Source organism: Tiliqua scincoides, chromosome 3, assembly GCF_035046505.1.
Source record: "Tiliqua scincoides isolate rTilSci1 chromosome 3, rTilSci1.hap2, whole genome shotgun sequence".
In the NCBI taxonomy this organism is placed as follows: Eukaryota; Metazoa; Chordata; class Lepidosauria; order Squamata; family Scincidae; genus Tiliqua; species Tiliqua scincoides.
This window is the reverse complement of record NC_089823.1, coordinates 206,789,890-206,923,870: the sequence shown is the minus strand read 5'-3', so window position 1 is coordinate 206,923,870 and position 133,981 is coordinate 206,789,890. Positions and strand designations below refer to the sequence as shown.

The 133,981-nt window shown below is 42.1% G+C and overlaps 2 protein-coding genes across 2 annotated transcripts; both read left to right on the top strand.

The window, feature by feature from the left end:
* The first annotated feature begins 34,573 nt into the window (after window positions 1-34,573).
* CUL3 (cullin 3) lies at window positions 34,574-104,975 on the top strand. Its single transcript, XM_066620417.1, has 16 exons — window positions 34,574-34,892; window positions 74,550-74,747; window positions 79,030-79,143; window positions 81,857-82,017; window positions 83,292-83,406; window positions 84,166-84,394; window positions 85,550-85,695; window positions 86,067-86,243; window positions 88,594-88,764; window positions 89,844-89,951; window positions 95,939-96,063; window positions 96,650-96,746; window positions 97,671-97,805; window positions 101,422-101,608; window positions 102,757-102,902; window positions 103,760-104,975. Exons 1-16 carry the CDS (start codon window positions 34,827-34,829, stop codon window positions 103,889-103,891), a joined length of 2,307 nt encoding a protein of 768 aa, XP_066476514.1. The 5' UTR covers window positions 34,574-34,826; the 3' UTR covers window positions 103,892-104,975.
* Window positions 104,976-128,593: 23,618 nt separating this feature from the next.
* FAM124B (family with sequence similarity 124 member B) lies at window positions 128,594-132,743 on the top strand. The gene is made up of 3 exons (XM_066621513.1): window positions 128,594-128,618; window positions 128,773-129,555; window positions 132,093-132,743. Exons 2-3 carry the CDS (start codon window positions 128,824-128,826, stop codon window positions 132,741-132,743), a joined length of 1,383 nt encoding a protein of 460 aa, XP_066477610.1. The 5' UTR covers window positions 128,594-128,618; window positions 128,773-128,823.
* The last annotated feature ends 1,238 nt before the right edge of the window (window positions 132,744-133,981 follow it).

The following is a 133,981-nucleotide window of genomic DNA, read 5'->3' as shown; positions in this document are numbered from 1 at the left end:
AGAGAAGATGTTTCAGACCTCATTGATAAATTAAAGATCAATAAGTCACCGGGCCCTGATGGCATCCACCCAAGGGTTATTAAGGAATTGAAGAATGAAGTTGCAGATCTCTTGCCTAAGGTATGCAACTTGTCCCTCAAAACGGCCATGGTGCCAGAAGATTGGAGGATAGCAAATGTCACGCCTATTTTTAAAAAGGGAAAGAGGGGGGACCCGGGAAACTATAGGCCGGTCAGCCTAACATCCATACCGGGTAAGATGGTGGAATGCCTCATCAAAGATAGGATCTCAAAACACATAGATGAACAGGCCTTGCTGAGGGAGAGTCAGCATGGCTTCTGTAAGGGTAAGTCTTGCCTCACAAACCTTATAGAATTCTTTGAAAAGGTCAACAGGCATGTGGATGCGGGAGAACCCGTGGACATTATATATCTGGACTTTCAGAAGGCGTTTGACACGGTCACTCACCAAAGGCTACTGAAAAAACTCCACAGTCAGGGAATTAGAGGACAGGTCCTCTCGTGGATTGAGAACTGGTTGGAGGCCAGGAAGCAGAGAGTGGGTGTCAATGGGCAATTTTCACAATGGAGAGAGGTGAAAAGCGGTGTGCCCCAAGGATCTGTCCTGGGACCGGTGCTTTTCAACCTCTTCATAAATGACCTGGAGACAGGGTTGAGCAGTGAGGTGGCTAAGTTTGCAGATGACACCAAACATTTCCGAGTGGTAAAGACCAGAAGTGATTGTGAGGAGCTCCAGAAGGATCTCTCCAGACTGGCAGAAAGGGCAGCAAAATGGCAGATGCGCTTCAATGTCAGTAAGTGTAAAGCCATGGACATTGGGGCAAAAAATCAAAACTTTAGATATAGGCTGATGGGTTCTGAGCTGTCTGTGACAGATCAGGAGAGAGATCTTGGGGTGGTGGTGGACAGGTCGATGAAAGTGTCGACCCAATGTGCGGCGGCAGTGAAGAAGGCCAATTCTATGCTTGGGATCATTAGGAAGGGTATTGAGAACAAAACGGCTAGTATTATAATGCCGTTGTACAAATCGATGGTAAGGCCACACCTGGAGTATTGTGTCCAGTTCTGGTCGCCGCATCTCAAAAAGACATAGTGGAAATGGAAAAGGTGCAAAAGAGAGCGACTAAGATGATTACGGGGCTGGGGCACCTTCCTTATGAGGAAAGGCTATGGCGTTTGGGCCTCTTCAGCCTAGAAAAGAGACGCTTGAGGGGGGACATGATTGAGACATACAAAATTATGCAGGGGATGGACAGAGTGGATAGGGAGATGCTCTTTACACTCTCACATAATACCAGAACCAGGGGACATCCACTAAAATTGAGTGTTGGGCGGGTTAGGACAGACAAAAGAAAATATTTCTTTACTCAGTGCGTGGTCGGTCTGTGGAACTCCTTGCCACAGGATGTGGTGCTGGCGTCTAGCCTAGACACCTTTAAAAGGGGATTGGATGAGTTTCTGGAGGAAAAATCCATTATGGGGTACAAGCCATGATGAGTATGCGCAACCTCCTGATTTTAGGAATGGGTTAAGTCAGAATGCCAGATGTAGGGGAGGGCACCAGGATGAGGTCTCTTGTTATCTGGTGTGCTCCCTGGGGCATTTGGTGGGCCGCTGTGAGATACAGGAAGCTGGACTAGATGGGCCTATGGCCTGATCCAGTGGGGCTGTTCTTATGTTCTTATGTAACCTTTGGATGTTATCTTCAGGCAAACGTAGGCTCAACCCTCTAGACCAGACCTCCTGCAGGAATCAAGATATTAATATCTGTAATATTTTAATGTCCCTATACAGATCTATAATGAGGTTACATTTGGAATCCTGTGTACAGTTCTGGTCATCGCACCTCTAGAAAATTATAGAGATGGAAAAGGTGAAAAAGAGGGCAACCAAAAAATGATCTGTAGTGTAGGTGCAGTAGCATAGCTAGAGTGGGGGTCATAGCACTAAGTTTTTGCAGAAACCTGAATAGGCAGTGCAAGCAGCCCCTTCCCCTTTGGAACCATTCCAGGCAGTGAGAGCAAAATGGAGGTGTTCCCATCACTTTTTGAATGAATGTTTTAAATAGGTGATCCATTGGTGTCTGGTTTGTTTTATTGTTTCTGTTGTTTTAGGTTTTAATGTTTTAATCATTATTTTAATCTTTTACTTGTATTGTATGTTCTTTTATGTTGTGGAATGAGGATGACAACTAGTCATATAGGAACCAGATTTAACTGAGAAAGAGAAAACTTCCAAATACAGTACACTGAAACTAGACTGGTTCAATTCGGATCCAATCTCTACCTCATCTCTACCTCTTCCTCTGAATCGTCTTAAAAAAAAATTTTTTTTTAACAGTCTCAATCTGGGGCAGAGCTTGATGTGATCAAAAGACATAGCCTTGGTGTCCAAACCTGCCTCAATCTGTGAGAAGTTACACATTCATTTTTATAAAGATTTCTAAACCATCCTAATTGTCTGTTGGAAAACAGACTTACAAAAATGGATTTCCATAACTGAAAATGCATGGCATTACATTTATGCAAATATAAACCACATACAAATTCCCTCCCCCAAGAGCATTATGGCACCTTATAGCTTCCATAGACTAAAGCCCTCTTTACAGATGCATGAAATGTCCTCAGCACTGATTAGATAGATGATTAGATATTGAGACATACATGCATATACCTGAAGAACCATGTCTTCTCATATGTGTGCCCATCCTATGAGGTCATTACAGATAGCAGTGTTGTAGGCATTGGCGTAGCTAGAGGGGGGTGGGGTACTAAGTTTTGCAGGGAGCGTCCCTGCAGCATGCAAGCAGCCCCTCCCCTTGGGAGCCATTGGGGGGTGGCAAAACGGAGGTGAATGGCTCCCAAGGGGAGAGGGAGGGGCCACTTGCACGCTGCGGGGAGGCTCCCTGCAAAACTTAGTGTCCCACCCCCGCCCCTCTAGCTACACCAGTGGTTGTAGGCACCATTGCCAGGAGATATACAGCTATACCTATGACAGGACCTTTTCTGTTGTGGCACCTGGCTGTGGAATTCATTCTCAGTCAAAATATGAACTCTTTCTGTACTGAATTTTCTAATGGGAGTCAAACGCTTTGTATTCTGTCAAGCTTTTGGTTGATTTTAAAAAAAAAATTGTTATTGTTTTGCTTTGCTGACCTTGTAAGGAAATAAAGTGCTGTGCCACCATTGTATTTATGGCTGCACATAAGGGTTGGAAAGGCAGGATAGAAATATTGTGCGCTCTCTCTCTCTCTCTCTCTCTCACACACACACACACACACACACACACACACACACACACACACACAAAAGAGGCACATGAAAAACAAAAACACAGAGGTTCTTGACTCTACAATTAATGTGTAAACTATTTTTTAGCTTGGACTGTTATAATCAGGTCCCTCTTAAAACATAGTTTGCTAATTTGTTTCCTTGTCCTTAATGTGTGCAGAAGTTATAAAATGTATTATTCTAAAAAAAGCAAACAGCCAACCAGCTGCAACGTACCCCATTGGAAACATGCATTCTCTTTGATGAACCAAAGGACTTTAATGAAAAATCTGGTAAAGAAGATTATTCTGAGAAAAATATACATAAAAGTAATTCAGAGTCAACACGATTTTAAAAAATACCCAAACAGCCATTTGTCTTGAGATATTTTCTTTGGGTCCAAAATATGTAATTTCCCTTCATCTCAGCAATTTCAGCTGCGGGTTAAAATTAAGAGATGGATCTTTCTCAATATGTTTAATTCTACAGTCATACTATGAAAGAGTATGGAGGTTGACCTGACTTTGTGTACCTTGGCTCAATGATCTCCGACACTCTTTCTCTCGATACCGAGCTAAACAAATGCATCAGTAAAGCAGCTACCATGTTTTCCAGACTCACAAAGAGAGTCTGGTCCAACAAGAAGCTGACGGAACATACCAAGATCCAGGTCTACAGAGCTTGCGTCCTGAGTACACTTCTGTACTGTAGCGAGTCATGGACTCTTTGCTCACAACAGGAGAGGAAACTGAAGGCTTTCCACATGCGCTGCCTCTGACGCATTCTCGGTATCACCTGGCAGGACAAAGTTCCAAACAACACAGTCCTGGAACGTGCTGGAATCCCTAGCATGTATTCACTGCTGAAACAGAGACGCCTGCGTTGGCTTGGTCATGTTGTGAGAATCGATGATGGCTGGATCCCAAAGGATCTCCTCTATGGAGAACTCGTGCAAGGAAAGCACCCTACAGGTAGACCACAGCTGCGATACAAGGACATATGCAAGAGGGATCTGAAGGCCTTAGGAGTGGACCTCAACAAGTGGGAAACCCTGGCCTCTGAGCCCGCTTGGAGGCAGGCTGTGCAGCATGGCCTTTCCCAGTTTGAAGAGACGCTTGGCCAACAGTCTGAGGCAAAGAGGCAAAGAAGGAAGGCCCATAGCCAGGGAGAACAGACCAGGGACAGACTGCACTTGCTCCCAGTGTGGAAGGGATTGTCACTCCCGAATCGGCCTTTTCAGCCACACTAGACGGTGTTCCAGAACCACCTTTCAGAGCACGATACCATAGTCTTTCGAGACTGAAGGTTGCCAACAACAACTATGAAAGATAAATTTTGGTATCCAGGATTTTTTTCAGTACAGTATGCTGTTTACGCTATGTTTATGCCACTTGAAACTAATTATCAAACTATCTACATATCAGGATGTAGTGAGTGTTGGTTAACTGTGGTTAGAGCCAGTCTATCTGTCTTTGGTATCAATGCCATTAGCAATTTTAGAAAATTACATATTCCAGCAGAGTGCTGAGATTTAAGATATTTTCATTCTATGCACCTGAGAGAACCCCAGGCGTATAGCTCTGGTTTTTCACCAGTTGGTACAATCCACATGCTTCTGGCACACATCCATTAATTTTAATAACACTCAACATTTCTGTAGCACTTCCTGAAGGTGGAAAGCATTCCATATGAGAAAATCCTCAAAACAACCCTGCACATATTATTATCCTCATATTTCAGCTGGGGAGCTGAGACTTTGAGGGAGTTGGCTTGCCACAGAACTGTAAGTTCATAGAAAGGTAAGGCTTGAACTGAGAAAGTCCTGACCAGCATGGCAACTCAAGACTTTCAGGCTGAATCCTGTACACACACTTAGGATGAAGTCTCACTGAACTCAGCAGGGCTTCCTGTTCACTAGACATGGACGGGATTGCACTGCTAGTGACTGCACAACATCAGGTCTCTATTTCACTGGGTCATAATCACAGTATTCCACAATGTAGTTTCTCTCTAACATTTGCAGGAGTTCTGACCTCTGAGATTGCTGGTTTCTTTAATGTGTTTGTTTCCTGCCTTGCAAACCCACTCAAGGAACCACCAAGGCTCACATCATCAACAAAACAATTTTTTTACTGACTGCTTAAAAATGGGAGTGACACTGTGCACTGGTTCTCCTCTTCCACAGTCTGCGTTGCTGGTGAAAAGATCCTGTCCTATAGCAACCGGCCACACCTCAGAAGGTGGCAGGACATGAAGCAGAACCTCTGATGAAGAATGCTGTGTGCAAGTAGGTCCATGTAGGAGGAGATAGCGCTTTGGGTATCCCCCAAGCCATGGGGGGGGGGGGGCTTTAACAGTAATAACCAGCATCTTGAATTGTGTGAAGGCTATATCTGCATTAAGCAGTAATCTGCAGGTCGCTTTGTACAAACTTGCCAGAGTTAGGTCCTATGCAGTTTCCTCATTCAGGGAATCACCAGGATTGTAAGCTTGAGCATCTGCCAAACCATAAAGAGTTCCCAAGCACTGAGGTGACTCTGTCCATTCATACTGACCAATAGCTTTCCTCTATGGCAAAGACTATAATGGCTCCTGTTCCTTTCTTTCCCTGGTTTTTGGTGTGACTCAGAACTTGAACCCCCCCAATTCCCATGCAATAACTGCCATGCCAAGGCTGGCCCATCCATGACACTAAATTCAAGCAGGAGGTTGACAGGGACTGCCCACCTCCATTAGGCCACTCACTACCACTGTTCTTTCTCCTCTTCCTCCCACACTCTGGACTGAAAAAGGAAGAGGAAAATCGAGGATAAGGTGGAATGTGGAGGAGACAAGAGTAGTGGGCTAGAGTGTCAGATGACCACTCTTCTCTTCTCCACCTTTCCTTTCCTCTTCAACTTCATTACCCTTTCCCATTTCCAATCTAGGGAATGGGAGAAGGAGAAGCTAGCACATCACCAGGTAAGTGAATGGGCATACCACTTCAGGTGCTAGGGGGTCTTGGGCCAGCCTCAGTCAATCGTTCAAGTCTGCCAGTTGTACATTATACACTGAACAAGTGCTGATATACAACCTGCCCAGGGAGCACCAGTATACGCATACAGGTGTAGTTGTGGGCATGGTTGCAGGGTTGGTGTCTGCAGTGTGCCAACAACAGTAGCAGGCCCAAGACTTCCCATGAGATGCTATTCCTGAATGAGGAAGACAAAGGTTTAGGTCCAGCAGAAACCCAGGCTGGCAAGGACTCTGAAAAGTACCCTTGGAAGGTTTTTAATCTGGTAACATAAGCATTTATTTGCAGGTGGAACTATACAGTCATACATTTTGTAATGTTTGAGCCCTTATTGACTAGTTTTGCGGTTACTTGCTTTATCAAGAAGTCAAAACCTACAAAACCACCAAAAGTAAAAATTAAATTATGGTTTAGAACAGGGGTGTCAATCATAAGGCCTGTGGGTTGAATGCGGCCCATTGAAGCAAGTTATCCACTTCTCGTTATAATTGGGCTCACCCAGTGTGATAATTGGTCTCTCTCATATATTGAAAGCATGATTTACACATTTTCTCTTCTGTCATTTGTAGCTAATGAGTTTCTATGTGAAAACAAAGTGCTTATTTCTTACCAACATCTGCTTCACAATCTCACTTTCTGTTTAATGATATCACTTCTGGCACTCAGCAGGTACCATGATTGCTAACTTCAGCCCTCTGTTTGAAACAAGTCTGACACTGCTAGTTTAAAAGAACAAAATTTCAGTGTATTACAAATGTGTTTTTAAATGTTTGATCTTTCCACAAAATAGTGAAACCATTCCAGAAAAGTAAATATTTAACTATGTCTGCACTTGCACCACTAGAGGGCGTTCCTTCCAAATGTTACATTTACAATGCAACACTTTACTAACTCCTTGATTCAATCAGCCCTATCCCAGGCAAATGTGCATAAGGCTGAAGCCTCAGATATGTGCCTCATAGAGTGGAATTTACATACTTTCTAAATAACTGCATTAATAAAGCAAAAAAAGAAAAAAATTCAATTGGATATGCTGCCTACACATTTTAGATACAAACATTACTGGGTGATTTATTCAGTCTAGCCTACCTCATAGGGTTGTAGATTAAGGACAAAAGGGATGATACCTAAGTATGCTATCCTGAAGATTTGAGTGTTGGGAGGGTTAGGACAAACAAAAGAAAATATTTCTTTACTCAGCATGTGGTCGGTCTGTGGAACTCCTTGCCGCAGGATGTGGTGACGGCATCTGGCCTGGATGCCTTTAAAAGGGGATTGGACAAGTTTCTGGAGGAAAAATCCATTATGGGTTACAAGCCATGATGTGTATGCACTACCTCCTGATTTTAGAAATGGGCTATGTCAGATGCAAGGGAGAGCACCAGGAGGCAGGTCTCTTGTTATCTGGTGTGCTCCCTGGGGCATTTGGTGGGCCGCTGTGAGATACAGGAAGCTGGACTAGATGGGCCTATGGCCTGATTCAGTGGGGCTGTTCTTATGTTCTTAAGATAGACAAGGTTTTTTTTATGGCATTGTAGAATTTGTTCTTGCCTTTCATTTGGAACTGCTACAACTAACACTTGTCTTTCCCCCCCTCCACTGATGTATAAATTCTGTATTAGAAATAGGAAAGCTTAGCTACTATAATTACCTGATAAACAACTCAAAATAATCTCATTCTGAAACAGTTAACAATGTGATTGTGTTTCACATCTCTGCATATAGTTCCCGCAGCATTTCATGAACTATTTGTCTGATTTTAGTTTCAAATTTGCTCCCTGCAAACCTGCTGCTCTTCCCTGTGTATGAATGTAAACAATGACATAGTGCAAGATCTGTTGTGAAATTCACATTACAGATGACTTCTCTTGTTCCATGTCAAAAACACTTCCCTCTTGAAGAGCTCTGCTCCTTGAGGACCTATCTTGGGACAATTGAAATGCTAAAATGCAGACATGCAGTACTGAAGGTTCTACAAGTGGTCAGCACAGTGGACCGAGCTATGTACAATTAAGACATAACATCTGTCTAGCAATCTTATGGAGATGTGAAATAAGTTGAATTACAATGTTTGGCAGGCATCAACACAGAAGATGCTTAGCGTTACTGCCACCCCCAGACACCATATCTTTCTAAAAGTGTGATGGGGACTCCTGCATCATTACAAAAGCCTCTGGGAAAACTCCATTTGAGAGGGAAGTTCCAATACAGAGAGCTGCTCAGTCACCACACAACCACCATGCAGTCCTCCCATTGAGAAACAGGCGCTTGCTGAGACGGCCAAACAGCACTAAAAAGAGCACCTAGGAGTTGCTTTCCATGGTTGCTTTCTCCATGACATAAAGGCCTCTGAGCCATTTTTAGACAGGAGGGGCACCTGGGGGCAGTGGTAAAAGAGTGACTCTCCCTTACTAAGAAAGTCACTTCATTGCCTCATCTCTAGAACAAGAGGTCATGTTCAGTGGCAGTCATCATTGAGAGAAAAGAGGAGCCTAACAGTGGCCTCACACCAAAGACAAGTTGCTCAGTTGAGGAGCAAACACAGAGGATAGGAGCTTCACAGGATCTGTGGACAGGGATTGGCCCATGGGGATCAGCTGACCCAATGTTCAAGCAGACTGGTTCTTCAGCTTAATGGCATTCCTGATGCATAGACCTTGGTTTGTTGGGTTAGTGGCACTGGTGGTGCAGAAAGCAAGGTGTCAGAGGCTAATTGCTAGGAAACCCCATTCATGGCCCCAACCCCTTACAAAACTGCACTTGCATCTCAAGCTACATTTCCTAATTTCACTGCAACAGTTCAGAAAACTGTACAAGGGATTGTCTCTTTGGTTGAGGGAGCTGCTCCCAGGACCACAAATCAAGCTATGTGGGGGTTCTTTCCCTTACTCTTATATCCTTCCTCTGGATCCTGGTAATCTCTCCTCCCTTCCCCCCTATTATTTTCTTCTTACGTTTGTTACAATCACGTTGCAGTAATTTACACTAGATCAGTGGTTCTCAAACTTTCAGCACTGGGACCCACTTTTTAGAATGAGAATCTGTCAGGATCCACTGGAAGTAATGGCATGATCAGAAGTGATGTCAACAAATAGGGAAATTTGTAACAATCCTAGGCAGCAATCCTACCCACACTAACCCGGGATTAAGTGCCATTGGCTATTATTGTTCCAAGCATATACATAGTAGCCTGTTATAAGTACAGATCTGTCACATTTCCCCAAATGCTGTCACATTCCATGGTAGCATCAAGTCTAATATATTAAAAATAAAATATTGACATGAATGGGCCTGAAATTAGTTCGTGACCCACCTAGTGGATCCCGATCCACAGTTTGAGAAACACTGCACTAGAGGCTACCTTCTTTAAGGCTGTAATAGTTGCGCCAAATTGTTCAACTGTCCAAGCAGTTCACATTTTAAATATTTCCTGTCTGCAGCCCCAAATGCTGGAGTTGCATGAAAGTATTTTCTCTGCATTCTTTCTAGCAAGCACATCAAATAGAATACCAGCAGCCAACCTGCCTTGATTTGACACATTTCATTTCCAGGACAATTTAAAGCTGGCTGTGACAGATCTTATATTTGCCTTTATATGGAACCACTATTCATGGTTGACACATAGAGAGACAAAGTATTCATCTTACTACAGTTTAATAACACAGCAGTCAAAAAACATCACTGCATAGGGATCTTTCCGGCTGTTACTCAAGCTGCTCAAGCACTCATATAAGGAGCATTTCATTTGGAGGTACAAAGGCACACATAAATGAATACGTTTAGAAGATACGCTGCTCTTTAAATGATGCAGAACTACAGAAATTAGACAGCGTTTAAGTAACGAAAATTAATCCTCATGTACTTTTCTAAAAGAGAAAAGCAAAACTAACAGAGGCACCATTTCAGATTTTTTCTAGGAGTGGGAGAAGTAAAGACATTCTGGGAAGAAGCAGTATTCTCAACTAGTTTATTAAAAGCCTGTATTTGACATACATTCAGGATACAGTGTGTTTCAAAAGCAATTGCTTTTACTGTTACACATCTCATGATAACTAAAGTTATCCACACTCATCAAGTACTACCAGAGGGAGAGCCATGTAGATTGTAGTAGAAAAAGCAACAAAGACTGTTGCGGAACCTCAGAAGATTAACAATGATATTGTAGCACAAGCTTTTGTGGATCAAAGCCCACCCCGTTGTCACATTTATTTATTTTTTTCAAGCAAAGTGGCTTATACTTTTGACCTTTCTTCAAGAATCTTGATTCATATAATTGCTTTATATGATAACAGTTAGAGGTGGTTATTGTCACACAGGTGATCAGAAGGGCAAAGAAGGGAGATTAACCTCGAGCTCCTACCAAATAATAGCTCATTAAACACTGTTAAATTGCACGACACATTTCGATAAGCTCAGGAGTGACAACTGCAGGCTTTCTTATATCAAAAAGGTGCATCCCAAGCATTTCAGTTGACTTAGCACCCTGTACCTTCGTGTTTCACCTTCAGATAGGCTTCCTGGAAGAAAAAGCAATGTTATATGCTTCAGTTCTTCAAACATGTAGAAACAGGCTGGAAGTAAGTCATGCCTTACTCCATTAGCCCTATGGGAGAACTACCTAGTGCTGCCAGCTTATTATCCTGTGAACACTGCACCAATACAGATTCCATTCGACAAGCTGCGTGCTCGCCTCCTCCATTTTTGAAGCTGTATGCGTTTGATTTCTCTAGTACTCCCTGGGATGTATTCTCTGCTCTGGGTTAAAGACCTCAGAAGAATTTCGGCCACTTTTAAGCTGACTCAGCCCTCCCCCCACCCCACCCCCGCATGAACGTTCTTGAATAAGATTCCACAACACAAGTGATATACATTTCCTTTATGGTTTCTATTTCTCATGCTACTTTACTGAAAGACTGCCCACAGTCTGCCAAGAGCTGTTCAATTCAACCACAATCCTTTCAGCTCAAGTCTTACTCATTGTTGCTTCAGTTTCAGCTTCACCTAATTGTTTTAAGGACATTTTATAGCTGTGGCAATAAAAGTCACTTGGCAGGCTCCAGTTACCTTCTTGAAACCTCCAAACTCTGAAGTTGTGGTAATTAAATAAATAGGATTACTCCAGATAAAATGGCTTGAGCCTTAAGGATTAGACATGATAGCCAAACATTGTAACATCAGGCCTCAAATAAGTTTTCTCTTTAAGGACAATATGAGTTATATATTTATTTAAAACCTTTACACCTCGCCTTTCCTTAAGTTTATGGCAGCTTACATAACTTGATAAAATACAAAATATAACAGCCCTATCCTACGGCTGCTGAGTATCAGCACTGCAGCTGCAGCATCGGGTGTTGTAAAAGCATCGGGTGTTGTAAATAAAGTGCTTTTTGGCATGCTGGGAGTAAGCAGCACTGGCAGGAAGGCCTGCACCATCCTGCTGGTACTGCATCCTGTCCTATGGTCATAGGGGCAGGTAAGTGCTGTGCTGGATGGTGGGGAGAGGGTGATCTGGAGGCAGGGGGAGGGTGTTTTGGGGCAGGGGGACGGTAGGGAGGGGTTGGTTCAGGACTGGGAGGGAGCAGGGATGGCGGATCAGGCCTCTGCCCCATCCTAATAACAGGCTCAGGCCTGAAAGCCCTATACAGAGCTACTTGGTTCTGTGCTAGAAATTTAATTGGTGCTGATCCGAGTAGCCCATTGTACAGTCTATTAAGGGAACAAACGTCTACAAATCCAGCACTGGATATAGCGTGGGTCTGGCAGCCTCGCTGCATCAGCATCAGATAGGGTTGGACTATTGGATATTATTATTATTATTATTATTAACAGTATTTATATACTGCTTTTCAACTAAAAGTTCACAAAGCGGTTTACAGAGAAAAATCAAATAACTAAATGGATAGGATTGAGCAGTTAGTATACAAATTACTAACCCAGAGGTCTGTTTGGTGTCTACATGTTAATCGCTTAGGTGCCATGTCAAGACCTTTTCATTTATTCCCATTTATATTCACCTTTAAGCTTTTTAATTTTTTTCCCATGGCTTCTTCAGGAAGCTAGTGGTTTGTTGGAATCTTAAGTTACTGCTGATTATCTGGATCCTTTTCAATCTGGTTTCAGGCTGGGCTTTGGGACGGAAACTGCCTTGGTGGATGACCAACGCAGGGGACTGGACAGGGGGAGTGCATCCCTGTTGGTCCTGCTGGACCTCTCAGCGGCTTTCGATACCATCGACCATGGTATCCTTCTCGGCCGATTGGCCGAGCTGGGAGTTGGAGGCACTGTTTTGCGGTGGTTCCACTCCTACTTGGAGGACCGGTCCCAGATGGCGGTGTTGGGGGATGCCTGTTCGACGCCCTGGCCCTTGAGGTGTGGGGTGCAACAGGGTTCAATTCTGTCCCCCATGCTATTTAACATCTACATGAAACCGCTGGGAGAGGTCATCCGGGGGTTTGGAGTGGGGTGTCATCAATATGCTGATGACACCCAGCTTTATCTCTCCTTTCCTCCAGACTCCAGGATGGCGGTTGAGGGCCTGGAGCGCTGTCTGGAGGCAGTTAGGATCTGGATAGGGGCTAACAAGCTGAAATTAAATCCGGATAAGACAGAGGCTCTCCTGGTTCCAAAATCCTCGATGCAGGTGCTGGACTATCTGCTTGCGCTGAATGGGGTTGCACTCCCCCTGAAGGAGCAGGTCCGCAGCTTGGGGGTCCACCTGGACTCGCAGCTGCTCCTGGATTCCCAGGTGGTGGCTGTGACTAGGGGGGCCTTTGCTCAGCTTCGGCTGGTGCGCCAGCTGCGGCCGTACTTGGATCGTGCAGACCTGGCCATGGTGATCCATGCCACGGTGACATCGAGGTTAGATTATTGTAATGCAATTTATGTTTGGGCTGCCCTTGAAGACAGTTTGGAAACTGCAACTAGTGCAGAATGCGGCGGCCCATGTGGTTACTGGAGATAGGCGGTTTGACTCTGTCAGTCCGCTTCTCCTGCGGCTACATTGGCTACCCATTTGTTTCCGGGCCCAATTCAAGGTGCTGGTTTTGACCTTTAAAACCCTATACTGTTCTGAGCCAGGGTATCTTAGAGATCGCCTACTTCTGTACAATCCGGCTCGTCCTCTTAGGTCATCAGAGAAGGCCTTTTTACAAGTGCCGCCACCTAGGAAGGTACGTGGGGCGGCAGCTAGAAATAGGGCCTTCTCAGTAGTGGCACCAACGCTATGGAATTCCCTTCTCCTTGACTTAAGAATGGCTCCCTCTCTTGAGGCTTTTCGGCGAGGCCTGAAGACCCTTCTGTTTAAACAAGCCTTCTGAGTTCTCGGCCTTTTTAACATCTTTTCAACATCTTTTAATTTTTTACAGGCCTGATTCTTTTATGACTTGCTACTCTATGCTCTTTTTACCTTTTTACTACTTATCTGACTACCATTTTTATGATATGTGTATGTGCTTTTATCTGTTTTTAAATTATGTTGTTAATGTTTTTTAATTATGTTGTTTAATCTGTTTTTAACCTGTTGTAAGCCGCCTTGAGTCCCTTCGGGGAGAAAGGCGGGGTAAAAATAAAGTTATTATTTATTATTATTATTATTACTGGTCATGAATTTTGCGCTCGCTCTCTCTCTCTCTCCTTGTATTAATTTATTGTACTTATGTTTTCTTTTTTAAAAAACAATTTTTATGATTTTCAGATTATTGCAATTTTTAGTCTTGTCTTGAACTGTCTTGAGTTGCCTACAACAAGAAAGCTGTCCCAGACATTTAAAAAAACCCACAAACCTCTAATGCAGTGGTTCCCAAACTGTGAGCCAGGAAATGCAGGAGAGCTGCATATTCCTCATGAAGAACCTGCTGCCCTATACAAAGTATAGAATTGTCCTGATGGGGAGCTGTGACCAATGGCCCAGTAGGTTAAGGGGGCCATCAGTCAAAAAAGTCTGGGAACCACTGATCTAATGTAATGAAATCATTGTCCTGACTTGAATTCTAGTTCAATCTCTTATATTAAATGCTTTGGTACAAACTTACTTTGTCATGTATAACAGACAGACAGACAGACCCACCCATAAATTTATGGCAGTCATAGCACTCTGAAATTTGAATGTCTGAAACCTTCCTGAGGAACAGGCCAAACCAAGCTCTCAAAGGCCATCTCACCTGATACTCCAAGGGACAAAAACTTAAGTAAACAGATCAGAACCAGGATGGAAACTGAAGGAGCCAAAAGATGAGCAACTGTGTGTGTATATGTTTTTTTTAAGCATCATGCAAATGAGCTTACTTTCTGTTTTGAAGTCTACCTGTAAGATTTCATAAAGAGATTGACAAGAAGCCTCCCTTAATTCCGAGGCATCATTGAAAATATTAAAGCTGTCAGCTCAATGAGGGAAATGAAAAGGTAGGCAGGAAGTGCTAATATCCCTAATTACCATGGAGTGCTAGATTAAATTAGCACACTTCTGAGAGAAAAGGGTACATATGAAACCAAGGCATCATCCATCCTGTTTAAACATCAACAGGTAAAGAAATCATGCAGGTAACAGCGCCACCTGGCTGGTTTGAAACCAGCCCAACAGGGTTCTTTTTTTTCCTTCCTCTCTCACCCTGGCAAATTTTGAAGTTCAGTGTCAACATTATGCAACAGGCAATTTATAAACATATATACTACCAGCTGAATTTGCATTACACAAATGAGCACTGCTTGGGTGGAAACGTTTACCTTTATTCTTGGAATAGCAGCTTCCTGTGGCATAGGACAAACTGCTTTTGAAAAGATCCTTTTATTTCAAAAATGGCCAGCCCAAGGCCTCCTGGCATCAGAGGTGGCATGCCAAACACTGCATCCCTTACCTCATGAGTGGCAATGCATGCCAGCCTCTCCTTCTTCCACCACCAATACTGGAAAATGAAGAAAAAGACAGCTTCCACTCTGCCCCCTTTTCTCCATCCAGGGAGACAGTGGTGTAGGTGGGCACTCCTTGCCAAGAGCTGCCTTTTCAGACACTGAAGTGCAGACTGCCCTTGAGAACACATAACTTGATTCTCTGCTTCCCAGCCACAGTAATCAGGACTCCAATTCATTTCAAAGAGTACTATTTTGGATTTATTTGGCTCTTATTTGAAGATGAATACATGAGAGTTTGTGGGGAAATGAGCAGATACTAGAGACTTGAAATGAACAGCATAATCCTATGCATGTCCACTCAGAAGTAAGCCCTACTATATTCAGTGAGGCTTACTCCCATGAGAACGTGTATAAGATTGCAGCCTAACTTACCCCACTTTTGAGGAGTTCTGGATAACATACAAGTATTGACTTACCTTCACATGAACCTAGTCAGATAGGTTAGGCTGGGAGACAATGACTGGGACAGGGTCACCAAGTGACTTCTCTACCCTTCAACAGCCCAAAATGGATTACAATAAAAGAAAAAAGAAAATCAAACAAAACTAAAAGAACAAAATTAAAAGCAGCATTAACAAAGCCAAAATCCACAACTCAAAAAATCAGATGATAACCGAACCTCTGTGAAGAGGATATTCTACAATGCTCACTTGGTTCCTCTGAAAGCAAGGGCACCTGCAGCAGAGCCTGAGTTGATAAACAAAGCATTCAGCGAGACATGTCTGAAAGGAAGTGGTACTCAAGGTATCCAGGTTTCAGACTGTTTGGGGCTTCAAAGGTCACAGCCAAAATCTTGAACTGAGCCTGAAAACAAATTGGTATAGCCAATGCAATTCAGGAAGAATTCACACATAAGTATTCAGCAAGGATGTCTCATGACATCTGAAGACACCAAAGCCAATGAAGACTCCAGTTGCTGAGGTGCTAAAATCTGACTAGGCAGAGGTGGTGTTGTTACGTGAAAATCCCCTTTTTCCCTTCCAAGTTGTGATTTTGTATATATCACACAGGCCAAGCAAACAAGCCCAATTCCAAAAACCTGGTAAAGGTCACAAGTTGTGATTGCATCCCCTCCTCCAGTCTAGGAATGTCTCCTGATTATGCAAAACAAGCCTGCACGTCCAGAGGAAAAGGTCTATTGTTCTTTTGTTGTACTCTTAAGCACCTTATGCAGATTGCCTGCCTCCCCCAGAGTCAGGCTTTGCTGATAGTTGATTTCTGGACCCTTCCACCTTTCTTTCACCTGGGTATATACTGAGCATGTGCACAGCTCTGGGATACTTCCGGTCAGTTTAGGTCAACTTCCAGGTCAAAGACAACTCATATAAGAGAGAACTCAGAGCACATGTCTCTCTCTCTCTCTGATTGCCCTCCTGTGAAAGTGGTCCTACACAGGACTCTTCCTCCAACTGCCCCCCCACAGGTAAATATATCTTGCATCTAAACTCCCTACCTTCTTCCCTATCTATTCCTCCCTTCTCCCCCATCTTTAGTTAGCAAACTGGGTTTAGCAGATTAAGGAACCCCTAAAATACTTCCCTACACCCTATCCGTTTCTGATTCCTTTTCGGATGCACCCAAATACATAGCACATGCAGCCACCACAAGCTAGGTACACTAGAATCTATACTTATCATTTCTCCATGTGTATTATGTTTACCTTTGTGTGTTTTTGTAATAAAAATATAATCCTTTGATTGAAAGTTACCTTTCTCCCAGTCTCCTCCTTAAGCTAAACAAGGGATTTCTTTGCTCTGCGCTGTCTTGTTATCCAGTCTGCGATCCTAAGAGTTTCCAAAAGGCTAATATACTAATTCCCCTAAATAAAACAGCCTTTTTGGTAACAGTGTCAGTCACAAATGCTGCTTGCCTGCCCTAACAAAATCCAGTTTACTGGAACCAAGGATAAGAAGAGAACAAGAACAAATCCCAAGCCACTCTGAACAAAGACCTGAAAACACTACTCAACTTTGATTCCTGCTTCTGCATCCAGAGACATACAATGAAAACCAAATTTTCTCTGGTCTCAAGAATTATCCTCAGCAAGCCTGGGGGTAAGAGCTTGAGAAACATGGAGCATGCATGTTTTTGATGTGCAGTCTTATTATGGAGTATATCAGAGCCTCTGAGAGGAATTTTATGAGGGAGTACGAAGTTTCTTTCGGGCTCCTTTGCAAAGGCTGAGGGGTGAAACAGAGTGGGAGAGAGTGGTGACGGGGGAGCAGAATGGGGGCAGGGATGGGCAAAACAGGGTGGAGGAGGGTGGAGACAGCTGGAAAAGTCTTTGGAGCCCAGGTCTCCTGTCCGCGTGGCATCGGTAGCTGGAGACAATAATACAGAAAGCCAAACAAATTTCCATGCCTCCCTAAAACCTTTGAAATATGGAAAATCATGGCACAAAATGTGTACCATCATCCTGTGGCTCCCACTAGAATGGAAAGTGTCCAGTGTGTCCCAGAATGTGCCTCTGCACTCGCTGCAGCCCGGCTGCTGTGTCCCTGGGCTCCTCAACACTCCTTCATGGTCCGCAGATCCACAAGCCAAAGAGCGACTGTAGCAGGCTCGCTTCCTCCCAGATGTGACACTGTGTCCAGGATTATGCCTGCATTCCTGGGCCCAGCAGATATGACTTGCTAGCAGCTGCATTTTCGTGGTCGCGTCCACAGCATCCCACGTGGGCAACAAGTCTGAGTAGATAGGAAAATGTCAGATTCCAGATATATAACACAGAACAATGTCATGTTTTCTCTCTAGGACCACTTCTCATTGTAGCTCTGGCATTTGTTAGCATGTTGTGAACTTCCTAGTGTTACTTTTGTCTGCTAGTGCACTGATCAGTATTTCATTTTAAGGAGGACTTACCCATTACTTGATTCACAAAGTTTTGCTTAAAGGAAGTGTTTTTATGACACACCTATACATTACATCTTCCTTTATCTGAATATCCAGAATGGCCCCAGTTATCTGAATATTCAGTGGTTAATTAAAAGTCTGGATTAACAGTAAGGACTCAATCCTATGCAACTTTCCAGTGCCAATGCAGCCATGCTAGTGGGTCATGCACTGCATCCTGTGGGGAGGGCAGTTACAGAACCTTCCTCAAGATACAGGAACATTTGTTCCTTTACCCCTGGGCTGCATTGCAGCTGCACTGTTGCTGAAAAGTTAGATAGGATTGGTCCCTAAGGCTGCAATGAAATACCTTATGGCAGTGATTTTCAACCTTTTTCATCTCTTGGCACACTAGCAAGGCACTAAAATGGTCAAGGCACACCATCAGTTTTTTGACAATTGACAAGACACACTGTGCTACCAATGGGGGGCTCACATTCCCCAATGGCCCTACTAATAAATGACCTTCTCCCAAATTTCCATGGCACACCTGGGGATCATTCGTGGCACACCAATATGCCACAGCACACTGGTTGAAAATGGCTGCCTTATGGAGTACATGTGACTTAGGACAACTAACTTGCACCCAGTCATATGCAGGAGGCTCAGAGATAAAGTTTCACTGGGTTCAGCAGGACCTATGATCATGCATAGATGTGTAACCCAAAGTGGTTATTTGTACAACCCAGGTTTGGGAAAATTGCAATATAAATACAGAGTGCATTCAAAGCAGATGTTGAATTCCTTAATAAATATAATTTTATCATATTTTATTTCAGGTGAGCTGCCTTGGGCATCTCAGCTTTTTAAAGGAAAGGCAGCATATAAATCTTTTAAATAAATAAGTGATAAATTATGGTATAAAGCAGAAGTTTGTTTTAAAGTTACATACTTACTGTAATTTATATTTGAATGTTAAAATTTAATTAAAATGAAATTTGGATAAATTTCTAAAGGAATAACTGTGTTAGATCATTGCAACAAAAATGACAAAAGAGGCAAAAACATAGTCTTGTCGCACCCTAAAGACTTACAGTGCAATTGTATGCATGTTTATTCAGAGGTAAGTCTTATTGTTTTCAATAGGGTTTATTCCTGAGGAAGTAAGTATAGGACTGCAGTTTAGTAAATGCAAGCAACATAAACTGGACCAGAGTGCACTTTAACAGAGGCATGAAGTGTTAGTTTGCATATAGTTTGTTCAGTCACCAGCATAGATTATCATCTTCATTCCAGACAGAGGCACAAGGCAATCCTTAGCGCAGAGAACCCATTAATTCAGCATTTCTCAACCAGCGGTACTTATACCACCAGTGCTACTTGAAGTGGTGTCTGGTGGTACGCATGGGACCCCAAGACCTCTGCCACCTGGCACCGAGACCAGCAACGTAATATGACAAGCTGCAGTAGGAGGTTCAGGACCCAATCCTATTCAGCTTTCCAGTGCTGTTGCAGCCGCAATGCATGGAAGAGGCCTCCATGATTGCCCCCCCCAAAAGATGCAGCGCATGCCCCATTGGCACAGCTGTACTGGTGCTGGAAAATTGGATAGGATTTGGCCCTTAGCAGGCAGAGCTCCAGTGTGCATTTCACACAGTTGAGAAAGTCCTCCTTTCCATCCTGAGCATCTTACCACTGTTGGTCATGTTGCATCTGACCTCTCAATCTGGAAGTAATTGGTGATGATATTATCGCCAGTTATTTCCGGTAGTACTCTAATAGGTGGACCATGTGAAGTGGTATATTAGGAGACAAACATTGAGAAATACTGCATTAATTCTAGTTAGCTCCTTTGGTTAAAACAACTAGTATGAAGAGAAATTTCTGAGTTGTGGGGATTATGAGCAGGGTAGGCCCACTGAAGATGGGATGACAAAAGCAACTTTGGGAGAGACCAAACCAAGGGAACCCAAGCTGCTTCTTCCTTACTTGCACACCACTGCAAAAAGGGATCCATCACTCCATAGTTTCTATTAGGAAGCATACTTTCTATTCCTAATTCTATTAGGAACTCTAATACAATTAAAGGCTATTCCTGGAAGAAGAAGATGATCATTCTGGTCTTTTCTTGAAAAGAGGAGAAACAAATTATAGCAGAGTCTGATGGATATTGAAGGACTAAAACAGAAAAAATACAGACCTTAGTCACAATGTTTTCCACTGGTCTTTCTAGAACTAATGCAAATGAATGGGCTGGTTTTCTTTATTTGATTCTATACAGTGTTACTGAAAGGAAAAAAAGCTGAAGAAAATTTTAACAAAGTACAGTGATTATCATTACTGCATTGTTAGACTCCACCCAAGTTTATTTTAATCTATGTGTTCTGCAGCAATTGCTGTCTGATGGGGGACTCTAATAGGTCACTGGATGATTTGCAGTGGATTTCTGGTTAACAATAGCAACAGCAAAAAGACTTCTTCCTCCTCAATGAGGCTATTAAAATCCCTGATCTGAAGTAAATTAGATGTAAATTTTGTGTGTGCGTGCAGATTATCCTAGGAGATGGTTCTCAGGATAGAGTAGGTAACTGACCCCTCCCCCTCCAAACTGAGTCAGTCCTGCAAGCCCCTTCCTGCTGTATGATATACTCCAGGGCCTAGGAGAGGGGGGTAAAGGGGGTAATTTGTACCCAGGCCCAGGGTCCAAAAGGGGGCCCAGGAGCCAAAGGAGGGGCCCTAATAATTGCCTAAGAATTATCAATCATGTTGGTGGAATCACTGGTTATGTTCATATTCATACCATATTTGTATTTAGATAAAAATAAATCCTTGACTATTCTGTCCTGTTGAAGCCATCAGCATCCTTCCTGGTGATGGTAAGCTGTTTTTCCAGTCTTTTGAGTTTCACCCATCTTCCCTATAGAGAGTTCTGTTCCATTTCTCCAGTCCATAAGCTCTTTCAAATCATATCCCGCCAAGGCACAATGGATAGATGGCTAGTTTTTGCCATATATACATTACATGAGGTTCCTGAAGCTAAGCTGAGTGTGTTTGTGTATTGAGGCAAACAGGAATGAGGGCACGCTGATAGCCATAAACCAAAAGGCAAACTCCACCCTTGTATTTCAGTATTACATATTTTATCCTGCTAGACTTGTTTTAAAAATGTGTCACTGTGTGCTGCATTAATTATAGCATCCTTGGACTATAAGAATTTCCTTTCAGAGTATACCAAATGACAACAGATCACTAGGAATTATTTACATTAGAATATAGTGGACAACTTGTAGAACAAGAGGAAAGTTCTTTCTCCTTCAGCTTGGCTTACCTTGCCAAATTAAAGGCCTCTGAGATATGCCAGTGTGTCTCCATGTACAGCAGCACAACAACAACCCAATTGGTGTCAAAGCCCACCAGCTGCTGGTCACAACATGGATGCAAAGTCAGAAAAATGCTATACTGGCCTCCTCTTGCACGGGTGCTCCTCTTGGATGGGTGCATAAGGCCCAATTTGTAAATTCAGCACAATATACAAATATGTACAAAAAGCCTTGACTACTTACACGCATGGAAGATAAAAGGAGAACCTTAATTTCCAATTTCTCAAGCTTTTTTGAGGACAAGGAAAAGTAGTAAGCACCTTAATAGAAACCAGTATCAAACTGGAAGTTTTTAAACATTTAAATCCTTTCTCTTCTGAGTTGTTTCATATGGATGTTTGTAAAACCCTCAATTACACTATTGCTTCAGTCAAACAGGGTCTGTAATATATCAGGACATACAGAGACTGAGAGCACAAACCTATGCTTGTCAACTCAAAATTAAGTTGCACTGTCTTCAGTGGTGCTTACTCTCAAGAAACTGTGCATAAGATTGTAGCCTGAGTTGCAATCTATTTTATAGACAGGTTCCTGTTAATCACTAGTTGAAAGTACACCTGATTAATGTCTGATGTACCTCTACAATGCAAAGTGCTTCTCCCAAATGACAACAGTAGTAATACTATTTTAGAAATAACTGAGATGTTTGAAAATGGAGTTATTTTTTTTACTCAGAAGTAAGCCCATTGTGTTTGATAAGACTTAGGCTGTGATCTATCTTACTCACTAGAAACAAGCACTTCTAATAATAGTAAGTGTCCAGGCTGTTTATCCTCAACAGGTAGGTGGGGACTCACAAGTTGGTCATGCCCAACCTAAATCTGGTCACACCCCTCTTATGCTGGACTAAAGTAGCAGCCCTCACCACTCTTCCTTTTGACAAAGGAGGACAACTCTCCTGCTCCTTCCATCATAGTGCATAAGAGAATATCTCAGTGGTTACTACTTCCTCACCCTTGCATGATAACTGTGCTACCAAAAATCCTCTTCTAAGCAAGTGATAAAGTTTAGGAGTCTTGCTCTCCTTTTCATCTGGCCTTCTGGCTTTTGTATCTAAGAAGAGTACACATGTGATTAAAATATTAAATACCTGTAATATATTGCAGGTAGCAGTATATAGTTGGCAACCTTCAGTCTCGAAAGTCTATGGTATCGCGCTCTGAAAGAACGCTGTGTTTCAGTGTTTCAGAATGCTGGTTCTGGAACAGCGTCTAGTGTGGCTGAAAAGGCCGATTCGGGAGTGACAATCCCTTCCACACTGGGAGCAAGTGCAGTCTGTCCCTGGTCTGTCTCCCTGGCTATGGGCCTTCCTTCTTTGCCTCTTTGCCTCAGACTGTTGGCCAAGTGTCTCTTCAAACTGGGAAAGGCCATGCTGCACAGCCTGCCTCCAAGCGGGCTGCTCAGAGGCCAGGGTTTCCCACCTGTTGAGGTCCACTCCTAAGGCCTTCAGATCCCTCTTGCAGATGTCCTTGTATCGCAGCTGTGGTCTACCTGTAGGGCACTTTCCTTGCACAAGTTCTCCATAGAGGAGATCCTTTGGGATCCGGCCATCATCCATTCTCACAACATGACTGAGCCAACATTTTCTGTTTCAGCAGTGCATACATGCTAGGGATTCCAGCTCGTTCCAGGACTGTGTTGTTTGGAACTCTGTCCTGCCAGGTGATGCCGAGGATGCGTCAGAGGCAGCACATGTGGAAAGCATTCAGTTTCCTCTCCTGTTGTGAGCAAAGAGTCCATGACTTGCTGCAGTACAGAAGTGTACTCAGGATACAAGCTCTGTAGACCTGGATCTTGGTATGTTCCATCAGCTTCTTGTTGGACCAGACTCTCTATGTGAGTCTGGAAAACGTGGTAGCTGCTTTACCGATGCGTTTGTTTAGCTCAGTATCGAGAGAAAGAGCATCGGAGATAGTTGAGCCAAGATGCACAAAGTCATGGACAACCTCCAGTTCATGCGCAGAGATTGTAATGCAGGGAGGTGAGTCCACATCCTGAACCATGACCTGTGTTTTCTTCAGGCTGATAGTCAGTCCAAAATCTTGGCAGGCCTTGCTAAAATGATCCATGAGCTGCTGGAGATCTTTGGCAGAGTGGGTAGTGACAGCTGCATCATCTGCAAAGAGGAAGTCACATAAAAGGTGGGAAAACTGTTCTGAAAAGCTGAAGATTGTTGCATTAGGAAATTGCCTAGATTTCTCTCTTGTAAACCTAACAATTTAACACAACAAGGAATCTTGTGCACTTGAGAGACTCAGGGCACAATCCTAACCAGGTCTACTTAGAAGTAAGTCCTATTTTGTTCAATGGGGCTTACTCTCAGAAAAGTGTGGTTAGGATTGCAGCCTTAAAGATTGATTATAGCATAGGCTTTCACAAACTATGGTTCACTATAGATCCTCAGTAGGCAGGGATTTGCATTTGACTGTTTTCAACTTCATTTCTCTCTATACTCATGTATTTGTATGTATATGTCTTTCTTAGTTCTATATAATTTCAATGACAAAAGCAACCAAACAGTACTGAACTCAGACTAGTATTATACAATGAGAAGTAGAAAAGAGGGGCTTGGAGATAAGAATACTGAACTAATCATTTTATTAAGGAGTGAAATACAATCAAGGGAGAAGGGGAAACAGCAGTTAAATTACCCAGATGCCAATCACTGAATTTGCTCCAAGCTTATGTGAGGTGGTTAATGACATTAACTGAAGAAGAATGAGAAGATTTTGAGAAGTGTCCTGAACACTGGGTGAAGACCAAAGTGGTGGCCAGAAAACACAGGAGCTGTGCTCTTCAGTGGAAGTACTTCGATTGGGTTAAGGCAGTGGTCTTCAACCCCCAGTACCCTTTCTTTGATAAAATTAGGTACAGGTTGAGACTAATTGTTTGCATGGGTTCTATTCTAAGCACTCACTGGATGGCAAAAAATACACTATAGTAAATCAATCAGTCCTCCTCCAAGAGCTTCACTCAGTCCCTCCCTTCACCAGTTCAAAGCTATCACCTTTCTATCATGTGCTCAGGGAGAAGGGAGGGGTCCGCTGGAGAGAGGAGGATTTATGGATTGTCAGCCAGCTGCCCTCTCTCTCTCTCTCTCTCTCTCTCTCTCTCTCATTAAGCAGGCGATTTCTCAAAGAACTGTTCAGTTTTTTAAACTGATTTTAAAGGGGTGCATTTTCCCCTTCTCCAGGGATCAGCACATTCCTTCTCATTTGCAGGGGCCATTCGCATTGAGTGAAATCCATGTATAAATAGGTTGGACCTGTAGTGAGAATGTGCTACACATAAACTACCATGAGCTCTCGGCTTCACAAGGGACATGGATGTTTCATTCAACATTGGAGACAGAGCCAATAAACAGCTTATTCTGTATTTTAAATAAATAAAATGTGGGGGAATGGAAGGAACAGACAGCAGCCACTTTTGTTTCTTTGTCCCAGCAGCCTGTGGTGCAACTTAAAATGTACTGTATTTTGCATGTTGCAGATGCTAATCTAAACAAGTTTGCCAAACACTTCCTGCACCCTATCTTGAGACTGCTACACACTGCAGACTTTGGGGCTTCAACATCACACCCACCACTCACACCCTCTGTAATGTGCTTAACACTCAAACTGAAAAACAGTTCCAGAAAACTTGGCATTTTGTCCACTATTTTGTTATATTTTAGACAGTCCTAATAAACGTATTATTACCTTTATTACATTATCTCCAGCCCAGAACGCTCACATTTATTTCAATGTTTAATATTATAAGTTTTGTGAGTCTTTAGAGGTTTGGTGATATTTTTGTGACCAGAAATATGCTGCAGGAACATAACTCTTGTTTATTTATATTATATTGATTAGCCAATGGTTTTGTCATAAGTTGTTCTGCATAAAGTTGTAGTTTCCAAGAACCTATGGACAACTTTAAGTGAAGGTTTGCTATAGGTGGTTTTTCAGTAATTAGTAAGTTGCATCTTGTTATATGGTCTGAATTACTGAATAAGCCTGCCCTCAGTGTAGATGCCTAACATTTTATCAGTCTGATAACTCAGTTGAATGTAAACTATAACGAGGTACCTTAAAAATAATTTTGGGAACTCACACAGGCTGATTGTAATAAATGGAAGGCCTAACTAGTTTATGGGGAGAAAACATGGCTGCTGCTAATCAACATCTCCCTGTATGGCTTTCTGGCAATGTCTACTAAAAGAACTTGGGAAGTGCAATCCTGAAGTGCACTGCCCGCCCCCCCCCCACTTCAAGCTGTTGCAAGGTAACATAAGAACAGCCCCACTGGATCAGGCCATAGGCCCATCTAGTCCAGCTTCCTGTATCTCACAGCGGCCCACCAAATGCCCCAGGGAACACACCAGCTAACAAGAGACCTCATCCTGGTGCCCTCCCCTACATCTGGCATTCTGACTTAACCCATTTCTAAAATCAGGAGGTTGCGCATACACATCATGGCTTGTACCCCATAATGGATTTTTCCTCCAGAAACTCGTCCAATCCCCTTTTAAAGGCGTCTAGGCTAGACGCCAGCACCACATCCTGTGGCAAGGAGTTCCACAGACCGACCACACGCTGAGTAAAGAAATATTTTCTTTTGTCTGTCCTAACCCGCCCAACACTCAATTTTAGTGGATGTCCCCTGGTTCTGGTATTATGTGAGAGTGTAAAGAGCATCTCCCTATCCACTCTGTCCATTCCCTGCATAATTTTGTATGTCTCAATCATGTCCCCCCTCAAGCGTCTCTTTTCTAGGCTGAAGAGGCCCAAACACTGTAGCCTTTCCTCATAAGGAAGGTGCCCCAGCCCCGTAATCATCTTAGTCGCTCTCTTTTGCACCTTTTCCATTTCCACTATGTCTTTTTTGAGATGCGGCGACCAGAACTGGACACAGTACTCCAGGTGTGGCCTTACCATCGATTTGTACAACGGCATTATAATACTAGCCGTTTTGTTCTCAATACCCTTCCTAATGATCCCAAGCATAGAATTGGCCTTCTTCACTGCCGCCGCACATTGGGTCGACACTTTCATCGACCTGTCCACCACCACCCCAAGATCTCTCTCCTGATCTGTCACAGACAGCTCAGAACCCATCAGCCTATATCTAAAGTTTTGATTTTTTGCCCCAATGTGCATGACTTTACACTTACTGACATTGAAGCGCATCTGCCATTTTGCTGCCCATTCTGCCAGTCTGGAGAGATCCTTCTGGAGCTCCTCACAATCACTTCTGGTCTTTACCACACGGAAAAGTTTGGTGTCGTCTGCAAACTTAGCCACTTCACTGCTCAACCCTGTCTCCAGGTCATTTATGAAGAGGTTGAAAAGCACCGGTCCCAGGACAGATCCTTGGGGCACACCGCTTTTCACCTCTCTCCATTGTGAAAATTGCCCATTGACACCCACTCTCTGCTTCCTGGCCTCCAACCAGTTCTCAATCCACGAGAGGACCTGTCCTCTAATTCCCTGACTGTGGAGTTTTTTCAGTAGCCTTTGGTGAGGGACCGTGTCAAACGCCTTCTGAAAGTCCAGATATATAATGTCCACGGGTTCTCCCGCATCCACATGCCTGTTGACCTTTTCAAAGAATTCTATAAGGTTCGTGAGGCAAGACTTACCCTTACAGAAGCCATGCTGACTCTCCCTCAGCAAGGCCTGTTCGTCTATGTGTTTTGAGATCCTATCTTTGATGAGGCATTCCACCATCTTACCCGGTATGGATGTTAGGCTGACCGGCCTATAGTTTCCCGAGTCCCCCTTCTTTCCCTTTTTAAAAATAGGCGTGACATTTGCTATCCTCCAATCTTCTGGCACCGTGGCTGTTTTGAGGGACAAGTTGCATACCTTAGTCAAGAGATCTGCAACTTCATTCTTCAATTCCTTAATAACCCTTGGGTGGATGCCATCAGGGCCCGGTGACTTATTGATCTTTAATTTATCAATGAGGTCTGAAACATCTTCTCTTTTAACCTCTATCTGACTTAACTCCTCGGTTAGGAGGGGCCATTCAGGCAGCGGTATCTGCCCGAGGTCTTCTGCCTTGAAGACAGATGCAAAGAACTCATTTAATTTCTCTGCCATCTCTAAGTCTCCTTTTATCTCCCCTTTCCCTCCCTCACCATCCAGAGGGCCAACCGCTTCTCTGGCGGGTTTCCTGCTTCTAACATATTTGAAGAAGCTTTTATTATTCCCCTTAATGTTGCCGGCCATGCGTTCCTCATAGTCTCTCTTGGCCTCCCATATCACCTTCTTACATTTCTTTTGCCACAGTTTATGTTCCTTTTTATTCTCCTCATTAGGGCAAGACTTCCATTTACGGAAGGAAGCTTCCTTGCCCTTCACAGCCTCTCTAACTTGGCTGGTTAGCCATGCGGGCACCCTCCTGGATTTAGTGGAACCCTTCTTTCTTTGCGGTATACACCTCTGCTGGGCCTCTATTACTGTTGTTTTAAGCAGCCTCCATGCACTCTGGAGAGATTGGACTCTTTTTACCCTCCCTTTCAACCTCCTTCTAACCAGCCTCCTCATTTGAGGGAAGTCCGCCCGTCGGAAGTCAAGGGTTTTTGTTAGAGATTTGCCTGGTATTCTTCCCCCAACGTGCACGTCAAAACGGATCGCAGCATGATCACTGTTCCCCAATGGCTCAGTAACGTTTACATCTCTAACCAGGTCCTGCGTACCGCACAATATTAAATCCAGAGTCACCTGTCCTCTGGTGGGCTCCGTGACTAGCTGATCTAAGCCACAGTCATTTAGCACGTCATAAATCCGGTTTCCTTATCGTGACCAGAACACAAATTGACCCAGTCAATATGAGGATAATTGAAGTCCCCCATGATTACAACCCTGTCCCTCCTTGTCACCTCCCTGATCTGTTTCCTCATTTCAAGGTCCCCATCAGATTTCTGGTCTGGAGGACGATAGCACGCCCCCAGTATTACATCGCTGCACAAGCCTGGTAATTTAACCCACAGAGATTCTACGGTGGAGTCGGACCCACCTTCAATCTCTACTTTGCTGGATTCTATCCCTTCCTTAACATAAACAGCTACCCCACCATTGCTGTTTACAGAGGGCAGGGAAATGCTGAAGGTAATGATGTCACATTACACATTTATTTTACTAGATGTTATCAAAGAGGGAGGTGGGAGGAGATGCATGTCAATGACAGTCATGTTTCCTCTCCCTATTAATGCCCTGGCTTAGAGTTTTGCTGGAATAAACTCAGCTTTCCCTTTCTATTTCCTTCCACCCTTTTCTTATTTTACCACTTTACTTCCATCTCCTACATAGCTTTTGGGGCTGTTTATATGTAAATTTTACCCTGGAACTATACCCAAGGGTGGTAGAGGTAGGCCTGGGGCTAATGTGCTCTTTTTTCAGCCTTTCTCACCATGGGTGAGAAGTATACATTTCAATGGGGAATTTCCCCCAGCCCATCTTGCAAGGGTCATCGTAGTTCCCCTCTGTAAATAAACACAGGATTTCCTGGTCCAGTTGTTCATTTTTTCCTGCAGGAAAGAGGGTGGGGGAGAGACTGCAGAAGCCCAAAGTCTATTTTTATTTGGGGGGGGGGGTAGCTTGTCAAGTAAAAGGTAACGCCTGAAAGACCTCTCAGTATTATGCAAATATTACAAGTACTAAAGTGGGATTCAGACCTAGGCCCAAACACACACTTATTTTTGTATATGCAAAAACCAACCTCACAAGGCATTGGTAATGTACATAAGGATAACCAGAATTATACAAGTACTTGCCATCACTGATGGAGAAGAAAGGGGAACACTTACTTACAGCAGTGATAGGATCGAACATAATGTATAAATTGAACAGCCATCAGGAAGAGGTTTCTATCCTGGAAGCCCAAAGAAGCTACAAGTTCTACAAGGATTCAAGGAAGATGGAATTTATGCATCAAAAACTTGACACTCAGTTGCATGTTGCTGGTGTTTCTCAAAATACTGCAGTACAGGCTACAAAGTAAAGTGGAAAACTTGTGCATGGAGGGCTGGGGCTTTTAAAGTTTTCCTCTTGTGACATTTTCTTAAATTTGGCCCCTGCCACAGTTGCTTTTTGTCCTGCAAGCTATTGAATATCATATATAGTTTTGTCCCCATACATCTTTTAATTGTAGCTTCTCTGGTTTTGGTTTATACTACTGTAAAGGGCTATGAACATTAATGGGGCTATATAATTAATCAATTTCTAGCATTTAAGACTGCACAAAAATGCAGTTGATTTGCATTTTTACAGCATTCTATAAACCTTGATGTCCGATCCAGATTACAATCACACCTGTCAAAATCACCCTGATTTCACAGCATCAATTTTGTGAAGTGAGAGGTGTGACTGCCTTTGAGAAAGACATTACTACTAGAGTTAGACAACGTGCAGTAGGAGCTCAAAATAGTTGCTCTACTTTGATACCAACTGCAAACTTCCTGTCATTTAAAGTTTTGATGGGAGTCCAGAGTTTATGACCAGGCACACCTACTATCAGCTTGCAAAATTTGTTAGTCACAAAATGTCCTTCCTTATTATAGTTAATCTCATTAATGTGACCTGCACTTAGCCTCTTACAGTGAAGGAATTGCCCTAAGCAGTATCCTCATTTCTCAAGCATGCATTCTGGCAGACTGAAAACAAATAAAAGAGAAACAACATCAAAGCTTGCAACATGATTCTCAAGAAGAAGAACACCCATTGGTGTATTATGTTCCATGGTGCCTGAAATGGTCTCTGGAAAGATTTAGGCTGCTTAACTTAGAAATATGGCACCCTCTTTAGGGTTCTCCCCTGCCTTCTCATCACTCAAGGTCTTACATTGGAGACCCCTATTGTGAGTGTAACCAGATGTGCTTACATGACCATAATATTTACTTGGTGTAGTGAATGGGCCAGCATTCACTATTGGTGATATTTGCCCATCTGGAATTAAGACATTCTGTAGCAGGAGGAATAGTCAGAAAACAACTCTTCTGTACTGAAATCTCCAGTAAGGAAAAATCATAATTCCAGTGTTATACTTTGGACATGTAAATAGGTGGGGGGGGGGGAAGGGCCAGAATACAAAAAACTGTGAAACTAGCTTGCTTTTTTAAAAACAGCAGCCCCACAGACACATAGTACGAGTAGCTTCTGAAACTGAAGGGAGTTTCAAAAGTAGTTGGTGATCACAGCACTGGGGGAGTTCGTTGTTCAATGAAAAAGTCATTTAAAACAAAGTCCCCTGGCCTATCTCAGCCCTTGCCATAAGCCTAAGTAGTTCTTTGGATCCTGTTCAAGATGCTTCACCTAGAATAAGGTTTACTACATAGTTGCCACTCAGCATGAAATTTAGGGTCTCCCTTTCAACATATATATTTTGAATCTTGCCATATGTCTAAGTAGTTCTTTGGATCCTGTTCAAGGTGCTCAGTTCATCTAGAAATAAGGCTTACTGCATAGCTGCCCACTCAGTGTGAAATTTAGGGCCTCTCCTTTTCCAGATGGAACACTGGAAATGCTAGCCCCAAACGTATGTGTAATTTAAACATACAATTACTGATGGGCCAGTATGCTTTTAATCAAAAAGGTTACCTTGCAGGGTTATTGTAGGAATACAAGGGAGCAGGGCAGGGCAGGAACCTTCTATACCACCCTGAGCTCCTTAAAGGGTGGGATAAACATGTTAACAGTAGCCATACCCATCTAAGGCAGACCCCAGGAAAACTTTGCACCTCAACATTTCCTATAACACTATAGGGCACAATCCTAACCTGGTCTACTCAGAAGTAAGTCCTATTTTGTTCAGTGGGGCTTACTCTCAGGAAAGTGGGGTTAGCATTGCAGCCATAGTCTTTTATTAGATCAAAACTTGGCATGACATGGTGACACACTGGGAAGGCTTTAGCAAATACAGGGGCATATGTATGTTGAAACTTCTAAATAACCTGAATTTGGCCAACAAAGATATCACCTTGCCTTTTCCTTGTGTAGAACTAATTCGCACACCCATGGGTCATGCACTCCTAGTGAGCCTGCCAGGATAAAGTTTGTTATTAATGTGGACAGCTTGGACCTGCAAGAAGTAATTTCAGGTTCCTGCTTCATTCTTAAAGCAGGGTTGCCCAATGGGATTTCCGTTGTCCTACCTTAATTTATCTCACAAGGATGTTCAAAGGACAACCTTTGAGGAAGACGGACATGCAAATATGGTAAATAATTAGTAAATGAAATTTTCAGTCCCTTACTGAAATTTTGGCTAGAATCCCAGGCACATTTAGGTTGCAATCCTATCCATACCTTCCGGGGAGTAAGTCTCATTAAACATAATAGGATTTCTGAGTAGACATGCATAGAATTGGGCTGTCACAGTTATTAGACATGCACATACATGGTAAACTGACAGAGGCCTGCTGTTTGCTGTAATGCATTAAGCAGCTGCCATTTTAGCTCACATGACTAGTTCACCCTTGGTACATTTTCCAGATCAAAAAGCAGTCACTTGCATAAAGAACAAAAGGAGTGAGAAAAGGCCCTTGTTATCTGAAGATAACATACCTGTGAGTGTAGTATGTGAGGGAAGAATTTCCAGTGCATATGAGGACACAGCTACTCTACTCAGATGCAACTTCCCAACAGAACTAGGAACTTATTTGCTTCTGCTTATTTGCTTATTTGAACACTACTGTCCCAGCATTTGATGAGTCTGGGGTTAAGAACACAAGAAGAACCCTGCTGGATGAGGGCAAAGGTCCACTTGATCCAGCTTCCTGTGTTTCACAGTGGCCCACCAGATGCCTCAGGGAGCGCACAAGACAACAAGAGACCTGCATCCTGGTGCCCTCCCTTTCTGAAGTATTGGCATTCTGATACTTGTCTGAAAGCATTTACAACATTTACAAATTTCTGAAAATGTCTGAAGTTTGGCATTCTGAAGTAGCCTACTTCTAGAACCAGAAGGTTGCACATACCCATCACAGTTTGTAAACTATGATGGACTTTTCCTCCAGAAATCTGTCCTAAAGGGCCAACCTTAGGGCCCAAATTTGACCAATTTGGTGGGACCTCGCACTGGGGTCCTGAGCAGAGCAGCTGCAGCCAGCACCTTGTTCTGTAGCTGAGGGTCCAGCATGGAACCTTCCATGCTGAAGTGTAAGGAGGAGAATGCAGCAAGCGGAGCATTACTGCTGCATGGCAGCAGCTGAATCTAGCTGGAAGAGTACATTTGGTGTCTTATGACTCTTGCTCAATTAAAGCAAGGTAAGATCCTTCTCTGATTTAAGCCAATGAGACTACTTGCTCCCAATTAGGCCACACACCTAAGGAGCCCCCACACTACAGTAACCTACTCTGATCTTGTTAAAAACATCCGAACAACACATTGCAATAGACACTTAACACCACATTGCAGGTTTTATAATTAGCAACAGTTTTCTGAATTATTAAAATGTCAATAAAGACATATAGTCTATATTTTATTTATTTCTCTAAGATTCTACAGACCTTGGTTGTGAACCTGGGGCTGCATAAAAAACATTTGTAATTGGGCAACAGCTCCTAAGGCCAGTCCTGCTGTCCAATCTCTTTAAAAGCATCTAGGCCAGATGCCATCACCCAGGGCCTCAGAGAGGAATTTTATCAGGAGGTACAAAGTTTCTTTTGGGCTCCCTCCCAAGGGTGGTGGAAATTGAGTGAGGATAGTAACAGGGATTGTCAGAACAGGGCCAAGGAGAGGGCAAAACAGGGCAAGTGATGGCAGTGAAGGTCAGAGAAGTCTCTGGAGCCCAGGTCCACAAGGCTTCCAGTGCCGCATCAGAAGATACAGAAAATCAAACACAAAATCTTCCTAAAATCCCTAAATCTCCCTAAAATCTTTTAAATATAGAAAATCATTGTGGAAAATTAGCATCATCGTATTTAAGCTCACACTAGAATGGAAAGTGCCCCTAGAATGGAAAGTGGACCAAAACGTACTTCCACAGTAGCTACATATGTCCCTGAGCTCCTATTTGTTCCTTCATGGGAAGCAGATCTACACACCAAAGAGCTACAGTAGCAGGCCAGTTCCCTCCCAGATTTGACACTGTGTTACTGAGTGTCATGGATGCATTCCTCAGCCCAGTGCTTATGGTTTGCTGAGGCAGCCCCAGCATCCCATGTGGGAAGTGAGCCTGGGTGAGATAGGAAAATGTTAAGATCTCAGGAAATTTCTGGGATCCTGGGCCCCCTTTTCTGACCTTAGGCCCCAGGAACAAATTACCCCCCTTTAATCCCCCTGTCATGGGTGCTCCATAATCATATCCTGTGGCAAGGAGTTCCATAGGCTAAACATATGCTGGGTGAACATCATCACATGCTGTGGTAAGGAGGTTAATGGGTTAAATGCACACTGGGTGAACATCAATGTATCATGTGGCAAGGAGTTCCACAGCCTAAGTACACGATAGGTGAACATGACTGCATCCTGCAGCAAGGAGTTCCACAGGCTAAACACATGATGGGGGACAGCACTCCATCGTGTGGCAGGGAGCTCCACAGGCAAAACACATGACGGGGGACAGCACTCCATCGTGTGGCAGGGAGCTCCACAGGCAAAGCACACTCTGGGTGAGCAGCACTCCATCATGTGGCAAGGAGTTCCACAGGCTAAGCACATGATGGGGGACAGCGCTCCATCGTGTGGTAAAGAGTTTCACAGGCAAAACACATGATGGGGGACAGCACTCCATCGTGTGGCAGGGAGTTCCACATGCAAAACACAAGCTGGGGTGAAGAACGACCTTCTCGTGCCTATTCCAACCGCAGACGCTTCCCTCCCACCAGAAGGGGCGCCCCAGTCAGAGAACGAGCCTCGCCGAACCCACCCGAATCGGTGGCGCTAGCTGAGGGCGGCCGCTCAGTTCTGACACGTGACAAGGGAACGTGCGTGCCACTGCCCACCAATCAGCGGCGCCACCCGCCCCCTCCGCGGAGGCTCCTCGGGAAGAAAGAAAACAGCCGCCCTACCCGCCCCGCCCCTCATCGCGGGAGCCGCCCGAGCTCTCGCGAGACTGGGCGGCCCGGCGCGTTCGCACTGCCCTGCCCCCCCGCGGGCCGCGCTCCGCCCCGCCCCTCCTCCCGCCCCGCCCGCCCCGCCGGAGCCGCCTGGGTGTCTGAGGGCAGCGCTGCGCTGCGCTGTGCTGCGCGAGCGAGGGAGGCGGGGCTGCCGGCCCTGCGCACTGAGCGATGTTTGGCCGCCATCGCGGCGGCGGCAGGGGAGGAGGCGGCGGCGCAGGCGGCTGACTGGCTGCGGACGAGGCCGCGAGGAGGGAGCGCCGCCGAGGCCGCCTGTGCCCGGAGCGAAGGTCGCAGGCCGCCCGAGGGCGCCCCCGCGCCCCCTGCCCGCCCCCGCCGGGGCTCCGCTCCCGCCGGGCCCGAAGATGTCGAACCTGAGCAAGGGGACGGGCAGCCGGAAGGACACCAAGATGCGGATCCGCGCCTTCCCGGTGAGCGGGCGGAGCGGGGGGCGCCGGCCTGGCCTGGCCTAGTGGAGCGGCGGCGAGGCCCGGACGCCTCGCCTGGAGGCTCCCGTCTCCCCCGGCCTGCCTGTCAGGCACAAGCCCTCTGAGGGAGGCCCGGCCCCAGCGAGGCTGTCAGCGCCGGAGGCCCCACCGCCTCTCCTCCCGCCCCAGCGAGGAAGGCCTCTGGGGAGCTCCGGCCGCTGCCTGACAATGGCTGCCCGCTGCTGCCCGAAGGTTGCGTGTTCGCCACGGGGGTCCGAGCTGTGCACCTGTGGGCTGCGCAGGACCGGCCACGCTTACCTGGGAGCAAGCCCCGCGGACTCTCATGGACTTTCCTCCGAGTAGGCGCAGAGGAGTGGCCTCTCGGGCTGCAAACCTGTCCACACCTGGGAGTAAGCCCCACTGGCTATACTGGGACTTACTTCTGAGTAGACATGCAGAGGCTTGGGCTCTGAGACTGCAGTCTTATCCACACTTTCCTGAGAGTAAGCCCTACTGGCTGAAATAGGACTCACTTCTGAGTGGGCTCTCTAAGAGCCCAGTCCTATACATGTTTAATCGGAAGTAAGTCCCGTGGGATTGTACGGGATTGGATTGTAGCCCCAGGGTGCAGTCCTACTCAGAAGTAAGCCCCATTGTGTTCCATGGAGCTTACTCCCAGGGAAGCATGCATAGGATTCCAGTCTTATAAGGACAAGTACCTAAACAGTCTTAATAGCCCAATCCTATGCATGTCTACTCAGAAGTAAATCCCATTATGGTCAATGGGTCTTTCCCCCAGGTAAGTGTGGTTAGGATTGCAACCTCAGTGTCACATCTGCTCCACTTCAGCCACCTAGTCCATGCAGCTGGGAATATTTTAGTGTCCACCTTTCTGAACTTGTTGTTGCTTTTTTTGTATTAATAAATGAAAGGACACACTGTAGGGGTCTTGAGCTCAGGTAGCAAAACATATAACAGTCGAAGACATGCCACATCCCTTCTCTCCCCCCCCCCCCATTCCCAGACTTTGCTTTTAACATGTCTCTGTGGGCTTTGGTGTCATTTGGGAGGAATATTGATGGTGATTTATACCTTAAAATTACCTTCTGTCTTTCTCGGCTCTGACAGCTGCTTCAGCCAGTGGTTGAAAACAGAGGAACACAAAAGCTGTCCTCACCTGGGTGTGTTGTAACATGTAAAGGATGTTTTTTTCTCCCCTGTAGATATTTGCTATCTGTACTGTTGATTTCCTAAACACTTGTGTTGCTTACCTGTTTATATTTATAAGAGGTTTCTAGGCCTCAGTTGAAATTCTTTTAACTTTATTTAGGAAACTTGCAGCAGGTAATTGTTGCCTTTGCAAAAAAACTGGCTCTACCTGTTTACATGAGTTAACCATCCCTGTCAGCATTTGATCTGCCTGCAGTCCATCCTACCAATGAAAAATTTCTTTAAGCCATTTCTGTCCTATGTTGCATATATACAACAGAGACTGAATGTGTACACCTGTGGGCCAGGCAAAAATGGGTTAAAGCATGAAGTTGTAGGATGCTTGTAGTCCAATCTTGATTCTGTTTCCTTAGAAGTCCCATTGAACCTATTAGCATTTACTTTGTAGTTAAAGCACCATACATGTTGCTGGCACTATATAAATAAACCTGGATGGTTAAGATTAAGTAAATCAACTAGAGATTGCCTGTAAATTCAGTTGAATTATTTTTAGAAAAAACAATCTAGTGACATATTTTTAAATAATGGAAATAATAAGATGAATGCTTAGGAATCTCTGAAGGTATTTGCATCCCATACAGCTTTACTCATAAATAAGGCCTATTGTGTTCAGTGGGATTTACTCTCGGGACAGTGTATGTATGGGATTTCAGCCATAATCTTTTAAAACATATTCATTCAGTTATTTTTGAAATTGTGTCAACTTAGCATTGACTGCCTAAGAAACAATAGGGAACTGTCATGAAAATTATCTGTGACAAAAACTTGCCTACAGTATACTAACATTCTTTAAAGTAAAACTTGTGCTATGCATGTTTATAGTGGTGTTTTACATTTGCTTAATAAGACTTGTGCATTACATGCTTTAGTGTACGCAAGGGTTAAATTGAATGTCCAAAACAAGTTTGGTAGTTGGATAAACATTTTTCATTCTGCTTTCTTTCTTGCAGATGAGCCTATAAAATGTTAGTGGGTGAAGAATGTTCACACAAGCTTCTCACACAAAACATTATTGTTTTTCCCATGAAAATGCTTCTTGTTAGCAATTGTCATATTCACGTTTTCTTTTTGTTTAAAAAATAACTGGATAAGAATTTTTCACAGGCATACTTAGTGAGGATGTTAAATGACAGTATAAAATGGAAATCACCAAAATAGCCATTTAGTCTGCGGAGTTATGAGTTGCTTATTGGAATTCTCAGTTCTTATCCTCTGACATTAAGAACATAAGAACAGGCTCGCTGGATCAGGCCATAGGCCCATCTAGTCCAGCTTCCTGTATCTCACAGCGGCCCACCAAATGCCCCAGGGAGGACACCAGATAACAAGAGACCTGCATCTTGGTGCCCTCCCTTGTATCTGACATAGTCTGTTTCTAAAATCAGGAGGTTGCACATACACATCATGTCTTGTAACCCATGATGGATTTTTCCTCCAGAAACTTGTCCAATCCCCTTTTAAAGGCATCCAGGCCAGATGCCATCACCTCATCATGGGGCAAGGAGTTCCACAGACAGACCACACGCTGAGTAAAGATATATTTTCTTTTGTCTGTCCTAACTCCCAACACTCTAGGCCTTGTTTTACATGCATTTATACATAATTAGGCAAATCGTTTCATATTCTGTGTCATGGATAGCCATCTTGCCAGGATTTGTTCAGGCCAGTGCCATGGGAGCAGTGTCTGGAAGGATCAGTGTCTGATGGGCCAAAATCACCATGGAAGGTTCCCCTCCTTTTACCTACTTATGTATGTAATTCAACGCTTAATATGTTAAGCAAAAGGATCAGTTGACCCATGCTCTATATGTTGAGCTGAGTAAATTCAGTTTAAAAATATTTTTGAAATACTATTTGGTTACCAAATGTTATGCATTTTGAAGTTATAATGTTGCTCTATGCAATTTGAGTATAGCATTAGGTTCTATTGTTGATGTGTTTTAAGCTAACAGTCCAGTCCTGTGGAACAAATTGGTTCCACTGAATCCACTGACAGGCTTAATGGCTGTGATAGGATCAGACTGCAAGCTACTGTATTCATTACAGGTCTGTAGATAGTATTAACCCAGTATCTGCTTTTTGGTTCAGTGCCATCATATAATGTTAATTCTCGTCAGGATTAGAGAAAGCCCTTGACATGAAGTCCTGGTGTGGCAAGTTGTTCCTTCAGAAGGCTCTGCAGAGACATTTGCCTCTATGTGCTTCCTGTTGGTTCAGATGCTGCAAGACTCTTGAAGTGCTTGAGAGAAGTTAAGTGAAGCTGTTGCAACATGGGGGAGATTAATCATGGTTGAGATAGCTTTCTAAATCTAATTTTGCTCTTAACCAGAGTGAGCTTGAGTTTTCACCTCTGCTGGGCCAGGTAGGATCAGAAAGAGAGCCCATGCCCAGCCATGTTTCGCAGTGTCCTGGTCAGTCATGGACCTTTCTCTTCCCTTACCCTTATCAAGCAGCCCCCACTGAGGAATGGCTAACTTATACAACAATAAGAAGATAAATATGACTTTTCCAGTTGCACTGATTGATCTGGTTTGTGCGCCAGTGCACATGAGTAGTGGAAATTTTAAAGTGACCAAGTGATGGAAGTGCCACACTCCCTTTAAGTATGCATGTTTAGGAAACGTGTTGCCTTTGACTCTCCATATGTTGTGATGACAAGTTTGCAGCTTTGTTTGAATCTTAAGCCAGCATGGGGAGTTCTGTAGCCTGACTTTCCACTTGACTTGGAACCTCTTCACAGTTTTAACCACTTCAAATTTAATACAGTGAAAGCTGCTTTATTGAACTCTTGCTTAAGTGGTAAACTTGGTTAACTGGAATCTTTACCCACTACCTAAGAGATGCTGGTTAAGAGAAAAATGCTCGTTAAGAGCATGCTGCTTATGAAAACATTGGTTAAGTAAGCCCTTCCCCAGCCCTCTTATTTGACAGAACTCTCTTTCTGTGATGCTGTTCCATCCTTCCCCCTTCATGAAGATCCTTTGGGTATAGAGACAACCCACTTCCTTCCATATGAGACCATCTTGAACATCTCTGTTTCCTTGTGAAACGCCTCTATTCCTAGTGGGCCCTTGTGAAGAAGGAAGAAGGGCAGAATGGCACTGCAGAGGGAGCCCTGTCAGGTGAGGAAGCTGAGGGAGCCTTTGTAAGATGGAGGGCAAGTTTTAATGAAAGGTTTGTTAACCAGCATATTTGGATAACTAGCACCCTGTTTCCTGTATGTGCTAGATATAAAAACTCTTACTTTATAGATACCTCTTGATGTATGTGGTCTTCATTTACATGTTTTTGAAACAGTTTGATTTGAAAATTAGTACCAGAAGTCTAATTTACATGTACAGTTGTGTTGCTTAATGACAGGGATGCGTTCCCGCACCCCTATTGTCAAGCAATACCTGATGCTAAACAAAGCCTCCTAAGCTTAGGGAGGCCTCGGAGGCAAGGGGAGCACAGCTGCCCTATGGCTTTGGAGGCTTGGGTGGGAACAGGAACCAACGACAATTATGCAGCCCGTCACTGATTGGAACATCATTAAGCAACTTTCACTTATATAGTTTTTGAAATAGCGCAATCACTCCAGAAGATTAAAAAAAACCCTTCAGAGTTGAGATGTTTGCCTGCTTTACTCAGCTCTACCAAAGTTGCACTGAAATGTAATAATTAGCTACTAAAGAAGAGAGAGCTGCCCTATTAGATGCTGGCAGCATCCTGTTGGGGGAGGTCTCCTCTAAAGCCAGACGATAAGAGACAAAGAAAATATGTTCACAGAGCTACCACTTATCACTTTCATTATTGCTTTCTAGCCATCAAAGTCTGTAGCCTCCCACTCCCAGTAGCCTCTCACCACAACCTTCCCTCCTAGGCCATCTAGGGCAAGCGGAAGTCACGCAGTTGTCAGTGTAAGTATTTGATGACATTCCCTAACCCAAGGTTCCCCAAAGTGTGGGTTGTGCCCTGCTGGTGGATCACAAGCTGGCCCGCTCCCACCAGCCCTTGCCTCTGGTTGGCTACAAATTGGAGCCATTCCAGACACATTGGGAGGACCTGGAGGTCTCTTCTGGGTTACGCCTGGCCTGCGACCCACTCTGCTGGCCTCCATGGGCCTCAAGATGATCGGCCAAAGTGACTTCTGCTCAAATGAGAAGTTGCATTTGAAAACCAGAAGTAATTTCCAGATGCTTTTGCAGACTATTCTGAGTACTGTAGAGTAGGTCACCAGCCTGGCGTGACACAGAAGAGGCCTCTGTGCCTTCCCATACAGCTGAACCAAAAGGAGCATCATGTTGTGACCCACTGGGGTGGATGAGGTGCGTTGCAGCACTGAAAAGTTTGGGAACTGCTGCCCTAATCTGTATCATTTACATAGGTTCCTATGGCAAACATGTTTTTAATATGTGCACTGATTTTTGAGAACATAACTCCTGTGCAAATCAAGAGTTGCCTGTACTAAGTTGGAATATAGAATAGGACTGCATTTCAATATGTAGCTTATTTATTTATGCAACTAATGTTTTCCATTCTCTCGCCTATAAAGTCTCCAGGAGTCAAATATGACTGGATAAAACACACACACGCTTTCCATTTCAAAATTAGGTGAATGAGGTAGCTTACATCAAAATCATAAAACAATAGCACAGCAGGGAAGAAAATCAAGAATACCAAAGATACTAAAAACAATTGCATGGAAAAGCTGAATGCTTAAACAAATATGTCGTAATTAAATGAAAGAGGGAGAAAAACTAGTCTTATGTTGTAAAGAATTTCACAGTCTGGGTGCTGCATTTGTTACCACTAACTGCACCTAGCCAGTGATGGTGTGTGTGGCTAAACCTCTATGGTTCCTCTTGATCAGGAGGCAAAAATACTTAGGCTGTTTTGTGCATTTGAACCCACCGTACCCCAAAAAAGACACCGTGAATCAGGAAGGATAGATAAGATTGCCTTTTTATATTATTGTGTAGTATCCTGAGTGTTACTTTGTTTTGCAAAAGAACGTCCATTCATGTATTGAGCGTACATGTGGGCAGTGTGTTGGAATGGCTGGCCTTTCCAAACAGTTATTGTCATCCTAAAGATTCTTTATGTTCTGTTTATGAACATGCATCACCCAGTGCAACATTCCATTATTTTGTAAGTTGGAAATGGCCTTTGTCTTAAGTATTCCATAAACAAGGATATCACAAGGAATCTTGTAGGTTGTCCTTGTATAGTAATTTCAAAATATAGTTTGCAGTGAGGAGTTATTGTCACAACAAAGGTGATAGTTGTTCTTGCCTGTGACTCATCAGCTTCTTGCCAGATTCAAAATTACTTTCAGTCTTCTATTCTGTTCAGCCTCCAGTGCCCCACTGCAGGTGTTCTCAAGTATAATTAATAGTTTGTTTGGCATGTTCAGTTTGAATATACATTTCTTGTTTGGAAGGGGTAGAGACTAATGCAAATCTAGTTAATACCTAAATAAAATTCCTCAACTTGTTGAGTTTCACAGTGGGTCATTCAGCTTAATCCTGTGCAGGTTTACTAAGAGATAACCCTTATATGGTGCTTGCTTGTAGATAAGTGTATATAGAACTGCAGACTTAGTTAAACTAATTGCAAGCCTTGTCTCTGTGGTATGGTATGTGAGGGCAGTAGCTTTGTGTGTAGCAAGACAGTAGGATGCAATCCAAGCACATTGTGACTGTAGCATAAAGTGTTGTACTACAGTCTGGTGAGTTGACCCTGTGTTTTTGTTGCATGCATTGGCTTGGTAATTTCTAGTGTCTGTACTTAAAAAAAAAAATGGTTTCAAGGAAATGTGCAGAAACTCACTGAAATATAGCAGCCAGTCAAGATGTATCTTCTGAGCCATCGCATCTGTAATAGGAACACTTGTATATGTTTTTCTTGTTCTTTGCTCTCTTATTGATATAAAAGTTCAGGACAATATATGTAAATGTAGTTGCTCACTTTCATACCTTGCCTGTACTTCTCCCCTCATCTTAGTCTAAAATTAAATTGTGAACTCTTTGGGGTAGAGCCCTGAAAAACCATTTTAGGAGGTGGCAGGTAAAATCCATAATAAGGTTTTGTAGAAATTATTTTACAATACTATTCCTAATTACAAATATATTCAAGAATGTGTAACTATTAAATTTACATTGCATGTACTTGAAATCACAGTTACAACTTTCAGTGTTTTTTAAGTTTATAGATTACTGCAAGCTTACAAATGTGTTTCCTTGAGCCAAACTGTTCATGATGGGGACAACCACAATTGTGTTTTCACATATCTGTGCTGTTCATGTCTAAAGCAGGCGATGCATTGTCTGCTTTTTCTATCATTAGGATATATGGGTAAGGGGAGTCTTCCGCCCTCCTGTGCCTTGGATCCTTGTTCTCTGCCATGTTGAGCACTTTGCTCCCCAGTTTAGCTCACCAGTGGTATTTGAACTAGGTGGAGAGGAAAAGAGCCTGGATTATGCAGGATAGGGTGCAGGATCAGTGGGGTTTAGCTCCCCCCCCCCCCGTGCTTGCCCCTTTTTGGTATAAAAAGTAAACCCATCCATTTTTTCCTTTAAGTGAATGGGAAAGGCATGAAATTTTTTTAAAAAGTCTGCCCTGAGTTTGTCTAGTTTGGCCATAGCAAACCCCACATACAACTAGTTGCTTACTGTGACTGTTATTACTTTGCAGTGTGGTAATCCTATTTGACATGTTATAGCGAAAATGTGATTTGTGAGTATTTGATGAAAAGGGATGCTCTGTTACTAAATTTATGGATTATAATTTTGATGGCTTGCAAGCCCAAGGATCAATACAAGCGTTTCCTGAACTTTTTTGATTGGTGTGTCCTTTGATCTACTGGGCCGTTGGCCGCAGCTCCCCATTAGGACTACAATCTTATACCTCAGTGGTTCTGACACATTTAGCACTGGAACCCACTTTTTAGAATAAGAATCTGTCAGGATCCACCAGAAGTTATGTCATGACCGGTAGTGCCATCATCAAGCAAGAAAATTCTTAATTATCCCAGGCTGCAATCCTTCCCACACTTACCCATGCGTAAGTTCCATTGACTATCATTGTTAAAATATGCATAGTAGCTTGTTAAAAGTACAGGTCTGTAACATTTTCCCAAATGCAGTCATATCCCATGATAGCATCAAGTCTAATATATTAAAAATAAAATGAAATAAATGGGGACCCACCTAAAATTGGCTCATGACCTACAGTTTATATGGGTAAAATACGGGTAAACACTACGATACAGGTAATGGGTTTTTTGCAAGTATTCCGTGGCTCCCCTGGCTGACTTCTGCAGCTCGCTGGGAATCCACGGCTCACAGTTTGGAAACCACTGATCTATACCAAAACAATTTCCTCTTCACACTTTCTATGGAGATATAGTTTCCTTTTTCTTCTATTTCACGTATTTGGTTTATATCTGTTTTAAATTTTGGAAGCTGCTTTTGGAAAGCAAGAAAAAGGCTTTACAGGTATCCCCTTGTATCTGCAAGGGATACGTTCCAGCCCCCCCCCCCCCGCCCCCAACCTGGCAGATATGGAAACTGCAGATAAGAGTTCTCTCTCCCACCCACCTCCCCATGTCCATTACCTTTGTTTTTCTTTTGTGGCACCAAGGAAGTCTGTTTCTTCCTTTAACAGAATGCTATAAGCAGGCATGCTTATAGAAAGACAGGCAGACAGACAGCTTGAACATAATCTTTCTGCTCTCTGTTATCATTCTTCCTGTGTCCGTATAGCATTCATTTAGACTAGAGGAAGAGGCATGCTTTCTTGATACCACCGGTAAGAAGAAATATGGAAGTTAATTAGTTCAAAGGCGGGCTGCAGAGAACCATGGATAACTGAAACTGCAGATATGAGGGAAAACCTATACATATCTTTTTGATATTCTGTTTCTTTTATATCAGAAAAAGCTAGTCCCATTTTACTAGTTAAGCTGAAACAGAAGCTTTGCTTCTTCATTCTATGAGTTGTTGGTGACTGGCAGCTATGGTCTTGTGGATACAAAATTAGAGTGTAAGCTCTACAACTGTGTTTCTCAAACTGGGTTGGGACCCACTAGATGGGTTGCGAGCCAATTTCAGGTGGGTCCCCATTCAATATTTTATTTTTAGTATATTAGACTTGATGCTACCATGGGATATGACTGCATTTGGAGAAATGTTACAGACCTCAGCTGTTACCCTGCACATGCCTGATCTTGTCTGATCTTGGAAGCTAAGCAGGGTCAGGCCTGGTTAGTACTTGGATGGGAGACCGCCTAGGAATACTGGTTGCCGTAGGCTTATACCATAGTCTTTCGAGACTGAAGGTTGCCAACCATTTGTACTTTTAACAAGTTACTATGTACTCTTTTAAGAATGATAGTAAAAGGGACTTACTCCTGGGTAAGTGTGGATAGGATTGCAGCCTAGAATTGTTAAAAACTTTCCTGCTTGATGATGTCACTTCCAGTCATGACTACTTCTGGTGGGTCCTGACAGATTCTTATTCTAAAAAGTGGGTCCCAGTGCTAAATGTGTGAGAACCACTGCTCCACAATGTTCAAATCTTCAATAACTTGTGTTAAGTATTGTAGAAAAGACCTGAATAACCTTTTTGTCTTATTTGCTCTCTTGGGGTTTAACTGTCTTAGGATTTTGTTTTCCTAAAATGAATTGTGTTTGACTAAGAACTGTGTGGGTATACAAATGGGAAACAGGCTTTAGAGCAGCGTTTTTTTCAACCACTGTGCCGTGGCACACTAATGTGCCATGAGGCAGCCTCAGGTGTGCTGCAGGGCCAGAGGAGGCATACAGCAGCCATAGGCAGGAGAAGCATGGCAGCTTTGACCTTCACAGGGCAGCAGGGAAAAAGGAGTAGCCATGGCTACTTTGCATCTCCTGCTGCTGAACAAGAGGAAGTCAGCAACCCGATCCTCATTTACCTGGAAGTAAACCCCTTGACTATTATGGGGCTTACTTCTGAGTAGACACGCCTAGGATTGGGTATCAAGTCTTGTCTGTCCTGCATGCTGATTCGCCAGCGAGAGAAGCCTGGAGGAGGTGTGGGCGGAGTGAGTGAGAGCGAGCAAGCTGGGGGGGGCAGGCAGGCAAGCAGGTAGAAAGCCAGGGAGTCTGCTGGGCCACTAGCCCAAGAGTGGGCTGGCTGAGGGTCCATGAAAGTCCCTTCTCCTTGCCACAGTTACCTGCAGCTCCTAAAGCGACCCTCCCTGCCTTGCCTTTGCCTTTCAGAGGATAGGCATTAGGCCACAGTCCTATCCACACTTTTCTAGGAGTAAGCCCCATTTATTATAATGGGACTTACTACTGAGTAGGCATGCGTGGGCTGGGCTCTTAGGTTCCTTGCCTAGCCCCACTTTCCTGGGAGTAAGCCCCACTGACTATAAAGGGACTTACTTCTGAGTAGACATGCCTAGGATTGGGCTTTTGGTCACACTTTTTTCTGAAATACAGGAGCAGGCAATGGGGGGAGAATGTGAGGCAAGTGATTCTGGACCTTTGGAAGGTGCAGACAAGTGAGGGGAGGGACAGCAGGAGAGGTGCTAACTGCATTTGTGAGATGGGGAGAATGTGCCTGTGGGAAGGGGTGGGGTGGGGGAGAGGAGGAGAGAGAAGTGCCAATTACCTGCTTGTGTATTTGAGAAAAAAGAGTGCAATCAAAAGCCCAATCCTAGGCATGTCTACTCAGAAGTAAGTCCCACAGGCACATTCCCCCTCAGTGTCCCCCCTCCAGTCTTTGGCTGCAATCCTAACCACACTTTCCTGAGAGTAAGTCCCATTGAACAAAATAGGACTTACTTCTGAGTAGACCTGGCTAGGATTGTGCCCTTTGTCATGTAATGATTTAATTGTTATTAAATTAAATTATATTAATTAAAAAGTAATTGTAATGTAGTAATTTAATGTAAGTAAAAAACTGGGAGTGTGCTTTGACAATTTTAGTGCCTTGACAGTGTGCTGTGAGCTGAAAAAGTTTGAAAATGGCTGCTTTAGAGAATAGCTACAGCAGATTAGTGCATATTAGCGAGATTGATGTAGATTGCAAAAGGCAGGGCACCTTGAGAATCTCATGAATCTATGGATTTAGGATCTTAGTGGTAAAGTCAGATGTAACATTTAATATGTTGTGAAAATGGTGAAATACTCACTGCTTGTAAAACAAATCACAAACACATTTGAAGCAAATGTGACTTCAAATTATGTTCACCAAATTTAAAATGTTGCATCTGTCTTCACCCTAAATATGTTACAGTTTAGAAAAACATACTTTGAGAAACTTGGGAGGAGTGGTGTGTAGAAAAGCAAAATTGGAAGGGGGAGTGGTCTTTTAAAAATTAAGCCATACTGAAAGCACAATAGAAACTATACCTATGTATTTAAGACAGGGGTGTCAAACATAACCCCCCCCCCCCCAGGATGTGGCTCGAGGAAGCTTTTTTTATCAGGCCCTCAGGCTCTCAGCTGCTGAGCCATGCTGAGGTGTTACTGCTGAAAGGGCAGCCCACTTGAAAACCGAGCTCTCCCATATCTTGACATATGTTCAAGATATGTATATTTTCTTGTCATTTGCAGCTAATGAGCTCCCAAGTGAGAAAAAGCATGACCTGTTAATGACATCACTTCCTGCCTAACGACATCATTTTCGGCCTTCAGCAGGCATCATAAATGCTATTCGGCCCTCTATATGAATTGACATCCCTGGTTTAAGAGGTCAGTGAAATAGAAGCAGTTTCTAGAGATAGTGATTTAGCATTTGTATGGCAAGGCAGGCAGGCAGAGAGAGAGAGAAAAAATCACCGTTGTGGTCTGCATCAGGGCTTGATAAATTTGCTTAGGATCCAGGATCCAGGCCAAAAATTTCAGGAGCCAGAAATCACACAGCAAGCCTATAGGAAAGTTGTCTTTCAAAGTTACTGTTAAGAATGAGCACATTCATTACACACCCTAGTAGACTCAAGGGTGACAAGCAAGTCATCATAAATTATAGATGATGAGCATTAAGCCTGTCCTTTGAAAAATACTAAATACAGGGAGGTCACACCAATGCAAGTTAAGGAGCTTAATGTATGTCTTAAAACTCTCTGCCAGTTTTAAAAAAGAAAATTTTTATAGATGATAGCTTAACCCAAGTCTAGAATACCCAAGGAACAACTTTTTTCTTTCTCTCTGTCACACCATCTAACAGCCAAAATATTTAACTATTAGGAGGCATGAATCAAGACAAAATCTTTGTACAGGATTCATGTGGTCACACCCATCCTTCTCCAGTACTTTGTGCAACACACACTCTGGAAAATAGCTTACAGGCATCGCTATTTATATATTCCCCCTGAAAGTAGAGTGGAGTGAACAAGTTAACACACATAAAGTAGGGGAGCCTCCTCCCTCATTGGTTCCCCTTGTTTTCACTTTACAAGGTACAACACCATTAGTTCCCATGGTCATGTCAGAAGTACTGAGTTGGTTGTTGGCTTGTGCTTCACTAAGTTCATAGTGTACAGAGATGAACCAAGAGAACCAGCATCAGGTTGGAGCAGTTTGTACTCCAGGTGCCCATTTTTGCAGAACTTGAAAAAAGCATGGAATTTAATCCCCACAGGCCTGTGTAGTCAGGAGGGTGGGATGGTCTACTACCAGTCTTAGGTTCACACACCTCTCTGTCATAGTAGGCCATGGGGACAAGCTGTGGCTAATCCTGCATATCAAGGAGAAGGAGACAATTGTGATGAAAAGGACTTCTTTCCAGAGAACGAGAATGGGTCATAGAGCACACAGGTGACAGTCAACTGCCTGCGCAGTGCTTCAAAGTGCAAGCTGGCTTTGTGACAACTCTTGCTATGAGATTGAAGATGACTGTTAGGTAGCGCATTACACTAATATTTGTGTGCTCAGTGCACAATTCACCATTGCAGCTTGGATCATTAAACGTAGTGGGTGGCAAAGTCTCGTGCTCTCCAATTCTGAGTGGAGCAATCAACTACTTGTAGCAGGAGTGAATGGGAGAGGGAAAACTCTGAAGGCTAATTTCTTGTAGATTTGTGGTGTTTTTCTCTGCCTATCTTTTTGGGAGATGGGTGCCCCAGATGATTAATGCCCCAGATGACTCTGCTCCAGAGTGTCACCATTGTAACTCGGGCTAGGCACCCCGATGCAATTTGAAGTTGCCATGGCAACCTGATACCTGGGATGTGTTGAACCCTAGTCTTATCGTATGTGTTTTATCATATGTGATAGCTTTTCTGTTGCACTGCTATAACATTACTCAAGCAACAAAGTTGGTGACCCCAATGACATCATTATGGAAGCGAAATGGGACTACCAACAAAATAAATGGAAGTTATTATATACCCAGGGAAACCTCAAAGTATGCAGAAATAGATTTCTTTTAAAACTCCACTTCAAAATGAGACAAATTTCCAAAACTAGAGTAGTAGAGAATTTCATGCACTAATGTCATGCAGCTACTCTGTCTACTCACTGTTTGTTCTATTTTTATCTCAAGGTGACTATTAAAAGGGTTTGTGGGTCATTCTACCTGAAAGGAGAAAGCGCAGAGTTTTGTACTGTGATCTTATCCTGAATCTTCCCTATGGCTATATCCAAGGAAATTCGCCCTCTGCTCTCTGACCACATCAGTAGATCAAGGGGCAGAAAAGAAGCCACGTGTTTATGTCCATGCAGCTTTATAGCTGTTCTTGTGCACGTGTTCTTGCTCTCTTCATTCATGCATGTGCAGACTCTACAGTTCAGTCTTGCACCAGAGTGTGGAAGTTGCTCTGTTTGCCTCTTTTTGTCCTATTTCAACAGTTCAATCTAAACTAGGGAGTCTAGCCCATTCTCTCTTCACATCTGTGGAATCTTCATCTCCCCTGGCAGCTAAACACCTCAAATCGTTTGGGCTGGAGTGGATTATTTCCATCTCCAGGGTGATAGCAGCTGCCTCTGAGAAACGTGTTCTACACTGAATCCCCAGTGCACATAAACCTTTCTCTTGCAACCTTGGGGAGCTGCTGTTTGTGCTACTCAAATGCTGTAGCAATCAGGTGCAGAATTATAAAGTAATATGAGTTGTGTGGTGACCATGGCCTGGACAGTTATTGAAAGGGAGGCTGATTTCCATGATCCTTTGAGCCTGGCTGTGTTGTCTTAATAAAAAAGCTAGGAAATATCCCCCACTGTATCCAGGCTTTGGGATACTGTGCCGCAATTCATCGTGTTTATCACTTACTAAATAGGTGGTATGTAATAACATCATGTGGTTCATCCACTTTTAATTAAGAGTCTCTGTTCTACTGCCACCTTTTTCTGCAGTCCAGTTCACACTTACCTGGAGTAAGCCCTATTGACTATCATTGTTCAAAGCGTATACATAGTAGCCTGTTAGACGTACAGATACGTAACATTTCCCCAAATGCATTCACATACCATGTGACATCAAGTCTAATATTCTAAACATAAAATAACATTGAAATGAATGGGATTCCACCTGAAATTGGTTGCAACCCACCTACAGGGTCCCAAACCACAGTTTTAGAAGCATTGATCTAAAGCAGTGTTTTCTCAAGCTGTGGTATGGGTACCACCATTGGTTCTTGAGGTGGTATCTGGTGGTACTTGCAGGAACCATGAACCCCTGCTGCCCAGCAGTGAGACCAGGAACATGACACAACAAATAGCAGTAGGAGGCTCTGCTTGGCAGGTAAAGCTCCAAAGCATGCTTTTCCACACTTGAAAAAACCCTCTTGTCCACCCTGAGCTTCTTATTGGTGTTCGTTGCATCGCATCTGGCCTCCCAACCCAGAAGTAACTGGCAATGATGTCATCGCCAGTTACTTCTGCTGGTACTTCGAATAGGTGGACCAGGTGAAGTGGTACGGCAGAGGACAAACCTTGAGAAACACTGATCTGAGGCATTCGTCATTGCAATCTGTTTTCATTAAGAACTAATTACTTGTAACTTACTTGAGAGTTCATGGTATGCTAGTGCATTCTGAAGCACAAAGTGCCTTTTCTGGGAAGCACCCAAGAAATGTAACTTGATGTGCGTGTCTGAAAAGAGAGAGAGCAAATGCTAAAACAATTAAGTACCCTCGGGAAAATGGGGTTATTATAGCATTCGCTGTCCCTATAGACCAGGGGTCACCAAATTTTTCAGCACGAGGGTTATATTGTATATTTTACACATTTTGCAGCCTGAAAAATGTCAGTTTTTGTAAATGTATGAACGAAACTTGAAAGAATAAGTTTTACTTGGATTTTTTTATTCAGCATGATATGATTCAGAACAGAAGAGAAATGTGACAGTTAGAAAGAAACAGTTCCATGCTTAAGCTGAGAAATAAGAGTTAAAATGTCAAACATTAGCAAATGCTCTGACCCCAAAAACTTGCTGGGACCAAATAAAAACTTGAGGGATCAGGATGTGTCCTTTGGCCATAGTTTGAAGACCTCTTCTATAGACTAAACCTGCGGTTTTCAAACTCTCTGGGAGTTTGAAAAGCACAGTAAGTTCTTGCAAGGGAGGGGAGGGAGGCAGCAGGGGCGGGGGCAAGGTAGCGACACGATCTCCAGGATCATGCCGCTCAGGGGGGCTGCAGGGTCTGGGCTGCACTTACCAGTCCCTGCAGCATCATCCTGGGGGTGGGGGGAGCCCTGCGCAAGCACCTGCAGGGCTCCCCGGCTGGTTAGAAGTGAAAGTAGAGCAATCGTGCTCCACTTCGGCAAAACTGGAACCGGTATTCTGCAGATATCACTGGACTAAACTGACCCATTGCTTTGGACCAGTAGCATTCAATTGTTAATAAGCTAGGTTGATCTACTCTTTCAATTTTTCCACATTACTCTTAAATTGAGGGGCTTAACCTGAAACAATAGTATAGATGAAATCTTGCCAGATCAACAGTGGCAACATTACCTCATATTATTGGACCTTTGTGTGGCTTCATAGCAATGACTCCTTATGCTGAGATTCTGTAAGCTATTATACCTTGAATGTCTTTCATACTGGTACCTATCCAATTAAACTATTTTATACTATGTTATTGGTCCTCCATTCCTGCCAATATGATTTCACATTTACCCTAGATTTGCTCATAATTTAATTCTGCTGCTTTTAGTTGAGTCTGAATGTCTCAGAGAATTAGTCCGTCTTCCAGAGCATCTTATGAAATCTTACAGTTTTGTATTATGCATTAAAACTTTTCCTGTTTACTTCTACCCATAGGATGATAATGAAGATGCTGAGGTGCAGGGAACTAAAACAAAAAGCAACCTCTGCCCTTTCCAGTTTGATGTTAATTAGCACTGCTTAAAGATGTGTTTTTCAAAAAATTGTATACTGTTCTATGATAAATACTGACTAGGAAAGCTATGTGAAACCAAAGCTTGCTGAAATCTTAATACATCATCCAATTTCTTTGATCTATTAAATCAGTTGCGTGTTAATATTAATTTTTTCTAAGAACATAAGAACAGCCCCACTGGATCAGGCCATAGGCCCATCTAGTCCAGCTTCCTGTATCTCACAGTGGCCCACCAAATGCCCCAGGGAGCACACCAGATAACAAGAGACCTCATCCTGGTGCCCTCCCTTGCATCTGGCATTCTGACATAACCTGTTTCTAAAATCAGGAGGTTGCGCATACACATCATGGCTTGTACCCCATAATGGATTTTTCCTCCAGAAACTTGTCCAATTCCCTTTTAAAGGTGTCCAGGCCAGTCGCCATCACCACATCCTGTGGCAAGGAGTTCCACAGACCAACCACATGCTGAGTAAAGAAATATTTTCTTTTGTTTGATCTAACCCACCCAACACTCAATTTTAGTGGATGTCCCCTGGTTCTGGTATTATGTGAGAGTGTAAAGAGCATCTCCCTATCCACTCTGTCCATCCCCTGCATAATTTTGTATGTCTCAATCATGTCCCCCCTCAGGCACCTCTCTTCTAGGCTGACGAGGCCCAAACGCCGTAGCCTTTCCTCATAAGGAAGGTGCCCCAGCCCCGTAATCATCTTAGTTGCTCTCTTTTGCACCTTTTCCATTTCCACTGTGTCTTTTTTGAGATGCGGTGACCAGAACTGGACACAATACTCCAGGTGTGGCCTTACCATAGATTTGTACATGGCATTATAATATTAGCCGTTTTGTTCTCAATACCTTTCCTAAAGATCCCAAACATAGAATTGGCCTTCTTCACTGCCGCCGCACACTGGGTCGACACTTTCATAGACCTGTCCACCACCACCCCAAGGTCTCTCTCCTGATCTGTCACAGACAGCTCAGAACCCATCAGCCTATATCTAAAGTTTTGATTTTTTGCCCCAATGTGCATGACTTTACACTTACTGACATTGAAGCGCATCTGCCATTTTGTTGCCCATTCTGCCAGTCTGGAGAGATCCTTCTGGAGCTCCTCACAATCACTTCTGGTCTTCACCACTCGGAAAAGTTTGGTGTCATCTGCAAACTTTGCAACCTCACTGCTCACACCTGTCTCCAGGTCATTTATGAAGAGGTTGAAAAGCACTGGTTCCAGGACAGATCCTTGGGGCATACCGCTTTTCACTTCTCTCCATTGTGAAAATTGCCCATTGACACCCACTCCCTGTTTCCTGGCCTCCAACCAGTTCTCAATCCATGAGAGGACCTTTCCTCTAATTCCCTGACTGTGGAGTTTTTTCAGTAGCCTTTGGTGAGGGACCGTGTTGAACGCCTTCTGAAAGTCCAGATATATAATGTCCACGGGTTCTCCCGCATCCACATGCCTGTTGACCTTTTCAAAGAATTCTATAAGGTTTGTGAGGCAAGACTTACCCTTACAGAAGCCATGCTGATTCTCCCTCAGCAAGGCCTGTTCATCTATGTGTTTTGAGATCCTATCTTTGATGAGGCATTCCACCATCTTACCTGGTATAGATGTTTAGGCTGACCGGCCTATAGTTTCCCGGGTCCCCCCTCTTTCCCTTTTTAAAGATAGGCGTGACATTTGCTATCCTCCAATCTTCTGGCACCATGGCCGTTTTGAGGGACAAGTTGCATCTTATTCAAGAGATCTGCAACTTCATTCTTCAATTCCTTAATAACTCTTGGGTGGATGCCATCAGGGCCCGGTGACTTATTGATCTTTAATTTATCAATGAGGTCTGAAACATCTTCTCTTTTAACCTCTATCTGACTTAACTCCTCGGTCAGGAGGGGCCGTTCGGGCAGCGGTATCTGCCCGAGGTCTTCTGCCGTGAAGACAGACGCAAAGAACTCATTTAATTTCTCTGCCATCTCTAAGTCTCCTTTTATCTCCCCTTTCCCTCCCTCGCCATCCAGAGGGTCTCATCCAGAGACCATCTATTTTACTTGTTCAATTTATATCCCAATTTTCTCCCAAACAAGCACTCAGAGCAGCTATAAAATATGAAAGCACCATAAAATAGATACTTTCTTGCTATCTGTACATTTGTGATCTGAATTTTCACTTATTCGTACCATGCCTCTTTATCCATACCAAGGTTTTTGGTATATGGCTCAGTTCTGTACTAACTTTCAAGGCATGTGCATTGCACACTCCTTTTAATCTGTTTTTGTGCTGTGTCAGTAGTGCACAGCAGTCTTGCTAAGCACTACTGTGATCTCCAGCTTTTCATTTTTTCTCTTCCACCTAACACCATCACTTTATTAATGCATTATAACAGTGGCTCTCACCCTTTTTAGCCCGGGATCCACTTCTGAGAATGACAATCTGTCTGGGGCCCGCTGGAAGTGATGCCAGCAACCTGGAAGTGATGTCATAGCCAGAAATGACATCATCAAACAGGAAGTGACATCATTGAGATGTCAGAACCAGAAGTGATGCCATCAAGCAGGAAGTTCCTGCCTAGAAACAAACTGTAAATGACAAGAGACAGTATTCCGGCTCAGAAGCTTCTTCCAATTCTCCCTACCCTCGCTACCATTGCTATCAAGCAAAAAATAAAACATCTGGAACAAAATATGTGTATTTATTTACTACTGTTTTTATTTCTGTCTTTATTTACAAAATCTCAAGCTACTTCTTGTATTGCGCTTGAAACTAACAAACATTGTTTTGGCTATTGATAGTGTGCACAGCATTAGCCAGAAAAAAGTGCACCCAAGTAGCTTGAGTTTTTGTAAATGAAGGAAATAAAAAAGTAGTATCCCTCTTAGAAGGAAGATAAGCAGGGATGCTTCCCCTCATCTCCCCCAAGTACATCTACTCAGAATTTACTCCCATTATTGGCAATGGGGCTTACTCCCAGGTAAGAGTAGACAGAATGGAAGCCTAAGAGAAGCAAGAAGAGAGGAAGGGTACACATCAGAGAAGTGGCTGGGGGAGCAGCACTCTCCCTGGGTGCTCCCCACCACATGCCAGGCTTACCCTCCCCCCCGGCTTCTCTCTTGGCAACCAGGGATCCTCCCTCACCCCAGCAAAGATATAAAGAGAGGACGTGCTCGTCAGGGCAGGAAAGGATTGTGGTTTCCAGGCGATTTCAGAGAGGGAGAGAGGTCGTGATGCAGAGGATGAGAACGAGAACGGCAGTGGGGTGGCAGTGGCGGTGATGCTGCTTTCAAGGCAGGCTCACAAGAGGGGAGATCACGCAGGTCTGCCTCTACTCACCCAAGCCCTGTGTTCAGGTCTCTGACTACACTCTCCAGCCCAGGCCAGCTGCAGGGGTGGGGGGAGCTGCTCTGTCTTGCAACCCCAAGGCAGCCCATCCTGTCAAGGCAGCCAAGCTGACAAAGGTTGGTGGATAGAAGCCTGGCTGGCTTGTCCATGTTTCTCCTGGTCCTTCTTTGCCTGCAATCCAAGCCTACACTCCACGATTAGCTCCCCTAAGGGAAGCCTGCAAGTGCAGAGGGAGGTCCAGCTGGAAGGCAGCAACACGCTTTCTGGGGAAAAGCAGCACGATGCTTTCTTTGCACATGTGCAAGCCACTCTTAGTTACATCTCAATGCTGGGAAGCTTGAAATGGCGACGCCCAGGCTTTGCCCACTTCCAAAATGGTGCCACCTAGGTCTTTTGCCATCTTCTAAGATGGCTGCTGTCATCTTCTCGTGACCCACCAGAAATCAGATCGTGACCCACCAAGTGGGTCCCAACCCACAGTTTGAGAACCTCTGCATTATAATATAATTGTATGTTAGCAAGTAATTGTATTTTATAGTTTCACACAACATTTTTCTTATATTAGGCATTTATATTGATTTTTGTGTGAATGTGGAATGACTTTGGAATGAATTAGAATTTTTTCCATTTAAGGCAGTGGTACTTGAGGTGGGGTCCACTCATACCACTTGAGGTGGTATGCATGGGACCCCCAGACCCCTGCCATTTGGCAGCAAGACCAGCAAACACAATATAACAAGAGCAGTAGGAGACTTGGCTTGGTGGGCAGCGCTCCAGAGTGGGCTTTCCTGTGCTTAGAAAAGACCTGAGCCTCTTACCAGTGTTTGGCTGCAATCTTAACCTCACTTTCCTGGGAGTATGTCCCATTGAACACAATAGGACTTACTTCTGAGTAGACTGGGTTAGGCTTGTGCCCTTAGTCGCATTGCATCTGGCCTCACAATCCGAAAATAAGTGGTGATGACATTATTGCCAGTTACTTCAGTGGTACTTTCAAAAGATGGGCAATACAAAGTGGTAGGGTGGGGACAAATAATTGAGAAACACTGATCAGTTGAGAAGATTTGTTGAGAAACACTGATTTAAGTTAATGTAATAATTGTACTTGTTATCTGGATCTCTATGCCAGGGGTTCCCAGACCCCAGCCCTGGGGCCGCTTGCGGCCCTCGAGGACTCCCAATGCAGCCCTCAGGGAGCCCCCAGTCCCTAATGAGTCTCTGGCCCACTGAAGATTTGTTGGAGCCTACACTGGCCCGACGCAACTGCTTTCAGCATCAGGGTGTCTGTTTGACCTCTTGCGTGAGCTGTGGCATGAGGGCTACCTCCACTGCTTGCTGTTTCACGTCTGTGATGCAACAGTGGCAGCGAAGGAAAGGCTGGCCTTGCTTTGTGCCAGGCCTTTTATAGGCCTTGAACTATTGCAAGATCTTCATTCATTCGTATAAGTTCATCTTTAATATATTCAGTTATGTAAACTTATGTAAATTTATTCATGGCCCCTGACACAGTGTCAGAAATATAATGTGGCCCTCCTGCCCAAAACTTTGGACACCCCGATCTATGCTATAAGGGCCGTTTTCAAGAACGAATTAAGTACCAATAATGAGTGAAGAGTGTACATGTTATAATACATAAATTTAGATGCTTAAAAACATCCAAACAATATAAAAACAACCAATATATTGGTTGTTCCTTTGCTGAATCTTGCCAGAGGCCCATCTGATCCACTGTTCTAATAGCAGCCTGATATCCCCAAGAACCCCATTCAGAGGGCATGATGAAAATAAATTTCTCTTCTCCCAAAGGTTTCGTACTCATAGAGAATCATCTTGCCTCTAAATAGGAATCTAACAGGATTAATATATATTACATATCAGTGAATTTGCCTAATACTTTAAAAATATGTAGCAAGTGGTCATTGCCACATCTTCTGGTACTGATATCCGGTACTGGGTGAATGTTTTAGCAATTACTATATGTACTATTATCAGAAATGATAATTTTGGATAAGCAGTAGGAAGAAAAAGTATTCAGACTTTCTTGTGATCAGTAAAATCTCCTACCATTAGTTGAATCTGTAGGAGGCAAAGCATAGCTTTCTGGTCAAATTCTATTTGTACGTGTGTTTTCATCCAGTTTATCTGGTGACAGTCTTTTTGTATTTTGTGTCGCCTTGCCATTAAGTACAAAAAAAGTAACGGTTTCTGTTATACTGTGGCTTGAACATACAGTTGTACAAATTATTCACCCAGAAGAAAATGTTACTTGTCCTTGGCAAGTGGCTGTGGTGTGCTGTCTGCTGCACAAAGGAGAGGCACAAGTTCTCAAGTAAAGCAGGAAAATTGCGTATTGCATTACACTAAGCTGGTGACAGATTACTTTGTACTTGGTTTTCTATTGGCCTCAGAACAGTAAAATTCATGATGAAGGGACACAGGATAATTTTTAGGGGTAAGTGCTTGAAATATTTTAGGGATTATTTATGTGTAGTAATTATATGCAAAATTAATGGACATTTGTTATGGATCTTCTCAATTATGTAATTCAGAAGGATCACTCAACAGACTAACTACAAGGACAATCTTGGTTTCATGAAAGATTTGATATTATTTTACTGGTTAGCCAATAATAGGTGATTGCACCTGTCAGTATTAACTGTATTCCATCTATAGACCAAGTGCTGCATTTTGGTTTGAGTCACCTGGATCAGACCTCAAAACTTTTGTAGTGCAATCTCCCTTCTCTAATCAAATAAACAGGTAGATACTGGTCTCCTTTACATCTTTACAGGTCATTGAGAAATTGTTAAAACCATTTACATTGCTGAGCCCCATCTGCTCTTGTCAGCAGCCAAGCTTGTATTTGTGCTGAAGAGAGATGGTTTTTTTCCGAGCTTCAAAATTTCCGGAAATTTTTAAGTTTGGGGTTTTTTCAGAAAAAACCAGAAATTTTTGGAAAAATCAAAAAAATGCTATAATAGCACTGTTTTCTTTTCCAGATTGAAAGTCATTCTACTTTAGGAACATAAAATATGACTATGGACAATTTGACTTGGCATAAAATTATCACAACTCTCATATTAATAATACAGTGAATCCAAACAATTATTACAAACAGAATTTACTTTTTTAATGATATTTATTTGTAATTGTAACATATGGAGCAACAATCTCCTGAACTGTTTACTAGTTTATGTGGACAGACAAAAAACCTCCACAAAACAATTTTTAAAAATTTGTCAATTGTGCTTGGGCTCATTTATTATCTTAATTATAGAAAAGCCCCTGACCTGCTATTTGCCACCAATTTCAGATGGAATTGATATGCAGATCAGGGCCTCCCCAAATAATCTTAAATCCGTTTGATATGGGAATAGTCAGTCCTTAAGATGCTGTTGATTAAACTCTTTATGGCTTCCAGGGTGATGGCCAGTATGTGAAATTGGTCCCAGAAACCAGAAGAGACCCAATGTAAATTTTAAGAAATGTGAGTAGTGCAGTTTCTGAATACCTTTCAGGAGCATCCCATGTAGGCTGTGTTGCAATATTCTAGTTAAAATGAAGCCATGGCATCATGACTGGCTAGATGTGCTTTCTCTAGGAAGAGATACTGATGATGAATTAGCCAATATTATATAATGGTGTTCTTAGCAACAGCTGCCACCTGACTCTCTACATGTGCAGTGCTTGGTTCCACAGGCACCCTTTGACATCTGACCCTTCTGAGGGAATGCTGTTCCATCCAGAATAGGCTGACTGACTCTTCCCAGATCATTTTTCCTACTAAAGTGCTCTTGTTGAATCTTGATTAAAATCTTGATAGCCCACATTAAGTTTTTTGCTGAATCCAGTTGACCACTGCAATTAGATAAGTAGAATAGAGAGAACTGGGTGTCATCCATATCCTGGCAACTTTCCAGACCAAATCTCTAAAAATCTCTCACAATTGTTCAGGTAGATGTCAGACAACATGAGAGATGTTCCTTGTGGAATCAGCAGCCAAGAAGCTGAATGGTAATTTTGTGGTGCCACTTTCTCAATCCTTTTCTTAGATAGGACCAGCAAGTGCACAAAACAGTACCTCTCTGCCCCAGTCTAGAGTAGTCGCCCTGAACGATACTGTGGCTAACAGCTTCAGAAACAGTTGAGGTCCAGCAGAACCAGCAGGGATGCACCCCACTTGTCTAGTTTTCAGTGTAAATTGCTCCCAGGGCAACCAGCGTACTTTCCAGTCACAAATCCAGGACAGAAGCTAGACTGAAATTGATTGCGATAACATGTAATCTTTAATGTTGCCATTGTATCCCAGACTACATAATTCAATTATTGGAGTGTATTTCTTTTTTGTGTTGTATGATTATATCACCTAACTGCTGCCGGCCTGTTAAAGTTAGTTGATTTCCTGTTTTTCTCATAACCAATTAGCATCAGGGTATAATAGTAAAAAAAAAATCCCAGAAGTGCGTTTTTGGATAAAAACCACCAAATCTGCCAATATTTTTTCTTGAATTATAATTTCCCCAATATCTATCAAAGTTCTACTGTAAACTTATTTTCAAACAGCACTGTGAACTAAGCAAATACTTTTCCATATCAATAATAGCAACACATGCCTTAACAATGTTATTTTCTTTGAGTGGTTTCTTATATCAGGATAGGCAGCTTTTTTAATAACGATTGCAATATTGGGGTAGCTAATTCAAATCATGTACAGTTTTTATTAATGTGTTAGACATGCAACTGAAACTGGTTGACTTGTGGTATATGTTATGTGCTGGTGTTTGTGCAGCTTCATGTTTGAATTTGTAGACTATAGTTTTTGGGAATTTTTTTTATTTCCTTACATGCCATATTCTTATAAGGGCCCCAGGTATGAGATTGGCTAAGAAATCTGAACACTTGAGCTATAGTAAAGCTCTGGTGGTGTGGTCTTCATAACAGGATTGTGGCCTCACCACAGGGTTCATCAGATTAATACAAGAAGTGAAATGATAGGAAATCTAAAATAGCTGTCAGGCAGCTGGATCCTGAGCCCAGTCAGCGCTGCTCAATCCCGTGCTGCCTGGGCAACTGCTCTCACGAAAGTGCTGTCAAGGCATTTCACTGCTGCCAGAGAGGCCATCACCAGTTGGTGCTGGGCCTCTGTGCTGCCTGGACACCCAGGAGGAGCGCAAAGTGATAAGGTTCCCCACAGGAAGGTGGGGTGGTGGTGGAATGGGGCAGAGGGAGGGTGGAATGAGGGAAGGATCAACCCAGGAGGGGGCAGGAACATCAACAGAGTCTGCCACCACATTCTATACCCCTTCCAGAGCTGCGGAGACTGACACAGATCGTCTTAGTTCTGCGCCCACTAAATAGTGGAAGCCAATTTGAATAGATCCATTAGGGCTGCCAGGGCTCAACATAGGGTAAAGGAGCCGCTGTTTCCTTACCCCAAAGAAACCTCCTACAGCACTGCATGGGGTGAATAATGGAATCTAATGGAATGAAATTATTCCACTAGTTTCCATTATTCACCCCTTCTGGTGGCTGAATGTGGTGTTGATACCAGTGGTTCCCAAACTGTTTGCTCGTAACCCACAAGCCAGGGAAGCCCTTATCCCTGTTACAGAGGCTTGAGGAGCCCTGCAGAGGCATCTGTAGGACTCCTCATACTGCCCCCCACAGGCCAGCACTCCCTTGGGTAAGTGTAAAAATCCCTCTCCCCCAGCAGCAGCACAATCCTGGGCAACGCATTGCTGCCATAGCCCCTCTCCCGCACACACTTAACAGTGCTCCCAACTCCCTTGTAGGAGTTTGGGAAGCACTGTTCTATGCTGTTACATCCTGGGGCAATAATGGAGGAGCAAGAAACCTGGAAGTGAGTCTTCAAAACTGTCTTTAATCCTGTGAACCTTGCAACCAGTGCGGTTTAACAGCTCAGAGGTAGGATATTGGATTTTGATGCTTTTTTCCTTGTTACAAGTTATTTAAAGGTAGACCCCGGTATCAAATCGGGGATGCTAAATTAGTGAATCAAATCAGTGGGTGCCAAATCAGTGGGTGCCGAGGACACACCTGTATATTGTACCCTCTGTATGAAGTGGAATAAATTTTACTAATTAACTGTATGCTGTAATGCACTGTTCCAGTGTACTTAAAAAACCAGTGATTCACAATAACAGGTAGTATGACATAAATACACAAAGGGTTGAAATTAAATGCTTAGTTAAGTCATTTCTGCCCAATGTGGCATATTCGCAACAGGGATCAAATGTGTACATCTGTGAGATGGGCAGAAATGGGTTAAATATGATAAAAGGAATATTTAAAACAATTTCTAAGTATGTGTTATCTGTACATAGATCTGAGCCCGTATTATCTCCATTTCCATTTTTTTCTGTGAGGAAATTATAAATGCCTCCTGAATAAAATATGCACGTTATATACTTTCACTCATGATATCAATTTAAACTTTTATTTATGTATTTTTCGTTAGTATAGATTTTAGTTGAACAAACTAGAGGTGCTACTTGAAGTTTAAGCAATTAGTTTTTGTGCCATCTTGCTAAGGCAGCTCCTAAACGTGATTTCCAGTTGTTCTGTGACCCCACCCAGCTCTCTGTGTGTAACTATTGCACCTCAAGTCCTTGTGGCTGTACTACATAAGGAAACTTTGCTACCCGTTCTGCAGCAAGTTTGTATAACTGGAGCAGGTTGTGCACTCAACTTGTAAAACAATGTGTTGGAGTTTAACCAGTTTTAAAATCCAGTCTGGTTTGGCATGCTAATATTCACAGTTTGACTAGATGGAACTGAAACTAGTAAAATGAAAATGCTGAGGCACTATGGTGATGAGCACTTTGCATGTAAGAGCTAAATTAGATGTGACTTTAAAGACATTATTTGCCCTTCTGTGTTTTGTGGGCCTTTTTGGAAATGCCTGTTGGTGTCTCCAGTCTGGATTGCGTTCATGACGTGCAGAGATTGAGATTTAATGCTTTGCACTTTCCCTCAAAATGTTCATCTATATGACCTTGTTCTTCAGTATGTTCCTAGATTTTAAGTATATGAGTACACAAACTGTAATGCTGTATATGGTAACTGGCAAAGATGTTTTTCAGCAGTTCCTTATAAAAAAAGCAACCTCTTGTAAGCACATGAGAGTCATAAAGATCATTTAAGAGAGTACATTAATTTCAGATTTCTGACAAATGAAACCTAAATGTATATTTTTAATAATCATATTTACTGTAATCATATTCATGGAGTTGTATTCACACTACCTGCTGGTGGTAGAATAAGAACATCATAGCAAGAGTCCTGTTGGATCAGGCCAAAGGCCTAACTAGTTCAGTATCCTGTTTTTTGCAGTGACCAATTAGATGCATATGGGAAGTCCACAAACAGGAGACGAAGGCAAAAAAAAAAAAAAAAAAAAGATTTCCCTGGCTAATAAGAATGGGGATTTGGTTGTTCATGTAGGATTTTTCAGCAACAAAATGCTTTACAAGTTTTCCCCACACAATCCCAGCAATCCTTTGATGTAGCTTAGGCTGAGAAGAAGTGATTTCTCCTAGGCCATTATGATGTTCTTTGTAGCTGAGTGTGTGTACCTTGATCTGCCATATCCACAACCAAAATGCCCTACGCTCAAACTATGGAGTTCTCATGCAGCCTTGCTACGGAATCTGGTTTCAACAAAGAGCCATGCGGAAATATTGTATTTCTTTGACAAATGACTCAACGTTCTAATGACATCACAGATTGTTCTTGTACTCCTTGGTTACCATATTAGAACTTTGAACTTGTATATTGGTAGTGAACACAGGTTTAATGAAGGCAGTTTTGGTAAAACGATCTAAAATACTTGATAGAATTCCTCTCAAAGGATTAATAGACAAGCTTTGTAAAGAAAACAGTTCAGAGGTAGCAGTTCCTTACAAACGTTTATCTTGATTGGGGGGGAAAAACACTGTAGTCAATGTATGAGGTATGACGTATTGCTTACAAAGCTAAGCAAAGTTACAGAAGTCTCCCACTGACAGCTTTGCTGGTATGTTACATAACTGCTCTGTCTTGAGCTGTAGTGCTGCTCGTGGCAATCCTGAAACTTGTTAAGATGGAGTTCCAACTGTTCCAGCAGCCTCTGAACTTCATGTTTGTAGTAATTTTCTTCCCAAGTCCCTTCACGGGCAGCAGTGGTGATAAGATATTTCTGTATGTAGCTCATGGGCTCTTGAAGGCCTCTGTCACTAGTAGTGCATCATTTCAGGCATAATTTGATTTAGGAGCTTATTTCCTGTTTGACTTAGGAGCTGATTGAAATGTAGTAGTTGAGAGACTGAACTGTGAATCAGGACTTTCCTGGTTCACATCTCACCTCTATGAGAACTTGATGGCTATGAACTTGATGGCCTTAGGCAATGCACTCCCCCTCAGTCTCCTCCAGCTCTCTTATGGGGATTATAATACTATCTTACTTTATAAGATAATATCCTATAGGATGTTGTAAGTGCTTTGGGCACTTGAAAGTGTTATAAAAATTGCTAGGATTAGCTAAGAATTGGTATTCCTACTATTTGGCTGGCTGGTGAGATTAAACCCAATATTTTGAAGCATAGTGCATCTGTAGAAAAGGCAGTATCCAGTGCCCTATGTTGTAAAGTTCCCTAATACAAGTACCTACTTATGGGGACCTTTGAAAATGTTGGTTGAACCAGGGACAGCTGGATGTTTCAAGCTATACTTAGGACAGCTATCTCTGTCCTAAATCACTGAGAGAACTTCAGTGACATGTTTTCAATTATAATTTAATGTCAAATATAGTTTTAGGCAGTCATGTTTCTATTCAAAAATAAGATGCTTAGCTGATGCAGATAATAAAACCAGCACCTCCTAGAAAGGGAAACTGCTATTGTGAAAAATTTCAGAATTATTCGCTGTAAAGCTCTTGTTTCTGTTAATGTTGCTCACTGTTCATGAATTCAGGTGAGAGGAGCAAATCTTGAACAGGCTCTCATGTGCACTGTCTGGTTTGTGCACATCCCTCTAGTTCAGCGTTGAAAAACATTGGGACCCGCTAGGTGGGTCGTGGGCCAATTTCAGGTGGGTCCCCATTCATTTTAATGTGTATTCTATTTTTAATGGACGTGTTACCACCATGGTACATGACTGCATTTGGGGAAATGTTACAGATTTGACATTTTAAAAGGCTACCAGGTATGTGCTTTGAAAAATGATAGTAAATGGGGCTTTCTCCTGGGTAAGTGTGGATGGGATTGTAGCCCATGGGATGGTTGGGGAGTTTTTTTAAATAAATCAGTAATTGCCTGGGAGATTAAGAGGGTGGTTATATATTTTAAATAAATTTTTAAATGTATACTTATCGTCAACTCTTAATTTACTTATTTAATTAATTGATTGATTTGATTTTGTTGTATGGAGGATCTTAAGAATTTTCCTAATTGATGCTTCCGTCCATGACATGTCTGTTAATGACATCATTTCCGGTGATCTCCAACTGATTGTCATTCTAGAAAGTGGGTGCTAGTGCTAAAAGGTTTTGAAAACCACTGCTTTTGATGGTAGATTTGATGGTCTGCTTACTTATTTTATTTTTTTATTACTTATTTGTAAATGCTAACAAAAACACGATAGTTCAACCTTTTACAGATTTTCTGGTGATAACAGTAAAATCTGAGTTTGCTCATTAAAATAAATGCTAATTGAGCTGTTGTAATACGCTTGACCTTTAAAATGTGCAGGGCATTTTCATAGCGCAGTGGTTCTCAAACATTTTAGCATCAGGACCCACCTAAAAAAAGTTTCACTTTACTAGCCGCTCAAGCCTCTGTGGCTATAACTATGATTGGGCAGCAGCAGCTTGTTTGGGCAAGTAGCAGCTTGTTTAACCTTTGATGCACATAGCCTAATCTACCTTGTCAGTGTCACAAACCACCAAAAATTGGGTCGTGATCTACTGGTGGGCCACGGACCCACAGTTTGAGAACCCCTGCCCTAGTGTTTAAACTTGGAGTATTTCATTGTTTGATTTTAATAAATGACAAACTTGTTTAACACTAACATTGCAGTTATATGGCTTATACATGAAAGGAACTATCTGTGTGTGAGAAAGATCTAGAAAGTATAGTTTAGTTGATGGTATAAAAAAGGTTGCTGTCAGAAGAGAACTGGTGTAGTGCACTGACTGAGTTCTTAGGACGTACTCAGTTTGAATCTCACTTCTGCCACAAATTCTTAGGTGGCTTTAAGCAAGCCACTCCCTCTTAGTCTCAGCTGCCATATGGGAGTAATGTTACTTACCTTACAGGGTTAAGGGCAATATCAGGAAATGCTTTGCACATGGTGAAAATACTGTGTAAATGTTAATTATTATTCAGTTGTTAGTAAAGGTAAGCCTCTGCATTTCCTTCTTTTCCTCATCCCTATCCTAATAGCCAGGGACTTCCTATCTGGGAATCTCAGGATATCTGTTGAAACCCTAGCTCTGAATAGATTTGTTATAGAAAGTGCAGGATGCTACTGAAATCATCATGTGGGATATAGGCCCAATTCAACTGCAAGCTGTCTATGCATTTGACCAACAGTGTAATGTAAATAGGGAAGTCATACTGAAAGGGAGAAGCTTACAAAATAGGTCTCCAGTTTATCTACAGGCATGCCCCACTATCCGTGGGGGTTTTGTTCTGGAACCCACTGTGGTTAAGTGAAACTGCAAATACCAGCAAACGCCCATCCACCCTTTTTTCATAAAATCAGAAGTTGTGTGTTTTTCATTCTAGGAGTCAGTCTGAGCCTGGCAGAGGCTGTGGGCAGATGTGTGTGGCCTCTGCTGGGCTCAGAAGACCCTCCAGAGGCGAAGGGAGCAGAGCGAGGGGGGGGGCTGCAGACCCAATCAATGGATAAATAAATGTGCAGATATGGGAACCCCTCTGTATTTTATTTTGCAGTTGATAATTGAATTGTATCTGTTTGTGTAAGAGGGCTTTTGTATGTGATAGTGCAGGGGTGTCAAACTCATTTCATACAGAGAACCAAATAGCATTCATGATGCCTGCTGAGGGCCAGAAGTGATGTCATCAGGCAGGAAGTGATGTCATTAAACAGATCATAACCAAAAACAAGAACATTTTCTTATTTGGAAATGGAAAAGGTGCAAAAGAGAGCGACTAAAATGATTACAGGGCTGGGGCACCTTCTTTACAAGGAAAGGCTACAGCATCTGAGGCTCTTCAGCCTAGAAAAAAGGCGCCTGAGGGGAGACATGATTGAGACATACAGAATTATGCACGGGAAGGATAGAGTGGATAGAGGAATGCTCTTTACATTCTCACATAACAGCAGAACCAGGGGACATCCACTAAAATTGAGTGTTGGGAGAGCTAGGACAAACAAAAGAAAATACAGGTCTAGCCTTGTTATACATGGATTTTTTTATACATGGATTTGACTCAACACACATGGCCACTGCAAATGAGAACGAATGTGCTGATCCCTGGAGAAGGGGGAAAATGCATCCCTTTAAAATCAGTTTAAAAAACTGAACAATCCTTTAACAATATCCTCATTAATGAGAGAGAGAGAGAGAGAGAGAGGGCACTGGCTGACAATCCAGCAGTCCTCTCTCCAGGCGACCCCTCCCTTCCCCCTGAGCAAGTAAAAGAGAGGTGATCACTTTGCATTGGTGAAGGGAGGTACTGAGTGAAGCGCCTTTGTAAGCGCTTGGAGGAGGACTGATTGATGGATTGTCTTCTTAATGACTCTTATCTTACACCACAAAGGTCAGCAAAGCTGTTTTTAAATCAAAGCAAAGAAACTTTGTTTTTTAAATTTATTTGCTATAGTGCGTTTTTTGCCGTCCATGTGAGTGCTTGGAACGGAACCCACGCGAATAATGAGGCTCAACCTTTATTTCTTAACTCAGCGTATGGTTGGTCTGTGCAACTCCTTGCCACAGGATGTGGTGATGGCATCTGACCTAGAGGCCTTTAAAAGGGGATTGGACAAATTGCTGGAGGAAAAATCCATTACGGGTTACAAGCCATGATGTGTATGTGCAACCTCCTGATTTTAAAAATGGGCTATGTCAGAATGCCAGATGCAAGGGAGGGCACCGGGATGCAGGTCTCTTGTTATCTGGTGTGCTCCCTGTGGATTTGGTGGGCGGCTGTGAGATACAGGAAGCTGGACTAGATGGGCCTATGGCCTGATCGAGCGGGCTGTTCTTATGTTCACTTAGGAAATCATTAGTTTCAAATGACAGAAGAGGAATTACACAAATCTTGATAATATTTTAAGAGATAGGAGAGCACAATTTTCTTGTGGCCTGCCCTTCCAGCAGTAACATCTCAGCACTGATCAGCAGCTGAGAGCCTGAGGGCCGGATAAAAAGTGTCCGCAGGCCGCATCTGTCCCCCGGGCCTTATATTTGACACCCCTGTGATAGTGCAAAGTTCTTGTACCCAGAAATCCCACTAGAATCCTGACTTGCCTCTGTGCAATATTGTCAGCAACTCATTGTTGTGCTTCTTCTGCATGTGTTTGCACTACTGTATGTGGAACAGCTCAAAATGCCACATTTATTATTATTAATAGTATTTATATACCGATTTTCAACGAAAAGTTCACGAAGTAGTTTATTTCTGCTTGTGTTCCTTTGGGTATTGTCTAAGAAAAAAAATCACATTGATATCAATTATGATTATTGTAATCAGTATTTTCATAGCCTCTACCCTTATATTGTGTTGATAGTGTTCAGAAGGAGCAGCATGGTTGAAGGAGAAACCAGTCCAAGAGAGTAGGGTTATTTTGAAAAATAAGATATTGAAGGCACAATCACAAGCAATTCACATGAGAAGAAAAATTGGAACACATCTAAGGAAACAAGTGTGGCTGCACAAAGAGCATTCTGAAAGATGGAGGAGCACAGAATGAGCTGAGGCTGATAAAGGAAGTTAAAAACAGCAAAATAGAGTTTGTTTTTTGTTACGTCCAAAACAAGATGAAGATTAAGGAAGTGTAGGTCTGTTACTTTGAGAAGATAGTGAAGAGGTAATGAATGACAGAGTGAAGGTAGAGCAGCTAAATTCTTATTTTGCATGCGTTTTCTTCAAGGGGAAGGTTACCCAACCTGGCAACAGTTGAACTAGTGAGTAAGAGTTAGAGCATCTCGACTCAAGATAGGTAAAGAGATGGTAATGAAACACCTGGTTACTTTAAATGAATTTTACATCCTCTGTATCAGAGGAACTATAGCCCAGGGTACTGAAAGAGCTTGCAGATGTGATATTGGAGTCACTAATATATTTGAAAACTCAAATGGATGAAATGACAGAGGCCTGGAGATGAGCAAACTATTGTCCCTATCATTAAAAAGAGAGAGTAAACTATAAACTGGTCAGTGTGATGTCAATGCCTGGAAAGGTCCTGGAACATATTAAATGAAATGTCTGTGTGCACTTGGAAATTAATGGGGTGAGTTCCAGGAGCCAGCATGGAATTGTCAGTGACATGTCATATCAGACTAATCTCATCTTCTCTGATAGAGAGGCTACTTATCAAATTTGGAGATCCCAAAGCTAGAGCCGGGGTTTGCTAAAACCCTGGACTCAGAACTATCTTGACAGGCTCAAGAGTTGGACCCATACATAAAGATGAACTTCAACAGAGACAAATGTAAAGTCCTGCACACAGGTACAAAAGCTCAGAGACATCAGTGTGGAGGAGACCTTCCTTGACAGCAGCATGTGTGGAAAAAATCGTAGTGGACCACAAGCTGAACGTAAATCAATAGTGTGGTGCAGTTGTAAAAAAGAAAGAAAGGAAAAAAAACAGACCTAACTTGGAATCTTGCATCTAGTTCTGGGCATCACATTTTACGAAGAATATTGATAAGCAGGAATGAGGAGGACAACGAACGATTAATGGTTTAAAGAGCTTTGTATGAAGAAAATACTAAACGAAATCAAAAACCTTCATTGGCAAAAACAATAAAACCAGGGTGTTAAACAGAAAAATATCCATATCGTACATTAATTAGACTCAACTTCTTGAGACAATTCTTGTATAAATACAGTAAAGGTACTTTGCCATGTTGATTGATAAAATCTCATTCCTGCCAGTTAGTAACTGTATAACCATGTCAATTTCAGATCTGCTAAATGACTTTTTAAAAGGCCATAAATAGTAGTTCCATAAATCAGAGTAACAATCACAATTTAGTAAAATACGAGGAACTGTCTCAAGAGAACCTGAAAAGAAAATACTAAAAGGAGATATGATAGCCATCTTAAAATATTTTAAGGGCTGTCACCTAGAAGAAAGTGAGGACTTGTTCTTTGTGACTTCTCAGGACAGGACTAGATCCAATGGGTTGTAACTACAAGGAAGTAGATTCAAGCTAAACATGAGGATGCTTTCCTAATTGTAAGAATTGTATGGCAGAGTCAGTGGGAATCCTTATGCTGAGAGACAGTGCTCTTGTGAGATGGGTTGCGTGGAAACACTAGCGCGTATGCTATTACATTGCCCTCTTCATAGAGATCTTTATAGGAAATACCTTGATTTGTTTCTAGAAAGTATGCAGGACTGGCCAGATTTGGATAAAGTGCAGTCTATCTTATCTGTTGAGACACCTGAGGTCCTAGAGAGAGTAGCAGTCTATTTAAACCAGATTGTGAAGTTCTGAGAAATGAGTTCCACTGTTTCTGTACCCCAAGGAAGCTGGTTGGCTTCTGCCCCTAAGTTTTATGTTGAATTTCTAATATATGTATATTCTGCCAATAAAGGATCCTACTACTATTACTACTAACTGTAAGAGCTGCCCAGCACTGGAACTATCTGCTTTATGCAATAGGTGGGCCCTTCGTTGTTGGAGGTTTTCAAGCAGGGGTTAGATAGCCTCTTGTCAGGGAAACTGTAATAGTTGCTTGTGTTGAGCAGGGGTTGGACTAAATTACCTTCAACATCTTTTCCGACTATCATCCTGGGAAAATACGAGAATGAGAGAAGTATGGAAAAATGAACGATGGTAGAGCAACTTGCTTTAAAATATTTTTAAATCTTAATAGAACATACTTGAAACAAGTTCAGACTTAGTATTAACAGAGGAATACTGACTGTTGTGACTTGCTACCACATCTTTTAGCTCTGAACAATTTCATCATTGCATATTTTGACAGGAGGTGTTAACCTTCTGACATTCACCAGTAGTGGATGTCATACCTGTGAGGAAGGGAAATAGGAGCAGGCAGGTTGGTCATGCCCCCACGCTAATATGTTCCCTGGCAGTATCCCTACATTTAGCACTTATCTTCAGAGGCAAATGTTGAAAGCAAGCATCACCATAAGTGGGAACCTTGGTTGCTCAGATTTCCCAGTCATGGGAGGAACTCTCCCTAACATTTAGCATTTCCTTCTGCAATCAATCATTGTACATGGGGTTATTTGGGGAGTATGACCGTAGAGCATGCTGGCACAAGTGGCAAGTCTAGCTGGCATATTTTGGTTTGCCCCTCTTCATGTATTTTGCCATCAGCCAAGGACAGCTACCTAAAGAGGGCTATTCTCTCAGTTGTCCTACAAGTCTCGACTTGGTATACCATGGATAATGCTGTCTCATTATAATCTTCCTGTAAAGATCATTTTAAGAGACCCTGCTTGGATCCCTTATTCTTTTGAAACCAAATATCTGGATGAACAGGACCTCATCACTGAATGGTTTTAGGTAGTTAGAAAAATGTGATCTGATAGCAGCTGGAATCTAGGATGGCGTGTACTGTTTTATTGACTTTTAGTGTACAAATACTGTAGGATTTTGTTACGATGATAAAGTGAGTTGGACAGGAGAGTATTTAGGAATCTAGGCTAAGTGAATTTGCTTTTAAATAAATGTGTAGCTAAACATACTAAAGTTCATCATTATAGTTATACTGTGTGTATTTTTTTAAATGCTAATCTTTTTGCAATCCTGATACTTAATATGAAACTGTCTGTTGATGACATTAGTATCCCAAAATAGTCAGAGATATTGAATGAGCTACAATGGGGCCCTCTGTATCTCTGGGGAAGTCATTCCAGGACTTCGATACAGAATTCTTCGATACAGAATTCCTCTTCGATACAAAATTCCGTGCATAATGGGATCCATAGGAGCAGCCACATGGCACCACAATTACTTAACTCAGGGCTACCTTGACCATCCAGAGGTCACACACTGCTTTCCGGCCTCCTCAGAACACCTGCAGGACACAACTGGAAGCTATTTCTGGTTTGTGCTGGTAAACTGTGAGTGACATCCAGGAGGCCTCCTGAGGCGCAGTGGCACAAACCAAAAGTGGCTTCTTGTCACATCCAGGAGGTGTTTGAGGTCGCCCAGCCATTAGCTTGGCATCTGCTAATATTCAAATCTGTGGATGCTGAGCCCACAGATAAGGAGGGCACAGTGTACTTTGACAATTAAGCAAAATAGGCAGCAACTTAATTAGTCAGGGCCCACCTAGGTTTACCATACTTTTATAAAGATGTCTAGAAAGAAAAGTGCACTGTACATACTTGACTATAAGTCAGTCTCACAGATAAGTCAAGGGCAGGTCTTGAGTCAAAAATCATGGAATTTTCTATGATCCTCGGATAAGTGGGGGAGGGGTTAAACTTAGGGGGTTTCTGACTATAATTTTTTCTGATTTTTATCTGATGTCAGAAAAATCCTGGAAAATGATATGATATGAAAATCATATCCTGAAAAATATGAAAAATGAAAAACATTTGCAAAATGGTGCGGAAGGGTTGGATATGGTCCTGTCAAAGACAGTGAGGCTCGCTTGATTATATGTGAGCCTTGAGTCATGGCTTATGTTTTTCTCAGGAGGAAGGAGTGAAAGGGTTAACTTTAGCTGCAGCTTGCAGAGACTAATGCTGTGGTTGCCATGGAGACTAATAGCCCTATTATCTCTGTATTGTCCTCTTGCTCTCCTCTGGCCTTCTGCTTGCTTGAATAGCCCTGATGCATGAGTGACCTGCAGATAAGTTGAGGAGATATTTACACTTGATTTATTGGCAGGAATTTTTTGACTTATAGGTGAGTATCTATGGTAGTGGTTTTCAACTAGTGTGCTGTGAGGCTGCCTCAAGTGTGCCGTGGGGCCAAGGTGTCAGGCAGCAGCAGCTCTCGCGGGAGAAGCGACTGCTTGGAGCCTCACAGCAGCAGGAGAAAAAGAGGCAGCCGAGAAGGGGCTTGGACGCTCCTGCTGTTGCTGGTGCCTGCCCTGTTCGCTGATTGAGCAGCCAGCCAGGCAGCTAGAGAAACCTGGAAGAGCTCCCAGTGGGCGAGAGCAAGGAGGGAGTGAGAGCGAACTTGATGGTGGAAGCAGGTAGGAGCCAGAAGCAGCTGGCTGGCTAGGATCCTGGAAAGACCCTTTTCCTTGCCTGCAGCGCCCCAAAGTGACCCTCCCTGTGTTGCCTCCCCTGGCAAGGCTTCCGCAGGAAGGGCGCTTGGCCACATTGCTATCCACACTTACTTTTTTGACTTGACTTTTTTTGTTTTAACCTTGTTTGTAAGCTGCCTTGAGTCCCTTTGGGGAGAAAGGCGGGTAAAAATAAAGTTAATGATAATGATAATGATAATGATAATAATACTTAGGAGTAAGACCCATTGACTATAATGGGGGTTACTTCTGAGTAGACATACAGCGGCTTGGTTGGTCGCACTCTTTTTTAAATAAATGAGCAGGCAAGTGATGCTTTTCTTCCCCCCACCCACCTCCTCCCCTCCTGCACACACATCCCCCCTCATAATTGCAGTTAACTCCTCTGACTGCCCCTCCCCACCCCTCCCTCTTCCCCACCTTCCGAAGTTCAAAACAAGTTGCTTCCCATTCATTCTCTCTCCCCCTTCCCTCCACCCCAGTGAATCCTGCGCTTGTTTCAGCCACGTCTCCTCACTGTCCCTCCAATATGCTCAGTCAACACCTCCTGGCATATCAGAGCATATCAGCTGATAACAGTTTGAACAGATCCGCTTCAAAACCTTTCCAGAAACCACATACACCTCCCTCTCCAAACTTCTTGGGAATTTCTTTCATTGTCATGTAATGATCTAAGGCTGCAATCCTAACCACACTTTCCTGAGAGTAAGCCCCCTTGAACAAAATAGGACTTACTTCTGAGTAGACCTGGTTAGGATTGTGCCCTTAGTTATATTAATTAAATTAATTGTAACATAATAATGTAATTAAAAACTAGTAGTGTGCCTTGACAACTTTAGTGCCTTGTCAGTCTGTTGTGAGCTGAAAAAGGTTGAAAATGGCTGATCTATGTTGTTTATAAGTAATGATAACCAGAAAAAAGACACATAAAACTTATCTCCCTATATTTACACATCCTTACATACTGCAACAGTTGAGCTCCTTGTAGGGTAATTAGCAGCTACAGTATCTGATTTTTGAATAGCCTCAGGGCTTGAGGCAATTAACTGATCTTTCCATCACCTTTGGTGACCCACCAAAAATCAGGTTATGACCCACCAAACCGCAGTTTGGTATTGGGAAGGAGGGCACTAGACCAACTGTGCTTAAACTTTCAATCACTGTGTGTTGGGAATGTGGTCCTTGTCCAGACTGCATCTGGCCATTCCGCCTGGGTTTCGCATGAAGTCCTCTTCGAGAACAGGTCGCTTCTGCTTCCTGGCATCCCAGAAAACTGCACTACAGGACATCTGGGCAGATGCAACTGCCCATTGTGTCCCTGTCACACAAACAAGGATGACTTTGCATGGTGCCCAGGTGGAACGGAAAGGTTCCTCTCACTGGGTGGATGGATTGGCCTGAAGCCCGGATGTGGCTCCTGAGCCGGGTTTCAAGCAGCCCTCCTCTAGACTACAGGAAAATGGTGGCATTATTGACTGGGGTAGTTGGGGATTGCTAACTTTACATTTAGGATATCATTAAGCAGGAAAATGAACGATATACTTGAAACAACAAGTGTAACTAGTTGTCTAATTCAGTTGCACTTGTATTTGTAACATCAATTTTTCTGCTAGTTTTGCCACTATATAAGATGTTCAACATGTTTTGCTTTTCTTACTTTGTTAAATAGGGATATAGTCAGAGTATACATTGTAATAACTTTTACTGTTTATTAAGAGTATTTGACACATTACTGTGACCATAGGCATATTACTGTAAGATAAAAACAAATGATTCATGTATGACTCAGATCACTACCTTCTGTTATACATTGGGCTGATACTGCATTAAGAATTAGCTTGAACACCTGAGGATACAAAGTCTTACAGTGCTCCTGCTGTGTGTGATAGTATGGGGAGGGAAAACCACAGTGGTTCATGACTATCTTGCAGGAAAAGGGCATGACCAAAGTTTAGGATTATATCTTGTGAAGCTGAAGTGGTTACTATTTATTGGAGTTACTTTTGCATCTCTACTCTTCAGCATTTGATAACTTGAACGTATGAACTGACTTCACTAGAAAATAGAAGTGTCTGAATTGGTAAAAAGAAGTTTTGTGTGATACTGTCTTATTTACATATGGCTAAAACTGCAGTATGTGAACCAGTACTGCAAATTGTGGAGAAACTTCTGATAATACAACAAATTTGAGGTTATAAGTGGTACAACAGTTTTAAGCCATTTCTGCCCAACGTTGCTTGTACACAAATATGTACTCCTATGGGCCAGGGAAAAATGGGTAAAAAGGGAAATAGTTTTGAAATCATCCTAGTAATGAACATTCTTGAATTAACTTTTTTCTTTGTCTTTGCAGATGACCATGGATGAAAAATATGTAAACAGCATTTGGGATCTTCTGAAAAATGCAATTCAAGAGATTCAGCGTAAGAATAACAGTGGTCTCAGCTTTGAGGAACTGTATAGAAATGCATATACTATGGTATTGCATAAACATGGAGAGAAACTCTACACTGGACTTCGAGAAGTGGTTACTGAGCATCTCATAAACAAGGTATCAGTAGAATCAGCATCATACCCAAGTTGAAAATATTTTACTAATGCTTTGAAAGAAAGTGATTTCTACTCTAGGCATATGAATGACTTTAGAGAATTGTACAAAAAGTCCTTGTTAATGTGATTTATGATTGATTTCCAGATTTTTTTTCCCCAAAAGTCAGGAAATTCCACATCTGATTCACTACTTAGTATCTTTGCCTTCAAACATTGTAAATCTAGCATGTATGAAATTTGGTTTTACAGATGGAAAGCATGGCTGAATACAGTCTGTGGCTAAGAAGACAAACACAACTCCAAAATGTACATCTGGCCTTCTAGCCAAAGAATTTCAGTGGCCCTCTACAAAATCTGCTATGCTATGGTACATGACTGCTGTTGTGCGGTCATAAACACTTGTTTTTGGTTAAGTGCAAAGCAAGTTAGTGGAATTCAACTGGAATGTCCGACAGTAGCAGATTAGTAGTAGTGAATCCTGAGTTATCTAGTGTGCTGAGAGCTTTTGCCATTGCAGTCCGCTGCATTTTAGGTTTATTGCTACCATGTGGAAATCCCTGACATAAATGTTGCTTTCTTTTAAACTGTAGGAGCAGAATATGTGTTGCAGTTAGAGACCTGTGTACAGCTGCAGTACTATATAAATAAAACTTATGACCTGATCCTGGGAGTGTTCTGTCTAACAGTATATGTATACATCAAGAACCTGATCTCATGAATGTTGTGTCATCACAACAGACTAGGATGAATATCTTAATTAACTCTCACAATTGCAAATTGTCACATTCGGTTTTGTTGCTGAATGTAGTTTCTGACAGGATTACCACCACCTGTCATCTTGGAATAGTGACACTGTGGAGTTGTCCAGGCTTCCTTGTTCTACAAAGAGTTATCCTATGCTTCAGGTGGCTGTCTGCTGGTCACTGTTGAAGGACATTGGCTTTTTGTTTGCAGAAGGTGTTTGTTCCCCACACCATAGCAAAAAGGATAAAAATGGAGACTTGAGTGACTGATACAGTAAAACTTATTTTAGTCTTGTAAAGCTAGGTGAATCCTGATAGTGTCATTTTAAAAAGTGGGCCCTATTGCAAAAATGTTTGGGAACCACTGCATTATACTGTAAGGCAAAGATTCTTAAGGATAATCTGGAAAAATTAATAAATTGCACACTAATCTCTGTATGCAATTTAAATGGTGACATTCAAGTTTTCAATACAGAGTGATTGTTCAAAGTGAAATTCTTCTTAACACTGTGGCACAGATTGAAGTATTGCTTGTTGGTAATCCTTATGCAGTTGTGGAACGATGATTTCACTGACATCAGTACTTTAAGAAACATAATACAACATAGTAAGGAAATGAGCACAGTTTCTTCAATTTTGTTTTCAAGCTGGCTAGCTGTTAAAATCTGTCCAGGATTGTACCTGTCAGTTGTTGTCACCTGTTAACAGGGAAGCTAAAACTTAAGTAAGCGAATTAAAGTGTACACATTTTGCGGGAGTAGCATGTTCTGATTTGCATATTATGGTTCTTGATTAGTTTCCGAAATGTAGATAAAACTGTTTACAGATGTCCGAAATCTACGATGTGCTGAGAATAGGAATAGCTTTTCTGTTATGTGTTTTGCGATATACCCTGTATCGTGTTGTGCTAAGTGTTACTTAGAAGAAGTGGGTGGCAGAGTGATGGGTGGTGCAAATGAAGCTGTTTTGTGGGTTTTTGTGTGCATTCTTGAAATGCAGCAGTTGCAACTCCACCTACCATTGCAGAGTGGTACAGTTCAAAGACTGAGCCTGCTAAAGCTATCAGACCTCTGTATCTGTTTCACAAAACTATCCAGACTCTGAATCAGTGGTTTTCAATTTTTAGGAGCCCAAGGACCACTGAGGCAAAAATTTGAATTGTCATGAACCACATGCACCACCACCCCCTGCACACAGAAAATACAATTTGTAATACACAGAAGATTTATTAAATTTAATCTCTGTAGTGTTGTGAGTGGCTGCTTTTATTGCTGACTGTGGACAGATTGTTCTCAGCTCTCTGGTCTGTGGGGAGCACTAACTTGGTGAGATGCTAGAAGTGATTGAACGCAATCTTTTTTCTGAGACCTCGTGGACCACTTCTCAGGGTCTTCCAAATCACAGGTTGGGCACCAGTGCTAAACCATCGTTTCTCAACGTTTGTCCCCTGCCATTCCACTTTGCATTGTCCACCTATTGGAAGTACCACTGGAAGTAACTGGCAATGACATCATTGCCAGGTACTTCTGGATTGGGAGGACGTGTGAAAAGTGTATGCTGGAACTTTGCCCATTAAACTGAGCCTCCTACTGCTGTTTGTCACGTTGTATTGTTAGTCTTGCTGCCAGGTGGTGGGGATTTGTGAGTCCCATGTGTACCACTGGTGGTATGAATACCACTGGTTGAGAAGCACTGCTCTAAATGGACAGAAATGTAAGGGCTCCCTAGGAATGCCTAATCTGATCTCCTGTGCTGACTTTGGTTCTAACAGTGTTCTTACAATGAGACTCATGTGAATGAGTAGGAAAATCCAATGTGCCTCCATGGATTGCAACTAAGAAGTGCTCCACTCTCGTTTAGTACTCCAGAGCAGGAGCAGAAACTATGGAAGTGGTCCATGCTCATCAGAGATGCCCAAGGCACTGCAATCACTGACTTTCCTCCCACACTGCCCTGTTCCAGATCCTAGTTCAGCTGTGATTTGAACATACAGTGGTACCTCGCATAACAAATGCCTCGCGCACTGAAAAACTCGCAGAACGAAAGCGTTTTGCGATTTTTGGTGACTCGCACAACGAATTTTTATGACCCGTGCTTCGCAAGACGAATTTTTTGTTTTGGTTTGTTTTAAGGGGGGATCTTCATGCCAGTTTATGCTCACATTCACCCTAAGAAAGGGGGAGGATTGTCATGCCAGTTTATGATCCCGTTCACCCTAGTAAGGGGAGGATCTTCATGTCAGTTTATGTAAGTAAGTCCCATTGTGCTTGCTCCCAGGAAAGTGTGCACAGGATTAAAGCCTTCAAGCTCCCCACTCAGCATCCCCCCCCCGTTTTTGAAATCCTCAGTACAGTATGTATGCCTTTAAAGAGCACTTAATAAATTTTGTAAACAAAATTTGACTTTGTTCTGACTTTTCTTGCCCATAGGAACGCATTAATTAAATTTCAATGCATTCCTATGGGAAAACGCGCTTCGCAAAACGAAAAACTCGCATAACGAAAGGACTCGCGGAACGAATTAATTTCGTTATGCGAGGCACCACTGTATACTTGGATGAAATGGGAATTCTGAACCATGATCAGAAGTTTCAGATCTCACATCATGGCAGTGGAGCAAGAGGAAAATGCACAAGTCCAAGCTTCACACCTGGTCATGCACATAATGCAATCATGGTTATTCTGAACCTGGGCCATAAAGAGATGTATGCTAATTACAGAAAACGTAGTTTATTTCATAACCTTAACAGTGACAGTAAATTTCAAACTATTCTTTACTGCTATTTGCAGTTTTTTTGAACAGCAATTTTAATTTGAAAGACACACATCACTTTCCTGGTGATGCTGACCTGGTTTTTTATTTTTAAATTTAATGTCTAGTTCTTCATTTTTTAATTTAATGTCGATGAATCTTATGTTAATTACCAATGGAGATGTGATTATTCAGCAGCTGTACTCACTACCTTTTTAGATATTGTTGGGGCAGTAGCACAATATATTTGTAGTAGAAAGAAGAAATGAGCTTCCAATGAGCTTTTCATATACTACAGACATGACTGAGACACACAAAATTATGCATGGGAAGGATAAAGTGGATAGAGAGATGCTCTTTACACTCTCACATAACACCAGAACCAGGGGACATCCACTAAAATTGAGTGTTAGGAGAGTTAGAACAGACAAAAGAAAATATTTCTTTACTCAGCGTGTGGTTGGTCTGTGGAACTCCTTGCCACAGAATGTGGTGATGGCATCTGGCCTGGATGCCTTTAAAAGGGGATTGGACAAGTTTCTGGAGGAAAAATCCATTACTGGTTACAAGCCATGTTGTGTATGTGCAACCTCCTGATTTTAGAAACGGGCTATGTCAGAATGCCAGATGCAAGGGAGGGCACCAGGATGCAGGTCTCTTGTTATCTGGTGTTCTCCCTGGGGCATTTGGTGGGCCGCTGTGAGATACAGGAAGCTGGACTAGGTGGGCCTATGGCCTGATCCAGTGGGGCTGTTCTTATGTTCATATGACCTTTCTGTTCTGTTGCAGGTTCGAGAAGATGTGCTAAACTCATTAAACAACAACTTCCTCCAAACATTAAACCAAGCATGGAATGATCATCAGACAGCTATGGTGATGATTAGAGACATTCTAATGTACATGGTGGGTAATGTCTGGTGTGTTATCCAAACAAGAATACTTTCAGGCTTACAAAAAAGCCACTGCTTTGTTATACCAATAAAATAATTGATGTGATAATATTGAACAATGTTGTATGATGTTTCACATTTGTAAGTCTGATGGCATTTGCTTTCCTCCTGAACTATTTTACTGGCATGGGTGTGAAAAGCTCTGCTGGAGATTGGAGGAACATGTAATAGGATATATTTGGACAATGGAGTCTTCCTTTCTCAAAAGCGAGAAAAATTGTGTGGATCAACCTTAGTTTGAAAAGCCTTATGTAATATATTATTTTAGGTGCATAATTAGTCACTGTACTGCCTTTAGACACATAAAACTTGTTGCTATCTCTTAAATATCTGACTACCGCTACAAGACTTGAGAGTTGTTATCCCATCTTGCTGTGACAAATGGCAGGCTAATGTATATACTTCTAAATAAATACAGGAATATGCATCTCCAAGTGTCACTTTCAGTGACAGACTTGGACAGTGCTTCTGGGATGCCTTGTAGGTGGAGGTGTTTGTTTCCAGTGAGTGAACCTAAGTCTCATTGAACACAATGGGATTACTTCTGAGTAAAATAAACACCATTTTCAAGCACCTGTACTTGTAGGACATTGCAGGGGGAGGTTAAAAAAAGTTCCACTTTAAAGTTCATATTCCTCAAGAAAAATCCATGTCAATCCCTTAGTTAGGGACACTACTCAAAATGAATTGCAGATGGCACCATTTGTATGCTTTGGAACTTGTTATGTGAAGAACAGCTGGTTGAAATGTGTCCTAAATCATTGGACTGTTGTTCATGCTACTAGGTGTGTTGAGTAGATACAATTGATTCTGGGCATTGCTGTATTTTAAAAGCACCTTAAGCAAAGAATACATACTGCAGTACAGACTGTAAAATGGACATAGAATGAAATATGAACAATTCCAGTGCCAGTTGCATTGCAGTAGTAAAACGTGTATGAATGGGGGATATCTTTCAGCATTAATAAATATTCTGTATTACACCATTTTGTACATTGTTATATTATAATTTGCTGTCCCTAAAAGTTTGAAATTTTTTTGTTTAATCTTATACTTGAGAATAAAAAACACCTTAATGTAATTCCAGCTGTACCAAAATTGCTGTGTAGCTATGGGCAAATATTACTATTTAACATAAATACCAGTATACCTGATCTGATAAATGGGCAAACATATAATGTACATCCAGTGAAATTATTCCAGTCTTTGAAGGTGTAAAGTACTAGGTTGTGCAAAGTATTGTGTACATTATTCATATAATAAATTGGATTATCAAATGGAGGGGATATAATTAGCGTGCCATACTATTTTGCAGATGCTTCTTGTATAGTTGCTTCCTGCTTAGTCCAGCCAGTGGTTAATGCTTGTTTATGTACTATGTTTTTATTCCACCCATCCTCCAAGGAGCTGAGAATATAATGTTTCCAGATGGCCTCCCTTCCATGTATTGACAATGACCAAGGCTGCTTAGCTTCAGAGTGAAAATTTTATCAGATGCTCTCAAACCATTCCCCCCAGCACTTACCATCTAGTATTTGCTACTACAGATGAACATGTTTTAGGGGACAATTGGTTATCTGTGGTATAAAACTCCATTAATCTTTAGTATCTTTATTCGCTTTCAAACCATAGCTAGGTTTTCTGTGGATATAGGTTAGACATGTGTTTTGTAGTGATTGAAAAAGCTTAAAAGATTGTGTGTTATGACTGGAGATTACTTTGGGTGTTTTTGGCTGATAATTGTAGGATGGTCGTGTTATACAGTATAAAGAAAAAACAATTCAGATAAAATTTAATTTTTCATGATATGCTCTACAGGCGCTATAATGTTGACTGCAGTAATCATACAAGAGTTTAGACGAATAATCCTCCCTTGATACCTCTTAGTCCAGTAAAATAATTTGCCCATATCTGTAGTAGCTCATACTTTATAAAGTTGGGTTTCTTTTGCTTTAAAGTTTACCTTGTCAGAAAAATCAGGCCCATACATGTAAATAAAAGCAAAGCAAAAGCACACAGTCCTAGAAAAAGTGTCCTTATGCAGCTCTAACAGCCTCCTTAGGAATTCTTCCCAAAAATCCACTCTTCTGTTAAGCCTTTGACATACTCTCTAACTCAGTGGTTTCCAACCTTTTGGAGTCTGCAGACCACTGAGGCAAAACTTGAAATTGTTGTGGACCACACACACAACCCCACCCCACCCTCTGCACATTAAAAATGCAACTAAATTTGGTAATCTATGGGGGAGCACACAGTGAGAATCTGGAAGTGCCAACTGCAGTTATGGGTGGTCCCTTCTCCACTCTCTCTGATGGTCTGTGGGAAAGCATCTCCTGAGCAAGCAATCCCCATGGACTGCTAGAGAGGGCAGATGACCACACACAACCACAGCCAACATTTCAGTGGTCCTAGAAGGTGATCATCTTTTTTTCCTGGGGACCACTCCTCAGGGCCTCTCGAACCACCTGTGGTCCACATGCCTCAGGTTAGGAACCACTGCTCTAGCTCATGTCCTACTGTGTAACTACGTTAACCCCTATCTCCCCTTCTTATCTCCTTGAGTTACAGTTGAGATTGTAATCCCTTGGGATAGCAGCCTGTCTTTTCATTCTTAGTAAAGTGTCATGTACATGGATGGCATTATATAAATTTCATTTACATTTTAGGACCGTGTATATGTACAACAAAATAATGTGGAAAATGTCTACAATTTGGGATTAATTATCTTTCGAGATCAAGTTGTACGTTATGGCTGTATTAGGGATCATCTACGACAGACGTTGTTGGATATGATTGCAAGGGAAAGGAAAGGAGAAGTTGTTGACAGGTATGATTTCAGGGCTACCATTGAAATTGTTCTTATGATGCATAATTTAGTTTTCCTGAATTCTTTACCTGCTACTATACTTTGTTTGCATATTCTTAATGTGTAAACATAACCACTGATTTCATCTCCTTCTCGCCTTGTGTGCCATTTAAGTTGCTATTCAGACTTGGCATCTCCTTTGTTCCTTACTGTTTTTAGATCAGATTTAGAATTGATTCTACATGGGTGGCTTGCTTAAGATCTTTTGAAAATAAGTTTTCATTCATTAAGTACCCAACATATTAATATACTGTATGACAGTAGCTATTAAAGTTTTTTCACTACAGGTCCAGCCTATTTATACACGAATTTGACTCAACATGAATGGCCCCGGCAAATGAGAGAGAATGTGTTGATCCCTGGGGAAGGGGAAAATGCATCCCTTTAAAATCAGTTTTAAAAACTGAACAGTTCTTTAACAACAACCCCCTTAATGAGAGGGGAGGGGCAGCAGGCTAACAATCCATCAATCCTTCTCTCTCCTGCGGACCCCTCCCTTCCCCCAGCAGGTGAAAGAAAGGTGATCATTTTGCATTGGTGAAGGGAGGAGCTGAGTGAAGTGCTGATGGATTGTCTTCTTAATGAGTCTTATCTTAGAGTCAAAAGGTCATCAAGGCTGTTTTTCAATAACTGGAGCAAAGAAACTTTGTTTTTTAAATTGATTTGCTATAGTTCGTTTTTTTAATCCAGGTGGAACCCATGCGAATAATTAGTCTCAACCTGTACTTGAAAACTTGTTTAAAAGTGTGTTGTCCTTAACTTAATACTGCCGCACAAAGACTAAATTCTGTGTGTGCCCACATGCACTCAAGCATGTTGTTGCATGCATGCTGTATATATTGTATGTAAGGAAAAAAGTAACAGTAAAGCATGCCCACTGTCTTGCACCTACTTTGTATCTAAAGATTTGCACAAATGAGTTGTTGTAGTTCCGAGGTTTACCATTTTATCATTCAGATATTGTCTGAACTAATTGGTTGCTGTGACTATTAAATTAACACTCATTTACAACCAAATACAGTGAGCCCGCTGTATCTGTGTATGCTGTATCTGTGTACCCATGGATGCTGTATCCGTGGTTTCAGTACCTGTAGATTTCATGATCTGCAGGTCCACAAACCAGCAGGTTGGACCCATATGGACTCTCCAAAGGCGACTGGAGGATGTTCTGAGTGCCAGGGAAGCTGTATGCAGGACATCTAATCTGTTAAATCTCTATTAACATTTTTTTACAGAGGAGCAATAAGAAATGCTTGTCAGATGTTAATGATTCTAGGCCTTGAAGGAAGATCAGTCTATGAAGAAGACTTTGAAGCTCCATTTTTAGAGATGTCAGCAGAATTTTTTCAGGTACAGTACAATTTTCAAGCATACATGAGATGTCGCTGCATTTGTGTTTACATGTACCATCAGTTTATTAATACAGTTCTTAGAATGGTACACAGGTCTGTGCATCTAAATGGTACACAAATTTTGACTGGCTATTTTGTAATAAGTTTCACATATGCACTGGGACTTCTCAACACCTCATTCTGGCAGCAGCAGCACTACACACACCCTCTGGTTCAGAGGCTTCTCCCTGGTAGCATCCCATGAGAAGGAAAATATACATTCTACCTTCATGCGGGGTGAGAATTAGATTTCAGATGATATACATAAAGCCATGAGACTTTAAGCTATACTATCAGGTATAACACAGAAAAGAGAACTTGAGGTTAGCTTAGCTATTAAGAGCTGGGATAGTTTAGCAGCTGAAAAAACAAATCTACAAATTTGGAAGTTCCTAGTTTAATCCATTTTTGCCCTACCCACAGGTGTACACATTTGGTCCCTGTTGCGTATATGCGACATTGGGCAGAAATGTCTTAAATTATGCCAAGCCACTTGTATTTGAAGCATTTTATCAGTGATGATTAGCTTAGGAATTGCTACTGAGGGGGAGATATCACATCTGTACAGATTTGTCATAACATTGCTGTGATGGTCCCCCACCATGCTACGGGGAGGAAGTACATAGAAGAACAGCAGCAGTTAATGGTGGTGGTATGTGGTTGTGGTAGTATGTGGTTGTGTAAGCAAAAAAAATCTTGTCTGTGTATTTCATTACAGATGGAAAGTCAGAAATTTTTAGCAGAAAATAGCGCTTCAGTTTATATAAAGAAGGTAGAAGCTAGAATTAATGAAGAAATTGAACGTGTGATGCACTGCCTTGATAAATCCACAGAGGAGCCAATTGTAAAAGTTGTTGAGAGGGAGCTTATTTCCAAGCATATGAAAACTATTGTGGAAATGGAGAACTCTGGGCTAGTTCATATGCTGAAAAATGGAAAAACAGAAGGTAAGTCTGGATGGCGCGAACATGGTTTTTGTGGTGTTTCATATGAATACAGAAAGATTTACTAAACAGCTCTGGTAGTGACAGAGGAAGGTAGAGGTGGAAAACATGAGGCACTTAAGCTTCCTGTTCCCTCAGCGTCTCCATTCTGTCCTAAGCCCCTCTCAACTAATTATTGGTGACTAATTGAACGTCAGCTATATCTTACACATCTACAGTGTTGTAAGGCATGCGAGAAAATTATCAATTCTTCCTCTTACTGGTATTTACCAATGTGAACTGGTTGTACTGGAGCTTTTGTCAAGAGGCCTGGATTAGCATATGTCCTGAATGATTGTGTTGGGTAAAACAATGCATCAAAATATAAAGTCCTCTCCACAACAAAGTGTGTTGTGTCCTGCTGTTTGCTGTGAGCTATCACTCTGTTATGTTCATACTCGTTTCATGAAAGTGGTTCTTCAGTATTAGTTTGTAAGCCATTTGGCTTCATGGACTCTGACCCAAAACAATCCCAAAAAAGATATCTTCAGGGCTATAGGACACTTTACAGGGTATGTATGTGAACAAAGCTTTAAACATATAAAGTGCATATGCAAATATGAAGTATTCACATTAATGTTTGGGGTTTTGATTCACTCCATTCTCTGTAAAAAAAGAAAAAAAATGTAACTGGCCTCTTAAACTTACATAATATAATTATTCAGCCTCACTTCCCAGCAGCTGAATTTTAGCTGAAGATTTGTAACTGTCCCAATCTCCATTTACGAAATCAGCAGACACTTAGCATGGAATAGCATTTGAACTCATTAATGCTTGTTTGTAACCCTTCTGTTTAACTCTTATTGCATACTTATGGTATTTGATCTTAAGAAGACAATTCAGTATATACTTTCAGCTCTTTCTCAATATGAGCCATAGAGTTCCATACATGGATTCATTATAGTCAACTACAGAAAAGTGCTGTATCACAGTGCCTCAAAATTAAAACAAACTACAATAGTAATATTCAGTGCAGATTGTGGCTTCAAACGGGGCTTCACATTGAGATGGAGAAGAAGGCTTTGATACAAATTGTGAAGCCTTACCATACTAATATGCAGTCATATGATGGTTTATCACATGTTGCCAGTATGTGGTGATGTGCTTTTTAAATTGCAGATCTTGCTTGCATGTACAAGCTCTTCAGCCGTGTACCAAATGGTCTAAAAACAATGTGTGAGTGTATGAGTTCCTACCTGAGGGAACAAGGCAAAGCACTGGTATCTGAAGAAGGAGAAGGAAAGAATCCTGTTGACTATATTCAGGTAGCTAAAATCTTTTTTACCTTGCATCAAATAAAGGATTTAACAGTGTTCCATTCTGGAGGAGAAGATAGCATTGAAAATATTTTCTGCCCTAACAAATTTACCAATCTTGTCAGTTTCAGATTTGTTGATCACTTCATTTACTAGTGTCATTTTAATGGATGATTCAAACAAACTAGATTTTCATTAAAATGTCAACTTTGTTGTAACTGCTGGCTTAATCTAATGCCAAATAAAGTATTATAACTAAACAAGCAATTTTAGAGTTTCCCTGTGGATAACACAGAAAAGTTGTTCAGCCTGTACCTCTGGAAATAACTAATATTATTTTCATATTATCATACAAGTAAAAGTGTCTTGTTTTTCTTAAGGGTTTACTGGATTTGAAGAGTAGGTTCGACCGATTCCTTCAAGAATCATTCAATAATGACAGGCTTTTCAAACAAACTATTGCGGGTGACTTTGAGTATTTCCTCAACCTCAACTCCAGGTCTCCAGAGTATCTCTCATTATTTATTGATGACAAATTGAAAAAAGGTGTCAAGGGAGTAAGTATATGTACTGTTCCAGCTATGCTAATTTGTGGGGGAAATAGCAGTTTAAGCACTCATTTCCATGAAACTCTATTCTTAGTGTACATTAGAATGCTTTATAATTCACAAAATGCAATAAGTAATGAACTTGAGTGAATAAATTGTTTATATTTGCTAGAAATAATCTTTCAAAATAAGGAATGTAAATAAACAATATAAAATGATTGGGAAAGATCAAACAATGAGCAATCACTAGTTTTTTTAAACTACTTCAGAAAATAGCAAATATGTATATAATATTATTGGACCAACTTTAGATGGTGAAAGAAATAAATCTCAGAACATGTAGTACTTAATCAGAATTAAGACTATATCATATAGTCAAAGGTTAATTGTTAATAGATAAGCTCATATAAACATGTTTAAGGTACCAAGCAGTTAGTCATCTCATCATTTTTAGTATTACTTTAGTTTAATATAGAATTAAGTTATTGGGCAGTGGGGGACAGGCATAGGGCATAAATACTTGATTTTAGAACTTCCACAGAAGTTCCACAGACTCAAGTTCACAACAATAATACTGAATTACATTTGGTACTTTAAGGTACTTGATCTTAGGTTGCCCATTTTTTTTTTGCCTATCTAGCTTTGAAATGCATAGTGACTTTATAGGAATAAAATCAGTATGGGTTCTTAATTATTGCAGTTTAAATATTATATCTGACCAGTGAGGCACATGTATGGAAAACATGTTTTCTTTAACAAATATTCAAATTAGAAATGCCCCTGCAGTTGCATGCAGAAACCTGTTACCTGTAGTTGTTTCTAGAACCATTCCATGGTGTACATCTTTGACGTCGTCAGTTAATTGCTTCACAGTTGTCAGATTATGCTGACATAGAATAGGGATCAGTAAGAGTGAGAAAACATTCTCTTTTATTCTCAGTGCAACATGAGTGAGCTCTCTGCTACATTGATGAGCTCCTGCAAGAGGAGGGTTTCATTTAACTTTGTTACTACCTGAATTACATGTTTTTGTGTTCTTTGCTAACTCAGAGATCTATGTCAGTCTATGAGCATGCTTATTTAAAATTGACCTGAACAAAATAGTTTTCATTGACAGAAGGCAGCTGTGGAACCTTGAACTAATGGCTCTTGATTGATTTGGGCTGCAATCCTATGCACGCTACCTGGGAGTAAGTTCCATTAAACTCTGTGGGGCTTACTTCTCAGTAGACATGCTTAGGATTGCTTTGTACAAAGTGATATGCTGCTAACAGTAACGAAAATTGCCCTAAGTTAAAGTGTTATTGGTGGCTCTCAAGAATATTTGGTATATTCTAGCACAGTTATTTTCAACCATTTTCATCTCGAGACACACTGACAAGGTGCTAAAATTGTCAAGGCACACCATTAGGTTTTTGACAATTGACAAGGCACTCCATGCTGATAGTTGGGGTCTCACATCATCCATTGGCCCTACTAATAAATGACCTTCCACCAAATTCCTGTGGCACACCTGTGGACCACTCATGGCACAGTGGTTGAAAATGGCTGTTCTAGCACTTCCTGACATAGAACTCCAGAACAAAAAAAGAACCCATCCAGAATGTTCACATGCATACATGTAGAGATCATACTATACCCTGAGAAAGCATTACATACAGTGTAGTTCACTTAAGTGTTGAGTACTGTTAATGAAATACAACTATTTAGTACCTCTGACTAGGTCATCATTTGGCTAGTTGCTCTACAAGCAATATACATTTTGCTTAAGCTCTACTGTCTTTGGAAGAGATGCCCTTCAAACACTTGGACAGAGAGATGATTTATGGAGCAATGAGTGACTGAAATCCTTGGCATTTCTTATTTTTTTAAATTTGTTTATATTGCTTACAAGTTACACTTAAACAACAATGATAAGGCTCACAGTATAAGAAGCTGTTCTCAGTAAAAGCATGCAACTAGAAGCATTAAGAAAGCAAAACTGAAGAGATTTCTTCAGATTTCTTTTAAAAATGGCAAGCAAGGGCTTCCACTTGAACCTTTCTAGGAAGAAAGTTGCATAGGCCAGACCACCACTGAAAAGGCTGAACTGATATCCTCTAAAATTTAAGTCTAAGTGAACCTCAATTTAACAGTCACCAAAGAACAAGAATTGGTATGAGAGTATCTTACTTCTAAAAGGCAGCCTCATTTTAAACTTTTTGTTTTATCGTACCATAATTCAGCATAGTGTCAGCAAACATGGTTGTCACATTAAGTACGAAATTAGCCAGTGTTGTTGATCATAGAATTTATGGACACTAACAAAGAGATTAACAACATTCAGGTGAAGAATAATGATTTCCTTCTTTGTCTACAGCTAACAGAGCAAGAAGTAGAGACTATATTGGATAAGGCAATGGTTTTGTTTAGGTTTATGCAAGAAAAAGATGTGTTTGAGCGATACTATAAGCAGCACTTGGCGAGGAGGCTTCTGACAAACAAAAGCGTTTCAGATGACTCTGAGAAAAATATGATATCTAAATTAAAGGTCAGTTCTTCACATTCTCTTTTACTTCATTATATCTCTTTTCCTTTGCTTCTGTTTTCATACCAACACCCAGTTGGCATAATGGTACCAAGAAAATTCCAGTTAAATCTGTTACCTGATAGTGTTGTTCTTTGTACATAATGAAAAAAAATGCTACCCTGTATTTCTAAACATTAAAAATAGGATACTAAATATTTGTTCATAGACAACTAAGAATTGGGTTGGTAGGTCTGTTCGTACCACTTTGAAAATCCTGAAGATGCAATACTTTGGCACAGCGATTGGATTCCTTTTAGTTTTGTGATCCTGAAATGGCTCTGAGAAACCTGAAAAGCGTGGTTAGAATGGTAGCAGTCCAGACAAATATCATTGCTCAAAAGATTCCAGGGGGTGGAGGGGTGGGTGGAATCCCTGGTGGTTAAGGAAATTCCCTCTTTACCCTCTAAATTGCAGTTCCGCCCTTTATCATAATAGGAAAGAGAATAAGTAATGTTTACTTTCCCTCTAAAGGAGAGAAGTTACGGCTTGTCATAAATGGGTGTATGTGTGTAGCCCACTGTCTAATTATACTCACCAAGGAATCTCTCACATGCACATGCTTGCATCATAGCATCTGCATGTTTGGGTGGTATAGTTGGCCTGATAGGATTTTAAGGATGTTAAATGTTCTAATAAAACTAGCTAAGAAGACATTTTGTTATCTTGCTTTTTGAGGAGAACGTTTAACATCAGAGTTGGGATTCATTACATTTGTTCAGTGTGGACTTGAAGAAGACTGGGATGTCAGATTCTGCTAGTCACTTGTAGGACAATATTTGATACTTTTTATGTGTGTTAAAATCATAATACACTTATTACTCTGTCATTTTGGGGGGTTACTTACTGTTGCTGTATGCAACCAGGAGGAACACATTCTAGTTGTACAATATTCTGTGAGTAATCTTCATACTTAGCTTGGATTATTGGTGGGGGGTGGGTGGGTGAGAGTATAAAAATAACCTGATTCCAAATGCTCAGCGTGAAAATACTGCATATGACTATAAAGTCACATATAGTAAGTAGCTTCTTTTCTTCTTCAGACTGAATGTGGCTGTCAATTCACATCGAAACTGGAAGGAATGTTCAGGGATATGAGCATCTCAAACACAACAATGGATGAATTTAGGCAACATCTACAGGCAACAGGGGTAAGAAATGAATGAGTACCTTGCCCTTTCACCTGCATCCAAACACTGTTTTCTCAAAACTGTTTTATTGTATTTTTGCTCAATGAGAGGGTTTTGATCAGCATCTAGGCATTTGAGTAGTTTGCTACCTCTTTTTGTTTTTGTCTGAGAAACTTCGTGCTGTTTTTCTGCAAGTGTAGAACCCTCGGGATTGCTTAACAATAAAAATATAAAACAAATATAACATTGTAAAATGCAAATATAAAACAGCAATAGGATAAAAACATGCACCAGTATGCAGGATGAAATATATAGACTAGCAATTAAATGATTTAGTAAGTTCATCCACTATATTGAAAATCTACTCTCCAACTCAAACAGACCAAAACAAAAATCAAACAATAAGCAAATTAACGAACCCAAAGCCCAGAGAAATAGGAAAGACTTTGGTGGGACCTCAGAGGTAAAAAAAATATCTATTTATTGGATTTATATTTCACCTTTTGCCCAAAAATATAGAGTTCTCAGGGTGGCTTACAATAAAAAAGAATAAAACAGTAAGAAGCAGCTAAAACAATAAAACATCAATACAACAAGTACATAATAAAAATACAAAATAAAAGCAGCAGGATACAGATATGTAGCACATCTTAAAACCATCAGGCATGGGAATATAAGAAATATGAAATGCAAACAGAAAGTACATATTCAGAAGAGATAATCAGAATGAAAGAAATGTTTTTAGGGCTCGCTAGAAGGCTAGCAGGGAAGGCATGGTTCTTGACTCTTATAGAAGGGAGTTTCATAACAATGGCACTGCCAATAGAGAAAGCCCTGCTCTTGGTCAGTGGCAGCCTGGCTTGTGCAAAGGACACCATATGCAGTAGAACTCACTCAGCTGTTCTTGAGGGACAAAAACAGATAGTTTGTCTGGATTTAATTTCAGCTTTTTAACTACCATCCATGCCCTTACTGCCATCAGACAACAAGGATTACAACACCTTCTCCAGCTTCAAATGGTAAAGAGAGACAGAACTGGGTGTCGTCTGCGTATTGATGACATTCCAACTCTGAATCCTCAGATGACTTCTCGAAGTGTTTTCCTGTAGTTTGGGAGATAAGGTGAAACCTTGCTGTACCCCACTTGTCAAAGGCCAGGGTACTGAACAGGTCCCCCAATAACACTTTCTGGGATCAGTCAGGAAGAACCCCATGACACAATCCAGCCAAATGGCCCAGAAGGACATGGTGATGGATGATGATAAAAGCCACTAAGTGGTCCAACAGGACAAACAGGGACACAGTCTTCCTGTTTTGACCCTGGCATAGATTTTCCACCAAAGCTGTTTCTGTCCCTGAAACCAGATTGAAAGGGATCTAGATAATTCAGTTTCACCTAAGGGGAACTGAGATGTCACCTCCCTGTGGTGTATTAGCTATACATCACTGCTGTTTTAGGCATATCTCCAACAGGCGCAGTGACAGAAAAGGACTTTCTCTGGTGGCTGCCAATATTACTTCTTAAGCTGAGGGCACTTGGTCACCTAATAAGAATCTCAGCTGCTGAGAAGTCATTAAGGTTAAAACCCAGCACTTTAAATTTTGCCTGGAATCTGGGAACTGACACAGTTTCTTAAGAAGTGGTATATACTCACAGCAATGAGACTGGTTCTGAAAACATCATGGGACAAAGTTTATTTGAAGACACGTTCATGTGTAATGCTGTAATTCATATTTTACTTCAGCTACAACCTTAAGAGTATCATGCACTCCTCCAGGGAAAATATGTTCAAACTGCAGAATTGATATTAGACATTAGTAGTTTGGTTTGCCAAGGGTGAGTAGCTGCTGTTCCCAGTAGGCACCAGCTTAAGCAATATACTGAACTCTGTAATGCATGCTTGGGGAGAACAGGGAATGGATGGTCATGGTCATGATATCGGACTACATGCACTGCTGTGTTTTCCTTTTACCCTTGGGGCTGTTGTAGTTTCTTTTTGGCAGTTGGTCAGGGTTCTATATTATGGTATTTCTTCCAGCAGGGAGTCTATGAATGTGTACCTGTTGTACTTAGAAAGGGAAGAAAAAAATGCGCCAAAGAAAGAGGAATGTGTTAATATGCAGTGATTGCCCTGCCCATGGGTTATGACACATCATAGGAGTTGAGGTGTGTCATTTGAGATGCAGGGGAGAACCCTGAGTTCCCAAAACATAACAATAGACAACTGGGCTTATGCTGCTCAGACTCTTTTCTTCCTTTTTAATTGGCACCTTGTGCCACCAGGTAGCTCCCCCACTTTCCTTATATTGTTCCCCAGGCCTTTTTCTGCTAGCAGGAATGTCTTGGCAATCTTCCCTTTATTACACAGACTCTCTTCAGACCAGATAGACTGAATACAGTTGTGAATGTGTGTGGTGACTTGGCAGGCTTTCCTGGGGTAACCCACCTGGCACTGACCTGGATATTATAAGAAACCCTCTCTCCCCAGTTAATGGTGGTTGGCTTGTTCTGGATACACTCTGCCAGTAGGATTAATCCCTGCCCAACAGGCCAGTGGGCTACTCCAGGGGTGCCCAAACATTTTGGCAGGAGGGCCACATCATCCCTCTCACACTGTGTGGGGGTCGGAGAAAATAAAGAAATAATTTACATTTACAATTTGAATAAATTTACATAAATGAATATATTAGAGATGGAACTTATATGAATGCATGAAGGTCTTGCAGCAGCTCGAGGCCTATAAAAGGCCTTGCACAAAGCAAGGCTGGCCTTTCCTTCACTGCCATTGCTACATCACTGACGTGAAACAGCAAGTAGTGGAGCGAGCCCTTGTCCCCCAGCTCACGCGAGAGCTCAAACAGTCATCCTCACACTGAGAGCAGTTGCGTTGGGCCAGCACTGGCTCCAGCAAGTCTCCAGAGGGCCAGAGGCTCATTGGAGACTGGGGGCTCCCCGAGGGCCTGATTGGGAGCCCCCGAGGGCCGCAAGTGGCCCCCGGGCCGGTGTTTGGGCACCCCTGGGCTACTCCACTTCCTCCCTGCCTTTGTCTTTATTTCCTGTTTCTTGTTTCTTTCCCTTGCACTTTCTCTTTGTCCTGCTTTACTTTGCTGACTCTTCATGGCCTTTTGGGGGGGCTGCCTCCTCATTGCCTGTGTCCCTGTAGTTCTCAGCTTTCTTCCCCCCTTGGTCTTCTGTTCCACTCTTCTTCTTTGCTCTCATTCCCTCCTCTTCATCCATCCCACCTTTTAAACTATCCAATTTTCTTGCTGCTCTGTCCCTGCTGAGATTGCAATCAACTGTGCAACTGATAGTATCCCTCCAGGTTCCTGTGCCTGGCAATGACATCTTTGCCTCACCATTAGCCCCATTATGACTAGCCACTTGGTCTTTGTGGGGCCATTCAGAGACTCTTTTGGGAAGTGGATGCCACATGTCCTTATAAGATTATCAAGTCAGTTGTTTTAGCATTAATATTATTTAGAAAATTTTTATACTGCTTTTCAACAGAAGTAGCAGTTTACATACTAAAACAGATCCCTGTTCTTAGTGGGCTCACAGTCTAAAAATTTTAATAGTAAGAAACAAAAATAGCTTGATTACTGAAATTTCATTGTTATGTATGAAATGGATCCAATGCTGTTTTGGATCAATGGGTTATTTTGTCTGGTTTCTCATTTAAAGATACTCATTCCACTTGCAGGACTTCAGACTGTATTATTACTTTGTGGTTGTGTTCCTCATCTGATAATGATCTGCATGCCTTGAATGTAGTAGCCCTTTCTCAGATTCTCTCTAAAACTGGAGATTGTTGGGTCACCATGGTAGACATAAAGTACCATGGAAAATTGAATGCCAGCTTAAAATAGCAAGACAGGACCTGTTTAAGGTCTTGTAATGGGAATGAGCACAGTTAAAATCCTTCTACCTGTGTCCAGACAGAACAGCAGTTCAGCACAACATCCAATATGTTTTCTTTCCTAATAATTCAACCTCTGTTAAAATCATAGTATACTGTTGCATTTACAAATGAACATTGAATCTATTCAGACAGTGCAGTGAAATTACATGAACTTATTTACCTTGATTTTTCTGTTATCAACATGTCATCTTGTATCCAATTTATTGTGACTCTGTGTTTGTGTATATTAATGAGTTAAGACTAACCTGTTATTGGCACATTGTATTTTGTCAGTCCAATTTCAGATATTTATCTTTTATTCTTCATTTATTCTTCTGGGTGCCAGCTTTTTTCCTCTTCCCATCCAATTGCCAGCAATTATAAGACTGGTTTTCTCATTGTACCCAAGGGAAGAGACAAGGGAAAGACCTGTTATTGGCCATTTGCATGCATGGCTCTGTTTTCCTTTTGCCTTAAAGACACAGCTTTGTGTACTTACAAGGCAAAAAGCTGTTGTTCTTTCCAAACATTGAATTATGTAGCCTGCATAAAATGCATCATTTTTGTAATAACATTTTGCATCATGCAGAAGATGTAAAGGCTGAGGCATGAATCGAAGCCCCTGGAAATCATGTTTAGTTACACCACTGGTTTTGGATTATTACTGTATTGCCTGTGCACTTCCAAACATAACTTTGAAAAATAATGCTGCTGCTCCACTATCAATGTGCTTTATCATCATCCTCATTCCACCATTTCCCTCCCTATTGGGAGGAGCCCAGAATGGTGTGTATGAATTTGCTGCATAATAGTAGACATGTCCCCAGGGGACTCACAGTCTTTAGAACAACAAAAGACAGGTCCCTGCTTTTATGTGCTTTCAGTCTCTAAAATATGAAGCAGAGGAAGAAGGAGGCGAGCATAATGGGGAAAAAATACCAATCCAGTTCATTTACATGTCCTTAGACAGTTTCAGTGGAGTAAAGGTGAGCTTTAAGAAATGGCATTGTCAGGGAGTTCTAGGCATAAGGGGCAGCAGAGGAAAGAAGAACAAAAGTGCAAGGCAGCCAGGTAAGAGAGATGATCAGCATGGAATCCCCAAGGAGCAAGTTGGAGGTATTGTCACAAAGAAGGTTGCCCAAGTGGCATGTTCTGAAATTGAAGTTGGGGAAGAAGGAACTAGCAGCACAATAACTGAGGGGAGTGATGAGATACAGAGGGGAGTAGGGTGAGATGCTTTGTGCTGTGTTTGAGCCCCCCTCCCCCACTTGCTTTCTGAACTCTGTCAGGGAAGTGAACTGTTGTAAGTGTTATGTTGGCTGCAGTTCTGAAGGGGAAAGACCTTGGACAAGTGAGTTAAGAGTGGGTCAACCTGCATAGCTAATGGTTTCATATCATTGTTCATTCAGGACTACATCACTAGAATAATATTGAGGGGGCATCCCTGTGGTCATGAAGGTCTCATTCTGCAGTGTGATACACTTTGAGTAGGATATGGGATGCTTCAAAATGACATGTATTTGCTGAACTGCTTTGCCAGCAGGTGGCACAAATTTACTTTTTGTGAGAAGAAATAATACAATGTTTATCTAGCAGTATTTTAATGACTATTTTGCACTATTTAAAGCTTTCCAGATCATTTTATCATAGGGCTCATATTTTCTTGTAGTGTGTGCATTTTAAGTATATCTTAGTGTCTGGGTTATCAAATGTGCACCTTTGGGCTTCTTGATACATTCGTTCATTTGGTCAAACTGTTTTTTAAGGCATTTGATAATTTACTTTACTTTGATAAAGTATATTGATATTTTGAAAGCAATTAACCTAAGAGAAAGCTAGGTGCAGTATTGAAACTCCATGGTTGCATCTCCCTTCTCTTTTTATTAAAAGTATCCATGGAATGAGGAGAGCTACATTAGGACTACAGTATTAGAGGAAAGAGTACATCCTTCCCCTTCTCTCCATGCCACCCTCAATACCATTTTCCCAGTGGAATTTGCAGGAAATGGCAAGCTGCTCTTTGCCATGTTAGGGGAAACACCTTGTGTGCATTTAATGAAAAAGGTTATAATAAAGAAAATGCAATTTTTTTCTTTATGATTTCTGTAGGTCTCATTAGGTGGTGTTGATCTGACTGTTCGGGTTCTCACAACAGGCTACTGGCCCACTCAGTCAGCCACACCGAAGTGCAACATCCCCCCAGCCCCGAGACATGCTTTTGAAATATTTAGGAGGTAAGGAATGGTCATGGTTTGTCTATAAATAGCTAAATTGAATTACTTTAAAAATTACAGCTATTCATCAGAATCCAAAGATCAGCATGTGTGGATCAAATCCTTCTGCATGCACACCAGAATTTCTGTAAGTTTCTCTGGCAGTTGTCACTAGTGGTGATTCATGAGATGTCATTCTGAAAGATCTTCCAACTTCTTGACAGTTGGTTTTTAGTGGTACAGGGGGCCCTCAAAGCGTGTGGTTTATCTGCAGAAGCTCCCCAATCACCTGTATAGATCCCACCCAATGAGTCTGTGGAGTGTATAACAGCATATCTGCTATTTAAGATATTCTAGTGTAAACTATTAAAATAGTTTTAGGAAGATATTTCCTGACACCTGGCAAAGTGCTTGATCTCCAACATGGTCTTGGTGAAAGTGAAGTATTCACCAAGTTTAACTCTGCCTCTTAACATCCCAAGCAACTGTCAGTTATTTATGTGTTATAAAATGAGAAACTTTTATAAGGACATGTAAACAGCATTTGCATTCAACTTTAAAATATGGACCCTCAAATGACTATTTAACTATTTTGAATTGTTTGTAGATTTTATTTAGCCAAACATAGTGGACGACAACTGACACTCCAGCATCACATGGGCTCTGCAGATCTCAATGCCACTTTCTATGGTCCTGTTAAAAAGGTAAATATTGTGCCTTCAATTCCAGTGAACCTGAACACAGAACTTGATAATGTGATTTTGTCTTTTATGTACAAGTTTATGTTATCAAAACTCATGAGCGTTGTATATTAGAGAGAGGTTTTCTGGGAAATTTATTATTTTAACCAGCACTGTAAATATCTGCATAATGTACAGATATTGTATTGTGTATTGCAAAGGTCTCAAACGTTTTCCAAAATGTGCCACTTCTCTTTAGGGTTCAGGGCTCATGTGAAGTTCTCATTCCCCTCTCAATTCCCTGTTTTCCTCCACGGTGCAACCAAGGATGGAAGTACTGCAGCTTTCTCCAGACAACCAGAATATTTTTCAGATTTGCTTTATTTCTATATTGTTCCGCGTCCTTTTACTCATCCCTTCAGTCACAATTTAACATACCTCTTTGCTTCTCTGGGGGAACTGGATGGCTGTCCTTCAGCCTGTCCTCTGGCTCACTTTTAGCAGCTTCAGCCCATCACTGGTGACTGAACTTCCCTTTGAGAATCTTTGTCATAAATAAAAGATGTTGCTTTTAATGTACACAGTATGACATGAAAAGTTTCATTCAGTCAATGGGTTCTGGAAAACGGCAGACTGTTTTATACAGTCTGGAACTCAGTATTCTGAAATAATGTTTAATTGAGAAGATGATAACTTGGTTTATCAGATTACTTAAATGCAAGATAGAATATATAAACATTTTTGTTTTTAAAGGCAAAACTAAACGTTGTTTAAACTTTGTGGGAAGCAAACTGGAGAAGAATATTTCAAAATGAAATCCTTGTGTTTAAATTCTTGTAGATTAGTCAGGAACCAATTTATAGCTTATAGTAAGTACATAGAATGCTTAATCAGAGAGTGAGACATAATGTTCTCAGCATGATTTTTGACTTTTTAAAATTAAAACAGGAAGATGGCTCAGAAGTTGGTGTAGGAGGTGCCCAAGTAACTGGCTCTAACACACGGAAGCACATATTGCAAGTCTCCACTTTCCAGATGACGATACTCATGCTCTTTAACAACAGAGAGAAATACACTTTTGAGGTAGGAGCTGTGGTTTTCTGTGCTGGCTGTAAAAAACTGCATCTGTGTCCTGAATATGTGCTTGTCTTCCCCCCCCCAACCCTGACCATAGGAGATTATTCATCCCCTTCCAGCAATTGTACAGGACGTTCCTGAGCTTGGTGGAAAAGGCTGTTAATGCCCAGAATACCCATGCATACTACTGGCTGCCAGTGATGAACATATTTACTTGCTAGTGAAAGTCTGAGTATGCAGGATTTATGTGTATTCCTAGTAATTTCTGGCTATAAAGATATTTTAAATACTCCAAGCCCTTTAGAATTAAGGGAGCATTTTTGCCTCATTATAGTCTTGGGTGAAATCAAAGTGTTTTCAAGCCCAAGTTTTCTTAAAAGTTTGGGTGAAAACCCAAGTTTGGGTGAAATCAAAGTGTTTTCTTCGCTGTCCTGCTGAAGCATGCCTTTGGAACTGCAACAGAAGGCATCTATCTCCGGACCAGATCAGACGGAAAGCTCTTCAACCTCTCCAGACTGAGAACAAAGTCCAAAGTCCAGCTGAAATGTCTGCGTGACTTCCTCTTTGCCGACGATGCAGCTGTCACTACCCACTCTGCCAAAGATCTCCAGCAGCTCATGGATCGTTTTAGCAAGGCCTGCCAAGACTTTGGACTGATGATCAGCCTTAAGAAAACACAGGTCATGGTTCAGGATGTGGACTCACCTCCCTGCATTACAATCTCTGAGCATGAACTAGAGGTTGTCCATGACTTTGTGTACCTTGGCTCAACGATCTCCGACACTCTTTCTCTCGATACCGAGCTAAACAAGCGCATCGGTAAAGCAGCTACCACGTTTTCCAGACTCACAAAGAGAGTCTGGTCTAACAAGAAGCTGATGGAACATACCAAGATCCAGGTCTACAGAGCTTGCGTCCTGAGTACACTTCTGTACTGGAGCGAGTCATGGACTCTTCGCTCACAACAGGAGAGGAAACTGAACGCATTCCACATGCGTCGCCTCCGACGCATCCTCGGCATCACCTGGCAGGACAAAGTTCCAAACAACAAAGTCCTGGAACGAGCTGGAATCCCTAGCATGTATGCACTGCTGAAACAGAGACGCCTGCGTTGGCTTGGTCATGTTGTGAGAATGGATGATGGCCGGATCCCAAAGGATCTCCTCTATGGAGAACTCATGCAAGGAAAGCACCCTACAGTTAGACCACAGCTGCGATACAAGGACATCTGCAAGAAGGATCTGAAGGCCTTAGGAGTGAACCTCAACAGGTGGGAAACCCTGGCCTCTGAGCGTCCTGCTTGGAGGCAGGCTGTGCAGCATGGCCTTTCCCAGTTTGAAGAGACACTTGGCCAACAGTCTGAGACAAAGAAGCAAAGAAGGAAGGCCCATAGCCAGGGAGACAGACCAGGGACACACTACACTTGCTCCCAGTGTGGAAGGGATTGTCACTCCCGAATCGGCCTTTTCAGCCACACTAGACGCTGTGCCAGAACCACCATCCAGAGCGCGATACCATAGTCTTTCGAGACTGAAGGCTGCCAACAAGCCCAAGTCAACATTTTCATTTATAGTGGTTATTGCTAGTGGTAATAGCAACCTTTGAATGATATGTGTACTGGCTACTGAATATTTAATTTTACTTTCCATGTAATGGTGTGGAAAATAAGACTTTACTGGTGATTTCAGATTTATTACTTTTGGATTTTCACATATCACCATTCAGATAAAATGTTTTCAAAGCGGTTTACAAGTAGAAACACAATAGTTAGCATTTAAAATTGAGCTAAAAACTCAAAACTCTTTAAAAGGCCTAGAAGAATTAAAAACAAGAAACCCTCAGCTGATAGCAAAGGTTCCAGGCAAGCATCTCTGGAGTGGGGAGTTCTATGAAGGGGCATTACACGGACCCTGTCTCTGGTCACCACATTGTCGGGAGAAACCAAAAACTGTCTTAACTACATGGACAGGTTGATATGGGTAAAGTGGTGCCTTCATTTACCCAAGTCCAAAGCCATAAAAAACTTTAAAGGTGAACATCAGCACTTGGAATTGTGCTTGCAAATGGACTGAGAGCCAGTAAATTATTTAAGCACTGCTGAGATGTGTGCCTGATATTTGGTTCCAGTTAGTACTTTGGCAGCTGTATTTTAGACTAACTGCAGTTTCTGGGTAATCTTCAAAAACAGACCATGTGCCCCACAAACATTAGTCACTCCTGGAAGGTGCCATGGCATGGGTAGCTGCAGACAAGTTATCACTGTCCAGGAAAGGCAGTGGCATGAAGATAGGGTCCCCTCTTATCAACAGTTTCCATTATCTGTGGGGGGCTTGTAAGCCTGATGGATACGGGGGGGGGGGGGCACTGGTATTTGGTTCCATCAAGGTCACCTGGCCCCTACTGACAAATTTTGATCTAGGAGCACCCCCAAACGGTGCCGCTGCTCTTATTCATAACTGGCGGAGTATGATTCACTTGAACAAATAAACCACCAACCTGTAGAATCTCTGACTTGTTAGGACTGAAATTCATTTTATTGAACTTTGTGCGGCCCTTTACTGAAATAATGTGTGTGACACAGGAATACTTAAAACATCACCCTTTTAAATCTCCACACTAATGGTGAATTAGTAACTGATATTGGAACTGATGTAGATCTAATTGTAAAGCAGTCTTGGTTAATAGTTGTGGAGATGGTTGCTGTTTCTGCTTAAAATACTATACAGGTGTGCCCCCATATCCACATTCCGTTCCAGAATCCCTCACAGTTACCTGAATCTGTGGATACGAGGGGACATCTTCCTCCAGAAGTGAGGCTCCCTCATCTCCGGAAAGGCCTCTGAGCCCAGCAGAGGCCGCAGACACCTATCATTGGCCTCTGTCAGGTTCAGCTTGAGCCCTAGAGGCGAAAAAGTCACTTCCGGTTTTACAAAAACCAGGAAGTGACGTTTTTCACTTCTAGGGCTAAGTCTGAACCCAGCAGAGGCCATGGATGGAACAGATGTCCATGTTTTCTGCTGGACTCAGAGGACCCTCCAGAAATGAGGGGAGCAGAGCTCCTCTCGCCTCCAGTGGGTTTGTGTGCCAGGGGGCCGTGCAAACCTGATCTGCAGGTAAGTGAATCCGCAGATACGGCGCCCCCATATTTAAATCAAAGTGTTTTCAATCTCGTGACACCTGTATTAAAACAACTGTTGTATTTTTGCCTATGTCCTATATTTTTGTTTCCAAAAATTTTTTTTCTATGGTCAGCACGTTTTTATGAGATTCCTTTTCTTCTTCCACCCCCACCAGAGGTGATACAGTTCAAAAAGGACTCAACACAATTGTGTAGAACATACTTGTGAACAAGGTGTCCTGTATCGGCCTTCATAGTTGAAAATTCAGTAAACATTTGTTAACTAATTAATTATGCGGCTGTCAGTTTGTACAATGAAGAATCACTTAGGTTTTGTGCAAACTTTGAAATGTTAGTTTAGCTTTTTCCCTCAAAAGGTATGTTCTGAGTTTATCGAATGATACTTGTGCTAATTTCAGAACATTGGAAGATATTTTCAAAGCTGCTCAGTTTTTTCTTTAAACTTTTTTGTTGCCTAAAAATCAAGTGTCATATTGCATGCAGGAAATACAACAGGAGACAGATATCCCTGAAAGAGAGCTTGTACGAGCGCTACAGTCCCTTGCATGTGGAAAACCAACACAACGAGTTCTCACAAAAGAGCCGAAATCAAAAGAGATAGAAAATGGACATATATTTACAGTGAATGACCAGTTCACATCAAAACTGCACAGAGTCAAGATTCAAACAGGTATGTTTATTGTCAACTCAGTTCTCAACTATCATGTCTATATATATATTAAAATCCTATGATGCTGCAGTTGTAGAGTATGGTGCAGAAATCAGGCCAGCCACCCGCTCCTAAGGGCAATAGTAAGAAACAAATATTTCTGACCAAATTGAAACGGTATTTGCCTCAGTACAACTAGTTGACATTTCATGGTTTTGTCTTCCTTTTATGGTCATTTTACTCATACTGTTCATTTTGTGCCTTGTACAATAGGCAGTTAAGATATTTATTTTTCCCATGTACCGTTGGACCTGGATTTGCACAAACAGGAGTAAGCTTTTGAGGTGACTTGCTTTCCCTGCCTAATTACAGCATTTTGCATCCCTTCTGAAAAGCAGCTCCTTGGGGGTTAGAGGCATCCCCCAGAACAGCATAGGATGGGACTACAGTGGCAAGACGAGTCTGAAAATTGAATAGATGCATTATGGAAGCTTTGATCTGATTTTGGCAAATAACCTCCCTCTGTGCTCCATCTACTCAGTGGCACCACGATAGTGGTGATCATGTCATCTGTCGCCCTGTTCCTTAAGGAGGCAGTTACAAACTTCCCGGGCTGAGGTGTCACAGTGCCCCAGTTTGGGAACCTCTGCCATAAGGGAAAAGCTGAGTGGCGCAATAAATATTATTATATCAATAACATTATAATAAGATTTAATAAAGTCAAATTACCATAATAATTCCCATCAGCTGGCTTAAACAAGGCAAAAATGGGCAGAGAAGAGGAGCAGTGATGTTAAGTGGAGGAGGAGGAGGAATGAAAAATGGGCCTTGAAAGCTAGTATGAAACTGAGCCATGGGTATAGCCTTTGGAAGCTTCTAGAGGTTTGTTGAAAATTCTAGCCCCTGCCATCTACAGAGGAGACCCCATGAACCAGAGGTTATGCACCTGCATCGGTTTCATTTAAAAGATGTTTTATGGTTAAGAAATGAATAAGTATATCATGTTTCACTTGCTTCCTTGAATTTTTACACCAAAGTCCATTACAGATATTTCTTGACAACACCAAACGAAATTCTTTTTAGCTGTCTTTCCACATAATGGAGAAGTTAGTGTATTTAAAGTTAAATATTTATGGTAATTTCAACTTAGAAATTCTCTTTTCTTTCAGTTGCTGCCAAACAAGGAGAATCAGACCCAGAAAGAAAAGAAACAAGACAGAAAGTAGATGATGACAGAAAACATGAGATAGAGGCTGCTATAGTGCGGATAATGAAATCTAGGAAGAAGATGCAACATAATGTGCTAGTAGCAGAGGTAATCTCATTCACTGGGTTGGATTGAATTAGAGAAGCAAATTGTATCTGGTTCACTTGGAGTTGCATTGATTAAAAGTGTTTCTAAACTGCAGATTTTAACTAATCTTAATAGTTGTTCTGCCTCCACGGGTAATCTTAAAAACTGTACTGCTATGCAAGACGGCTAGGGAATAGCCAAATAGAATCTAGAATCTCTGTCACCTTTCCCAAAATACAATTATCAAGATTCTTCAGGAGAAACTAATATTCAGCCAATTTATGTTTTGTATGTTAGTTTTGTTTTGAAGAGAAGGGGGAAATTCTTGTGAATTTATATAGTGAAGGGTGATTTTATAAAAGCTCAATTGTGTTTATGTGCAATATTTCATGACTGATGTGTAATACATACTCTAGAACTGACCAAATACTTCATCACTTACACTTATGATAAAAACTAATATCACTCTCTTTACGTATTGCATATGGGGCTTTTAAATCTAGGCAGAATCTGCAATTATCATTGAACTTCTAGGTATGGCAAGCTTTTGACCTGAGGAAACTGCATAACGGTTTTATGCAGTTTGTAAAATATAATTGTTGCATCATTTCTATTTCACTTTTCAAAGTGTGTTACAGTTCTTCATGCAACAATCTTGTAGAATAGATTAGACTGACAAATGATGGCCTGACATAATCACCCAATTGTGTCATAGCCTAATTAGAAAGCGAAAAGTGTGAGTTTTCCAAGTATAAGCTTGCCATTTCTATTAGTCTACATCTTGGTTAGTGTTTGTAAATCTGTCACTTCGAGCTCTAAAGTGTGTATTTTGCTGTGCTATTAGGGCTGATAATTTTACAATTTTTTTTTATTTCCAGGTAACTCAACAACTGAAGGCACGATTCCTACCAAGTCCGGTTGTTATTAAAAAGCGTATTGAAGGACTTATTGAGCGAGAATATTTGGCACGAACACCTGAGGACCGCAAAGTATACACTTACGTAGCATAAAGCGTGTTCCGCAAATATGATTTATTCTTGGACTATACTCTTCGCATGAACTGGGAAGTTCTTTTAAATCATTAAATATTAAGACGACCATCTCTTCTATTAAATTACAATACATGTTCTAGACCATTCAGATCAAGCCTTTACTCCTTCGGAGAGTTTTTCAACATCACATTGATTGAGCTTCAAGCTTCTCAGCGTTTATCCCTGTAGAGATCATCCTTACAGTTCCTCGGGAAAATGTGAATGTGCCGCGTTTTGTTTTCAATACTGTATGAAAACAGGAAAAAAAATAAAAACAAATTTAGAAAATACAGCTCATTTAAAAATAAAATTGTTGGAATTTCATTTCCCCGGATCTTCAGTGTTGATGTAAATGTGTTTTCCGTAGTGTTGCTTAGCACTTTGCGCATTGTATACGTTGGGTTACAAGAAAAACACAGCTGGTAAGACTGAATTCCCAATAGTACTGCTCTGCTTTGGACACTTTTTAAAGAGCCATGTTTAATTTAAATATTTGGTAAATTTATAAAGATCTGAGAACACCATTTTAGCATGCTTTACTTCTCCACCTGCATTCACTCATATTCCAGCTAATATGATGAGGAACCTTTTTGGGGGCACAGTTTTGGGCTGTAATATTTGGCCTTCCCTTTTGTCATTTGAGTTCTTCCAAATTAAGTTATATACTGATTAGGTTTGCTCTAGTTCCTTTATAGGAGAAATGGGAAAAAAAATTTAGTGTGTATAAACTGTATAATACTTTTTGCTGTTGTACTCACTGCTCATAGTGGATTGTACAGAGCGATGTTTTTATTTCACTCAATGTAGACAAACAAATTTAAAATAAATGGATTTAGTGTACATGGAGCACTAATTCAAATGTATTAGAACACAGGGATGGCAATTTGTTGAACTTTATACTGCCCCTTGGAGAAGCACATTAGCCTTGCACTCTATTGAGGTAGAGGGGGTTTATGGCTTTTTGGTTTCCCATTTTTCAGAAGGTTCAAGTGAAGCCATTGTGCACTATTAATTTACTGTTTTAAAATGCAATATAAAAATGCAATAAATATTGTTACTTTGATCTTAATAAACTCTCCAGTTCTTATAGCAACTCAGGGTGGTTCAGCAGAAAGTTTCATAATCTCATTGCTCCAATGCTTTCAAAATCAGGATTTTGCTTCATTGCATAATTTATGCTGTATAATCTGACAAAGTTATTTTTATGTAGGTCCTATGCTGTGAATCCTATTGTTTCTTTGGTTTCTTACATCAGAGCATTCAATTTAGGTTTATATCTAAGAGCCAACAAGGGCAATTATGACTTGACTGTGGATTATGTAAAGCAAACCCTAAGGTTTTGCTGGTGGACTGTTTAGCTGTAAATTTAGCTTAGATTCGTATATAGTTTGAGGATATGCTAGAATTTCAGCTTGCACAAGATCTAATTCTTTTATTCTGTAGCACAGTTGATCTTGAAACCAAAAGAAAAATCCTATAATTTCAAATGCACAAATTCTGATTGACCTCAGCATGAGGAATTTTGAGTTTTCTCCTGTTCTGTGAGAAATGAGCCTGCCTGTGCACCTAATACGTGTTGGTCCGTTATAAGGATATGTTGCATTTGAACACTCTATGTTTACCTGGCAATCCATGTTGTTTTTTGTGAAGTTGTTACATACAGTTCTGGTGCAGGTAAGAAGATTTAAACTAAGCATATTACATGCAATTGCTACAGTAGATGCATGTGCTTAATATGTTTTCATAGAATAATACTTAGCATGTGTTCACAGCTCTTTGCATGCACTCTTAGTAATCCTTACAACAATGCTGTACAGGTAAGTCAACGTCTTTGGTCTTTTCTCTTGTTTTTAAGGGAAAATATAGGAAGAGAAACTGGGAAATATGATAAAAAGCTGAAAGTGGTTTCTATGAGACAGGTTAGGGTTAGTGGATTGTCTAGTGTCAGAAAACAATTGCTGCCTGAAATATCCACCAGTATTGATTATGTTCCAGCAAAAACAAACTCAATATGTTGTTCCTTCGTAACAATACCTGCAGCACCTTAAAATTGTGATTGTGTCTTGTGATCACATGATACATGTTTATATAGAAATAAGTTCCATCAGAGTCAGTTGGACTTCATTCCAGACAAACAGCATAGTTTTCAGTGTGTTTCCTATTGAAGCATAAATAGAATATAATTGTTCTGTTTTGCTCTTTTCATTATGTTTGTCTAAAAAGTTTTGTATCTGATCTACAGGTACCACCTGTTCTTTGGATAGATACAGAAGCTCCCCTCCTTAAAAACAGGTTAAGTTCCAGGGATCAGTCTGTAAGTTGTTTTTGTTCTTAAGTCCAACATCACTATTATCAGTAACAAACATTGTGAAATGTGAAAAAAATGGGTTAGCAGTACACCTACTAATATAGTGCTCAGTATTGTGAGGTCTTGAGAAGCAGATAAACAGGGCTTGCTGGGGTTGACTGGAATACAGTGGTGAGGAGGATGCAGAAGCTTCCATCCTAAGAATCACACCCTTGGAGCAGTCCTGTATGATTGGTACAGGAGCATCAAACTCATTTCATACACTGGGCCGTATAGCATTTATGATGCCTGCTGAGGGCTGGAAGCAATGTCATTAAGCAGGAAGTGCTGTCACTAAACAGGTCAAGCACTTTTTTTCCTCACTTAGGAACTCATTAGCTGCAAATGTCAGAAGAGAAAATATGCAAACCATCATATTTTCAAGATAGGAGACAGCCCAATTATTATGCCAGCTGTCCTTTCAGCAGTGACCCTTCAGCACAGCTCAGCAGCTGATACTGCTGCTGGAAGAGACCAAGGGCTGGATAAAAAGCTCCCAAGGACCGCATCTGGCCAGCAGGCCTTATGTTTGACCCCCTTGAGCTAGTACATTAACACGCCCTGCCACTAAAGTATTACCATGTTTTATTCTGTTGCGACCAGAGTTGTTTCCATTCAGAGCCCATGTTTTCTCACACTAACACTCCCTACACCTGGTATCTGCCCCAAGCAGCTAGCTTGCTCTTGTAATACTTCAGGTGACAGGAGCTCTGACCAGCTGTGTTTGTATCTTGCACATTTGGAAGTTGAATGTTCTTAAGCAGGGGAGCTCTGTACTATGACATTACTTTAACTAGGGTCTAATTTTCTCAAATAGCAGGTGGTGGGAAGCCTGTTTCCAGGCTGGGCAATTTTGGGTTACAAACCAAGGGAGGTAAGACTTCTCACAATACCTCTCTAGAACTCTTCTTGTGTACATCTGCTTGGGGGTGGGGGGGTTGTACAGTGAAGTAGTTAATCATGTGAATCCACACCTTCTGTCTGGAGTGGTGCAGCCAAGAGACAGGCTGCACCAAAATCTAGGAGCTGCTGCTTATGTAATGATATCGAAGCAACTTACTTGCTGGTCATGTTCACAGAGCACATTCAGCTAACAAACATCCCCCATATTCCTTTTTGTAGTATCAGCATGTCATGCAATACATCTATATAGGACCCTACTGTACAGAAATACAGGCTTTAGGAAACCTTATTAAAACTCTACTATAATTAGTAGAATTATAGTAGAAACCTATAATTAGTAAAAGGTCATGCTATTTATTTAGGAAATTGATATTCCCCATTTTCCCTTTTGTATTAGGGAGGTACTCAAAACAGCTAACTGCACAAAGTTAAATATAACAATAAAAACACTGAAAGTACAACTGGGAAACCATAAATAATGTTGAATGCAGCTCTGAAGCTACAAGTTGAAGCACCAAAGTATCACCACAATCAAGAGGGGAAAACCAACTGAAATAAAAAGATTTTTAGGCAGTGCTGAAATTGAATTAGTGAGGATGCCGAACTCGGCTCCTGAAGGATGGAGTTCCATAATTTTGGCACTCTTGTGTGTGTCACACCAGATGTAATTCTAAACGTGGTGGGAAACATAAGGGCATTTTCTGAAGATTTCTGGGCACAAATTTTCATGTGGGAGGAGGTAGTCCTTCAAGTTCGCTAGTCCCAGGTAATCTAGAACTTTAAAGGTTAAAGAAACACCTTGAGGTGCAACAGGGTGCATTCTGGCAACTGTTTTAACTCCTGGACAATTAGACATGTTTGTAGTAGCAAAAATAAAAGTACGGCAGCATAAAACTCAACAAATTGTAGCATAGAAGGTTTTGTGGGCTGCAGTCCATTTCATCAGGTGCATAAAGTATAATCCTCAGTTGTCAGGATGGGGTGGGGGTGGTAGGTGGTAGGTGCATGTACACATGTTCAGGGAGCAGAAAATGTAAAAGGCCCTGTGCTCTGACAAGCGTAACTTGTATACAAGTTGTACAAGTATATAATAATAATAATAATAATAAATAATAAATAATAAACTTTATTTATATCCCGCCCTTCTCCCTAAAGGGACCCAGGGCGGCTAACAACATATTAAAAAAACAAATTTTTAAAAAACTAACACATAGCAGATAAAAACATTTAAAAACACATTAACAGGGGCCATAAAAACAGTAGTCAGATTAAAAGACAGAATAAAAGAGCAAGTCACAGAGGACTCAAGCCTGTAAAAAGCTAAAAGATGTATAAAAATGTTAAGAAGGCCAGAAATCAGAAGGCTTGTATAAACAACAGTGTTTTCAGGCCTCACCGAAAACTCTCAAGAGAGGGAGCCATTCTCAAATCAAGAGGAAGGGAGTTCCATAATGTTGGTGCCACTACCGAGAAGGCCCTATTTCTTGCAGCTGCCCCCGGACCTCCTTGGGTGGCGGCACTTGTAAAAAGGCCTTCTCTGATGACCTGAGAGGACGAGCCGGATTGTACGGGAGTAGGCGGTCTCTAAGATATCCTGGCCCAGAGCAGTATAGGGCTTTAAAGGTCAAAACCAGCACCTTGAATTGGGTCCGGAAACGAATGCGCAGCCAATGTAGCCCCCGGAGAAGTGGACTGACAGAGTCAAACCGCCTGACTCCGGTGACCACACGGGCCGCCACATTCTGTACTAATTGTAGTTTCCGAACCGTCTTCAGGGGCAGCCCCACATAGAGCGCGTTACAGTAATCTAACCTCGATGTCACCGTGGCATGGATCACCGTGGCCAGGTCTGCATGATCCAAGTACGGCCGCAGCTGGCGCACCAGCCGGAGCTGAGCGAAGGCCCCCCTAGCCGCAGCCGCCACCTGGGAATCCAGGAGCAGCTGCGAGTCCAGGAGGACCCCCAAGCTGCGAACCTGCTCCTTCAGAGGGAGTGCAACCCCATTCAGAGCAAGCCGATAATTCAGCACCTGCATCAAGGATTATGCTGTTCCAAGCATAACAAAGGCAAGCATGGGGGTAAGTCACTTACAACTGGTGGTAATAGGCAGATTTATTCTAAAAAAATAGTATGGCAGTGTAAACATGGTATTGTTCTGTGGAAGCCAAAACCATATAATGTTCAGTGTTTCTAGCAGCACAGCCCATTGCAGTTGTTCAACTATTATCTTGTCAATGCCTTTATTTGTCAGATATATCTTAAGGGCCTTGAGGATTGCACCCAATAGGGTGACGATGACATTAGGGGTTATGGTGGTTCTTTCTCTAAAGGCACTGTACTTCAATTTCCACATCTTTGTATTTTGTGATCTTTTCCAATTGCTTCTCGTTGATTCGATTATCTCCTGGAATGGCCATACCAGTAAGCATCACTTGTTTCTTCTCAACCAGTTATTTATTAAGGGTATTAATATACCACTTTTCAACAAAAAGTTCACAAAGCAGTTTATATTGAAAAATAAATGGTTCCCCCTTGCTCAACGTATTTGCCCCTCTCTACTATCTCTTCACAATGTTGGTAGCAACTGTACTCCCCAAGGCTGCTTGACACTATTTTTCCTTCGTCTAATTTGGCTTCATAGAAATTACATGTAGTCAGAGTGTGTGTGTGTGTGTGTGTGTGTGTGTGTGTGTGTGTGTGGAATGATGTCAAGTAGCCACAGGCAGTGGTGGTATTGGCCACTATGCTGCCCCAGGCCAAGCCTGAAAGTGCCCCCCACCATCTTCTGAGGGCCAGAGAGGTCCTCAGAAAATCAGAAGTGACATTAGGAGAAAATCAGAAGGTCTTAAAAGGCCTTCTGAGGGCCTTAAAATATCACTTCCAGTTTCCACCAGGGGTAACGCACCTCCTTACCAATCATTTGGTTCCACCCCATTTCACACTTATTTCCCACATTTCACAAGTGTCTTCTAATGTGCTACTGGAGGCGGAGAAAAATGCCAGGCTAAATTCTGCATAATGTATAGTTCGGCCTCTATTTGGCCTCAGTGAAAATAGTTGGCCATTGCTGACAAAATTGCATAAAATAGCTTCTTCTACAGTAAATACAAAGAAGCAACTAATGGGAAAAGCCAAAACAACTGTATGGAAAGAACCACAAATGAACCACTATAATGTGGTGGGAAATTTGCTTCAATCGCATTGCTTTCAATACAATGTGAGACCATAACAATCATGTAAACAGATCACATACCTGCACTTGGAGCTGCAATTTCTCTCACACAAACTGGTAATCGTATAAAAAGGTATTGAGAAAGAGTGCTCTGTTTTATGCTTGAAGCCTTGTGATTTTTCTTGATAATATGAATGTACTGTAGCAATTTTAAGGCAATGATTGACAAGTTCTTGGGAGTGGGGTGCTTTAGATAGTAATACAGTACCATAGTTTTCCACAGAATTTCATTTCCTGTAAAGCTACTTGACATGACACCTGAGAGTACTGCAAATGACAGAACAGTCCTCTCCCATCAAAGTATTGTGACAAGAACACACCGTTGCATTATAATTGAGACTGATTTATTGGAAAAGTAATCTACAGACACACCTAAAATTACAGCGTAGAGCGATCAGCAAGGCAGCGTTGCAATTATGGAACAAGATCTCTGCAGAGGGGTTGTACTGGGAGGATATAGGCTATTTTAAATGTATATTAAATTTAGGCTTCCTCATAAAGCTCGTGTACAGAGCTGCATGCTGGGATAGCTTTTGAGTACGAATGTGTGGGATGAAATTTGTAGATGAAGTGGATGAAACATGGTGAATGGAGAAGCCAGTGAAAGGCAGTGTAACCTATGTGTGGCATGACCCTTTGTATGTAAGGCTGATTGAAAGAAAATCTTTGAATTCATACTTGGCATGTGTTCACAGTTCTGATTTATAGAATGGATGCAGTTCTCTCTCTGAATACTAGAAGCAAGACTTATCCAATAAAACTGACTGATGAAAGATTTAGGAAAGACAAAAGGAATTACTACCTCACATAGCTCATAATTAGTGTGTGGTATTCATTGTCACAAAAGTGTGGTGATGACCACTAGCTTGGTTGTCTTTAAAAGAGGATTGGAAAAATTCATGGTGGACAGGTCTATTAATGGCTGCTACTCATAATGGCTATGTATTATGTCCAGCCTGCAGTATACCCGTAGCAGGAGAGAAGTATGCCTTTCTCTCCTGCCTAAGGGGTTCCCAGAGGCAGCTGATGGACCATTGTGAAAAACAAGATGCTAGATTAGATGGGCCTTATCCATAAGAACATAAGAACAGCCCCACTGGATCAGGCCATAGGCCCATCTAGTCCAGCTTCCTGTATCTCACAGCGGCCCACCAAATGCCCCAGGGAGCACACCAGATAACAAGAGACCTCATTCTGGTGCCCTCCCTTGCATCTGGCATTCTGACATAACCCATTTCTAAAAACAGGAGGTTGCACATACACATCATGGCTTGTAACCTGTAATGGATTTTTCCTCCAGAAACTTGTCCAATCCCATTTTAAAGGCATCCAGGCCAGAAGCCATCACCACATCCTGTGGCAAGGAGATCCACAGACCAACCACACGCTGAGTAAAGAAATATTTTCTTTTGTCTGTTCTAACTCTCCCAACACTCAATTTCAGTGGATGTCCTCTAGTTCTGGTGTTATGTGAGAGTGTAAAGAGCATCTCCCTATCCACTCTGTCCATCCCCTGCATAATTTTGTATGTCTCAATCATGTCCCCCCTCAGGTGCCTCTTTTCTAGGCTGAAGAGGCCCAAATGCCGTAGCCTTTCCTCCTAAGGAAGGTGCCCCAGCCCCATAATCATCTTAGTCGCTCTCTTTTGCACCTTGTCCATTTCCACTATGTCTTTTTTGAGATGCGACGACCAGAACTGGACACAATACCCCAGGTGTGGCCTTACCATCGATTTGTACAATGGCATTATAATATTAGCCGTTTTGTTCTCAATACCTTTTCTAATGATCCCAAGCATAGAATTGGCCTTCTTTAGTGCCGCCGCACATTGGGTCAACACTTTCATCAACCTGTCCACCACCACCCCAAGATCTCTCTCCTGATCTGTCACAGACAGCTTGGAACCCATTAGCCTGTATCTAAAATTTTGATTTTTTGCCCCAATGTGCATGACCTTACACTTACTGACATTGAAGCGCATCTGCCATTTTGCTGCCCATTCTGCCAGTCTGGAGAGATCCATCTGGAGCTCCTCACAATCACTTCTGGTCTTCACCACTCAGAAAAGTTTGGTGTCGTCTGCAAACTTAGCCACCTCACTGCTCAACCCTGTCTCCAGGTCATTTATGAAGAGCACCGGTCCCAGGACAGATCCTTGGGGCACACTGCTTTTCACTTCTCTCCATTGTGAAAATTGCCCATTGACACCCACTCTCTGTTTCCTGGTCTTCAACCAGGTCTTAATCCATGAGAGGACCTGTCCTCTGTCTGCAAGACCTTTCTCATGTTGCTGGCTTTTAACTGTTCCCCTATACCAGTTGAACTATACATTTTGTTTCTGAAGAAAAAGATACATAAATCATATAAAGACAAAAAGTATGTGTCACATGGTAACCATCTTAGCTGAGGAACTACTTGCTGTATAAGAGATAGCAGAATGCCTCTTCTAAAATTGGACCTTCCATTCACGTTTTTTGATGCATAGTTTTACGTATTAAAAATCCTTTTTAATACAAATTTTTAAAAGACAAAAGTCTGTTTTAAATCTGACTGATGGGCTAAAGACTATTGCCCTACTAGGAACTATTTTGAATGGAGCAGATATCCAATCAACTGTGTGTACAATTTGCAGTCAACTAGCCAGAACAGCAGAAATCTGTGGCTGGACATCTATATTTTGGTGAAAACAGCCACAGGGTGGAGATTGGATTGGGATGATAAAGAAGGCTCTGTTACAAGTTCCCACTTTTCTAACCTGCAACAGCAGAGAAACCACAAACAAGTCATTCACAAACTTTAATTGAAACAAGTTTTTGGATGACCTGTTAACGAGATTCCTGAAGGATCTCCTTAAGATCCAACTGTTCTCCCTTGATGGGAACCATGTAATGGGCAGTTTGACCTCAAATTTTGGCCTTTAAGTTTTCAAAATATATTTCACAACTTTTTTTTTGTTCTTATTCTGGTGAGTTTTTCTATCCACTAATCAAAATTCTGCATTGTTTTGGAATACTTGACATCACTCACAATATGATAGTGTTTCATTGTAAAAGCTGAACATCAGAAATTACTGGTTGGAAATTACTCTTGGAATTTTGGTTGGTGACATGTTTTGCCATCCCAAACCCCAGTTCATCTGTCCAGTCTTGCTGTTTGTAACACTTCCAGGAAATTCAACATTTGATGCTGAAGACATTATGTACCTTCCTTTCAATGTTACCATCATAGATAGAAAACTAGGCATGCATGGTGCTTAAATGTTCTATGCATGGCAAGTATATTACCATACTCAAAAGACTGATGATCTTGCCTTATAATCAAAAGGAAGCCCCATTTAGCCTAAATTATTTAAACACATCACTAGAGCATTCACCATAATGTGCATGCCATTTAAATTCCATGCAGCTCCATAGCAAGCAGTCTGATTTCAATTTCACATTTATATAGCAATTTGTCACACACATTATTGACAGCTTTACAGCCAGCACTTAGTGCTGTACTATAAATGCTTTCTTAACTGCTGCGCAACATGTTTTACAGTGCTGATGTTGCTTATGTCCAGCTTTACTACATGAAGCTACAACAATTATTTTCAGAACTGACTTCTTGGGTTCATATTACAAAGCTGCTTTTTTCTAGTAGCATCACGGTATGTAGGGAGACTGGTCAGTCACTGCACAATCTTTGGACAAGTTTACATAGATGTGATCATTGCTCAGTGGCTTGCAGCATCAACCGGTGCCTCTGAATCAGCCAACACACAAACTGTTTACATAAAATTACCTCTTTAGGCTCAATTCAGTGAAGGTCATTCACATATTCAGCTGCAGGTAATTGAGTGGGAAGAGCCTGAATAATTTCATTGCTGAATGATGTGCATGCATGGAAGAATAAGCCATAAATGAACAATCAAATGCAAGTATGAAAAATGGATTCTGTACAAGGTCCCTGGAGAGTCATGCACCCCGATGATCCTGTAACAGCCATTCATTGTATTGTCTATTCTAGATTAGATTTAGCAGCATCTGCAAGATATGCTTTTTTGGAGACCCCCTAGGGCACTGGTTCTCAAACTTTTAGCACCAGGGCCCACTTTTTAGAATGAGAAGCTGTCAGGACCCACCAGAAGTGACATCATCAAGCAGGAAGAGTTTTAACAGTCCTAGGCTTCAATCCTAATGCCACATACACAGGAGTAAGCCCCATTGACTATTTTTGTTCAAAGCATATACAGAGTAGCCCGTTAAAAGTACAGATCTAACATTTCCCCAAATGCAGTCACATGCCATGGTAGCATCAAGTCTAATATAGTAAAAGTAAAATATTGAAATGAATAGGAACCTACCTAAAACTGGCTCGTGACCCACCTGTCGGGTCTCAACCCACACTTTGAGAAACACTGTCCTAAGAGCAGAGCTCAATTAAACCCTGTTGTGATATGCAAGTGAGGATCATTTCAAGATGTGTTCACTTTCAAGTAGTGTAAGCACTTTCACCTGGAGCTACCATTCTTCACTCCTGTGCTTTTCCAATGAAAAAGGTCGATGAAAGTGGTCGATGAAAGTGTCGACCCAATGTGCGGCGGCAGTGAAGAAGGCCAATTCTATGCTTGGGATCATTAGGAAGGGTATTGAGAACAAAACGGCTAATATTATAATGCCGTTGTACAAATCTATGGTAAGGCCACACCTGGAGTATTGTGTCTAGTTCTGGTCGCCGCATCTCAAAAAAGACATAGTGGAAATGGGAAAGGTGCAAAAGAGAGCGACTAAGATGATTATGGGGCTGGGGCACCTTCCTTAGGAGGAAAGGCTACGGCATTTGGGGCCTCTTCAGCCTAGAAAAGAGACGCCTGAGGGGGAACATGATTGAGACATACAAAATTATGCAGGGGATGGACAGAGTGGATAGGGAGATGCTCTTTACACTCTCACATAATACCAGAACCAGGGGGCATCCACTAAAATTGAGTGTTGGGCGGGTTAGGACAGACAAAAGAAAATATTTCTTTACTCAGCGTGTGGTCGGTCTGTGGAACTCCTTGCCACAGGATGTGGTGATGGCGTCTAGCCTAGACGCCTTTAAAAGGGGATTGGACAAGTTTCTGGAGGAAAAATCCATTACGGGGTACAAGCCATGATGCGTATGCGCAACCTCCTGATTTTAGAAATGGGTTATGTCAGAATGTCAGATGCAAGGGAGGGCACCAGGATGAGGTCTCTTGTTATCAGGTGTGCTCCCTGGGGCATTTGGTGGGCTGCTGTGAGATACAGGAAGCTGGACTAGATGGGCCTATGGCCTGATCCAGTGGGGCTGTTCTTATGTAATGAGTTGCTAGTTCACATTTCTTAAGAAGTTGCTTGCTCTATTCTTCTCTCTTTACAGAAGTTCCTCTCCTTGAAGGAACTGTCTCTGAACAAGCCTGAAAAATATAGATTAGCAGCTGTGATTACTGGACCAAGATCCAGTCATCCTCACGCCTGTCCCAGCCCTGCCTCTTTGGAGTGCTCTATTTTGGTTAATGGCTCCTAGGAAATCCAGTCATCTTAGCGGGTGAGGACAAACAAATCATACTTGCAAATGTAATGTGTTTATGATTATCTGGATTTCTAGTAAGAGGCAGAAAAGCAATACAAAAATGCTAAGGGCTTACACGTTACCTCATTAGTCCCCGCAATAGTCTTGCCGTGTAGACCAGATGCAGTGTATGTCTTCCAGACCAACTGTGCCTGAAAGTGGCTTTGTAAGATGTCCAAATGCCCAAGGCAGAAGGTGTGGTCTGTAGGTTAAGTGTTGCCTTGCCTAAAAAGCAGAATTGGTTGCTTGAATGGGAGATGGAGAGGCCACTGGCATTCTGTGTGGAGGAGTCAGCTGCCAAACCCCCCCCCCCCAAAAGTAACATCTTTGAGAAGCCAGTCTGAAGCTTGGTTGCAGCTACCTGTGAGAGCTTGGAAAGTGCAAGAGCCAGCAGCCAACTGCACTATGAGGGGAACCACCTGGAGAAATGAAGGTTCTGAGAGACCACCTCATGGAATAATAGTAAAAAAATCTCATTTGTAAAAAAAAAAAAATTCATTTATGTTCTCACTGCCTACATAAACTGTCTTGAGTTTTTCCAGAAAGGTGGTACATAAATACCAAATAAGTAAATATATACTTCATACTACTCATCAACCTGAGACTTGATTCTAGGACTTTTTATTATTTATTTAGAAGATTTCTATACTGCCCTGCTCCAAGCCAGTGGCATTCCCGGAGTGAGGGGCAAATTGCTAAGTTTTGTAGGTGCCTTATTGTGCCCTATATGCTTCTCCCTCACCATCAGAGCCATTCTGAGCAGTGAGAGCAACGCAGACGCATCTTTTGCAATTTTGCGCCCCCTCCCAAAGAACACCACTGCCCCAGCCTATAAACTTGGTGCTTAAGGCAGTTTACAAGATTAAAACATACATTTAAAAAAAAATGCTTTGGTTCAAATTGTTACCCTCCAGTTTTATTATTTGCATTAAGGATTTATTGTTTTTATGTACCCATACATTTTAGTATAAAACTTGTAAGCCGCCCTGGGTGTTTGTATCAGCATGGAAAAGACGGGATATAATTTTAAAAATACTTTTAAAACCACATTGGCCTAAAAACATCAGATTAAATTATGAAGGCATTGGGCATAGAACAGACAAAAAAAGTTCAGCAGACCCCCCCCCCCAATATGCTCAACAGTCAAAACATGCCCCCTCTACCCACCGCCAAAAGCTATTTAAAATTAAAAAGAGTTATCAAGCCCCCTCAAAAGTGTCCAGAGAGGGCTGATCACAATTCACATGGGAGGGAATTCCACAATTGGGGAGCCACCACCAAGAAGGCTCTTCCTCTCACCACTGCCCCCACCCTGCATTGAGCCAAGGAAGTGGGTAACGGGCTCTTAGCAGTCCGTGCCATCACTCTAAGCAGCAGTCATATCTAAATCAGTGGCCTTCAAATTGTGGGTCACGGCTCCATTTTGGATGGGTTGCAAAACTGACAAAGATTAGGCTATGATGTGCATCGAGGGTTAAATAATCTGCTACTTGTTGGGGGGGGAGAGCTCTGGTGCCCAATCACCATTATAGCCACAGAGGCTTCAGCAGCTGTTAAAGTGATACTTCTTGTTAGGTGGGTCTCAATGCTACGAAGTTTTGAAATGACTGACTTAAATTATTTTATTATTACAGGGTTCCCTAACATAGTGGTTCTCAAACTTTTAGCACTGGGACCCACTTTTCAGAATGACAATCTATTGCATGGGTGGGCAAACTTTAGGGATTCTGGACCTTTAACAATTGCATAAAAGAGGGAATTTCTCACAGATGACAAGCTGCACCTGCTGAAATTCTCTCATCTACACAATTATTAAAGGTCCAGGATCCCTAAAGTTGAAAGTTTGCTCACCCCTGATCTACTGGGACCCACTGGAACTGATGTCATGGCTGGAAGTGAAATCAAGCAGGAAAATTTTTTATGCGCCCCCCCCCCCCCAACAACAACAAGTCTAAATAGGGCACAATCCTAACCCCTTATGTCAGTGCTTTCCAGCACTGGCATAGTGGTGCCAATGGGACATGTGCTGCATCCTGCAGTTAGGTGTCACTCTTGGAGGCCTCCTCAAAGTGAGGGAATGTTTGTTCCCTTCCCTCAGAGCTGCACTGTCCTTATGTCAGTGCTGTCAGTGCACTGTCCTTATGTCAGTGTGGCTAGGATTGCAGCTTTTGGGATGTGCGGGGAATGCTTTTTAAATAGATCAGCAACTGCTTGGGAGGTTTTGGAGGGTTCTTTATTTGAAACATTTTTAAATGTCTTGTAAACTTTTAATTTACTTAGGGCGCAATCCTAACCCCTTATGTCAGTGCTGGAAAGCACTGCATTTACATTAGCCCATTGCAACGTGTTGCCTTCTAAAGACCTACTTGGTAGGTTTAGAAATGCCCCAAAGCAAGAACGATTTTGCAATTGTGGCCTCAGAGAGGCAGACTTTCTTCCACACATTGTTCTGCACTATGCTTTCAGTCAAGTGCTCAGAGACCAGTATCTCCCTTCATTGTCAAGAATCAAAAAAGGTCTCTCTGAGAACACCTTTTTACAACTTCTGCTGGCGGGTGAATCTGAATTAGTGACCCTTCCAGTTGCTAAATTTTTATATTTGAACAACTTGAAGCGGGCTAAGCTGCTGGTCTGAAGCAACTTGGAGCAACTCTGTAGGTAAATTGTTGTGTTTTAACCCTTATTTTTATCTCTCTTTTAACATATACTTTCATACATGACTGTCTGGAGATATTAGTTGTAAAACTATATGCCTAATAAAGGTCTGTTTGTTGTTATATGCATAGCAGCCTGTTCAAAGTACAGATCTGTGCCATGTCCCCAGGCAGTCATCTACCAGAGTAGCATCAAGTCTAATATATTAAAAATAAAAGATTGAAATGAATGGGGACCCACCTGAAATGCACTCATGGCCTACAGTTTGAGAAACACTGCCTAGTGGCCAGAGCAGAGCCTGCTGCGCTCTGCAAGCGAGCCTCATTTGAAGTAATTTACGTTTCTTTTCATTTATGTTCACCTCCACCCACCTAGTGGGTCCCGACCCACAATTCACCGCCCTAAGGCAATGCTTACAAGTTGCAGGAGGAAGAAGTGGGTTTGGAGTAGGGCTCAGGCGCTGCCCTCCAAAGTCCCACTCCTGAAGCCCTTTCTGCCCAACGTTGCGTATACGCAACAGGGACCAAAGGTGGGTCGAGCTGAGGCTGGAAAGAAAGAGTCGAACTCGCCGGGACTGGCATCCAGCGCAGCGCGAGAGAGACCAGCCTCCTCCGCACGTGCTCCGACAGGGGCGGGGTCTGCGGCGCCCGGGGCTGCGCTCCACTTGTTGCACGATGGTGGGCTGGCGGCAGCAGGCGAAGGAGGCTCCAGCACAGCGCTCTCCCGGGTAGGGCACCGCCGAGCCAGGGGCTGGAGGGGAAGGGGGCAAGCCCGTTGCCAGCCGCCGCTTTGTTGTTTCGTATCCAGGCGGCGGCGGCAGCTGCTGCTGCTCAGCTCAGCTGTTCCCTCGCGCCAGCCTTCCCCGGTGCAGTGGCTTTCCTTCTCCGGGAGGCTGCTCGCTGGGAGCTCACGGCTGCCCCGGTCCTCTGGGGAGCGGAGAGTGACCGTGCAATGAGAAGTGGGCAAGCCTGGGAGGCTTAGAGTCCAATTCTAGGCATGTCTACCCATTATAGTCAATGGGACTTACTCCCAGGTAATTGTGGATAGGATTGCCGCCTAAGAGCACAATCCGAGCCATGTCTACTCGAAAGTAAGCCCTATTATAGCCAACGGGCTTACTCCTGGGTAAGTGTGGATAGGATTGCAACCTGAGAGCCCAGTCCGAGCCATGTCTTCTCGAAAGAAAGCCCCGTTATAGTCAATGGGACTTACTCCCAGGTAAGTGTGGATAGGATTGCAGCCTAAGAGCCCAAGCCATTCCATGTCTACTCAGCAGTAAACCCCATTATAGTCAATGGGATTACTCCCAGGTAAGTGTGTGGTTAGGATTGCAGCCTAAGAGTGCCTAAGTGCAAGCTGATCCATGTCTACTCAGAAGTAGTCTTATTATAGTCAGTGGGACTTACTTCCAGGTAAGTGAGTTCTTATATTCTTAAGTGTGGATAGGATTGAAGCCTAAGAGCCCAAGTTGATGACTTAGAAGTAAGCCACATTGTAGTCAAGGGGCTTCCTCCCAGGTTAATGGGGATAGGATTGCAGCCTTAGTCCTCCGGTTTGAGGTCTCTGGATCAGTGGCAGTGAACAGTGACGTAGCTAGAGGGGGTGCAAAGCACTGAGTTTTGCAGGGATGCCTCAACGCAGCATGCAAGGGGCCCTTCTCCTTCGGCGCCATTCCAGGCATTCGCCTCTGTTTTGTTCCCCCTTGCTTGAACCCCCTCTGGCTATGCCACTGATAGTGAATGGGTGAACTTGATGGGGCTGAGCACTGCTCTTTGCATTGCCTTGGAATGTAGAGCCTGAACCTGTGTCAGATTACTCAGAAGGAAGCCCAGTCACAGAGGGACTTACTGGCAAAGTGAAATGGGCAAAGGATTGCAACCTGCAACTAAAAATGCAACATAACAGACTTTTTATTGATTACTCCATAATCCGCAAGGTTCTTTAAAGCCTGCAAGATCTGCAATAAGAGTCATCTAGTTCTCTTTATTTCTTTCATGCCTGCCCTTCCGCCCCATCCCATTTCAGGTTTTGATTTATATGTGCTGCAAAGTGAATTTGCTATATTAGTTCCATTGTGGAATGAGATGCCTATGGGGGTCATGCAACGAAGCCTTTGTAATATCTAACCTGTGGGCATAAAATCATGTATAGAGAGGTTACTATGGTAGCTTGTACTTATTCATCCCATCTCCCAGGGGTATTTGAGAAATGTGACCTTTTGACTTGTGTTTCACTTGATCTAGTGCTTCCCTGCTCCAGGCTGGCTTAGAACAGCAACAGTTTTGTAGCCAACGAAGAGAGGAAGCAGGAGTTGGAATGGGAGTAGATGAGGATCTTAACAAGTGGCTTTGGCATTATGCACGTTTAGAGATAAAAAGCTAGACTGGAAGACTTTGAAATGTGAATTATCTAGAAGTAAAAGCAACAGAAGTAAAAGACAGGTTTCTGTCTCATGCAACTTACAGAGACAAGAGATGAAGACAAACATGTACTTTGCCTTCATTAGGAATGACTAAGCAGTTAAGTCAAGGGCTTGACAAAAGACAGATTTTTGAGTTGGACAGGTTGCAACTCTGCATATTACTGTTAAACTTGCAAATTGGCTCAGAGGGTCTATGTAACCATTAAACCTCACTGTTTAAATCGGGAGTGGGCTAACATCACTCTTGCATGGTCATTATTTTATTAAAACCACCTATAGAATGCCCTTGGTTCAGCAGTCAAGTCTTTCTGGAGCCAGAGTAATTATTTGGGATCTCTACAACTGAGGCACAACTAATGTGTAGCCACTCTTGTTTAAGATTAAGAATGAGAGACCTAGAGCTGCCAAAGACAATGTTGTTTGCAAGAAGTAATCTGCTAGCAGGCTGGCCCTAGGTAACTGAGGGCTTCCCTGTGGATTACAGTTTACCCTCTGCACATCCATATATATAAACAACCATCTCTTACTACAGTCACATAGGAATATGGGGAAAAGAACACCCTTACTAGTACAAAACTGTACTGCATTGCAGCTGTGCTATACTTTGTTACAATTGGCATTCATATTGGGACACGTACAGGTAACATCGTGTGATGTGTAACATCATGTGTGGTGCTCACCATGATCTATGCTATCTTGGAACAGTGCAGTGAGCATTTTAAAAACAGAATGACTAAAGCAGCTGCAAATAAGGGTGCAGACTTTTGTCATCTTTTGTTTAGCAAGGTCTTGAAACTTGGAACTGTGGCAGATGGAGGGGGAAGAGAGAGAGAGTGGGAGGGAGGCCCTTTATTATGGGGTAAGTACTGAGAATGAACCTCCAGCATTATAGAGGCGATATTATTAAGAAGGCATTGCTCAGAACTCTTATTGTGAGAGGTGGCATATGTAAAGTTGATAGGCTCTTGGGAATGTTGATGAAGTCTGTCTAGTGTATGTATATGGAACTAAATATTACCTTTATTAGGTTATGTGCTATTGGGAATTCTCCAAAGTTGATTTGGCTCTTGTCTTATGCCTTTATAAATATATTTTTTTAAAATCAGAAGTAAGGTCAAAGGCATGGTGAAGCAACATTTTCATGTTGAAAGCACCCCTATGCCATTCCTGGGGCAGGCTGTTCTAAAGGGTGAGTGCTGCCATTGTGACTTTGCGAGATGATTCTAGGCTGAACTTCCTGGAGAAAGACTTTCCTTAATGGCACCTCCTCTTGCATGGATATGAATATGATCATACTGTATTCCTTTCCCATATCAGAAAGTTCAGGTGGCAATTCTCTCTAGCTTTCTTGGGGCAGTTGTATGTTTTAACCACCCTAAGGGAATAATGCCATTGGAAGCACCCTGAATGGGATGCTACAGCTTAGCCAAAACAGATTGTTAAGAATATCATATACAGCTATTAATTTTGTTTTTCAGGTCACCTTGCTGTGGATTAAAAGCATTTGCCATGAGTAAGTACTCCTTTTTTTCTTTCCCCTGTAATATACATTTCTTTTAACTAGAAGGAGGTTAGATGATAATAGTCCTTTTGCAAACTAGTTCTAAAATGCTGTCTGGCAGAATTCTTCACATTCTTGCTTGAGACTGCAGAGTATGAAACCTTTATCTAGACATGGCTGTGATTTTAGTATCTGCCTGAATGCCAATTAGAGTTTCTCTTCTATGGGAATTATTACTGTGCATCTTTTTGTCTTTCACTGCACACGTTTCTTATTGAAAATGCTGGAAGCTTGATTGACTCAATCCTGCGGGAATGTGTTCATTTCCTCACTAGATGTTGGTGTGTGATTTGTCACTTGGAAGCTAAAAAAGCCAGTGAATGCAGTGCTTGAGGAATCAGCCAGATATGAAATAGATGGTGATGAGAAGAATCTTTTGAAATATTTTCTTTTCAAAAGTATCTATTTGAGACATCCAGTTCTTTAATTCAGTACCATATGCTGCTAGATCATGGTGACACATGATGTCATCTGCACTTGTTTGTTATAAATGCAGATGGTTTTAAAAAAATAGACTGAAATGCTATTATCCTTTATTTGATGTTCAAAGAAGTTAAAAACTTATACTCTAACAACACAATTCTATATAGGTTTCCTCAGACTTATGTGCCATTGTGTTGAGTGAGATTACTCCCAGGAAAGAGTGCACAGGATTGTAGCCTAAGCTTCTTGATAATGAGAAATTGACTAGGCCAAGTTTTTTGCATGACTGCAGCTATTATAGCCAAGCTTTTGAAAAATTAATTGCTTGTTTACTTCTGCTATAGATGCCTTCTCCATCATATATAACTTATGAATCCTCTCTTATCAATACATGAATGGGTTATGCTGAAGCTCATTCAACGTTCTAAATGATTAGTTGCTGTTCCCTAACATAATGTCTATTTAGTACAAATTGACTCTTTTGCAAGCAATGAATGAAATCTCTACCTAGGAGAAGTTAGCAAGGCCTTGCTTTCAAATACATGTCTTTGAAATGAGAATGCCTTTTTCCTGTTTAAAGGGATGCCCCTGAAATTCCAGCCTGGACAATATTCTGCTCAGTACCATGTACGCAAACAGTCGGAGTCATGCTTCAGTCTTTGGGTACCCTGCTCTCGCCTGTTATATTGGCCATCCCAAAGGAGTTTGTGTGTGTGGTTTTTATTAGACTGTGAAGCGAGGCCAACTTTTTTAACGCTTGCTGAATCACCAAAGCAGAGCCAAGAAGGACAGAAGGAATAGCACAATGCCGGCTGCAATATAAATTACTGATTAGAAAAGCTGCCAAGGCCGGTTTCACATTGGGATAAAATGTGGACTAGTCAAAAGGCTTTCTTATGGCTTGGAGACTCCTGCTGCTCACAGAGATGTAGCTTCAGCTTCTTTTCTGAAGTGGACAGTAGCTCTCTATGTTAAAAAAAAGAAAAAAGAAAGCAAAAACTTTTGTTTTTGAATACAAAATTAATGCAATGTGAAAGAGCAGAGGAAAAAGTTGGTCTAATCAAACATAACCTCTATCAATACACATCTGTTGCAACTGTATAAAATGGAAAGATTTTTTGCAAACCAAATATTGGATTATTGGATCGGATTGTTCCTAAGGGTTTTTTTGTTCCTACAGTTTTGTTGTAGAGCTGACTTCTTGTTTTACGGAGGAGCTTTGGACAGTGAAATGACTTGGCAGACTCCTGAAGGAGAAGGAAAACTTGTGACAAATCCACCCAAACTTGAGTTAGAACTCGCATTAGAGGCTACTCTGTGGCAGTGGAGAAGGTGTTTTTCTCTTTCACCATTGCACCTGCAAAGAGCCATCCAGTTTTCCTTTTGGTCCAGGGCCTGCTCCATTTGGCCCCTTTGGGGCTGCAAGAGAAGTCTAAGTAAATTAGTTGTAATCGTAAGTTTTTGTTTTAAAGTTTTGCTCTCACCTGGATTTGGACCAAGGAGAAGCCCAAGAGTGATTGAAGGTGTTAAGCCACCTTAAATGGCACCCACATCAGTGGAGAACATGAGGGATAGAAACATTGTAAACTATCAAAGGAAGTTTCAATTATGTGGTGGCTGTTGAATTGGATTACCTACCAAGTATTGTCATCCTATTTTGTGTTGAAAGTTGTGTGATCAGTATGGGAAGACACCTTAATTTTCAAAGCCAGTAGTAGCATTGGGGGCGCCCCCCCCCCCAAAGCACTAAGTTATACAGGTGTATTGGAATTGCGGAAGATATTACCGAGGAGATAGGGTGTGGTGTCCACAGTGCCTCTTGCTCTGAGTAAATGCAGGATTAAAGCCCAGATGGTAGCTGGAGGTGTGCTGCACAGCTGCAGCCACTAGAGCATAAGGAGATCCCTCAGGTATATAGGGAGCACCTGAGGCAGAAAGGGTTTGTTGGGTTTTGAAGGAGTGCAGGTTGGAGGTAGGAGAGGAGACTGACTGACTTGGTTTATGGAATTGGGAATCAGACTGTGGATTGTGACTGGACTTTGGCTTTGGACTTTGATTTGGATACCCTGATGGATTGGACTGACCTACCTGGAACCTGACTTTGGATTGTAACTTGGCTTATTGGCAACTCTGATTGGACTGGTTTACAAGACCCAGTGGATTGGGATTTGGCAAAACAGCAGGTACCTCAGTGTGCAATGTAAGTGGCCCTCCCCCTCGCCTTTGGAGTCATTCTGGGTGGCAAGAGCAAAGAGAAGGAGCTGCCTCTGCTTTGCTCTTGTCACCTGGAATGGCTCTGAAGGCGAGATGCCACTTACACAGTGCACTGAGGTGCCTGCATAATTTAGCGCTTTACCCCTCCCTCTGGGAATGCTACTGAAAGCCAGTGAAGTAATCAGGTAAGAGAGACAAACATGCAGGTATGGAATTGGTAAGAGCAACGTATTGTCCTCTTCTCCAAAATAGCTCATTTTTTATATATACAAACATTCCAAAATCTAAGTATTTCAGAGAAGGGATACTCAATCTGTAGTCATCCCCTGTTTCAAGCTCACTATGGCTTTAGAAATATCTTTACACGGAGCACAAAGCAAAAGTAGTAAATGTGAGGCTGGAGTAGGGCGGGGGAGCTGAAAGAAGAGCTGCGTGTGCACCAAAGCATGGCGTGGTGTTGGTGAGATCCATTTGACTAATAGCTGAGAAGATAGCACAAACTGCTGTGCTCTGTTCACAGTTAGGAAAAATTAGAGTTTTCAATACAATGGCATATTATTGTACTGCCACAAGGGAAGGTTATGCAGGAAAATGGGAAGCAGGTGGCAATTACTGATAATAGGATAATTACTGTATTGTGTGATTTTCTTTTTCTTTTTTTCTCACTTGCTCTAGGCACTCCCCTGAGAGATGTTTTAAACACATGCTGTCCAAGCAAAAGTGGGAGAGAATTGATCTTTTGTTCACTTTTTTTGCAGTGGCTTGAAAAAGGGGTTTGCTACAATCTAGAGTCTGCCTTATATCCATTGAAGAAACTAAAAAAATTGCAAGTGATGATCATTTCTCTTGTACTCTTGCCTTGTTTAAATGGCATTCATGGTATTGCAAAGTTGGCAACCTTCAGTCTCGAGAGACTATGGTATCGCGCTCTGAAAGGTGGTTCTGGAACAGCGTCTAGTGTGGCTGAAAAGGCCAATCCGGGAGTGACAGTCCCTTCCACACTGGGAGCAAGTGCAGTCTGTCCCTGGTCTGACTCCCTGGCTATGGGCCTTCCTTCTTTGCCTCTTAGCCTCAGACTGTTGGCCAAGTGTCTCAGTATTGCAATAGAGTAAACAAAATATTATAATATTTTATAATTATAATAAACAACTTTTAAGTTGCATAGGAATTGTGCAATACATTTTAGCTCTCACTTCCCAGCAATCCTATTAATTGTCATATCCACTTTACAGATGAAAGCCAAAATGTTGAGATATAACCACAGTGAGGCCAGAGTGAACCTGGACTTGAACCTAGATTGAAGCTGAATTCTCTTTCCACTAGCTCTGGAAGCACTTGAAATAATCAGCCATGTAACCCATTGAATGATCTGGGGCTAGTGATACTTTCTTAGCCTACCTTACCTACTAGGATGGTTGTGATGACGAAATGGGAGAGAACCATGTGCAAACTGGAGAAAGTTTGATTAAAAAACTGATTAGTAAATCAGGCCTGTACAATATTGGAACAGGAGAGAATGGTACTTCCAGAAGTACTATAGCGAAGACAGGGTAAGTCTCTAGCTCTGTCTCATCAGCATTGCTAAGGACCAACGATGGATTCATTGTGACTAGGCTTGCTGCTTTTGTGGCTAGTGCCATGAACTATTTGCAAGCATTAATTGGCTTAACTTTTAGCTAGTTTATCCCTGTAAAGCAAGCTTTTTTTAAAACAAGTTAGGTTCTCAGTCCTTCTTCTCATGTTGACCTTCTGACCCTGCGATGAATCTACATCAGTCTTGGTTGGTCTTGGAAGAAATAGGAAGCATATGAATTGTTTGTACGCTGCTGTAACTATAAGATGATGGTTTGGAAAAAGAGCAAAATGTTCCATTTTCTTTCCATATCAGCTGATGGGGAAAAATGTGCATGGGGGAGAGTTTGTCCTTAAGCCATTTCTCCCCAACATTGTATATACGCAACAGGGACAAAATATGTACACCTGTGGGCTGGGCAAAAATGGGTTAAGGGCATTGCCTGCTTCTAAAGCACTGGTGGTGTTAATTTTGACTTTACAAATTACAGGAACTCTTTAACACAGCCCTGTGTGTGTGTGTGTGAGAGAGAGAGAGCGCGTGCATGAGTGAGCTGCTTTTCACTTAATCCGCTCCTATGTTGGAGAGTTAACATTGACATGACAACCGCATGAGCAGAGGCCATTCACACAGATTTATCCATGAGCCAGTTCTTGCAGATGGACCCATGCAGTTTGTCCTGTCTGTATGATTGGATTACTTAAAAGTTACCCTACCTTTGTAGGAGCATCTCATGGGAAAACGGGTCCCATACAACTAGATAATGTAGAGGCCTTTAATACTTAAAACTGGGGGCTCCAAACTTCTCAGTCCAAGGACCACATCGTATATTTTATACATTTTCACAGGGTGAAAAAGAATCCGTTTTATTTAATTTAGGAATGAAATTTTTATATATAATGAATAAAAATGTCAGCATTAGCAAATATTCTTTGGGGGGGGGAGTTGTTGCAGGCCACATAAAATCTTGTGGCAGGCCAGATGTGACCCCTGGGCCAAAGTTTTAGAGGTCCCTGACGTAAAGGATGCTTTGAAGGATGAAATAAAAGTGCCTGGGACTCCCAGAAATGATCCTAAATGCATGAAATTGGTGGCTGGGCATCAAATAAATAGTAAATGTTTCTAGAAAAAACAAAACACCCTCACTTGAAACACTTGCTTTTGAAATTGCTGTGAGGAAATGAAACTTCTAGAAGAACTGGATTAGGGCCAAATGGGAGCCTCCATTCCTCAGTGTACAAAATAGTAATATGTAATGCTGGCGTTCAAAATCCATTTTCCTGAAGTCTTGTCTTTCCTAAATTGCTTCTTGGAGATAGACATCTGTTATCTGCAGCGCTCACATTCTCTTTAGTTGTCCCATTTCCTTTCTGCTATTAAAAGAATGGTTTATCAACCCAGCCAGAAGGGTGTTGCCTTTCAGGAAGATCGCAAGCATTGTACAGCAAAATCCCTTGGCATAGGTACTGGGGGGAAGAAAACAAAGGCATCACCTTCCGTCTGCATGGGGGTGGCTGTGATGTCCATCGAGAGGTGCGGCTTAGCAGAGTGCTGCTAATTTTTCAACCGGCAATTCTATGTAGAATTGGGAAAGAGAGAGGTTTTATATAATATTCTTGACTGTTTTTCCTGACTCCCTTCCAGGTCTTGTCAATTTTCTGGAAGAAAATTTGGAGCTGGGGCAGGGGTTAGGAAATACGAGAGAGCTGGAGCTCAGGCTGGGGAATCGGGAGATGGGAGCCTTTCCCCTCTGCCTTGTGACTGAGTCTCCATGTGCAGCGTTGAACCCGGTTGGCAGGTAATAAAAACCAATCTCTGTTCCTGTCAAATTGAAGTTTGTAAAGTATATAAAAGGACTTAAAATGGAAATTGGTTGGGAAGTGCAAGCTGTAATCTGTCTCTCTCCCCTTGTTTAAACTGGCATTGCATGTCTGTCCCTTTTTAATCTGTAGGCACTGAAGCAGCACTGTGATCCTTACTTGTGTTTTCAAGGTCACATTACAATGGATGGAAAGGCAGACTCTTTGGTGATGACTGTGCATCTGCTTGCCAAAGCAGGGCATGCTTTAGTCTTGCAGCAAGCCCTCGATCAGCTTCAGGCATGGATCTGCCTAGACGTGCGCCTCTTCCTTGTATCAGAACGCACTTCTCCAATTAAGTATTATGAGACATCGCACCAAAAGAGGCCCCGGTTCCCAGGAATGTCTGTCCTGCTCTTCTTACATGAGGACTTGGGAGAAGAACGGATTTTCCAAGTCCATGACTTTTTTCAGTGCCCACCCTGGCAGCATGTCCACGTAGAGAATGTCAGTGGGAAACGGTTGCCCCATGCCCTTGATCATCAGGACTTCTATGGGCTGGATGAACATATGCCTGTGTGGGGAGTGAGACAAGTTCATTACGGCACTGAGATTCTGCGCATCACTGTCTACTGTAGCTTTGATAACTACTGTGACGCAGTGAGGCTCTATGAGATGATCCTGCAGAAAGAAGCCACACTGCAGAAAAGCAGCTTCTGTGCATTCGTCCTGTACACGACAAACAGCACTGCAGTTCAACTGTGCTTGAAGCAGCTGCCTCTGGGGATGTCGATTGACTTGAAGGAATCTTCAGTGTTGCAGTTCAAGGTGCATGAAATTGGCCAGCTGGTTCCACTTCTGCCTAATCCCTGTGTTCCTATAAGCAGCACTAGGTGGCAAACTGAAGACTATGATGGAAACAGGATCCTGCTCCAGGTAGTATTTTCTTTGTAAATGACAAGTTTGCTCCTTTCTGTTCAATATCTGTTGATTACAATGGGTGTTACATAGTTAGATTCCAGTAAGTACAGTAGTTTTCTTATTTTCTTTGGAATAGACACTGTGTAAATTTTGTGTGTAGATTTGATAGGTATTGCTGGGGTCTCAATTCAAATCTTATTATTAAAGTATTACTTTTATTTAAGTAATAAGGAACTGAGAGTGTTTAGTTGTCGTTTACCTTCTTGGAATCAGTTTATTTTGTGTTTACCTGTTCCCATACCCTCTCCACGCCCATCCTGAGTTAGCAACACTTAAAGGACAACTTGACTCAAGTTCATTTTCTACTTGAATCAATACTAACAGCCCTAATACTTTCTTTAATCTCCAGTCATAAAAACAGACCCAAATCTTACTGTTTCTAGAAAATAGTTGGAATTCTGCGTGCTTGTGTGGGCAAATGCAAATGGTCTCCAGGCAAGGGTGCAGTCCTAATCTTAAAAAGTTAAGATCAGTTTTTAGATCACATCATATGTGAACAAGCATGCTAATTAAATATTTGTGGGCTAGTAGTGTCCTGTGAATGTACCGAGTGGACAAGTGAAGTTTAAAAGAAAAATGAATTTCTCAGTTCTAGTATAGCAACTGAGACTCGCTGTACTTGCTCTTGCTTGCTGATTGGTGCATGGTTGTTATAGACTGGTTTGAACCCCCTCAAAATGGCCCCAACCACACACACTTTGGCTCCTCCCCTTGCTTTTTCTAATGGGGGTCATGGTGCATCCAAATTGTCCTACCATGAAGGAACCAACCAGGAGGTGAGGGGAGAAGCCAGAGTGTGCCTGTAATTGTCTGGGACTGGTTTGGGGAGGATCAAATAGCTTCCAGATTAGCCCACTATCACTTTTGCAATTTAAAAGATATCAATATGTAATGCAATATATATTCACAAGTTGTGTGCGATTTCTGAGTGTTTTCATAACACAAAGCCGTCCAATTTACAACCATGTTCAGAGTGATTTTACGTGCCAGACCACAGTGTTGCTCACCTCTTGCCTCAACCTCCTGGCAGTGTACCATGTTCCATAGGTCAGCAAAGGTATCTTAGATGAAAATTAAAAGTATAAGATGCTTCCACTTTGTTAAAGACTATTCAAGCAACTTTGGGCAGTGGACTAAGGATGCAGATCTTAGGGATGAGAGCTGTAAAAACTGAAGATGCTCAAATTGGCTGGTCAGATGAAGCTCTAGCTTGGCTCTAAGGTTTCTATATACTTCTGTTTTGCATGCAAAATCCATAGCTCATGAGCCTCTCATACAGATTCATCTTGGGTTGTATTGAATATGGACCTGGGCTCACAGCTCGGCTCTGGACTTGGGTGGTTTTGGAATAAAGTGTTCAGTTTAGTTCAGTGCCTGTTTATTCATATAGAATGATGGAATTAATGCGTGATGATTCTTAATCAGTGGATGAACATTGCCATAAGAGCAAAAAATGCTTTCGATGGTAGTGTTAAAGGGAATAGCCCTTTTATCTCTAAATGCTAATTGTGAAGCCCTATTTTATATCAATATTTGTCTTTTTTTGTTTGCTCAAATTAAGTCACATTAAAATTCACATTAAGATTAGGAGAAAGTAACCTTTGAATTTAAAAAAAAAACTCTGACCACCCTCATTGGTCTCTTTACACGTCCCTTCAGTTTTGGGGTAGTTTGATTATCAAGATTCCAGGGCTATAAACCATTCTTAACAGAAGCTTTTAATTCATAATTAAAACAGAAGCCTTTAATTGATGGTAAGGCCACACCTGGAGTTCGGTTCTGGTCGACACATCTCAAAAAGGATATAGTGGAGATGGAAAAGGTGCAAAAGAGAGCAATCAAAATGATTACAGGACTGGGGCACCTTCCCTATGAGGAAAGGCCACAGCGTTTGGGCCTCTTCAGTCTAGAAAAGAGACGCTTGGGGGGGGGACATGATTGAGACTTACAAAATCATACGGGGGATGGACAGAGTAGATAGAGAGACACTCTTTTCCCTCTCACATAACACCAGAACCAGGGAACATCCACGGAAGTTGGGAGAGTTAGGACAGACAGAAGAAAATATTTCTTTACCCAGCGTGTAATTAGTTTGTGGAACTCTTTGCCACAGGAAGTAGTGATGGCATCTTGCCTGGATGCCTTTAAGAGGGGATTGGACAAATTTCTGGCGGGAAAGTTCATTATGGGTTACAAGTCATAGTAGGTATGTGCAAGCTCTTGGTTTTAGAGGCAAACTGCCTCTGATTGCCAGATGCAGGGGAGTGCACCAGGACACAGATTGTGCCTGTTGTCCTGTGTGCTCCGTGGGGCATTTGGTGGACCACTGTGAGATACAGGAAGCTGGACTAGATGGGCCTTTGGCCCGATCCAGCAGGGCTCTTCTTATGTTCTTAATTATCTATTTGTAGATAACACCTTTTCAGGATCAGGTGGAGTCCTAATCACATTCCTGCCGCCAGGGCACAGCTAACTCTCTTGTTCTTTCATAGGTTCAAGGCAGCTCAAAGCACAGTGGAACCAATGGTTCACTTTCCAGTTGGCCCAACAGTGCAAGTGAGGAAGGACTCCCCTGCTATGCCAGTCCATCCCCACTGGCCTCTAGAAGAACTGCTGTGCAGCAGAAGACCCGGACACTTCGAGCCATGAAGAATAAAAGTAAATCACTGCGGGCTGGAGCAACTGGTCCAGGAAGCCCCTGTAGCCCCTTGCAAAGCTGCTTTTGCTCTTCATCGCCATCCTGTCCCCTAGCAGCCTCTTCTCTGCCGGATCTAGGTGCCTCCCTTAAGACCTTGAGTGCTAAACTGAGACATTCCAGCCACGAACTCTGGTTTTCCAGAGGGGAAGACGAGGAGGAGACTAATGTTGACACAGGCTCCAGGGTGGTATCTTCTGACTGTGACTACTCCCTACTAAACAGGTTTTCAAGGGACTTGCAAAGTGACCTTCCTCAGTCTCCAGCATCATGCTCTTCACTTACCACCACTGGCTCCAAAATCTGCTTGCATTCTGAGGACAGAAACCATCGGTCATTGCATATTGCCAAAATATACAAAGGATCAGAATCAAGAGGGTCAAGTTCTCCCTTAGGACTATCAACAGCCAACCCTGCAAAGGATGAGGAGGAAGAATTCTTTATATGACTCTTACCCATTCCTGTCTTGGCTGACCTCTCAGTGCCTTATTTCTGGAATAACAGAGAGAACAATCTGTATGCTACGCATGGACTTCGTCCTTGTGTAGATACCCCAGCTGCCTATACTACCTTATTGAATTAGTGTGAGATGAAAGTTTCATTTCAGTAGTTTCATTTTCGTGGATGAAAGACTGCTAATAACTAAGGCCCAAACCAAATGTGCAGGTATTCTGTGGGAAAAAGAGATCCATCAGTTGCATCTGTGAGTTTCAACGCATGTGGGCATTCCAATCACACTCTACTGCAGTCCAGGGCTTTCTTTATGGCAAAAGCTGTACCAGTCCCTCCTTTAGCAGTACCAGTCATCCCGCAGCAGACTTCCTAGGTATTCCAGCAGAACCTGCCAGCCAAAAGGGCTGGGAGCTTCCCCCCTCCCCGGGTTTGCCTTTTGCAGGGCTGTAAATGTCCGCCTCTTGCCAGTGACAACTGGATTCATGTGTTATTGTTTTCTGTGTCAGTGTGCACATGGCTGACCTGTTCACATGGGAGCAAGTTGCTGGCTACTCCTTGGGGCTTCTGAGTAAACAAGCATAGGGTTGTGTCCCAAAGCAGGCACACACACACACACACACACACACACACACACACCCCACAAGCGTTCATATCCACAGTCCGGCAAGCAAAGAGATTTTGATTTCACCCTCCCCTGCCTCGCTTTCATTCATTCCCCACCACTATGGGACATGTGCAATCATATATATACTTTCCTGGGAGTAAGACTTGCTTCTGAACAGGCAAACCTAAAAGAATATAGGCAGAGGGCACCTCTCCCCCCTTTTCCATTAAGATTGAAGTTGTTGGGCTCCTTCCTGCTCCCTCCCCCACTCCTAAACAGAGAGCAAAAGATCAAGGAAAAGCCATGTTCACTGCTGTCCTACTCACCATAAGCAAGGGAGAGAGACAGTTGCACTTGAAAGCCAAACACAAGTGAGTTTTGCATCCGAATGTGCACTTATTCTGTGGAAAATGCCCATTACCACATGAATTTCTGCATGTGTGGTTTGGGCCTTAGAGTGGTTGTGGTGTTGTTAAAAAAAGGATTGGATGAGAGAAATGTCATGTGCTGGAAAGTTATTGTGCAATAGATTGAAACAAGCCATTCATTTAATGCCCTGCAAGTGTCCTAAAGTGCGTTAGGAATGTAAGAGGGGCAAACCAGTTGCTTTTAATTGCTATGCATGTCCA

Bases quoted from the DNA above. Each gene is read 5' to 3' on its own strand.
- FAM124B (XM_066621513.1), top strand. From the start codon at position 128,824: ATGGATGGAAAGGCAGACTCTTTGGTGATGACTGTGCATCTGCTTGCC. The intron at 129,556-132,092 runs GTAGTATTTTCT...GTTCTTTCATAG, and splicing joins GAAACAGGATCCTGCTCCAG to GTTCAAGGCAGCTCAAAGCA.
- CUL3 (XM_066620417.1), top strand. From the start codon at position 34,827: ATGTCGAACCTGAGCAAGGGGACGGGCAGCCGGAAGGACACCAAGATG. The intron at 79,144-81,856 runs GTGGGTAATGTC...TTTACATTTTAG, and splicing joins GAGACATTCTAATGTACATG to GACCGTGTATATGTACAACA. The intron at 97,806-101,421 runs GTAGGAGCTGTG...TATTGCATGCAG, and splicing joins GAGAGAAATACACTTTTGAG to GAAATACAACAGGAGACAGA.